Here is a 143,254-nt window from a genome sequence, read left to right on the forward strand (position 1 = left end):
TGGAAGAAAAGCGATGGGGAGAGGGAAGAGAAAGAGGAAGAATGCCGCAAGCAGGTGACAGCACAAGCTTCTGAGCATCGGAACGCGTGATCTAGGGATGAGCTTAATCGGGACTCTCTTTCCACCCTCCACCCCCAATCCCGCCTCTGCTCGCCCACCACTTGGAAAACTTTGATCTCTCACTTCTGCAATATTATTGATCTTCAGAGGTAGAAATAAAAAAAAAATAGACACAGACATCAAGGAGATTTTAAGATAAGACAAGGGATGAAGGGACCTCCTTTTTTAGCCGATGAAATATCAGAAAGCTCTGCTAGAAGTGAACTTTCCACCCTCTGGTTCTTTCTACCAAAGAAGGAGAAAGAAGGAGAAAGTGAATGGGAGGCACCTTTGCCGGGGTCTTCCAGGGCCTTTCTGAGGGTGGGAGACGGCTTCCTGGGCGGCTGGGGAGGGTTCGACGCAAGAGGGTTGGGGAGGCCAGATGGATAGTCCCAGGATTCACTCGACAAATATATACTGAGAGCCTCGAACTCAGGCGTCAGGATGGGCAAGTCAGGGTTTGCACCCTCTGGGAACTCGCCGGTGAGGAAGAGGCATGTCTGCAAGCCGGGTGCGGTTCCGTGGGCCAGGCACTGTCGTGGACTCGTGCACAAGCAGCTAGGGCAGCAAAGGCAGAAACAGCAGTTTTCTGGATATGGGGGAATCAGACAGGGCTTCGCTCACCTTGGAGCTTGGAGCCAGGCCTTAAGGGAAGAATAACGCTCTAGTGGGGGCCAGGATTTCCGTCAGACAGCAGCCTGCAGGGGGCGGTACCAGCGCTCAGAGACCATCATTTCTTCAGTAAAGGATTTTTTAGCTTGATCGGGTACCGGAGGCTTTTCTTCTCTTTCTTTTTTTTCTTCTTTCTTTTTTTTTTTTTTTTCTAAGAGACCTGAGCTGGACACTTATCCAGGAAGCAGTTAAATCTTAGCTCGCTGGGGAGCTGGGGGTTGGGGGGCAGCAGGGAGGTTTGAGCTAGAAATAAGGAACCTGGAGAAGCACAGGGATGCAACCTGCAGTTGGACAACAGCCCAAAACAGGCTCAGCCCCGCTGGTGGCAGCAAGCCGTCACCCAGATCTGTCCCCCGCAGCACAGACCCTGCTCACCCACCAAGGGAACAGCAGGGACGTCAGAGCCGGGAGGGAGAAGACCTTCAAGAACCTTGCGGGGACTCGACAGGGGCCACCTCCTCCAGGAAGCCAGGTGGGGTGGGTGCCCCTTCTCTGGATCCTTCAGGAGCTGCTGGACACCCCCAAGGCACCTTCATTGTCCCCTGCCTCTCTGTCCTCCCCCAGAGCCCGCTGGGGGTGGGGAGGAATTCAAGAGCAGCCTTAGGGTTTCAGAAGATAGTGAGATGCTTCCAGTCAGACAGAGGAGAGCTCCATTTTTTCTGCAGGTCAATGACTTTTAATAATTCTCTACAGACTGAGACATCCAATTAAAACTCCTCAAGGGCAAACACTGGGCCTCATTCATCTCCGTACACCAAGAACCTGGTAGTGGGCTGCGTTATTAGGGATTCAAAGGAAGGAAAGGAAGAGGGCAGGAGTGAGGGAGAGGAGGACAGGAGGAAGGCAAAGAGGGAGGGAGAGAGGGATGGAGGGAGAGAGGGAGAGAGAAAGAAAGAAAGGGAGAGACATGGAAGGGAAAGAATGAATGAGGAAAAATATATTGGGGGGGTCTGAGCCTGGAGGAAGAATTTCAAGGTCCCCAATTGTTATAAATAAACGTCTCAGCCCCTGTTCCCTCTGCCAAGAGATCGTAGCCTTCTCGGTGCCACAGAACCTAATGGCCACAGAGCCACATTGGGCGTTGTCACTAACCAGAGCCAGGACGTAGGCCCACACCCACTCCGACAGGGCAGCCCCTGCCACTCGCCAAGCCGGGAAGTCTCCAGTGCCTTGGGCACCGTAATCGGGAGCAGAGCAGAGACCAGGACCCACACACGGAAGCCACAAGCGATCCCCGCTGCTTCCCCCACCTGCGGCCGCGCCAGCCCCGAGGTCAGCCACAGCCACTTCCCACCCAGGAACCGGCCTGGGGCTTTGTGACTGCTCTTTCCACGAGCCACACAGTGTAGTCTCCAGTGTGTTTATGTTGTGTTTATCGTTATTATCATTACTGCAATTTCTAATTTTCCTCATCCTCTCTTGGGAGATGATGCCACAGGGAAATCGCTCTCCTTTAATCAGATGGCCGGTCCGTGGAGACCCAGAACATGCCACTGAACCACTGCGAAAACGGACCATCCCTGCTCCTGATTGGACGGCTCCTGCCACCGCCCAAATCCCCACTGTCCCTGACCCTCCCGCATGCTCCTGCCACGAGGCAGCCCGCCCTGGAGTGGGACGATGTTCCAGGCCTTTCTAAGGAGCTTCTGCCCAGACTCTCAAAGCTACACCCCCCCACCCTGCCCAAGTCCTGTGATGTAAAGGGGGTTAGCATATGGGGAAACTGAGGCACTGGGCACTGCCCCTGCTTCCCTGCACCATTGTGGGAAAATGGTTTCTCCCCCTTCACTCCCCTCATGCTCTGAGCCACCCTCCTCCCTCTTCGCCCAGGTGGCATCCCTGCCTGCTCCGGAATGTCCCCACCTGGCGCCCCCACACCTCTCACGGAGTATACGTAGACCTGGGCGTGCCGCTGTGACTCTCCAAGTCAACCAAAAAGGGTTAGGAGCCATTATCCCATCCCCTGCTCAGAATCCGTGCCGCGCCCCCACAGTGACCGTCACAGCCAGCCACCCCCAGACGTGACAAGCTGAGGCAGGACTGGTGGCAGTGGTATTAAAATGCACCTGTGGGATTTTAATTTATGGAGATGACTAAGCGATGGCATGCAGAGACTAAAGCCACTGAAAGAAGATTTTACTGTTGCTCCCAGCGTCCCTAGAAACGGGAAGCACAGCCGGCCAGCAGGGCCACGTGGGTAAGAGCCTGAGGCAGAGGCCAGAGCCGGGGAAAAACATAGGCTGCAGCCTTTCCCATGGGGCTCTCGGGAAGGGCGGGGCAGGGCAGTGTGAGCAGGCTGGAGACTGGCTCAGTGGAGTAACACCAGTGGGCTCTGGGCGACCCATGAGGTCCCCAGCTGTCCGGTACCTGGCCCTGGGATGACTTAGGGCGGGGGATGTGGTTTGGTGGGGAAGAGTTAGAAAAGGGAGCTGGCTGGGGGATGGGCTCAGGGTTGCTTGGTTTGGCGTGTTCGCAGGCAAGTTGTTACCTGTCCCTAGGCATTAGCTGACCCTGGGAAGAGCAGCCTGTCCCCAGCTGTCAAGCCCTCCCTATCCAAGATGTCAAAACATCATAAAATACAGAAAATAAAAAATATGATGAAAACAGCAGCAGGTGGGTGGGAGGGAGGAGGGGCCAGAGGACAGTCCTGACATTTGTATCCCCACCCCCCCAGGCAGAAACCTGGCCTCAGATGCCAGTTTTCCCTCCCAGGCCTACCCTCGTCACCCACCCTCGTCACCACTTCACCCCAGTTCCTCCTGGATTAGGGCAGGAGGGCGTGAGGAGTGGGATGTAGGGAGATGTCTACAGTCTCTCTGGGTGACTTGCTTCGGGTCCCGTACCCCCCATGCACCTTCCAAAACCCAGAAGTCCCCAGTAAAGAGTGCCACCCACCCCCATCCACTCCCAGACACCCCATGTGCTTAAGGACACACTAATCTGGGTGCTGGGGCCGGTCTCTGCCCCAGCCCGTCACCAGCTCCTTAGTCTTCTTTCCTTAACAACAAGTTTGGCTCCAATGCCCATCCCTTTGTATTTTTTTTATAAAATGAGGTTTGTTTCTTTATGCCGAGAAGGTGTTGGCTTTCAAGTAAGGCCACTGGGGCTCCCATCTCATCTCCACAATCGCTTGGAAAGTTCCCAAATCTTTCTGAGCCTCAACTTCCTCATCTGTAAAATGGGAATAATAATACCTACCTTGTAGGAGTGTTGTGACGGTTCAGTGGGACACCATGTGCGACGTTCCCGGCACAGAGTAGGTATCTCAAACGGTCACAGTGGCCTTTATGTTCATAAGCCCATCGAAGCCCAGGTGCTGATGGCCCTAGGGTTTGAGGGGGGCATATCTGGTTCCTTGAGGGCAGCAAGGGGCCTGCCGTGGAGGAAGAGCCTGGGTAGGAAGGCTGGGAGCCAGTAGCACATGCTCTCTCCCCAGGTTGACTGAGGATGCTCCTACCACCTGCTCATGCCCAAGGAGACCTCCTGTCAACGGGGCATCCAGTCATGCCCACTGGACAGCTCTCCAACCATACAGCAAACCCAGACCCACGCAGGGGTCCCGGGTGGTCCCGGATAGCCACCGAGGCAGGGGGACCAAGGATGCACCATGCTTGCGTGCGATACAATCCGGTAGCGTAAGAATTAATAATTGTCTTTGGCTGGCAAGTTGCACATCAATAATGCAGAATGGATGATATAATTGCACAATGTGCCTAATTATAAACTACAGTGATGATAATAATTGGATTAATTAACCTGGAAAACACTGAACACAAAGGGATCTATGGCTGCTGAACAGCTGCCGGAGAACCTGGAGCCCAGGGGGAGGGAGACTGGCAGCCTGTGTCGCCGACAGGGAGCCTCCTCGCATGGTGGGCTGCAGTTGTCCTTGCACAGCGATGACAGTCTACTAATGGTCGGTCCCCGGAGGAGCTGTTCTGGCTCCTGGCTGAAGACGCCAAGAGCTCAGGGGTCCCCAGGGTAGAGCCTCTCTGATAAAGGATCCAGCGGACATGGCGGCAGAACTGGAGACTTGCCCAGAAATGAGCCAAGAAGGATGACTGGGCTGTCCATCCCTTTGTGTCACTGGCATTGTTCGTGGTGCCCCAACAAAGGCCAGAGACGCGGGGCCATGCTGCACATTTTGGTGATGAAAGAGCCGGCTGCCTGGGGAATGCAGTTAAGTCCCCGCATGGGCACCATGATGAAGCAGTTCCCCTGTCCCAGTGAATGTCTGGCAGCAGCAAAGCTGGCTGATCTGGTTGTCGTGTCCACCCCCTCGCAGCCAGCACTGTCCCTGCCTGGGTGGCCGGCACCATCCTAGCGCCAACGCTTTGCATTCCGCCTGGCCTAGGGGACACGCTCATGTCCACAGCTTTCGCCTACAGCCTCCCCTGATCTCTTCAACACTCTGGTCTCCCCAAGCAACAGGCAGAGGGGACCAGAAGTCCAGAGGAGCCCTGTCCCCAGCAGTCCTTCAGACCCCAGTCCTATCTCCTCCACCTTGTCCTCCTCAGGGAAGTCTCCCTGCAGCCAAAGGCAGCTGTCACAGAACCGCTCTGCACACCCTGCAGTGCCAGCTCCGGTGCCGTGCCACCTGGCCATGGGACTCCCCAGCTTCATGTGCGCTCAGCACATGTCCCGTCTCCTCCGGGTAGGCACTGTCTCTTCTGCTCCTCGAATAGTTTCGGGTACATCACAGGTTTCCATTAAACCCCTATCGAATGAATGAATTCTAAATAAAAGGCCATTAGGGAATTGCCCGAGCAGTGTCGCTTTCATTTAATCCTCACAACAACCCTGAAAAGTAGATATTATTATGCCCTTTTCCAGATAAGGAACCGAGAAGCAGAGGAATTAATCTGTTTAAGGTGCTACAGCTGGGAAATGGCAGGGCTGGAACGTGAGCTGAGCTCTTTCCCATCCCACAGCACCTTTTGCGCTACATCTTGTTGCAGCAAATAGAGTTTTACCTGCAATTTCAGTTTCTAATAAACTGAAAACATTTATGGAGCATCTATCATGTGCCAGGGGTGCTGGCACTAGGAGGCGATACTTCCTAAAAAGTGTAGGTGCTGGGGTCCAACTGTGGAGGTTGAATCTCCGCTCTGTTCCTCGCTAATGGTGAGACTTAACCTCCCTGACTCAGTTTCCTCTGCTATGAATGGGGGTCAATAGCACCTAGTCCACCGTGTTATTGCAAACATGAAAGGAAGTAATCTATGAAAGCCTGGCCTGGTTCATAGTAAGCGCTCAATAATGTCAGGGATTATTATAACACATTTTACCTCATTTAATCTAATGCCACAACGAGCTGGTGTGACAGGTTGACAGGCTGAAAGAAGTTAAATACGACGGCCAAGGTCACACCCTGCTATGTGATAGAACTGGGAATCCAAGCTCTATCTGTGTGGCTTAGAAGAAACCAAGAGAGATCTGGGATTTCTTATCCGTCGAAAGGTTTGCAGGGACCTCGGGGAGGAGTTGAGGAGGCGGAGGAAAGAAGGAGAGATTAGAAGAAGTATTTCTTGTGTAGTGAACAAAGGCCCCTGGCCCCCTAAAGGTTTGCTGAAAAATCACTGACGTGAGGCAGATTAATTAATAGGAGAAAAGACATACAAATTTATTTAATTTAACATGGATACACTGGAGCCTTCAGAATGCAAACTCAATACAGGGGAAATTGTCCGTTTTTATGCTTGGGTTTCACGAAGTATCGACAGCTGTGTAGCAGACAAAAAGCCTATGATCTAAGGCTAGCACACTGAGTGGGGAGACACAGCAAGGCCTGTCTGTCTAGATTCTTCTTGGCCTTTCTGAGCATGCATTCCTTCCTTGTGCATCTAGGGCAGAGCACTTTCTGGAATGGGGGTTTTATGGCCTACAGTCAAACAAGGTAGGTCCTAGCCCAGTGTAGTGGCTCACACCTGTAATCCTAGCACTTTGGGAGGCTGAGGTGGGAGCACTGCTTGAGGCCAGGAGTTCAAGACCAGCCTGAGCAAGAACAAGACTCCATCACTATAAAAAATAAAAAACTTAGCTGGGCATGGTGGCAGATGCCTGGAGTCCCAGGTGCTGGGGAGGCTGAGTCAGAAGGATCACTTGAGCCTAGGAGTTTGAGGTTACAGTGAGCTGTGAGGATGCCACTGCAAAAAAATTTGACCCCATCAGAAAAAAAAAAAAAAAAAGGTAGGTTAGATAATGATTTTAGACCAGTGTTTACACAGAATAGTTGTGGATGTTAGTAGCGCTGAGTGGCTGACTTTCAGGAAACAGGGTTCTAACTTGTGTGACCCTCCTTGGGGAAGAGGGAGTCTAGTTTCTGTGGCCAGCCTCAGGGAAGAATGGGACGGAGGGACAGGAAGACAGGAGAAGGTTAGAGAAGAACTTTTGCTTCTGAGGCCTTCCTTTTGGGGTACTGTTTTCTGAGCCCCACCCCCTGTGAGGGCCCAGAATCTCTGCTCTAGAAGCAAGGGGAGCCCTGGTCCCAAGCCCGCACCCATGACAGACTCACACACTAGGGAAGAAGAGAGCTGCACAGAGGCCAGTCCTGAAGTCACTGGAAAACCAGGCCATGGAGTAGAAGCCTGCTCACCTCCTCCACTGATGGGGCCCCGGCCCGTGAGGCCCAGCAATCACCAGGCCGCTCCCCGGACACGCCGGACCCCTCTCCCTGCAGCAAATTGTCTACTCTACCAGAAGTCTGCTGTCAATTGTACTTATTATTGTTGATAATGCATCTAGATTAAATGTTATGCAAAGTAATAAGCTGTAAAAAGAATAATAAATGAAAAGGAGGCTGGTGATTCCAAGCACACCATATTGAATGCTTTGCAAAGACTCCATCAGGGCATGTCATTAAAAATGTCGTTAAATAAAGCGTGGGTGAGACCGCCAAAACAGACAGGGGTTTGGGGAGCGGGCTGGGGGAGTGGTGGACATAATCATAAAAAAATCTGGAATTCTGCATTTCTATTGCTTTTCGTGGGTCTTGATGTTCTTATTCCAGTTTAAAGAACTCCAGGCTAGAATTCTTTGCGATCGATGCAAGAAAGATGAAGGAAACCCCGAATTAGCAGACCCATACTCCAAGAATAGGCTTTAACCCTTCATCAAAGGACTGGCAAGTAAGTGCATATTTATATACTCTAAATGGAGTTAAAATGCTTAAGATGCGTAATACCTTTTTATTTTTTCTTTTACAATACCTAATTTAGCATTCTTTTTGGATTCGCCACCACTGCCTGCTATGTCAGAGAGGAGAAGAAAACTTGTCCTTAGAAGAAAACTACCCAGAGGCTCCAAGGGAAAGGGTCCATAGAAGCCTGTCCCGTCCCTCCCCTCTGTGATTTGTCTGTAATTTACTGCAGTTGGGAAGCCTGGGCACCATGGCCAAGACCCAGCTGACGGGGACAATCAGGGATCTATCCTGAAGCCCTACTGATAAATGACTTTCCTGTAGGTATCACAAGTTTTCAAAATATAGTCTCCCTTCAAAGAGTTAATTAAAAATCTGACCCTCTAGGTAAGACCTCGTAATGCCCTTGGCTTGCCTCCCACCGGGCATAGATACAGGTGGCACATGCTGTCTACTTGGGCATTATCTGCTTGTCCCAGGCCAGGGCCTTGTGCAAGGGGGCACACAAACCCTCATTCTTCCGTTGATGCATTCATTCCACAAATGTTTATTGAACATTTATTATGTTCAGGGATTACCTGTGAAATGAAGAAGACGGTCTCTGCCCACTGTTAAGCAGAGGAGACAGAAAAAGATGACAAATACAATGTGATCAGCACTGGAGTAGATGCTAAATGAACAGAGAGGAGAGAATAACCAGATATTGATTGGTTAATGCCAAGCTCACTGCTGTAGATGACCACATGTGCATGCACACACACACACACATGCACACACACACGCATGCACACACACACACACGCACACACACACGCACGCACGCACACACACACGCACACTCACACATGCACATGCACACGCACACACACACATGCACACGCACACGCACACACACGCGCACACACACATGCACACGCACACACACGCACACGCACATGCGCACACACACACACACGCACATGCGCACACACACACACACGCACACACATGCACACTCGATTCTTCCCACCCTGCAGCAGCTCTCAGCAGTTCACAATGTACTCGGGAGAGGAGAACTCTAAACCCCCAAAAGAAAATGAATCCGAAAATACAGCTTCTGGGCCAGGAGACGCCTCCCTCCCCCGGCACTGCAGTTACCTGGGGTACACGCAGAGCTGTGTCCTGCCAACCACCAAGAAGTAACCCTACCCCAGCCCGAGTGACTCAGATGAGTCAGCAAAGCAGATGGAGGAGATCCGGGGTCTCCAGGAATTCCATCCGGAAACCCTCTGCACAGCCAGGGCTCTAGAGGACACCAGTCTGACCCTGTTACTCCTCTGCTTGAAACATTTCAGTGATTCTGTCATCTACAGGACTAATCAAGTCTTTGCCCCATAAGATTGTATGGACTGCTTTCTGTGATTTGTCAACTACTTCATCTCATCCTCAGCTAATTCCATTCCACTTATAGACACACACACACACTTTGTTTTATGCATCCATGGTTTTGTTTATACTATTCCTCTGCCAGGACGTGTTGGCAGTATTTTGTTTCTTTGTTTTGTTGTCTTTGGCTTTATCCTGGCTAACTCTCACTCTTCAAGACCCAGCTCCAGCCCTGTCTCTTCTTGGAGGTCTTCTTGAAGCCCCAAGCCCTCCACATGTTCCCGTAAAATCCAATGCCTATCCCCATCTTGCTACCATATTGTATTAACACCTATGCATACACTTATTGAGATATGTCATTCTCTCTGGCCTCCACCAGCATATAGCCCAGTACTCAGCACATAATCAGAGCTCAATAAATATTGATCATCTGAGACAGGCAACCTAGTGCAAAAACCATGTCCTCCATGCTACAAAATCTGCTGCATAAGGAGAGGCAGGTTGTAACAAGACAGCCGGGTAGTGTCCACACTAGGTTGGAGAGCAAGGGCATGAACATAAGCATCACCATGGAAGGTGTCCTGACCCACTGACCTGACATACACTGGCTGCTTGGTGGTCAGATCCTAAGAGAACAGGATCAGATATATTATCCAACACATATAAGGAACTCATACAACTCAGGAGCAAACATAAATAAATAAATAAATAAGCTGATTAAAAATTGGGCAAAGAATCAGAATAGACACTTCTCAAAACACAAATGCAGCCAATAGGTATATGGAAAAAATGCTCAACCTCACTAATCATCAGGGAAACACAAATGAGAACCACGATAAGATATATCACCTCATACCTGTTAGAATGGTTATTATCAAAGAGACAAAAGAAAACAAGTGCTGGCCAGGATGTCGAGAAAAGGGAAGCCTTGTACACTGTGGGTGGGAATGTAAATTAGTACAGTCATTATGGAAAACAGTATGGAGGTTCCTCAAAATATTAAAAATAGAACTGCCATATTGCTGTAGTTTGGATATGTTCGGTTTGGCCCTGCCAAGTGTCATGTTGAAGTCTGATCCCCAGTGTTGGAGGCGGGGCCTGGTGGGAGGTGTTTGGGTCATGGGGGTGGATCCTTCATGAATGACTTGGTGTCATTCTCGCAGGAATAAGTGCGTTCTCTTAATTCCTGCAAGAACTAGTTGTTGAAAAGAGCCTCCTCCTCTCTCTCTCTCTCTGTCCCTCTCTCTCTCCCCCTCTCCCACCATGTGATTTCTGCAAATGCAGCTCCCTTTTCCTTCTTCCATGGATGGAAGCAGCCCAAAGACCTCCCCAAAAGCAGATGCTGGCGCCATGCTCTTTGTACAGCTTGCAGAACCATGAGCCAAATAAACACCTTTTCTCTACAAATTACCCAGCCTCAGATATTCCTTTACAGCAACGCAAATGGACTGAACACATACGATCCAGCCATCCCATTTCTGGGTATTTATCCAAAGGAAATGAAATCAGTATGTTGAAGAGATATCTGCACTTCCATGTTCACTGCAGCACTATTCCCAATGTAAGTGTCCATCAATGGATGAATGGATAAAGAAAATGTGGTATATAAATAAAATGCCACATAACTATATAATGGAATATTATTCAGCCTTAAAAAAGAAAGCAATCCTGCCATTTATGACAACCGGGACAAACATGGAAAATACTGTGCTAAGTGAAGTAAGGCAGACACAGAAAGACAAGTACTGCAGGATCTCACTTACATGTGGAATCTAAAATAGTCGAACTCGCAGAAGCACAGAGTAGAATGGTGGTTGCCAGGGGCTGGGGACAGGGAAAATGCGGAGGTGTTGGTCAAGGGATACAAAGTTTCAGTTGTGCAAGATGAACAGGTTTTGGAGATCTAATGTGCAGTGTGGCGACTATAATTAACTACATTGTACTGTATACTTGAAATTTGCTGAGAAGGTAGATCTTAAGTGTTCTCACCAGAAAAAAAAAAAAAAAGCTAACTATGTGAGGTGATGGATGTTAACCAGCCTGACAGAGGTGAACATTTTACAATGTAGCCGTATATCAAAATATCAAGTTGTATACCTTAAATATATACAGTTTTTATTTGCCTCCTATACCTCAATAAAGCTGGAAAAACTCAATAAAAAGAGAGAGAGAGAGAGAGAGAGAGAGAGAGAGAGAGAGAGAGAGAGAGAGAGAGGAAAGGATTGGGTTAGGTTACCCCAGCTTGATAACAAGCTCTCGCAACCATCTCCGTCCTGTTGGTCTCTGTCCACGGTGACCAACTTTCAGACCCGCAACGCTTCTCCAGGAATGATGACAAGAGCCTGTGCTGCCCAAATGCCACCACCATTCAGTCTTCTTGGCAACTGCGGCTCCCTGTGTGTTCATAAATCAGCATTCTGGCTGACCCATTAGACTGCTGTGAGTTGAGACAGTGTAAATCAATTCACCAAGACCTAATGCGCCCCTGGAGAAAGGAAGGTGACGCAGAGCTTCTGACCTCAGAGCAGAGGACCCAGCCCAGGACTGACATCTCCCATGTCACCCGGGAGGCAGGCCGCCCACTGCAGCACGACCCTGTATCACGTAGCAACTCTGTGGATAAGCACTGAATTACCGACGCAGAGTAAACCAATCCACTGGCTAAAAGGAAGATCATTCACCATGAAGCATCTAGGAGCTAAACAGGAGCTTACAGATCCTCCTGCAGCACCTGGACATTTCCCCATGAGGAACAGAAGGGTATCTGCTGTGAATTCTAATCAGCCCAGTATTGAGAGGGACGTAAGAGAAATCTGCTCACTTGCAAAGCTGGTGAGCGAGTTTGGGCATTACATTGTACGTCAGAGAGAAAATGAACTTTAGAGCCAAACAGGCAGGGGGCTGGATCCCAGTTCTGCTGCTGCTAGCTCTATGGTTTTGAGCAAGTCATCAAACATCCTCTCAGCATCTATTTCTCAACCTACAAAGCAGGATTAATACTATCTAGTACACAGAGTCATGGTTAACTGAGATATTATTGCATAGACCACATGCCTCATATATATAAGGTGCTCAATAATGGTTTCTTTACAGGAACCAAAGATAGTATGAAGTTGTCATGAAGGGCTAAGCTGTGATGCCTGCTCTAAATACTGTTACAGTTCAAAAAAGAGGAAATACCTGCTTGGGGCTTTATAGAGAGCAGATTGATGGGTCTAGGGAATGAGTGGTTCAGCCTGGAACAATTTAGAGTTATTTCATATCTATCAAAAAACATCCAAAGCCTCCACTGGGTCCTATAATCAAACCAATCATTCCACAGCTCATCCCTTCACACCCTGTTATGGGTTGAATTGTGTTCCCCCAAAATTTATACGTTGAAATTCTAACCCCCAGTATCTTAGCATGGGACCTTCTTTGGAAATAAGGTCACTGCAAATATAATTAGTCAAGTTAAGGTGAGGTCGTGCTGGAGTAGGGTAGAACCGTAACCCCACATGACTGGCATCCTTTAAAAACGGGGAAATTTGGACACAGACACACATGGCGGGGGGGGTGCCACGTGAAGATTAGAGTTATGCAGCCATAAGCCAAGGAATTACTTGATTTCAGACTTCTGGCTTCCATAATTTTGAGACAATAAATTTTTAGTTTTGAAGCCACTTGGATTGTGGAAGTTTGCTTTGGCAGCCGTAGGAAACTAATCCCCACCCCATCTCCACTCCATCCTGCCCCAGGGAGGACCAAACCCAAGCCAAGGGGAGCCCAAGAGACCTACACTCGGTCTCTCAGCTCAAGGACTGGGGCTAGGCAAGCTCCCAGCACCCTCCAAGACCTATGGTCTTCCCTTCCCTTGCCTGCCGGAGAGGGTAGACAAAATAGCCGGCATTTCAGGTCCACAGATTCCTGATGATGGACGCAAGGGTGGCCATGGCCATAGAAGCCCAGTTAGACACCATCTTTAAGGTCTCCTAGTCCTGTCTGGTTCTAAAGGCACTAACTATGGCACTTGTCCGTGGCCGGCTAACTTCTACTTAAGCATAAACACTGACAGGAAGTTTGCTACCTCTTTAACTTGAGGGTTCCACTTAAAAATGGTTTTAAACTTTGATCAAAGTTTGTCCTATAAATAAGTCAAATGCAACTCTTTCTTCCTGTAGCCTCTGTCTTAGCCAACTAGCTCTGCAGGAAAGAAAAGGAAAAGAAGAAATCCAATCCCACATCGTCGTGGCAGCCCTTCAGGCACTTGGAGACTTTTGTCACATCCCTCCTAGTCTCCTCTTATCTCATTAGCCCTTCCTCTCTGCTCACCTCCTACCAGAAAGGGAAGTGGTGTGTGTTCACAAATAATGGAAGGATTTTACCTAGTCCATGTGTCTTGATCACGGTTGAGATTCAGAGTTGGGTTTGCAAGGTCACACGTAGTAAGCCCCCACCTCACTTTCCAACCATGAGACACATTTCGGGGGTGGGGTAGGGGGTTGCTTACTAAAAGCCAGGTGCTGGGCCAGGGACCGGGAGAACCAACAGGACTGAGATGTGGTGTCGTCTAGACCCCAAGCTCTTGGCAGGCACGGTGGCCCTGACTGTCGGCACGAAGTGGAAAAAAACGCTTTACCCAAACAGGCCGTACATGAAAGTTAAAAAGAGAGAGGAAAATGCAGCTACCCTCCAATTAATGTCAGACTTCCAGAAAGTTCAAACAAGGAGAAGATTATTTTCCCCAAAAAAAGGAGATTAAAAAAATCTAGATTGACCTGCAAACAACCCCTGACCTCATTTGAAAAGTTTACTCTCTTTTACCCAAAGCCCAGGGTCCCTTCTTGGGGTGTAAATTCCCTGAAAAGCAAAACCTTTCTGGGACATGAAACTGTCGGCTGCCCTTTTGAGGGCTGAGAGCAAAGAGCTCTGAAATTTATGCACTACATTAAGCGAGATGCCTCGGTATCCAACTAGGTTAAATTGCTTTCTATATTTAAATTGCCTGCTAGCTGGTTAGATGTGGGAGCTACAGCTGTGAAATGGATAGTTCCAGCCAATAAATAGAAAGGCATAAATCCTAATGGATTAATCTGTAATAATTAGACAATTCTGCGTGACTTTGACATGGATCCCAACTCTTGGGAGGGAAAGGAGAGAGGTGAGGTGGCCTTAGGTGTCGGGGCACATGGCAGGAGAACAGCAGGGAAGACAGGCAGAGTCTGAGGACTGAGGCAAGCGTGCCATGCCACAGACAGCGGGACTGGACGGGGCCGACATAGGTGGACAGAGGCCGAGTACAGAAGTATCCTCTCCAGCCGGGCCCGGTGGCTCACGCCTGTAATCCCAGCACTCTGGGAGGCCGAGATGGGAGGATCGCTTGAGCTCAGGAGTTCGAGACCAGCCTGAGCAAGAGCGAGACCCCATCTCTACTGAAAAAAAAAAACTAGCCAGGCAACTAAAAATAGAAAAAAATTAGCCAGGCGTGGTGACACGTAACTGTGGTCCCAGCTACTCGGGAGGCTGAGGCAGGAGGATCACCAGAGCCCAGGAGTTTGAGGTTGCTGTGAGCTAGGCTGACACCACAGCACTCTAGCCTGGGCAACAGAGCGAGACTGTCTCAAAAAAAAAATAAAGTAGTATCCTCTAGACAAAAGATAATCGCCCCCAAACCAGAAATTTACATTCTTGATAAGAAAAGAAATAACAGCGAACTCCTTTCTCTCTCCTCCCCCTCCACTTTCCCCATAGAAGTTCTATTTTGCTTCTGCTTCTCAAAGGGGGAAAGCCCTTTGGAGAAATTTTCTTTGGAGTGACAAGAACTGTCTGAGAAACTGACCCAAAGCACTTCATTCAGCTCTTGCCCTCCTCTTCCAACTCTTCCCTCTGGCCAAGACCAGGGAACCCTGAAGAGAGTGACTGCCCAGCAGAGAGGGCCATCTCCCCCACCATCCCAAAGGCAGCCAGCTCCCCGGGGACCGGGGGGAGGGGCTGAGACCCAGGGTGAGTCAGGCTGGAAGGCAGAGCTGGTGCAAAGCATGGGTACATCTTTCTGGCCCAGGGCAAGTCCCAGAAAATCCCTCCTTAGCCCAGATCACGACAGAGCACAAGAAGAGCTGTGGGTACTCTCGACACATTTGGGTCTAATCAAACTGACAAGTTAGGATCTTGTCAATCTGGAACTCCAGGACAGCGCTGAGCCCCTGGACATTCCCCGGCACCATCCTCTGTCTTCAGGTAACCTCCAGGACCAGAATGACCTCCCCACCCAGCATGTCCAACTTACTCCTCCATTCTTGGCCCCGGCGAGACTGACCTCTTTGCTCCAAGAGGACTCAGAAAGTAGCTAGGCATCTAAAGGGTGCTGGTGAGAACGATGGAACCAGAGCATAACCACTAAACAGCCTTGGAGTCTCAGGCTGTCTAGACAGGGTTTTCTGACGCCAAATAAACTGAGAAGAATAGCTCTGGCTTTATCTTGAAAAGGAGAAGCCAAAAACACAGCCTGAAAGATTAGATGGCAGGCTGGGGCCAGGGAATGAGCTGGATTTTTTATTTATGTGACTTATCAGAGGCACCGAGAGCCTAGAGATCCTAGCTGGGCATCACGTTGGACACTCCGACCCTGCATCTGCCAGCTTAGATGGGATGTCTACACCATCAAACCTCATGCCTACAGCAATGTCCTCCTACACTAAAGCAGAACCTGCTCACCACCCATCTGTGATGCAAAACTATAAATCCAAAGCCAGAAACATAATCAGAAATGAAGAGAGTGGAAATAAGACATGAGCAGAGAACAAGGTCTAGAAATAGAGGCAATGTCTGCCGTAGGCTCCAGATCAGGCGTGGGCAGAAGCCAGTGCACCCCAGCACCCCACTGTGGTGCTCCCTGGAGAGGGATGTGGAGTCAAAGGTGAGGGTAGATGGTGACTGTCCAGCCTCTGTCTGCCTCCCCAACACCTGTCTCCTGTCCCCATCTTCCAGGTGAGCCAGGTGGGCCCCCTAATCCTGTGTAAATAAAACAATACCTTATTGAAAGAAAACTCGAGTAAAGATAGTCTATCTGTGGATGGGAAAACTGAATGTTGTTAAGAAATGTTCATTTCTAAATTAGTATAACTCCAATCCAAATTCCAAGAGAATTTCCTTCTTAAAGCTTAACTAAGTGATTCCAATGATCATCCCTAAAAATAAAGATGCAATAATTTCCCAAAAACATAAAAAATAAGAGTAATAAGAGGAATTTGCTGTGACAAGTATTAAAACTGACTATACCTACGGCAATCCAATGGCAGGGAGCTGATGGAGAAATTAATGCATAGTTCACTGATAAATTCAAGTGTGTAAATAAATGCACACCTAAGTATAAATTAATTTTAAAAGATGTCGTCACTAAACCATCAGGAAAACATCATTTTGGATACTTGGTTAATTATTTGGTTAACATTGAAAACAATTTTTATCAAAATCAATTCCAGATGGATGAATTATATAACTCATAAGTCATATGAAATCATAAAATAAGTAGAAAGATACAGGTGAATAGTTAATTTACTTTGTAGTGGAAAAGACTGTCTAAGCATAAGAATGAGAAATTATAAAGAGAAAAACCAAGAAAATTTTCTACACAGAAAATTAAAGTCTATGCATGTCAAAAACCCCATTAGAATCAAATAGGTAAATAATACATTGGAATAAAATAAGGATATAATTAAACAATCCTTTTTACATTATATGGAGAGCTCATATTTAATAATAAAAAGAAAAACACAGCAATTAAAAATAGGCAAAAGATATAAATTACTACATAAAAATACAAATGGCCATTAAACATTTTTAAGAATAATATCCAGTGCTATAAGATGATCATTCCCAATAATCGCATATAGGGGTATAAATTGATTAAAAAAAAAAACAAAACAAAAATCATCCCTACCTGCTCAAATGTTCTAGAAAGTAATTTAACAATCGGTAATTTAATAAGAATCTGACTTCTAGTAATATATTCTAAAAAATCCAAGATATAGGAAGACATAAACTGTGTTTCTATAGTATTAATAATATTATTGATAAGGACAAAAAATTGAAAATAACTCTAATGTCCACTAACTGGGTACTGGTTAAATAAAACTATATATAATGCATCTACAAGGTTGACTATTCCAGCCATTTGATATCAATGGCATAGAAAAGGCTGAAAACAATCTTAAATTTTAAAAACTTAAAACGAAGACTGGAAATATAGTGACTAATTCTATAAAAAATATATTTATGCATAGAAAAAAAGACCGGAAGGGATTATTTAAAATGCTAATAGTAGTTATCTCTGAGTAGTAGAATTGAGATGATTTCAATTTTTGTCTTTATACCATTCTGTGTTTTTCAACTGTTCTATATGGAACATATTTCACTTTTATAATTAGAATTAAAAGTAATCAAGCTTATTTATAAAAGATTAAGCCTCCAGGGTTCCAGGAAGAGAAAAAAGGGGAGCGGTCTGTCTCTCCAAAAAACGCATCTGCAACTGCCCTGGTGTTTATCCTCTGGCGCTACACACAGTACCAGAGGCTCTAACTTGGGCTGACAGCAGGATTATTTATACTGGTGGCCACACTGCTGCCTGCCCACCTGAGGGAAGCTCCCTGCCGGATCTCCACCTACCCTAAATAAATCAGACCCCGCAAGCCAAGCCTGGCTGGCTGCACTTATCCATGTAAATTAGCTTGATTTCATATCCATAATTTCTCTCCTCAATTGCCACACATGCATGGAGACACACGCACCTGCTGGCTCCTCAGACGTGGCTGGCAGTCACTGAGCTATCCCTGCCTGGTCCCGACTCACACCCCCAGCCAGGCTCAGCGCTCAGGCTCCCACACGCCCCGATCGCCACGTGGCTGCATCGCTGAGTCGCTGCTCGCACTGTTCTCCTGCCTGGAATACCATCCTCCCTCCTGGCAGCCCATCCGCATCCTGCCCGCAGTGCAGGTGCCTCTGCGGTCTCCTGCTAGAACCACTGGACAGGCTGCTCTTGTGGCTGGCACTGGGCATGACACCAGGGACATAAATGGGTATGGCATGAGCCATGGCCCACAAGGAGTAGCACCATCTAGTGCAGCAGACACACAGATAAAGAGATCACTGGACCCACCAAGAGGAGTGCCAGGAGGGAGACAGATCCCCGATGCTAAGTGGTCATGGAGGACTTCCTGGAGGAAGTGTTGCCTGTGCTGAGTCTAGAAGGATAGGTAGGAATCAAGCAGGTGAAAACTGTGGGGAAGATTCTAGAAAAGGAAACAGACTAAATGAAGACCCACAGGTGCAAAGCAGCTGCCGCAATGGGGAACCCCAAGCTGAGAGTTCTGCATTGAAGGAACGAGAAGGGAGACGGAGGGGATAAAAGAGGAAAATGAGTTGGAAAAAGGCAATTCATAGAGAGCATTGTGTGCCGTGCCTGAGAGCCTGGCGTGGCCTAGGACTTCCACGAGGCTGCCTCTCCCTTCCCGGGCCCCCTAGTGTGCCCAGAGCACGTCCTCAGCAAGCGCCCACCTGGCTGGGCTGCCGCATCACAACAGCTCCGAGTCTGGCAGGGTTAACTTAGTCACTCCTGTGTCTGCTGCCCTGACTTGCAACTTCCGAGTTCCTCCCTCCTTCTAGATTCCTGACACCTGGCCTGACACCTGACTGTGTCATGCATACCAGCAGCCACCCTCGACTTGATCCAGCCATTTCTCTTCTGAACCTTCTCCAGTCCACCGTCCACTCCCCTCTCTCCTCCAAAGCCATTCTCATCAGTGTCACCGATGACCTCCCCGTTGCTGAATCCAAGGTCCAATTTCCAGTCCTCATTTTACGTGACATGTTAGTGACATTCACTGACCTTTCTCCAGGATGCACTTTCTTCCCCAGCCTTCTGGAACATTCCCACAGTTGCTTGGTTTTCCTCCCATCTTGCTGGTTTCTCTTTCTCAATCTCCTTTGCTGGCCCCTCCTCATCCAGAGCTAACTGTGGCCGTGCCTCAGGGCTCAGTGTTTGGTGTCCTCTCCAACAGTGCTTGAATGTTGTCTTCGTGACAGCCTAACGCCCGCACTCTTAACTCATACATCCCACCATCTGTGTGGAATTTCACCGGGATGTCTCATACTTACCTTAAACTTAACACATCCCAAACTGAACTCCCCAAACCCTCTCAGATTCCCATTACTCCAAGTCTTCCCATCTCAGCACATAGCAACCCCACCCCTCCAGCTGCCCAGGTCAAAAACCTCAGAACTATAAAGAAAATAGAGTAGAACAGTTTTGGAATCTTGGGTTAAGCAAAGATTTCTTAAACAGGATATCAAATGTACTGACCCTAAAGTAAATAAATCATAACATTACAAATAAGAGCTTCTGTCCATCAGAAAAACACCATTAAGAAAGTGAAAGGCAAACTAGAGTGAGACATTATATTTGTAATGTATATAATCAAATGACTCGTGTCCAGAATATACAATGAAATCCTATAAATTGATAAGAAAGACAGGCAACTCAATTTTTTTCTCTGGGCCAAAGACACAAACAGGCATCTTTTTACAAAAGTTGACATATTGGAATGGTCAGTATACATAAAAATCTGCTCCATCTTTTTGTCATCAGGGAAATGCTAATTAGAACCACCATGAGACATTGCTGTACACCCAGCACAATTGCTGGCATGGAAAAAACAGACAATACCAAATGTTGACAATTGTGTGGAGCAACTGGAACATTCATCCATGTTGGCAGGAGAGTAATTGGTCCAAACATTGTGAGATAAGGCTTAATAGTATCTATTAAAACTAAACATAATTGTATACCTTATGACCTAACAATTTCATGCTTTAAGATACACTCAACAAAAATGTGCATGTGTGCAGCAAAAGGTACACACAAGAATATTCACTGGATTGTTATTTGTAATAGCCAAAACCTAGAAACAATCCAAAATGCCCATCCATATTAAATTGGATAAGAAAATGTTGTAATCATCAGGGAAATGCAAATCAAAACCACAATGAGATATCACCTAACTCCAGTGAGAATGGCTTTTATCAAAAAGTCCCAAAACAACAGACACTGGTGTGGATGTGGAGAGAAAGAAACATTTATGCACTGTTGGTGGGACTGCAAACTAGTACAAGCTCTATGGAAAGGAGTATGGAGAGTCCTCAAAGAACTAAAAGTAGATCTACCATTTGATCCAGCAATCCCACTACTAGGTATTTACCCAAAGGAAAAAAAGACATTTTATAAAAAAGACACTTGGACTTGAATGTTTGTAGCAGCACAATTCACAATCGCAAAGATGTGGAAATAACCCAAGTGCCCATCAATACATGAGTAGATTAATAAAATGGGGTATATGTATACTGTGGAGTATTACTCAGCCATAAAAAATGGTGAACTAATACCTTTTGTAATAACCTGGATGGAACTGGAGACCATCCTTTTAAGAGAAGTATTGCAAGAATGGAAAAATATACACCACATGTACTCACTACTAAATTGGAACTAATAGATCAACACTGATGTGCACATATGGTAGTAAAATTCAACAGAAATCAAGCAGGTGCGAGGGGGGAGGAAGGGATGGGTAAATTCACACCTAACAGGTACAATGCACACTATCTGGGTGATGGACACACTTATAACTTTGATTCAAACTGTACAAAAGCAATTCACATAACCAAAACGTTTGTATCCCCATAATATTCTGAAATTTAAAAAAATTTAAAAAAAGAAAATCTTGTATACTCACTTATAAAGTCTAGTAACACTATACAGCAAAGGAGAATGAATTACCGCTACATGCAACATTATGAATGAATGTCATAATTTCAAGCCAAGGACGCCAGACAAAAAAAGAGTACACACTTTATATAAATGACTGCATCTATACAAAGCTTAAAAGCAGACAAAACTAATCTATGGTGTTATAAGTCAAATTAATGATAACCTTTGGGAAAAGGCAGAAGATGACTTCTGAGGAGTTGACAGCGTTTCAGTTTCTTGATGTGGATGGAAGTTAAGGGACTGTGTTGCTTTGTGAAAGTTTATCATCTTCATTCCGGTTCCTTATAAGCAAAGGCTGAGATGGAGATTCTTGTGCAAGCGATTTAGTGAGCGGGTGTGGAAGGAACCGGGCAGAACAAGGGAAGAGAGCCTAGCGTGGACGTGGCCGGCCTAGAGACGGCACAATTCCTTCTGTGGGTATATACTGCAACCCCCGAGTTTATTGGGGTGGGCCTTGGAGCCAACCTGAAATGTTCTCTTTCTCTCCCACCACGCGCCCCACCAGCAAAGCCTACCAACACCACCTTCCACTGCTACACGCAGATTTCTCACCCCTGGCTCATGGTCTTAGCCTCCTAACTGGTCTCCCAGGCTCCGTCCTTGCCCCTGAAGTCTGGTCCCAACACAACAGGCAGAGGATCCCTCCGAGGCATAATTCAGACCATGCCCCTCCTCAGCTCAAAACCCTCCAGTGGCTCCACGTTTCCCTCAGAGGACGAGGCACGTCTTCACAACGGCCTGGCACAAGACCTCACCATGTGACCTGTCCCCTACCCTGTCTCCAGCCTCACCTCTCCACCCCCCCCCACCACCGCCTTTACTCTACTTAAGCCATGTGACTTCATGGATGTTCCTAGAACACACCTGTCTTGCGACCTATGCTCTGAAAAGACCTCTCCCCAGAGATCCACAAATGAAAACCCTCACTTCCTTCCTTGGAATCTTTACTCAGATACCACCTTCTCCATGCGCCCTGGCACCCATATTTAGAACTGTTCCCACCCACCCCTGGAGATTGTCAGGGTTCCCAGTCCCCCTCACCCCACAGCATTTCTTTTTTCTGTAGCATGTATTTTCTTCAGTATATTACTTAATTTACCTATTAAACATTGATTAGTTACTGTCATCTCCCTTCACCCCACCACACACACATACACACACACACACACACACACACACACACACACACTAGAATGAATTGCACAAAGCATTGATCTGCTTGGTGGCTTTATGTCTCTGGCACCTAGAGTCCCGTGGAGCTTGGAGCTCTTCTGGTACCTCGTAGACCCAACTCAGCATTTGCTGAAAGAATGAGCTTCCCCTTCACACTGCTCTGGGGCCAATGTCAGAATCTGGACCTTCCACACTGCTCCTTTGCAAGGACCCTCTGTCCCCAGCATCCCGCCGTGGGGGCCACATGTTGTGTCAGCCGCTCAGCTGGGCAGTTTCCCTGTCCTGAAAACTGCTCTCGCTGCATTGCTTCGCGGATCAGCCCTTAAGTTCCAGGCTCTGAGTGAGCAGGGAGCAAATCTTCTCCATCTGTCCTATTTCCCACAGGCTCTGCCACGGTGCCCAATAAGTACTTGTGGGAAGGAAGAACAAATGTCATCTAAATTGAATTTAGAAGGTAGCTTCAGCAGTAACTTTCACGGTGCTAATGAAGGTATATCATCTTCACCCCCGAAGTGAACCCAGGGGACTTCAAAAAAGTTTCCCCTTTGCCTAGCAAGCAGGTTATAGGTGGGAAGTGATGGTCATAAACTGCCTGCAATTCATTCTGGTTTTAAAAGTTCATTCGGTGCTTGCACAGTGCTGGCCAGAGATAACCGACGGCCCGGAACAGAGGGGAGAGGTCAGCATCCAGCTCTCGGGACAGACAGAGGTGGCGTCCCCCTGGCTGTGATGGATGGCGGCAACCTTCAGCTTCTAATTATTCCCAGAGAATTCACGTGTGACTCCAACCCCAAATCACACACGTGGGGAGAAGGACAGCGCCAAGGCAAGAGGCGTAGTCAGCAAAATTGAAATCCCTTGAGAATGGAGGAGGCAGAACGCCCCGTCTTCGTCTGCCCTATAAAAGCCTAAGTGATGTATTTTCTTCCCTCGTTGACTTTTTTTTTAAGTGTCTCTCTCATAAGTCATTAATAACTAATTTCACAATCGCTGCATCATGTGACAGTCATAAAATATTGCCTGCGCTTTTCCCAGCAAATTTTAGTATTGAGCCAATAATTGAATCCAAATTATCTATTAAGTTAATTCTTTAGTAGACAATATTTTACACTTGAAGTCATTTTTCACAAGTACTCCGGAATGAAGTAATTGTGGAATTAGCGATGACTTTCCCCCCCCCCCAATCCTGAACAAGTAAAAGTAAAATTGCTGGGTTCAGCCTGGAGGGCATCAAGCTGTTATGAATTCTTTTCTTCTCTATTTTTCTTCTTCCTGGTTAGAACCAGCTCCATGTCCTCAGAAATCACCAGGCAGACGGCTGAATGTTGCTTCTGTACGATCAGTGTCTTAGCTGTGGCCATTCGGGGACCACCTGACAGGTAGTCACATGTCACCCTCTCTGGCTTTTAAGGAGACTTTGCACTTTTTGTGAAGATAAGTGCACCGTGCACTTGAGAAGTCCAACCAACCCACGTCTCCCTTTTCTGAGAGCTGCCCTCCCCTCCCCCCGACAGGCATGGTCCCCTGTAGCCACCTCTGTACCGCTGACCCTGCCCCCACCCTGCCTCACCACCCTGTCACTGCCCACAACTGATCGGTCCCCAGTGGACACCTGACCTGGGCTGAGAAAATCAGAGCTCTTCTTACAAGAATTTGAACTTGAGTCAAAGAAGCAACAGCCAGTCTCTGTTGGTCTCTTGAATTAAGGACGTGAGATTCCCACGCACTTTATGCAGGAAATTGATTTGCAACTCCCAGATTTCCATGGACCCAGGGGGGCCGGAACCAGAGAAGAGTGAGAGTGAGGGGGAGACGGACCCAGAAACGGAGAGCAAATGCAGCATCCGGCGAGGGCCCGGATGCAAAGACGCAAGGGACTGAGGGAAGACGAACCCCGCTTCCGGTCTGGGGCCATGAGATTCTGTCTCCTTCTGTGGCTTTGGGACTTCTGCTTTATTATGGGAACACATGGGGTGGAGGGAACCTCACATATCTAACACCAAAAGCCCCAAAGATTAAAAAGATAGCTCTTGATGGAAGGTTGTATTAAGGCGCTCGGGAAAGGGGGTCTGCACCTCGTACTTGAAGACATTTCTAAAAATGCTTTGAGCACCTTAAGATTGCTGCCCGGCATCTCTCTGCCCCTTCGTGCTCCTTCCTCTACCGAACACTTCCAGATGGCAGCTGCGGAGCAGCATGGCCGGTCTCTTCTAGAATCCACCACCCTTCTCCCCTCGTCACCAACACCGACGAGCAACACGGAGTGACCCATTCATTCATCCATCCCTCGTGGTGAGCGAGCGCCATTTGGAACCAATGGCAAGACTGGGAGGGTCCTGCTCGCCCGTGAGGCACAGGCAAGGTCCCTTCCAGTCGGAGAAGAATCATTTACTACTTCTGTCCCTGTCATTGCCGTGATCAAGTCCCCACTTTTTGCAGAACTGATTAAAGTGAGTTTCTCTTACCATCAACCAAAACGATCCTCCTCCAAAAAAAATTCCTAGCGCCCCCCTACGCGTCGGCCTTTGCCCCTGCACAGCAGAAAACAGCAGAAGAGGAAGAGCATGGGGCCAGACAGATCCGGCTGTGCATGTCGATTTCCTCTTAAAAAATAAAACAGTGAAGCTCGCGTTTCTCCAATCAGCATCACTTGCTGTCTGTTTGGGACAGCAGATTCTCTAGACTCGGGGAAGTCCTCGTCTAGTCTAGTTTCCTGAGAAATCTATTACAATGACGGTTATTGTTTTCAATCGCTGTTGAACTTCATTCTTTTTTTATTATTATCATTATAAATAGATATTGAACTTCATCAAATGCTTTTCCTACAACTCTTGGGATAATCGTATGATTTCTTTTCCTGCTTTGGTCCACAAATGTGTGAATTGCCAGTCTTTCCGCTGCTAAACCAGCCTGCATTCTTTACATAAACCCACCGGCACGATTGTGGCAATTGCTTTTAATGCCCTACTGGAGTCGGTTAGCTAATGTTTTATTTAGTATTGTTTTCATCTATTTTTGCAGGTGAAATGGGCCTATATTTTTTTCCTCCTGTCCTTGTCCTCGTCTAGCTTTTAAGAGTAACAGTTAAACCAGCTTCATTAAATGAATCAGACTGCTTTGTTCCTTTTTCTGTGTTTTCTGGAACAGCTTCTACAAGATAGGAGTCATTTTCTCTGTAAATGTTTTGTAGAACTCAACTCCAAAAGGGGTATGGGCCCAGGTCTTTAAAGAGACACACTGGCTAGGATCTTAATTTTTTTTTACTTCTTACTGATCTGTTCGTGTTTCCTATTTATTCTTTGCCAATTTGGGCATTTCTCATTTTCCCAGAAAGGTATCCAATTCATCTAATTTTTTTCAAATTTATTGGTGCTCCATAATATTACTTTGTAATATTATTATACTAAATTTTTAAAAATCTGCTCTGTCATTTTTCTTTCTTTATCTGGCTTTGTTTTATTACATTTCTTTTTTTTTTCTCTATGAGTCTTTACTGTGGTTTGTCTATCTTACGAATCTTTTCAAAAGAGCCACATTGAGCTTTGCTAAACTTCTGGGATTTTTTTGTTATAATTTGCTATTCATTTTCATCTGCCTTTATATCTATTATTTTCTTCTTTTTCTTTAAGCTTTTTCTGTTGCTACTTTTTCAGCCTCTTGAAATCAATGCCTGGCTCATTTGTTTGCAGTATTCCGTGTCATCTAACAGATGTGTTTACGGCTAGACCTTTTCTCCTAAATGCTGACTAATCAATGGCCCACGAATTCTGCCCCCTGTGGCTTATTCATCCATTTAATTCAAAATATTTTGCAATTGTCTTTGTTATTTCTCCTTTAATCCAAAGTCTTTACTATTGTCATTTTTGTTTGTTTGTTTTAGTTTCCAGACATATAGGTTTTGGATTTTTTGTTCTTTACTGATTTTAAGTTTTATTGTACATTGTTTATAGAACATTGTCTATAGGATGTGCACGATGTTGATTCTTTGGAACTGAATGAGGCTGCTTTTGTGCCCTCATTTATGGTCATTTTTGTGAAGGTTCTACATATAATCAAAAGAATGTGTATTTTCTGTTCAGTATAAAATTATATATTTGCATATAACTATACACACACACTTAAGTTGCTCAAATCTTCTATACACTTCATAAATTGTGTCTGCTTGCTCTAAAACGTATGAGAGGAATATGTTAAAAATATTCAAATAAAATGGTTGATTTATCTATTCATTCCTGTGTTTCTGCAGCTACTTTTTGTTTGTGCATGCAGGTGTATGAGTACACACACACACACACATATATCGTGAGGCTATATTGCTAGGTGAATATGTGTTTTTGTATTTTTATAGTTTTGTGATCTTTTATTCTTCTTACTAGAATAGTTCCTCCTTCTTTTTCCTTATAAATTTTCCATTGGTTCATATTTGCTAGCTATTTATTCTTCTACCCCTTTTCAACCTCTTGTTGCATCTTTTGTAGAAAGTAAATCCCTAAATCTTATGTTTTTAATCTAATTTGAGTGTCTCTGTATGTTGAATTATGAGTTTAACCCATTTATATTATTATAAATTGATGCTATATTAAGAGTTACGTTTGCTATCTTATTTCACATTTTCCATTTTCCATACTTATTTTTCCTTCTTTCCACTGGATAGACAGATAAAATTTCCCTCTGCCAGTTTGAGAGCTCTACATCCTATTTGTATGGTATTGGCATTAATTTCTTCTAGTTATTCAGGTCAAAAATGTCAACATCAACCTTGACTCCTCCCTTCCTCCCACTAATCCATCAGGATAGCCTATTGGCTCCACCTTCAAAATACCTCCAGAATCCAGCCCCTATTTCTCACCCCTCTACTGACACCTCGTTTCTCACCCAAGTTAATGTCATCACTTCCCAACTGGTCTCCGTCTTCCATCTCGGCTGCCTAGAATCTATTCTCAACACAGACCCACACCAATGCTTTTAAAACATTAAGAGCACATCACACCTGTGCCCAAACTCTCCATCGTCTCCTCACATCACTCAGGAAGAGCTAAGTCTGCTCAGTGACCTACAAGCCCATCATCTCAGACACCCTCTCCTCCCAGTCTCCCCTGGACACTTTCCCCTCCGGCTTCCTTGCTGCTTTTCACACACGCCAGGCATGCTGCTGCCTCAGGGCCTTTGCACTGCTCCCTCTTCATAGAACACTCTTGCCCCAGACAGCCACAGAGCTGACTCCCCCACCTCCTTCAGGGCTCAGAATTAGGGGACACAAGTGGGATAGGGTCCTATGGGGCCTGGCTAGAGGGCAGAAAGTGCCAGAAAATGCCTCCCAGGGGTGAGACCCGCCAGCCAGCCTGCTCTCTCAGAGGTAATCACACCAGGTTGGATTTCCACCTGGGTTCTATGCACCTGTTGCCACCCTCATAGTCATCCTCACCTCGGACCCCTCCCCACTCATCCTGGCTGAGCCCCCACTCCGAGTCCTAGTAGCCCCTGTGCCAAGCCGCTGTCTCTGCCAGCGCACAGCCGCACCTCACCAACACCTGCCAACCAGCCCGTGCAGGGCCAGCCCCGGCTCCCTGCCCTCAGCATCCCCACTGCACCCCCGCAATGATAGGCAGAGCCTCACTTTCCAGATCTGCCCCCGCCCCTGCCCAGGCTGCCCCTGGCCCTCACCCACACATCCCTGTCCCCCTCCTGGGAGCCCCGATAAGCCCCCCAGAGGCCCCCTCATCTATCTCTTGACCTTATTGTGTGGCTCTAACCACCTAACAACTGCAGTGTAGCTACATCCCCCGGGCCCAGCCGCCTGCCCCGCGGCTCCCAGGGAATTATGCACGACTTAGGGGAAAGTGCTGCTAATAGAAAACAGCAGATGAACAAGGACTGTTGCAGGCACCTCGCTTCCTTCCCTTAATTTACAACAAACCTCTGTTTATTGAGCCGGTAACATATTTGAACACTGACTCATAAGAGGCCCTTCTCGCAGACACTGTATATCTGGCAAATAATTCCCCTTCACTGAGGTGTGTGCGGAATCCAGCACAGGCTATTTACAGGCTGCCTGGGGAGGGGCAGGAAGGGGCTGCTTAAGCCGCAGGCCGACTGCACGGGAGCCGGGAGGGGGTGCTGTCCTGTAGAGGATCAGCCACCTGCAGTGGGGACTCTAATCCCACCCGTGGGCAGCTCGGGGGTAGGAAGGCAGAGGTACGGAGCAGGTTGAGTTCCCAAACTTGAAGTCCTGGCCTGTCTGTGGGGCTATGTGGCCATTCTCACTGCTAAGCTTTAGTGCCTACTGTCTCCTTCTGCCCTCAGCCAACTCTGGAAACAAAGCGACACAGGTATGGCCGTGCCCATTTTACAGATGGGGAAACAGAGGCCCAGAAAGTACAAAGGGAGTGGCTCCAGGCCACGTAGTGTTCCCAGCCCCAGGAGGACATCTGTATCTCCTTTCTTTCCATAGGGCAGGGAGAAAAGAAAGTGACAGAGGTCCCCCTCTCCCTGCCTCCGGCTGGTGGGAGAGGCAGCAGAGTGTCACACGTACATACTGCCCGCCAGAGAAGAAACCAAAGGCCCCCAAGGCTGTCCCATGCTCAGCTGTGCCCAGGCCCAGGCTGGCCTAAAGAGAGATGCCTCCTTCAGCTCACAGGTGCCCCCCAAGCCAGCCCCAGGCACCCCAAACCCATACATACCAGAGAGGTGACAGAATGAAGCAGAAGGAGTTTGACACCTGGGGTCAGATGTCACTTAACCAACTTCGTTATCTAGGTGTGTTATTTAAACACTCTGAGCCTCAGTTTCCTCAGCTATACAACGGGCAGGATGGCAATTCTATAGATTTCTAGGTATCAGGTGAAATAGTAGCCATTTAGCACAGTGCCTAGCACACAGTAGGTGCTTAATGATTGTCCAACCATTTCTCCTTCTTCTTCACCCTCTTTGCCTTGCTAAAACCTAACAGCTCATAATCTCCAAAAGGTTTTCCCCGCAAGGTCAAGCTCCCCAGGGACAGACCGTGACACTGGGAGGCCCCCAGGAGAAGCCTGTGAGGGAGAGAGGGACACCTGCCGAGGACGGGGGAGAAGCCAAGCACAAGTGGAGTTCCAGGCAAATTCCCCTGCGGGTGACGACATCAGCCCAGTCCCTCCCTTGGGGGAGCCCTCGGGTGTCGGTTACACATCAGAGATACCCCGAAGGTGAGAAGGGAGCTGGGCCCGATCATCCTCTACTCCCGGGGGAGCTGCAGCGCCGGGGGTGGGTCACTCCCTGGCCCTGGGGGAGGCAGCTCGGTACCCCCAGGGCTCTCCTCCGCAGGTGCGATGTCGGAAGCCAGAGCTCACGACAGCCACGAAGGGATCCACAGAAACAGGAGGGGGGATCCTGGGGGATGGGCAGAGGGGACCCCAGTTCATCATCAGTCCCAACCTGCCGAGCATGTGAGCACAAGCCAGCGTGAACCGTGGCACTTAGAGGAGACCTTTTTGAGCCTTGGTCCAGCACCTACACAGACGCGCTCTAAGCCTCTCCCAGCAGTTTTTGCACAAAGTAGACAGGGTAGATGCGTTACCTTCTGCAAAGAAATCGAGGTCCCGAGAGGTGTTGACGATTCACCCCAGGCCACCAAGCTAATGAACGGCGGCCCAGATCCAGGTTTCTGGACTCCCAATACCAGCCTCCCTCCAAAAATGGTATTTAAACATTCTCGTGCACACACACACACACACACACACACACACACGTGTTGGGTGGAAACTAGTACAGAAACTAGCACAACAAGGGCCACATGAAGGTCCTTCCCCCCAGGACGCTCCATTCTCCGGTGAGGTTAACAAGCTCCTCTGCGTAAGGTGGAAATAGCCCAGACAGGACGAATCCGTGCGTCAGTGAATTCTCCCCACTCATTTGCTCTTCTCCAAGCATAAGGATACTCTGGGAAGACAAGCTTGGGGGAAAGAGAAGGAATATTTCTGTCTCTTCCTTCCAGAAGCTTCTGCAGAATCCCATGGGCTGTGTCCAGACCCAGCAGCATCTATGACACTGTGGTCATCGCTGCCTCAATGACCTTCTCCTCCACTTGACAATCGGTTCCTTGAAGGCAGAGCTGGCTGCCCCTTCACCACTCTGTCCCCGTGTTCCTTGGCACCTAATAGTCACTCGATGTTCGTTGAAAGAATAAAGGAGCACGGGTCACTTGGGAGGAGGGTGCTGTGGTGGGGACCTCAGGAAGCAGGGGCTTATGCCAGCTAGTGTGAGGGATGACAGGGGGGTCAAAAGAGAGAGGAGACCTAAGAGGTCGGGAGAGAACACAGGAAGGAACGTGGGCAGGTTGCAAAGACAGCCCTGGCTGCAGGGGAATTTGCCCTGTGAGCAGCAGCTCCCTGCAAAGTCCGATTGTCAATTGTCGTTCCTCACGGCCCTCTGGGCCCAGTAAACGCGAGAACTTCCCTAACAGCCTGGGTCTCCCTGGAAGTCCCCCCAGACTCCCCAGGGCTCCCGCTGGAGGAAGAAGAAAGGGAAGGAAGGTGGCAAGCAGAGGGTGGACAGAGCTCCTGCACCCGGGCCACAGGGTCCCCAGCGCCCAGCCTGGTCTCTCCTGGTGCTTTGGCGCAGGCACCTGGAAGAAATGCCAAGCCAGCGCGGGGGTGGCAGGAACTGCGGCCTGAACGCCTGCAAACTTTACAGAAAATAATGGAGGGAGGAACAGCCGTCTGTTTCCAGATGGGGCTGAAGGTTCCAGGCATTGTTTATTCTCCCTGGGTGCTGAGGGAGCAAAGCCACGGAACAGACCGGCAGCGGGGGCAGGCAGGGCGGAGGTGGGGGGGGGTGGCAGCCTCCCGTTGGCTGCAGGGCACTGCCAGCCTGGGGACAGCGTCAGACTGGGACAGTATCAGCGGGCGCCTCCTGTTCAGGCCTCCCTGCCCTGCGTCCCTTACTCCGGCAATGCCAATGCTGCCCGTCCTCCAGGGCAAGGGGCTGAGGGATGCTGCCTTTCCTACGAGTGTCCCCCTGACCCCGGATGTCTGCCAGACAGAGGTCCCGGCTGGGTGGGGCTAGGCAGGAGGGGGAGCCCCAGCTGGGAAGCGCCTCCAGAGTAGCCCCTTGTTTTACCCGGGAGGAAACTGAGGCCCACAGAGGAGAAGGGGCTGCCCGGGTCTCAGGCTACTTCTCCTCCCTCCACCCTCCAAGACGATGCGTCTCCAGGACCGGCCGCCAAGCCTGGCGCGGGGGTCACAGGCGGAGCCCGGGCGGGGCAGGGTGGGGGGACACGTGGAGCTGCTCTTGCCAACACCTCCCACCCAGTCCCTACCGCAGGCTGGGGCTTGGCAGACCCCACCTCTGTCTCAGTTCCCAGTTGTCAACAGCATATCAAAAACTCTAAGTTTTTCCAAGACAGCCTCTCATTCGTCCTTGGGGACTTCAGAGAGGAGCAGAAAGGCAACACACATTTTCTCCCAATGCAGAAAAAAAAAATCTCTATATATAAGGAGCTGGAAAATCAAGGCCAGGAGAGGGTCAGGGCAAAGGGCCAGGCTTCGGAGGGCCTGAACCCCCCGAGCTAGGCGCTGGCCCCCGGCTCAGAGCACGGCTCTCCAGCCGCCTTGCCCCTTGGGCTGCGGGTCCACAGAGAGCCTGGCTGGGAAGGCCCTCGGCCAGAGCCCCCAGGTCCTCACTTGTCCTCGTTTCTAGACAGCCCGCAGGGACAGCCTCGCGCCTCCTGACTAAGGACAAGACCACCTCTGCTCTGCCCTGTGGTCACAATGTGGGTTCCTCCCTGGTGCCCTGCAGAGATTAGCTGTGAAACCCTCAAGACGAAAAAGGCCCCTGTGCCCAGACCCACAGACAGCAAGGGGGTGACGCAGCACAGCCGCCTGCCACCCGCAGCCCGCGAGCTCTGAGAAAGAGAGCAAGCGGAGTTGGCCTGGAACCAAGAAATCCCCCTCGCAGGGCCACTGGGCTGTCGCGGTGACCTGCCCCCCTCTCAGGACGAGGCTCTCCCTCTGCCTCGCAAGAGTGAGGGAGTGTTTCCTAGACGGGAGGGAGGACCAGAGGAATGTCTTTGAGGCACCTTCCATCAGTTTCTCTGGAACAAGGTTTGGTGGGGAGAGGGACATCACTGTGGGAGGGGAGGGGACCCTCTGGAGCCATCAGGATTCCCCAGGGAGGAGACAGGGGGAGTCTGGAAAAGTATATTTAAGGCTATAATATACAGCTGGCCTTGAACACACGGGCTTGAACTGCATGGGCCCCCTTATGTCTCTGCTGTCCCTGAGACAGCAAGACCAACCCCTGCTCCTCCTCCTCAGCTCCACAGACGTTCCAGAGCGTTCATCAGAAATGCTTACTGAACAGCAAACCCCAACTTCACACAAGGTCCCACCGGAGAACGGCTGACAAAGGCCTGGTCACGTAACCGAGGCAGCGAGTAATCAGCGCCCCTGCTCCGCAGCAGAAGTGGAAGAAGCAGCCCCTAAGGCCTGAGTCATTCTCTGGAAGGTGACCACAGAGAAAGTTGCTTGCATTAGCCCAAGTCGCAGGAAAGGATGTTCCTTCCTAGGCCAGGCTTAATTTAAAACCTTCAGAGAGCAGCCTGCCAACCCCAAGGGAAAAGGGATAGGCCAAGGTTCGGGGGTCTTCCCAGGGGGGCTGCCCAGTGTGTCTTCACTCCCTGGCAAGGTGTCAGGACGGAGCTGGCGTACAAGGGTCTGTGGGCAACGGCCGCCCACACTCAGAAGCGAAAGCCCAGGCTGCAGGCTTGGCCCACCAGGGGGGTGGTGGAGGGAGCTTCTTCCGATCCCCATCGGTCGGCACATCGCGGGCTCTGCATAAAAGTTGCTGAATGAATAAATATGTTTCCCTGCATCTCCGGCCCCTGGCCAGCAAGGAATTCCAGAGGAACAGGAGGGAATGTAGGGCACTGGGGTGGAGGGGTCGGTGCCTGCTTTGTCTTAAGGATGCAGGGAGCTAGACTCGCCCTGTCCGGGCGCAGAGACATGTGCTTCTTTTAGCTAAGGGTCACACCCAGCTCTGGGCAATATGGAGTGAGTTATCGCATAGACTGTAAATCGGCCAGGGCTTCGTAGAGAGCTGCTGGGGAAACAGGCTATGCTTTAAAAGCCCATGAATGTGGATTTAATTTGATATTGCGGTTCACACTGGCAAAGTGGCTGAATGCCGATCCACGCGTGTGCCCAGTGCCTGCTCCGAGTGGAGTCGCATGTGTGGACACGACACAGCTGCGGAGGCAAACTTCAGGCCTTTGCGTTCAGCACAAGCCTCTGCCCCACCACCGCGGTGTTAATACCGTCTTTGGCAACACTGCCTGTTGGAGCTTTTGACTTTGAACCCAGCCCCGGAGACAAATCAAGGCCTTCAAAGTTCGCCCCAGCCTCCCTCGATGCCGTCGTACCATGTCAGCCAAGGACAAAGGTGGCCTCGCCAAAAGGCCAGGCTCCTTCAGCTTCCATGGGCTGGACCGGTCAGATTCAGGCTCTGACCTTCTTCAGAGCAAGCTCCAGGGGTGGCAGCCACCGCGAGACACCGTCCCCAGCAGCATCTGCACCCGGCACAGGGCAGAGAGCACAGACCAGGGCTTGCGGACTGCGGTCTTAGTGCAGCTCTGCCACTCGCTGGCCCGGGGAGCTCCGACCCATCGCTTGACCTCTCCGGCCCTCGAGCTTCCCACGGGGAATCCAGATGAAAACACCCGCCCACCTACCACATATCGTCCCTTTGAGTACGATCATGGCTGTGAAACAGCACCTCGAAAACATAAAACCCCACGCCTGCACCACAGCTCACTGCTACAGCCTGGAGCCCACCTGGCTGAGGCCATGTGCTGGAGGGCTGCTCTCCTGGGCCAGGTGCAGTGTGTCCCTGGGGAGCAGCCCCGCTGACAGCCAGGTGGAGCAACACAGTGGGGGGAAGGCACCCTTGCCTGACGCCGGGAGCCCGGGTTCCAGGCCGGCACCCACATACAGCCCCCTGTACAGTAGGGACTCAGACCCCCTGGTCTCAAAGGCCCCTCCCAGGTCTGCGTGCTGCCAGTCTATGCACCACACTGAATGCCCGGACGTTCTCTCCGGTGGTGTTCAGAGGCTCATTCCGGGATTATCAGAGCCAATGGGCCCCGCACCAAGCGAGGTGGTCAAGATTGCAAAAGAGGAGTGTCAGGCAAGGCGTCTGGCCCCAGGGAGCTCACGTCTAAGTTAGGATGGCAGGACTCATGGGGCACATCATCTCACGCCACTGCAGACTTTCTGAATTCACTCATCGTAAGACTTTGCTGAGCCATTTACTACGGACCAAACCACCCTGTTACCCACTTTACTTGCATGCCCTTGTCTAATCTTCACTTCCCTCTGGGGGAGGATCGCTGCCTCCATTTTAAAAAGGGGGCAACAGAAAGTGAGAAAGGCAGAGAACTTGCCCAAGTTCACACAGCTGTTAAGTGACAGAGTGGGACAAAAAGGCATGTCCCGCTTCACTCCACAGTCTACATTCTTGAGCACCAGGAGCTGGCTGGCTGGAGTTGGCAAAGAAGAGACATGCGGTTGTTTATTCATTCACATTACTTGCACCCCCAGCCCCGCATAATGCCACAAAGCTTTGAAGCTGTGTTTCTAATAAAAGCTGTGCAATCACTGTAAAAGATCAAATGTAAAAGATCAAAACCCATAGAGTAGGAAGGGATGGATAATTAATTATACCTGAAATTGGGACTAAAATGCTTTCTTTAACCATTTGTTCCTTCATTTACCTCATCCTTCGATGAGTATTTGTGGAGTATATTGTTAAGTTGCAGATACCAAGTGCTCTGGGCTGGGTGTGCTGGGCTGAAAGACACACTCTCTGGCCTTAAGGAACTGAAATGGGTGTGTGTGGGGGTGTGTGTGTGTGTGCGCGTGCATGTGCATGTGTGTGTGTGCATATGTGTGCATGCGTGTGCACATGTGTGCATGTGCTGGGAAAAACACAATGCGACAATTGGCCTGACAGTACCTTCTGGTGGAGGTAAGCACAGGTCACCCAGGAGCATTGAAGCAGGCCTCTTTCCCACACTGAGGGAGCCAGAGAAGGTTTCCTTGAAGGGTTTATAAAAGGAGGTTGGGTAGTACAAGTATTTGTACATTATGGCTCTTGAGTGCACAAACTTAATTGAGCTTCCTGGCAACCAAAGCAAAAAGGGGAAAATATGATCTGTTGCATACTGGTCTAACATCAAGACCTGCCTATTTTTCCTGTCCTAAGGTCTAAGATCATAAATATCCATATTTAAGGGACATCATCTATACTGGACAGTGTCTTCCAGAAGGGGCTTCCATGATGCAAAACTTCATGAAGTGTCTGTGACAATAGCAGCCCCTGACAGAGCCAAGAGTAGAATGCTAGGATGGCCTCCAGTGGGCACATTTGCAGAGGGAATCAAACTACCTCCACCTCCTCATGTGGCTTTCCCATTCTCAAACTTGGTTCCCCTGTGGAACGAGAGGAGTGCAGGTGCAGGCAGTGAGGACACAAGGGAAAAGGAAATCTAAAGGGCGTTTATTTCTTAAGAGCCTGCTATGTGCCGGGCCCTGCACTAGGCACCCCATGCACGTTAGCTCATTCAATGCTCGCAACTCTTCCAAGCAAATGTCACTTAACCCCCTTTACCGGGGACAAATTGAGACTTAGAGAGGTTAAGTGGCTCCCCAATGCCATGTAGCTGGAGCTTATTGAAGGACCTGAAATGTGAGCCAGCTCACGTGGAGACAGCCCATCTTGCTAAACTGGGCATACACGGCTTACCCTCCCACTCGCTCTACATTGCCTGGAGCTGTTTGCCCAATGGGCTGGTCCAAACCACTTATTTGACAGAAGAGGAAACTGAGGCAGGCAGAAGGCAAGTGACCTAGACCAGGACAGGGACCACAGCCTTGCTTTCCTGACTCCCTTTCCCCCCAGGGTCCAGCAGAAGGGACTGTTGATCCTCCTGGGACCCCTCTAATGATTAATTCCCAGCGGTGTGGAGCTTTGCCTGCCGCCCACCTCAGGAGCCTGGCCACTTCCGCACAACTCTGAGGGCCACACACAGAATCCCCAAGGGGAAGACGCATCCTGGGCCCCATCCGAAGGGATGTGGTGTCCAAAATCCCGTTCATGTTTTACTGTGAGGCAAACTCCCCAATACACAGGGGAGAGAGGGAGAGTCCTTCCGCCAGTCACCTGAGGGGCCTCTCCCCCTTCCTGTCTGCTCTTCCATTGATTTCTTTCCAAGTTCATGTGCAAATAATTATTAACGACCTTATTTAAAGCCCAAATGAGAGGCCCAGGGAAATTCTTCACTAGTTGCAAATGATCATAGGCCGAGTGGCATCACTCCCAGGACGGGCAGGGAAGGGCAGGGATCGTGGCCCCGCGGTCACCGCAGACCACACGCAGCTGGGTTGATACAGGGCCAGGGCGAGGAGGCCCCTTCCCTGTGGTCTGATCATTTTCCAGCCCTCTTCCCTCTGATTTGTCAGTCAATCAGCTTCCCCCAAAGGAATTCAAGATCTGGCTCAGAGAATTGTAAAAGAATAAACAATTCCACCTGCCCTCTAGCTTTGCCAATGAGAAACCTCTAGGTGTGTGTGTGCACACACACACAAACACACACATATGTATACCCACTGGTATACGCACACCCACGATTGTCTGAACACACAAACACACACACATATACCCACTGGTATACACACCCCCCACAACTTTCTGCTCACTGAAGAATGGGAGCGTAGGGAACAGAAAATACGTGTGGCCCCTCAACCCCGCCAGGAGGCAGCACCGTTTGCAGGGCCTGTCCCCCCAGGAGAACGTCCCCTCCCCAGAGAGGACAGTACAGTGTCATGCACACACTAAGCATTTTTTAAGTCCATGATTTCTAATGTAAATTTAGAAAAGTTAAAACCCAGGGCTTACTGTTTCGGCATCTCCCTCATCCTCTGTCTTTAAAAAACGTCAGCAACTGCGTGGCCCCTGACCAGCCGTGGAAGAGCTTGAATTTGAGCTCAGCTAGTCAGGTGTTTCCCCTTTGCCTCTGACCCCTAACCTTTGGCCCTGACCAATACCCACAGCCCCAATCGCTGATGGCTGCAGAAAGAGCATTCTGATAGGGAGGCTGCTCACCCAAGTGGGCTGTTTAGGAGGCGGTGCTGGTCCACCCAGGCACATGGGGATCCCTCCACGTGAGTGTGCTCTTGGGATCCTAGCTATTCCCTTCCCATTGCGAGAGGCAGCTGTTGATCTCGGCTGTAATGGCCCGATGATTTCTAACAAGCGCCTCTTCCCTCTGCCACGGCCTTTCTCAATCACGCACCTGAACGAGCGAGGCTCGATGTCCCCCTTGATGTCCCACTTCCTATTATCATTAACTCTCCCCTTTCCTCCCCTGCCCCCTCCACCCTCCCGGGCCCAGGCTCGGGACCTTCCCTGGCCGACTTCCCAGATCGTTCACCGAGACTCCTGGCCGCCGCGCAGAGCAAGCACGCACTCCCGGTGCAAATGCAGAAAGAGTCTTGCAGACGGGTGGTATTTTTGCGCTTGGAACATCATTTAAAAAAAAAAAAAAAAAAAGGAGGGTGAGGCTGGGTAAACCAGGACGTGCAGTTATTTGGAGGGACAGGATGGAGGAATCAGACGGCTGCGTGCTGATTAGAAGACGGGCTGCCTGCAGAGGAACTCAGCTGAACTTGCCTCCGCAGATGTCCCCGTCCCCGCAGCCACTCTCTCCCCAGACTGACAGCTCCGTGCGGCTGGAGCGGAGTGGGCAAGAGAGGGCAGTTGCAGAAGCAGCCAGAAAGGCAGTGGGGCCGGACCACGGAGGGGCTTACACGGAGGCCTTATCTGGGGGGCCTTGTAAGGGCTGGGCCCCACTTTAAAGAGATTATACTACATGTCTTTGTTTATGCAAAATTTTATAATATAGATTTTTTTATTCATTTAGATGAGTCTCCCTTAAAGCCTCCCAATTGATTCAAATGAATAGAGTTTTGCCCCAGATTGGCAGCGAAATGCAAGAAAATGCACAGTGAAATTTGAAGAGGTTAATAACGAGGAAAAAGTGTAACCGTATTGGAGCAAACCGCACGGGTGGAGGGAGGCCGCCTTACACGCTGAGATGTGCCCAGTAGCTTCCTTCTCTAGACTTCATTGCCCGTGGAGGGAAGAGGCCCCCGATAAGGGGCCTGGGCTGGCAGCAGGCAGAAGGCAAGATGGGACAATCGAGGCGGAGCCAGATGGGTCTCCCAAGGTGATGCTCACTCGGGGCCAGATGGCCGGGAGGAGGAGCAATCGTGACCTGGAGCACAGGACTCGGGGGGGAAAACAGCCCTTCCTGCTCGGGGGGCTGCAATTGCCGAACACAACGCCTGCTCTAGAAGGTGGAGGCAGAACACCGGCCAGGTGGAAGAAGTTTTAAAGAAAAAGGATGAAAGGGAACTCTGGGAAGAGAGTGATTGGACTCCAAGTCTGTGCCAAGCTGAATGTCTAACAGGACGCAGACACTAGGGGTGACCTAATCGGCATGCACACGTCATCCCCGGAGTCCCACACCTGCAAGGAAGCCCACACTGGCATGAGCAAGTGTTGGTGGCCCTGGCCTGACAACAGTGGGTGGGGTGAGGAGAGGGGCAGGGGGAGGGGTCCCTGGGGCAGAGTCAGAGGGCAAACAGAACCCTGAGGGATCCCCCTGGGTCACTGTCGTCACCATTCCCAGCTGCCAGTAAGGCCCCGTCTCCCCCATTCGGAGGAGAAGGTTGTTTCAGCCGCCCGGTCACCGCCAGGCACCCAGGGTACAATGCCATAAACACCCATCCCAGAGGGCAGCGCTTCAGTACACAGCCCTGGTGACACTGTGGGCTCACACTCAGCCAGCTCTCTAACAAAACAAGAATTAAGAATAATCTCAGGTCGCTGGGGCCCTGAAAAAGGCCTTTGATCTTCCACCGAGGATGAAAGTGAAGGAAGGACAGGGCCGGCCGGTACCATGCCACCGAGTTTTAAACGCAGTAGGGCGAAAGCGGCTCCTTCATCTTAAATCGGCAGCCTCCTTCCTGCGTGTTGGTGGGCAGGGAAGGAGAGGGGTCTGTCTGCTGTGCAGGAAAAGCCAAGGAAGAGTTTTTCTGGAAGGCTCTTCCAGCTGCTAGAGCTTCGGTGCACCGAGGCGTGCCCACCAGGTGTGTGTGCAAACGCCTCTCCTGCAGAGATGGTTGATGAGAATCACCTTCTGCCTGGGTGGTCCATGTGTGGGGGACTCTGTGACCTCTGGCTGCTGGGCAGGATGCAGGTCAAGGTGACTCAAGCGTGCCCATCCCCAGGGAGGTGGGCGTCCTTGCTCCAGGTGGCCCTGGGGGTTGGCTTCCCAAGAAATGCTGTCTTGAAGGAGGGGAAACAGGCCAGGATGTGAGGTCCCGGGCCCAGACTGAGCTCCACGGTGGCAGTCCCCAGCTCAGCGAAAAATTGGAGCAACCAAGCGGGATGATGGTGTTCACTGAATCCTGTCTGTCTCCGTCCAAGTCATTTTGCACCAGGCTGGCGAGTTCAGAATCAGCTGGCAGTCCTAGAACCACAGCCCCATGGTGCAGGAAGCCCGGAGCACAGCCCCTCCGACCCCTCCCTTTGTAGATGAGGGTGGCAGGGTCCAGGGAGGGTAAGTGACTCACCGACAGCCATGCAGGGCTCTCGGGGCCTTCTCTTTGCGGCCAGGACCCTTCACCCCTCCCCTGCCCCAGAGTGACAGCTCTGCCTGCTGTGGGCCACATGTCCTCTGCCAGCACACGTGGGAGCCTTTGTCAAATCAGGGAACGAACGAGGCCCCTAGTCAGGGGTGGGGCCCAGCAGGAGCGTGTGGACGGGCGAGTTGAGTGTGCCTGGATTTCAGCCCCTGTGCCCTGCTGACCTCTGACCCTGGGCAGAGCATGACCTCACAGTGGTGCTCACGGCCACCAGGACCCAGCCCGACCTGTGTGTGTGGCCCACAGGCTCCCTGGACTCCCCTTGCTCCCCGGGTTCCTCCCGGCTGTCTCCTTCTCCAGTTTACCTCCCCTTGCACAACGGGTGGGCCTGCCCTCTCTCTTCCTCCAGCCCCGCCCCCGTCAGGCACTCTGCAGTCCACCTGCCTGGGATCGAGACTTGGCCTCATAGGTCGTGTAGAGCAGGGGCTGGCAAACAACAGCCCATGAGCCAAATCTGGCCTGAGCCTGTCCCTTTAAATACAGTTTTACTGAAACACAGCTATGCCCAGTCGCTGACATATTGCCTGTACCGCTCCCGTGCAGAGTTGGTAGTTGCAACGAGACAGCCTGGCCTGCAAGCCTAGATGCACCACCTGACCCTTTACAGAGAAAGTCTGCCCATCCCTGACCTAGAGCAACCTTTCTGAGGCTCAGAGAAGTTCGGTGACTTAGCTGACGGATGGCAAAGCCTGAGTTTGAACATGGGTCCCCTGACACTCTCCAGTATACCCCAGACTCCTCCAGGAAAGGAAATAACTGAAATACGTCATCAGACTCTCACCTCATTGCCAGCCCTTTCTCTGTATGGGAAACCACGGGGGTGGCTCAGCGCTGGCTCTGGGAGCTGGGGCTCCCTCTCCGCAGGGAGCTCCCGAGAGCCCGGGGTAGTGAAATCCACTCTGCTCTTGCCTCGGGCCTGACCGCAGACCCCACGCCAGCTTCCTCCTGTCAGCACCGACATCCCCGCAGCTCAGCTCCCATGTCCAATCAATGCTTCCTGGTCTCAGTTTGGAGCTGGTGCACTTGCCCTGGCGACACGTCCCCTGACTTCATGCGTGGAGAGGGGCCACCAGTCACAGGACTGCAGAGAGCGTGACATTTGGATGTTCTGTAGCCAACGTCCCCAGTGACTCGAAGATCAATCAACTCTGATTTACAAATACAAGGAAGTTTCCTTTTTCCCCTCTTCTCTCTTCCTGCCCCTCCGTGGCACTTGGGGATGCTTCCAAGAGCACAGCCCGGGGCCTGAGCACAGTCACGTTCCCTTGTCTGCCACGGGGAAGCCACAAAAGCTTCTTAGGACACAGAGAGGAGGAGGAAGGGGGAAGCTCCAAGGTTGGAAGGGGGTGCAGCTCCTCCTGCTGCCAAGAGGAGGGAGGCCGGGACAGTGTGCCCACGGGGCAGATGGGGTGGCCGAGCATCACACGTGCCAGGCCCTTGGCAGGGCATCCCACTGAATCCCGACACCGGTCCTGCGAGGACGGGACCTCCGTCTCCATTTGACAGATGAGCAAACGGAAGCTCAGACTGACGTGGTGACCCTGTTGGTCAGGTCGGATCCAGAACTCAAACCCAGGTCTGCCCGATCCTCAAATGTCTGCTCTGCTCTCTCCTCTTAACTGCGGTGCCCCCGGGCAAGGGCAGTCCAGGTTCAAGTGGGCAGGATCCCAGCTGCCCAGTGTCCTTCCTGGAGAGGCATCTTCCAGCCAAAGCCACTCCCAACAAGGCGGTTACCAACCGCAGCAGGGTCAGGATGGCAAACCCTGGAGTGCAGTGTCCACCCCCATCCTCCCCTGGGCCACCAGGAAGGCCTCAGTGGGGGCCCACGCCCTGGGGCAGCACCTCCCTTCCACCTCTCTCCTCTCTGCAAGTCTACACCGCACTTGATTTAATGAAGTTGTTTACAGAACTCCCTCCCCGTGGCCCAGTAATATCCCTTGTGAAGGCCACAAAGCTACACGCAGCCCTGCATCTGTGGCTGGGCTGTTACTGCTGACACTCCCAAGTGCCGGGGTGCTGGGGAGGGCACAGCAATGACGCCCAGTCTTTGCTGTTTGCAAGGAACCTGGATTCCCAAGTGGACGCCACAACCACCTGCACCCACAGCAAGGCCGGTGGTGGCTGGGCAGAGAGCAGACCGGCCCAGTGTCCTCCCTCCGTGCAGAGGACAGAATGAAACACGGCACGGTGATCACCATCAGGAGCAGATGTCACTAACACATGTTTAACCAGAAACAAGAGCCATGTGAGGGGACCCAGGATTGAGAGACTGGAAAATGATATCCCGTCATCCGACGGGGACAGGATGGGATCACATGCAGCCCTGAAGGCCAGGCTGACAGCGGGAATGTCCTCTCACCTGCCTGTCTTCCCTCCTGCCTCCTGCCGTGGGCACACACTCAGACGTGCACATGAACACGTGCAAGCACGCACATACACAGACACACACACACACACACTCGGCAGCAGGCAGCCTCCCAGGCCTCTCCTGGGACAGTCTCTCTGGGGGAACACGACAGGCCCAGTGACCAGGTGGGGTCTGAGTGGCACATGGACAAGGAAGGAAGGAGGGGACGGAGGGAGACGTCTTTTGGACCCCGACCCCAGAACACTCACAGTCATTCTCCTTCTCTGGTGGGACCCCAGAGGTCAGGGCCCTGCCGTCACCATCACATACCTCACGTAAGCCGGGAGTCCCCGGGGGACGCAGCTCTCCGCTCTGTGTAAGGCTAACAGAGCCACCTACCAGGGTCACCCAGACAGCCTGGCGTGATGTCAGTTGTTTCTCCTTCCGCCCTCCCCAGGCTCCGGCACTGTGTGCGTCTGGGAGCCGCAGGCACCGTGCTGATCTGGAACGTGACAGGGGAGGGAACAGAACGGCCCAGCAGGCTCCGGGCAGCCAGGACCCTCCGACCCTGGAGCGTCAAACCAGCTCCCAACAGGGGTCCCCCCACGCACAGCGTGGACACATGGGTGAGACACGTGGGTGCACACACACGCACACAGACACGTCCCCAGGCCCCCGGGAGCCCCAGCCAGCAGGTGGCACTGAACGAAGAACAACATGGGGACGAAGGAAGGCCGGAGCGAGGTGGAGGCAGCTGCTTCCTAGTACGTTTATTGGAGCCTTGGTTAAGCGCGACGCGACAGGGACCCCGGCCAGAGCCCAGTCGGCCCGACCGGAGCCGGACTCTGGGGGGTCAACTTCCTTTTGTTCCCATTATAGACAACATCATTAAAAAAAATAAACTTTACAATAATACATTTGCGCTCATCTGTTGGGGTATTATTTCCATAGTTTTGTTTCTTAAAAAAAGGAAAGAAAGGGGAAACCACACAATATATGTCTATATGTCGGGAAAGGAGCCTTGGTATGTACACACAGCGGACGTATGTCTCGGCGATGAGGAAGGAGAACGTGGACGGGAGGAGGGACAGAGGAGAGAAGGACCAGCTCGAGAGACCAGGGTGCCGCAGGCGCACGTCGCCCTGTGGTTCCTCCAGCTCCCCTCCCCAAGGGAGACCCGCCAAACGGACCCACAAGAAACAAACAAAGCCAACAAAGTATCATTTCTCTTTGACCTCAAAATTCCTGCCACCAAGGAGGAAGAAGTTGGTGCCCAAGTTTTGCCCCCTCCCCACAAGGGGGTCTCCCAGGCGAGCTGGGCTCCCCAAGCCCTCCCGGAGTTGGCCCCGGCCCCCGGCTCTGTGCCACAGTCAGGGGGAGCCCAGCGCAGCGCCACCCCCTCCACGGGCATCCATGGTGTCCCCACGCCAGAGGCAGACCCACGCGGCCGGCCCGAGGGCAGAGAGCGAGGGCGGGACCATCTCCAGCCTTGAAGCCAAGAGGAGGGGCAGAATGTGCCCGGCTGGACCCCCGTGGCCAGCCCTGCCGCCTCGCTGACCGGTGCCCTCTGCCAGCCCCAGCAGGTCCCCGGAGCGGGCAGCTTGTGAAAGCAGCTGCAATGTCCTGCCCCAGCCAGCCCCAGGCACAGCCACGAGTCCCTCCGGCTGCAGGGCTCTCGTCTCGGTCTCTGTTTCAGAAGGGTCCAGAGAGGAAAACGCCAGGAGAGAGTGCAGGGCATTCCCAGAGCCTCGTGCCCCACTCGGTGCCGGGTGTCCCTTGCCAGGGGGCCCCTGGGCCGGCTCTCGGGCTGCCCACCTGCTCGTCTGTTTGGTTTAGAAAAACTTCTCCAGAGAAGAAACCTGGGAGGAAACAGGTTCGGCGACAAGGTGGGGAAAAAAACTTATTTTTTGCAAGGGGTGTGTGTGTGTCTGTGTGTGTTTCCATTTTGTCAGGCGGGTGTTCTCGTCTGTGTAGCTTTCGGAAATCTCCCGACACGTCCCCAGAGCCTACAAGGCCAGCGTGACCACCAGGAGGGAGACGGCAGTGATGGCAGCCGACGGTCTGGCTCTGCTGGGGCCTGAGTTGGGTCTGATCACCTTGTTACTCCCTGGGATGATGTTTGTCGTGAGCTGAGTCCACAGCACAAAGGGAGACAGAAACAAAGAGAGTGACAAAAAAATAAACTAACCAATCAGCAGGCCTGGGACCAAGCAAAGAAAAAGACTCAAGAACTGGCCCCTCAAGTCCCTGTCCTCTCTGTCCACCCAGAGCCAGGCTTGCATGCAGCGGGGCAGGAACAAAAGGCCATGAAAGCTCCGTCCCTTGCGGCCACAAGCCCATGGGTTCGGAGAGGCAGGGCAGCGTCCGCAGAAGGCAAGATGCTCTTCCCAGCCCTGAGAAGGAGGGTATGAGGGGCTCAAGGAGAAGCAGCTCCCCGGGTCCACAAGGACCTGCTTCTGGAGAGAAGAGGAGGGGAGAGGAGAGGGAGACTCTCTTCCTGAATTTGTTCGAATCTCTCCTCCTCCATGAAGTCCTCCCTGCATGTCCCTGTCTGAGCTTCTGCCTTCTCCTGCAGAATCCTATACGGCTTTTCTTCTCATCTAAGTTATTATCTTGGGCCTGTAGGTCATATATATATGAAGTCCTATGCTTCAAGGAAAGGACTGTGTCTTTTTCCATCTCTGTACCTCCTAAGTATCACAGAGCCAGCACTGAGCAGACACTCAACGCATTGTCGTAAGGAGTAAGGAACGTGTCGGAGGGCCTCTGCTCAGGGCAGCCATTTTTCTCTCCCCCAAGGGAGCCAGCCACGGGCCCTGCGTGCAGCCTTTGCACCCCCTCAGCACCACCCAGCACAGTGAGCATCCACCCAGGTCCACGCGGGCGCAGCCCATGCAATGGGATGTGGGGGCTCCGAGTGTGAGGCTCCCCGGGAAGCAGCCCCTGCAGCCCAGTCTCCGTGCCCACCCCCCTCCTCTGCCCCCCACTCACCTCTGTGAAGCACATGCTTAACTCTTTGGAGCTGTTGACCTTCAGCCCCTGCTCCTGTGGGAGAAAAGGCGCTAGTCAGAACAGGCCACCCGGGCAGACTCTGTCCAGTGACTCAGATGAGGCCCTGGCCTCCACTGTTGGCACCACCAGGCACGGGCACACAGTGAACACGGCTGGCTCAATGCCACACTCCACACAAGGCCCCTGCCCCTTTCGGACACCCTCAGCAATTAGGTCCCGGCTCCTCTGGGCTCCTGGGGAGCAGATTCGAAACTCTGCTCCCCAACTCATGGCCCCAGGTAGCAATCAGCCGCTTGCGTGTCTGTCTCGTGCTCAGCGCTCCTCAAAGGCAGGGACCATGTCTTCTTTTCCTCGCACTGAGCAGTGTTTGGCTCATAACAGCCATCGGTAAACGTCTTACTAGATCCAGGCATGAATGAATGAATGAATGCCACCGATCAGAAATGGCATCCGAGTGCCAGCTCCTGTGAATTTGTCATGGCTGCTGGAGGGCTCTGCAGAAAAGATCATGACCCCTCATCTGGCCTCAGTAGGGAGAGAGGGGTGATTGATTAGTGATGTCTGCCACTGGCGCCTGTTGGGTGGGCAGTGGCTACTGTGCCAGGCCACTTCCACCCCAAACGGATGTGCAGCACCTGGGAGCCCTGTGGACGAGGAATGAGGAAGGCAGTCTGGCTCGGTGACAATTCCAGAATTCTCTACACTGCCAGAACCACCTGGATTTGGGACCAGAGGGTATGCTTGAAGGGCAGTCCTCTGTTGTCATCGTCATAATCGTGACCCATGGGAACCAGCTGCGGGAGGCAGTGTTCCTCTCCTGGCTCCAATGGCTTGTTCCCAAGCCACTTGCAGGGAAGCTCTGGCCACCAGAAGCAACTAGGAAGCCCCAAGAAATTATGCCTAACTCAGTGTTCTTGGCCAGAGTATGAGTAATCCCTTGGACATCACAGGCAATCTACCACCCGGGGCATCTGGTCGGCTGAACAGGGACCCCAGCTGTCACACAGAGACCCTGGCCAAGAGCAGAGTCACTGCCAATCAGTGATGGAGATATGACCGTGGTACTGATTAGCACAGCAGGGACGGAACCGGGGACTCGGCCCAGGAGGGTCCTATTCAAGACCAGTGTCTCCAGGTGCCAAGACAGGACCCAGCCAAGCCCCCGGCTGCTTCCCTCTGCAGACGGGTGTGGGGGCTGCTCTAAGGCCCTTCCAGATCCGACGGCCGGGTTCTATCACCCAGGACTGGGCGCCACTCCAGCCATGGCCGTGTGTGGCCACTGCGGGGGACGCAACACAGCCACCCCCTCAGAGGTTGTGCTCTTGCCTCCCACCTGCCCTCCCCTGCCTATTAGCCACTCCCCGCTTAGTCACCTTGGTCCCCACCTGTGATGTCCTGTGGCCTGTCAGGGTCTGTGCCCACCGCCCAGCACCTCCGGGTCCCAGCAACGCTTCCTGCTCTGTTTCTGGGTGTGGCAGGCCAGTCCCTGCCCGCTTTGGGGTCCCTGTCTTACCCCACCCCCCCACGGAGCTCACTGGGTGCGGAGCCCACAGAGAATTGCAGAGGCGGACAGCCCCCGGGTGCCAGTCCTTGCCATGCCAACCACAGCAGCTCCACCTGTGTCTGTTGTGTATACTGCAGTTAGGCATAAAATCACTGCCCCAGGTAGATCCGGCCCCTGATTTCCAGAAACATGGAGCAGAAAGCAAAGGCTGCAGTGACCTCCCCAGACAGCTAGCTGGGCACCCGGAACACAGGGTGCCTGCCAGGCAGCCGGCCCCTCCTGACAGCGGCACGGGGTGGAGGGAGGAACAGAGAAAGAAATCCCACCGCCCAATGCCCAAACCACCGGTGGCTCAAACTCGCCGCCTCCCTCCCTCACCGTGACCTCTGCCCCCTCTCCCAGATGAGTCCCAGCCTTCCCTGGAGGGGCTCACACCCACATGCAGAAATAAATGGGAAGAGGAGGGGACGGCTGCCACCCTATCCGCTTTTCCTGTCACCTCTTCCTGACTGTGCTGTACGCCGACGGAGTGAGTCCAGGGACCAGCTGAAGGCTACTCTAACCCTGCCCCGTCCCCTCCCTGGGCCTCCCACCCCCTGGAGGCAAGCTCAAGGCTTGTGGCCCGACAGTGTCCCAAAGGATGGCAGGACACAGGGCTCCCAACAGCAAGCCCGCTGCCACAGAGACAGGCAGGGGGACTTTGTGGAAAGAGCTGACCCCTGTGGGCTGCACTGTGGGTCCCACCAGAAGCGTGAAAGACTCTGCCCCTGCAGGTGGCACTGGGGACAGGGGCACAGACCAGGAGGGAGGACTACAGCAAAGGCTCACTTCATCCTTCTAGAATATTCTCCCAGAGAGATCCCTGTGCCCAGAAAGTTGGAAGGAAATTATTGTTTTCCTCCTATTCCTTGCCCACCTCTGTCCCCCACCCCACCCCCAAAGCTTGGCCTGGCAGCCCCAGAGCCTCGCTGGTCTGGCCCAGGTGCCAGAGACTGAGTCCACAGCTGTCCTGAGGGCCCGAGCCGCCACTCTCTCCAGCGCCCCCGACTCTGTTCCTGGTCCCACCCCCCTAATCTCAGCGCCCTAGTCCTTCCCCCCACCTACTCCCACCCCCGATAACTCACCCCCCTCCCTGCCCGCTACCCCCCTGCCGCCACTCCAGCCCCTCCTCTCCCACCCCCCGCCGAGGCTAAGCTCTGCTAACAGGTCTTCCGTCTCCCCCTCCCAGCCGCTCTGCACCTGCTGTCGGATTAATCTTGCTAAATCGCAGCTTTGATCACGACTCGCCACTCCCGGTTCCGGAGCCGCCGGTGGCCTCTCAGCACTCACCACTGCAGCCTGCCACTCAGGTCGCACGCCCCACCCCTCCTGCCCACCCTCTGCGTCCCGCCCAAACCCACACCCAAACCCGAGTCCAGGTTCCCTCCAGAGCAGGGGTCTGCAGAGGCTTCCCGCAAAGGGCCAGGGAGCAGTAGCTTAGGCTTGGCAGGCCACGCGGTCTCTGCCACGGCTCCTCAGCTCTGGCGCAGAGACAGTGCATAAATGACAGCGTGTGGCTGTTTTCCAATAAAACTTAATTTATAAAAACAGACCCTAGTCAGCACAGCTGGTGCTGTCCTGACCCCGTGCCCCTCACCTGGGACGCCCGGGCCCACTCCACCCCCCGGCTCCCTGTCTCCACGTAGCCCACGCTCCCTGCTCTCCCCGGGCCTGGCAGCAACGTCACCTCATCTGTGAGTCCTTGGCTTCCAGTCCCCGTCAAAGCAGTCCCTGCCCCCCTCTGGACCCCATCCCACCCTACCAGCCCCACAACGGACGGGGCACCAGTCACCTTCTCCGTCACAATCATCTGAGTGTGTGTCCTGTCTGTCCCACTGGCACAGGGACCAGGCCACCAGCCTGTCAAGCTTGTTAGCTTCCGCGCCTGGGACACGGTGATAAGCAGTGAGAACTTCTGTTGAATAAACGATCGGACGCACGAACGGGCCTCGCAGGCCCACGCTCTGACGCCCTCGGCCTGTGCACTGGCCAAGAGACCCGTCCAGGGAGCAGACAGGGACAGAGAGGTGGCCGTTCAAGGCTCCCACACCCCAGCCCAGCAGCCCCGATGGCGACCCAGCCCCACCCCCACCACCCCCAGCATGGGAAAGTCCTTCATGGGAATGGACCTGGAGGAGGAGGCCACACCAGGTGGCCGGGGGCCCGTTCCTGGCCCTGCTCAGCCACCAACTATGGGGCTAAGGACAAGCTGCTGCCCTCGCCAGGCCTCGGGTCCCTTGGTTTGGGGAGGAGACCTCAGAGTGTCCTTCCAGTCCTGACATCCAGGTACCATGTGGGGTCCCCAAGGCTTCCCCAAGGAAAGTAGGAGGACAGGGATACGTCAAATATCTTGCCTCTCTCTCCAGGGTGAATCTGGGGTGCACAGGCTCCCCCCACCTCCCTCCCAGCCCGGCCCCAGCTTCCTGTCCCTGCCCTCACTCAGGGACTCCCTTCTATAGCCATGGGTGCCCCTAACTCCCCAGGGCCCCACAAGGGCCACCACAGAGCCATTCAAGCAGAGACGGTCCACACCGGGGGAATTGATGGCCAGGGAGGGGTGTGTCCCGGGGGCACCCACGCCAGCCCCGCTGGGCCAAGGGCAGGGGAAGGGCCACTCGAGCTACACTCCCAGTGCCCGGCATGGACTAGCAGGAGCTCATTAAAAAGACGGCAATTAAAACAGAATCAGGGGCCCCTCCCCTCCAGTTCCTCTGAGAAGGAGCCCGGGGAGTGATGGCAACGGGGCCCCTTTGTCTGTTTCTCTCCCTTTGCCCGCAGGCAGGGCTGGCCTGGCATCATCAGGGGCTGGTGACGAGGGGTCTGCAGTGGGGGCCCGGAGCCACGGCCTTGAGCTCTCCTGTGCCCACGAGGAATGACAGCGAGGGTCTTGGGGAGGGTCAGCAGCTTTCTGCTGAGTCAGCCTGTCCCCAGGTGAGCCGGCCAAGGGGCCTGGGCAGCCCAGAGGACGGTGCCAGGGCACAGTCACCTGACAGGTGGCACAGCCCTGACCAGTCGAGCTGCCCACCACTCTAGCATGAAATTGAGCTGGCAACTGTCTGCAGAGTGGGCCCCTGACCCTCCCATGCTGGCAGCCACTCAAGCATGCCCAGTGTCATTAGGAGCTGCCCAAGGGTGACACTGGCACCTCTGCTCAAAGGAGGAAGGGCAGCCTAAGCTGAGCTCCCCGCTGAGCCCAGCACGAGGGCACTTGGACGTCAGCTGTCACTGAGCAGGAGACCCCCGCCAGGGAGGGGAAGGGGAGGTGGGAAGAGGGCTTCCCCCACCAGATGGGCACCAGCACACGGGCCACGGGTGCCCGGGAGGGACCCAATGCCTCACTGGCCCACGTCCCCACACACGTCCTCATCCTGCACTGTGGATGCCACGGTCGATCCCATGAGCCCACCGCTCCGCTTAGACTGGTGTCTTCACAGCCTCACACACATCCACACCGGTGCTCGGGCTGTGCCCAGCGACTGCTCCTCACACACCCCCAACATGCCTGGCAGTTCAAGTCCCAACTCCTGCCTGAAACGCCCCATGCCCACCAGCCACATCCCCGCTGTGCCCTCCCTCCTCCGCTGTCCCTGAGTGGAGTTCTGCACTGGGTTCTCGTCTAAATGGTAACTGTTACATTTCTCTTGTACCCCCTGGTATCTGTTATAGCACTATGATGTAACAGGCGTGTGACACTTGCAAGATGATGCCTAAATGAAGGGACAGGACAAGCACTACCCCCACCAGCCCCTCCCTGCCTCTTGGGTCCCTGACCCAAAAGGAGGATGGTCAACGCTCCCTCCCTGGCCCCAGCTGAGTCACTTCCCAGGCCACTTCTGGCACCGTGGTGCTACCACCAGCCCCTCAGCCACGCCCCCTCACCTGGACAGACGTGCAGGTGGTGATGACACTGGTCCCCAGGCTGGTGCTGTCGTTGAGGTCGTCTGGCAAAGAAGGAGCCTTCTCCACCCGAGGGGCCTGGGTGGCCTGGAACGAGGAGCCCTTAGGGGACACGTTCACATCTGTGCCATTGCCAAAGGCCTGGATGGCGTTCCCTGGGGTGGGGGACAAGTAGATGTCAGGACTCGGCTCGCCCCGCCCACGCCCTTCCCTGGGTGGGCCTAGCAGCCGGAGGAGTGGAGCCACACTCAGCTGCACGGCGGCTCCTTTGCAGATGCTGCCCAAGGCTCACATCTCGAGAAGAAAATAGCACTGGGGGGTTGAAAAGGACAGAGAAACCAGCACAGAAAGAAATGCACATGCTGAGGAATGCAGAGGAGGAAGAGGAGGAAGCAGGAGGCGTGGGCAGCCGCGAGGGCACAGGGGCACGTCCTCTGCGGGTGCTGCAGGCCGCGCCTGTGGGAGCTTCCCGGCCCCATCTCCCCAGGCACAGACCCTTCTGGCTCCTTGGCCACCACCGCTGCCGTTCCAAGGGCCCCAGACTCATCCCTCTGCCCTCTCCACACCATACACTTTCCCTGGTGGTCTCCCTCCTCCCACACCGGCTAGAGAAGAACCTAGAAAATCTCCACTTCCACGTCCCATATGCACCTCAGGCTCACGAGCCCAAGCCTGACTGGGCATCTCCTCCCACCATTGCCAACACTCCCTTCCCCTGTACTGCCAGCCTTGAAGGTGACATCGCCATCTGCCCAAGTCCCCCAAGTCAGAATCCTGGGGGTCACCCATGCTGCCTCCCTAAACCCCCGCCGGCAGTCAACTGAGCCCACCTCCTAAAGACCCCTCCACCCTCCCTCTCTCGCCTCTGGACTAGGAGTGTGACGACTTGAAAAGAAAGTCACCGATTCCAAGGGGAAATGAACTCATTCAAGGGGGAAGTGACCAATGCCGGCAACCGGCAAGAGAGGGCTCCGTCCGCACAGGAAGCTGGCGGGAGCTGGCCTGCCCACAGTGGGGGTGTCAGTCTCCAAGAGCTCAAAACCCAGCATCCCCACAGAAGCACCCCTGGTGGAGAAGCACCATAGGTCCCACTGGCCATCCCAATGGACAGAGAAGGGAATGGCTGGGACAGACTCCAGGGCTCCTCTGGCTAGGAGGGGCGTGAGGGGCTTCTGGGGGCGAGGATATTCCAGCACTTACGGAGGCACGGGTTCTCGGTGAAGTCCCTGAGGAACTTCTCACACTCCTCCTCCATGTTCCCACTGCCACGACAGCTGCACCAGGGCGACACCACGATGCCAGTGGGGCTGGAGTCCACGTAGTTGGGTGTCATGTCAAACCCTGGGCAGGGAGAAAGGGGAGGGAAAGGAGAGAGGAGCAGTAGGGCCTTCCCCTTGAGCCCCGGGCCCCAGGCACAGCAGGGCACAGGCTGGAGACCCGCCCTCCCACCTGTCCCCAAAATACACACACACATCCCAACTAACTCTGAGCACCACTGTGCCAGCAACCACGGGGGCAGAGGGGACAGAGCCTTAGGGGACACTGGGCTCCTCGCCACCAGGAAGGCAGAGAAGACGCTCCCAGAGGGTGGGCCCATTCCCAAAAAGCACAGAATGTTCTAGAATCAGGGCAAGTGAGGCTCCTCCCCCTCCTCCTGCCCTTCCCTCTCCTCCCCTTCCTCCTCCTCCTCCTCCTCCTCCTCATTGCCGAGCCACCTCCCCCTGGTCTCCCTCACAGCTCTAGCTGAATCTGCCGCAGAGAAGGCCGGGCTCAGGCTGTCCCCGCCGACTGGCCCCGAGCTGGACTGCAGCCCCCGCCCCGCTGAGAGGGGCACAGCAAGAAGCCCCCGCAAGCCCAGGTGTGCCGGGGGAGCTTACCGATCATGCCGGCGTATGAGCCCAGACACGCCTGGTAATTGTCTGCAGGGCAGCTGGTGACCGTCTGGTAGGAGGCTCGACAATTGGCGTGGAAGTCAGCCAGCCGGGACCTGGCGGCAGGGAGGAGACCCAGTGGAGAAAACAGTTTAGCCTGGCTGCCTCGGCCCCTCTGCCCCGCGGTGTCATCTCCTGCCTGCAGTGTCCTCAAGCCCTGAGCTCCTTGAGCACAGAGACAAAGAACTAGTGACCGGCTGACAAAAAGGACCCCAACAGGCACAGCAACTGCCTGCTCCAGATGGCTCTTTTAGGCAGGAAACACAGAGAGGACCCAGGGCAGGTTCGCAGAGGACGCCTGGAGCCACGGCAGGAAGGCCACGCCCTGCTCTCTGCTCGGCCACACTCCTGGATGGCCTTGCCGCCAACACGTCACTGTTCCCACCTGCAAAATGGGTACAGTAACCCCTGCCCCAGCTACCTCCTAGGACCTGTCTGAGGGTCAGAGGAAACACTGCCCGGGGAGGTAAAGGAGGAGCATCTCTAGGGTGAGACATGCCACGGGCACTCCCGACAGGACTGTCCCGCATCAAGTCGGAGCAAAGTCTCCCCTGCCCTTCTCACTCTTCCCCAGTGCCACCAGGCGGAATCAGCCCTTCCTTCCCCCAGCTACTGTCACATGCCATCACCCTTTCCTCAATGACACTGCATCTTGTGCACAGCTCTGTCCTCCGAGTGAGTCATGAGCTGCTTGAAGGCAGTCACTGCCTGACCTGGGTCTGTCCCCAGCCCCCAGAACCAGCCCTGGACATGGGTGGTCCCGTGGAGCACAGGGCACCCAAGTTCCCATCCCTGCGTCCTCCTGCCCTGGCGCCCTGGTCACAGATGCTACCATCAGCCTGGCTTGGGGGAGGACACTCCCCCCACCACCATGTCACCTCCTACAGGTTGGCATCTTTTGTCTCCACATATCATATCACCCGTGTTTCACAGCAGCTCCAAGCAGCCGGTAATAAGGTCTCATTCACTGGCAGTTTCCCAGCGATGGGCACACAGTAGGACCTCAGTGACCATGAGCTCCACGAGAATCCCATGGTAACTCGATAAGCAGCTGCAGGAAGGACCAGAACCTGGGCTCTCTGGCTCCCTCACCTGCACCCTGCACAGAATAAGGAACCTCACATAAGCCATCCTCAGGTTCACCCCAAATTCAGCCCCCCTAGCTCTCCAGTGGAACTTCGTCCCATTTGAGCAAGGAACAGGTAGAGAAAGAGGACAGAGAGGCAGGAGGTTGCGGGGACTGAGACAGCCTGCGCGAGCAGAGGAACACAGGCTTTCCACGCCGAGGTGCCAGTGCCCCGGGAACACCCCCGCCAGGCACGCCCGAGAGCGAGGGCTGAGTGTGTCCCACTGCTGCACAGATGCCAGCCTGCCCGGAGTCCCCACGGTCCTGGGGGCAGCTCTGAGAGAAGCAGGAAGCCTGCCGGAGAGATTCAACCCCAACGAGGGCTCATGTGTCCCAGGCCCCTGCAGCCAGGCCGGGGGACCAGTTCTCAGCTCAGCTCCGCCCCAACTCACTAGGTGACCGTGGGCAAGTCCCCTGCTTCTTAGGGACTAAGTTTTCCGATTTATCAAATGAATAAAAAGCACCCTTAATTTATAGTTTAAAAGGTCATTTCGCAGTTTGGGATGATGCAAAAATTCTGGAGGTGGGTGGTGGCGATGGTTGCAGGACAATGTGAACATACTTAATGCCACGGAACTGTACACGCGAAAATAGTTAAAATGGCAAATTTTCTGTTCTCTGTATTTTCCCATAATGATGTTTTTTAAAGGCACGTTCACATCCATGTTTTATCATTCAAGCCTCGCAAACACCTTGTGAGCTCTGACAAGTAACTGTTATTGTCCCATTTTACAGACAAGGGGGTCTGTCCCTGGTGCTCAGTGTCCCACAAACAGGGAGCGTCATGCCTGCCTATGTCCCTCCTGGGGCCGTGACAAAGTGCCAACGAGACAGTGCATGCTCGAGAGTTTGGGGACGGCAGATGCCCCATTTCAGCAGGAGGCGTCACCCTTCCCTCCCTTCCCTCCCCAGCACGGTGCCTGCCACTGGCACGTGCACACAGGGAACGGCTTTCCCTGGTGTCTGGGAGAGAAGGAAAAACGTACCTGTTTACCCTGCCAAGGCGGGTCTGCGTGCCACGCGGGGCAAATGAGCACAACAGGGAGCAGCGGCTCCTCTCTCTCCCCTACTGCCGGACCCCAGGTTGCCGGGAACCATGTTCCCCTGATCCCACCGACCTCCATGCAGCACTGGGGACACAGGAAGAGGGGCACAGCCCTCAAGGCCAGGTGACGCACACAGGGTCACTTTGCCAGGCCCCGGGGTGACCCGCGGGGACAGCACCATCTCGCTCCTCCGAGGCTGTAGCCTGTTTCCCTAGCAGCAGCCGATCGGTTGGGCCAGAGCCTCGGAGAGGAAGCTGTTCAAAAAGGAAGGCGAGGACCCAGCCTGAGAGCAGCAGACAGCGGAGGGAAGGCAACGCGAAGGCAAGTGGCTACGCCTTCTGTTCCCCCATTTCTCCATTCTCAGCGTCAAGGCGGCCTTTGGCAAGCACAAGCGACAAATGGGGCCATTTAGGAGGATGCTGCATCCAAGTCCAAGTCTCCAGGAGGCCTTTGATCATTCCCGTTTCCCAGTAGCGGGTTCCCTCCATCAACATCGGGAACCAAGTGGTGTCAATTTCCTTCACGCCCTCGCCACAGCCCAACTCCCGCCACGACAGAACCAGCCCTGGTAGGCAGCGTTCTCCAAGGCAAATGTTGTCCTTTTCATAATACATGGCGAGCCAGCTGGTGATCTCTGCACCCTCTCTGGGCCAGATGTCACTCTTCCCTCAAACTCCGGGAGGTCGCCGGTCTCTTGGATTCCGTTCTTGCTGCCAAGAACAGACTTTTCCTGGATCAGCCCCACTGCCTTGCAGATTTCTGCCTTTCAGAGCCCCAGTAAGAGAAATGGCATAAAAGAAAGCATGAGAGAGAGAGAGAGAGAAATGGACAAATAGACAGGCAGAGAGAGAAAAAGAGCCAGCCAGCAAGAGAACCCGAAGGAAGCCAAGCCAAGTCCATCTCAGCCGAGGTCAAGCCAAGACTGCCAAGGAGCCCAGGGCAGCAGGTGGATCCGTCTGAAAAGCACAAACCCTCTCTGGGCTCGTTCCATCAGCAGCTGCAGCCTATTCAATCACAGGGAAGTGGCAGAAGGAGAGAGAGACACTTGACTTCCACTGGGATGAAAAGGTTGACATATTAAACATAGAACATCCAGTTAATTTGAATCTCAGATAAATGCTGATTCTTTTTAGTATAAGTATGTCCCATAGCAATAGCCGGGACATACTTATACTAAACAGATTTTCCATTTTATCTGGAATTCACATTTAACTGGGCATCCTATGTTTTTATTTGTTAGATCCAGAAACCCTATTTGATGAGCACAGGCGCCACCGGCAAAGGGGAAGAGAGCAAGGCTGAGCGTGCAAAGATCAAACCACAAAGCAGAACACATCCAGGTTTGGGGCAGGGGTAGACTTCCTATAGGTCTGGTTCTCAAAGTGTGTCCACAGATCAACAGCATCAGCAGCAACTTGTGAGACACGGAAATTCTTTAGCCCTCCCCAGCCCAGCCCCAGCCATGCAGTATCTGAAATTCTAGGGGCAGGGCCCAGCGATCGCACCTTCACAAGCCCTAACAGGCTAATGTCTGAGGATATGGCAGCCTGCACAGGTGTCCGAGCTGAGCTTTCAGACCCCACCCCCGGCCTCAGCTTTAAATATCCCCAGTTATGGCCCAGCCGTGGAAGACAATGATGCTTCAGGCCATAGCTGGAGAAGGGTCATGGTTACATGGCAAAGGGTGCAAATGTTTGTGCGCACACACACACACACACACACACACACACACACACACACTCCTAACCCCACGGAGACACACAGTTAGACTTGGATACACACTTCCCAGTGCCACGCTTTGGTCTTAGCCAAGAGAAAGTGCACAGGCACCTGTCACCTTCCCAAACACGTATTTAATACTTTCCCAAATTTGTCTGGCCCAGAATAATACTGGGGTAAATTGCTCCCCCGGAACCCCCAAACTTTCCAACACTGGCCCACACATGGCTTTCTGGTCTGAAGCTCTTGTCAACTTCCCGAAGTTTCCATTTATCAGGTAACACCTGCCAGGTTGCTGCCATGGAAACCAATAGGTTTCTACTGGTTGCAGACGTGGAGTAGGAAGAGGAAAAAGAGCTGATGTTTACTGAGGACCTACTATGTGCTGGGTACTGTTATCTCATTTAACCTTCTGAACAATCCCACAAAGCAGCATATTTCACCATGAGGACAGGGTAGCCCGTGCAGCTACACACCCTGCAGCCACCACACCCTGGCTGGCCAGGCACCTGCCCTCGAGAACAGGGGTGGCCACCAGCCTGGCACAAATGAATGGGGCACTTGAATATTTCATGGAGGGAAAAAAAGGTTGCCAAGAAGTGCAAATTGCTCGAGATAGGCTTCATAGACAATTTATGGAAATGTAGAGAAAATGGCCTTAATAGACCCAAGTGCCTCTGGAATGGCTTTCTGACGTCCCCTCCGGCGGTGCAGGGCTTGAAGAAATGGGCTCAATGTGACATGGCACTGAGAAAGGGGACAATGGACTTTACCCACGTGGCTGCTTTGTGACATCTCCAGGGCTCGCCCTGGACACCCTAGTCCTCCGCCCTCTCCTGCCTCCTCCAAGAGACCACCCTCCCTTGTTTCATGAAATCAAGGATGAACTTGGCTTCTTTCCCTCCTGTTTACTCGTTAACTGGACAGTGGATACTTATTATTCTTTCTACTCAGAATAGCAGCTGCCCTGGGGGTGGGCAGAGGAACAGAGACTTCCTCCTCGGGCCAGGTGGTTCTAATAAAGGTGAATGCTACCTCCGGGACCCACGAGGACACATGACCCAGGCCAAGCTGGCCACAACACCCCTCATTTCCCAACACGCTAGTCTAGGCACAAGGAAGTAACACAAGACGGGCCAAACAGGGTCCTTGCCTGAGGTTTTCCTAATGGAGCAGACAAAGAAAAACATCCTTTTCTTTCTGGTTATGAGACACCACAGATGTGAGTGCAGATATATCGGGGCCACGGCTCTAACCTCATGATCACAATAAGAACCACATGCCGCTAACCTGCTGCGAGGAACAGACACAAAGGACAAAGAGAGAGAGAGACAGAGAGACAGAAAGACAGAGACTTTATCCGTACTTCAGTCCCCGGGACACTCCCCTGCCCTGTCTATATTTTATTACATAAACCAATCAATTCTTTTTTTTTTTTTTAATTTTTCGCAAGCTAGTCAGGGCTCCGTCACCCAAAACAGAAAAATTCTTGCTACTACTTAGCTTCTCTCTCCGATGTTACAGGACTTTCTCTGTCCAAGTTCTAAGCAACCAGAAAAAGCACGCACTAAAAAGGCCACAGAGGCCAAGAATCAAACCCACAAAGGGTTTGTCCAACCCGTGCCAAAGAGCCAGGGCTGCAGGCAGGAGCACTTCAACGACAGCAACTTTGAAAACAGATGATGAGCAAGTTTATAAAGGAAGACAGGTCTGGCCTTGAGTTCTTCCTCCAGCTTAGCTAACAAGGAACAGCTCGGATGGGTATTCACACCGGGGAAGGCTACATCCACCGCTATCAACAATGGCAAGGACGTAGGTTGTGTCAATATATGAAAATTTAAACACGAAATCATGTTACGGGATTAAAAAGCAGGAGACAATACAGTCTATGCCCCCTGGTTGCAAACAGGGGAAAATGTTAAGTTACGAACCGACGAGATTCAGCAGTGAATTTCCAAAGATGCTAATAGAAGACACTGTTCATTATGTTCTCTTTTAATAAAGTTGCTTTAGGATTGTAATTATTTCTTTAAGTTTCATTGAACTAGGCCTCAGGAATCCTGAAGTTATTATAAACAATGATTTTTTTTCTAAGCCCTTGATGAGAGAAAATGTTATTGGTTCTGGAAGCCTCAGCAGATTCAACTGACCCTCTGTCCCAAGATAAACAGGAGGAGACAGAAAAGAACTGGTTCCCCATTCCTGGGCGGCCCCAGTCCCTAGGAGCTTGCAGGCCCTTAAGCCAAAGGGACACATTCTCTCTGATCTGTTAACAAGGTCCTCCTGTGCTAGTACAGTGCCACATGGTGCCCTGACAATGCCCCGACATTGGTAGCAATACCCCTGCTTTGCTGACAAGGAAACGGAGGCCTGCAGGGGTTAATTAACTCACTTAATGTCACAGCAGCAAGGCCAGAGGACTTAAGTTCAAATGGTAGCTCCAAAGCCAGTGGGTTTTCCCTTCACAACACTGCCCCAGCCCCCCACCTCTCCAGCATTTTCATGCCACAGGGTGGGAGAGAAGCTCATTTCTCTTCTGGAGCCATCCAAGGGACTCACTGGGGAGCCACCTGCCTCCTTGCACCCCTCCTTTCCCATACCGGCTGGAGCTCACCCAGCATCCCTTCTCTCCTCCAGGTGAGCCATGAAGGTGACCTTGGGCAATGACCTGAAGAGGGTTGTGGTTGGAGCCACTGGACCCCGGTGACCAGAACAATCTATTAGATCCTGGGTACCACCAAGAGACTGGCATGCCAACCACAGCAGGGGGCCCAAGCCTGCTCTGGAAGAGAGTCAGGACGGCCTGGATGGGACAGAGCCAACCCAAGCCTGCCTGGATCTCCCCACGGGGCCCAGGGATGGGAGCTTCTCCAAGAGACTGCCATTAGATTCGCTCATTCCAGTCCTCCAAAAACAGGCAGATGGGTAGACCCCCTTTTCTCCACCTCCCCCAATCCCTTCACCTGCGTTCCAAACCTCTCATTACCCAGTAAGAGGAGAAAAGAATTAAACGTATGCATCATTTGATTTTAATTGAAGGACTGTTCTATTTCATTGAACTGCTAAGTAAGCCGAACAAGAGATTGTGTTTACATAAGCAAACCCCGAGTCACTATAGACTTGCTGTCACATTAAGTCAATACTTATGAAGGCTCTCTATTTAATTATTCAGTGAGGATTGACTTATTATTGTGTTAAGAGTGTGGTTAGCCTTGAGCTAGGTAGCCAGCCAGCTGAAAGATTTCTTTCAACTTGCTTCTGAATGCTGATACGGTTCTTGCTGGTGGTACAAGGTTGCGTTTCTTCCCTCTCTCTCTCTCCACCCCTTCCCTCCCTCCTGCCCCAGAGCAGAGGGCTTCAGGTCCCCCTCCCTTAAGTAGGGGGTGGCGGGTGATCCTGCAGGGGTCAACCTCTCAAATGGTCTTCCTAAGACCAGCAGTCTGCCCTAAGACACTCACACCGGAAGTCTCCTTCTTCTGCTTTTAGTTCTGGCAGTGCCAGCGTCTCTTCTTCCACTCCCAACTCTGAGGACCTCCTACTCAAAGACAGACCCTTCCCCACCTTTGCTATTTCCAACATTTCCCCTCCCATCAACCGCCACAAAACGTGTTTCTCAGCCTTCTCGATCCATGCAAACCTTATTATTCCGTGGTATATTGTTACAAAGATTTAGGTAGGTTCTTACATCAAATCGCATTTCCTGAAACATAAAGCACGGAGGGAAATTCAGAGGTGGATGCCCAGCGTAGACTGCAGACCAGCTGGAGAGGTAGAACAGCACGGCGGCTGGCAGGCAATCCCCAGGCACCAAATGCCCGGGTTCAGCCGCCAGCTCTGCCATCGCAAAGGGTACAACCTTGGGCAACTTCTCGCCCTTCTGTGAGGGAACACCCTCCTCCACAAAAAGGGGCTAACAGCTTCTGGGAAGAGTGACTGAGATTCCGAGAAAGTGCCGGGGACCATGTCTGGCATGTTGGCCTTGGCTTTTATGAGGGGTCCTGTGCATTTCTAGTCTAACACCCCTGCAGGAGAACTCTCCAGGCTTCTAGAGCCCATCATCTGCCACCCTGGTCCCCACCCACAGTCAGCACCTGCTGGTCTCTACCATGTCACCTCTCCTCACACTCTTCCTCTCTCCCACCCCAAACCTCGTAGCAGCATCAAACAGCACACACTCCACCGACAGCAATGTTTCGTACATCTTGGTCCCATGTTGCGTCCCCTGCCAAGAACGCCTTCCCCCAACCACGTCCTCCCTACACTTGCTCCAGGTTGCCCTTCCAAACCCAGTTCAGGGACCATCTCTCCCAGAAAACTTTCCCTTAAGTAGTGCCTGACATCCAACAGTGACACAGTTAACTGTCAGATAGAAGGAGGGAGTGTGCAATTAAGTGATGGATGGGTGGATGGGTGGATGGATGGATGGATGGACAGATAGATCAATGAATGCGGACTGTATCTGGAGGCACTGAGGAGCAGCAGCAGGAGATCCAAGAACTCTCCTAACACCTCCCCTTGAAAGATAAAATTATAGACAGATCTCCAGCTAGCAGCACAGAAAAATGTGTCAATGTTGCATTAACCTGAGCACCAAGATAGCCTCAGCCCCCCAAAATGTCCTCCAGTGAGTCTGTCTCTCCCCCTTCCTCTTATCTGGTGGTTGTTAGGAACTTGGGAAAATATCTCTGCTTTCTCTGATAACAGCCATTCGCTAAAGGAGGCCCCAGTGGCCCGGGAGAATTAACACACATCCTTAAGCACCTCACTTAACATGAAGAAGCGCCTTAGGGACCGACAGAGGAGAAGCCAATGGGTCTCTGCGGAGACAGGCTGGGTACAGTGTCCATTCTCAGACAAGTAGGAGGGCAAAGGAAGTCAGTGACAGGGTGTAGTATTTGGGTCAAAACACCCGCTGCTTATGAGCCATCAACCCTGGAAACATCACTGCACATCTCCGTGCCCAGCGGCTGTGATACCCACACAGAGAGTGTTTGGGATATTAAATACAACCGCATATGCAAAAGCACTTCTGACACATGGAATTCACTATATACATGTTAATCATTTTTCTCCTTGGGAATACTAAGAGAATACGACAGTCCGATTGCACCCAAATTCTCTTCTTCAGCTGACTCAACAGACAGGCTCCCACTGCAGGGGCCAGAGCAGGGACAAAGACCCCCGTGTGAGCGAGGCGGGCAGGGGCCTGCACACCACAGCCCGGACCCACCAAGCAGGAAGGACCAGGTGTGGCTGGGGGCTGCCCCAGCAAAGTCCAGGGAGATCAATCCTCAGAGCCAAAGCCTACAGGGGTCCTGGAGCCCTCAGCCCCCTCCCCACCAGCCTCTGTTCCGGCCCTTTGAGGGTGAACTGCATAGACAAATATTTTTCCTATCAGGCAAATATCTGGGCAGCTATGCAACCACTAGGAGTCTTTCTCATTATATGGACTAATGAGAAAGCTGTGCTTCTCAGGAGCAATTCATCAGGGCAACATCCATTATAAATGACATTTTTCCTGAACTAACAAAGGATGTGAGGTTGGGGGAACTGGTTAAAAGGAAATGTTTAGCTGATTCCAGAAGCCATTCAGAAATTAATTACCCACCCCCTCGCTGGGCAGTGCGTCCCCCTCCATGCTCTTCCTCCCACTCGGCCCCCTGCCCTGTCCGCCCACCTCCCGGCCACCTGAGCCAGGGGCGTGGGGAAGGGAAGGGTGCCGGCTCCAGGAACACCCCGCCTCGGGAAGACGGCAGAGTCTTAAGTGGCGGCATCGCCGGAGCACACAAGACTAGATTATTTGTGGTCCCAACTTGCTGATGCAAGATGAAAACTACGGCACACGGCAGCTGCTGAACTCAGCTTTTTTCCTTTTTCTTCCTTCTCTCCCCTTCGCTGAGGTTAGTGTTTTACAAAAAGGACTTTAAAAAAAATAAAATCTATAAACTAGGGGGTTCCGACCTGTCAGCTTACGGTCAGGCACACAGAATGAGGCGGCCAGGGAGGAGGGAACGTGGGCCTTCGATCGCACCTGCACGCGGCGAGCTCCCTCACACGTGTCCCCACACACGTACCCACGTGAAGGCCCTGCCACCCCCACAGACGCACGCAAGGCCACACACCCCTCGGGCAAAAAGCCCCCGCATCCCCCAATCAGAGGCCCTTTCTTTAAGCCCCGTATCTTGGATCCTCTCTGTTTCTACCTTCCAGCTCCACAACAGGTGACATTAGATCTCCCTTTGACATCAGAGGGCTGGGAGCTGTGCCCGAGGCGTCCCGTGTGGGCGGTGCATGCACCAGCTGACCACATGCAACTGCGGTCTTGCAACGGGCCAGCTCTCACCAGTGCCTCCCCGCGTGGGTGGGCTGGACAGAAACCAGAGGGGACACGGCAGACCACTCTGGCCAGGGGGAGCACACGGCCACTGGGTCCCTCTGGACCACTCACTGGCCCTCTGAAAACCTGTGCTATAAAGACATGAGCATCAGGACCCTGGAGCTTCTGAGAATTTGAACCGGAACCTCTGGCTTCATCTGAGAAGACGAAGCACCCAGGAAGACCATCCCCACATTGCACAAAAAGATGGCAACTCCTATGTGAAGAAATGACACCAACGTCCCCACAGCAGGTGGCAGAAGGCAGGGGCTGACTCTACAGGCAGGGCCCTGGTGAAAGGAGCCCAACAGGGCAGAGGAAATGGAGGCAGCTGGGATGGAGGGGGCAGGAAGCTGGACACCACGGCCCAGAGCCACCAGCACACAAGAGGAGCCACGTGCACAGGTGGGCTACACCCTCAGAGCCGCAGAGTCTGCAGGGGGGAGAGGCAATCAGGGTGATGACCTCTAGGTCCCAGGGAACAATCCTCCGGCTTCCTTCCCAGCCAGGTAACAGGAGAGCCTGCCAGTATCTCCCTACAGGTGGCCTGCTGTTTCTTGGTGCTCCTTCTTGCTGCCCCTCGGCCTGCAGGAGGTATACCAGGTGTCCTCACAGCAGCCTGAATTCCATCTGGCTATTGCTGGTGGGGGGATGTTGAGGAGAGAGATTGGAATCCACCTGTCCCTGCTCTGGGATGGTGTACAATGAGTTCTATGTGAATCTGGGGCAGTGAGGAAAGTAGACCAGTTGTATAGCTGCTAGCAGGGATATTCTTTGAATACCCAGTTGACAAGAGTCTTCTGCAGTAGGAAGTCTGCCAATAACAGGCTGATAAAACGCTGCTGGAAGGCCTTCAACAGAGCCATCTTAAACTAGGAGGAAAACTGGGAACGGCCATCCGAGGCCAGGTAGCTGGTGATCTGCAAGCAAAGGTTCTGCAAGGGGTGAAGTCTGACATTTTAATGAAGTTATTCAGGACCCCGAGACAATGGTAAGGCCGTGTGTGTCGTACCGAACATAAATGAAATCAAGAATAATCATGTGCCAGGGGCACTGAGGAGTTGGCAGGGAATGGAACAGTCCCTTTGACAACCCCCCAAGACCCACCCCCAGGCTCAAATACAGGTAGCACAGGGAATGGTCCCCGCTGGTAGAAGTCCCTGTGGGGCACAGTCGATGTCTTCGCTGAGCTGCAATGTCCCGCTGCAGTGGGGCAATGGCCCCAGCACAATCCCTGGACACTGGCCCTCCAGGCTAGGACTTATTCCCAATCTTTGAGGCAGACAGTTTGGAGAGGCTGAGGAATCAAAGACTAACCCCAGTTCATCCCAAAGAAGATTCTTGAGTCCTCCCAAAACTGAGACCTCAGGGCTGGGTTGTTCCCATCCAGCTCCCGACCAGGAGTGAGACCCGCAGACCAGCTCCTACCGAGGGGTGACAGGCTGCTGAGGTCAGTGACAGGACACTGAAGGGGCTGGGTGGCTTCAACAGGGCAGGGGGCCAGGGCGGGAGCCCTTCAGAGAGGCCTAGGGCCCAGCCTGGGGCCGGGGAGAGCCCCCGGTTGCAGAGCCAGCCCAGACACTCGGGCGGAAGCCTGTACTTTGGAAACCTGTATTTTTATGCTGTTTATGTTTTCTATAATTATTTCCTTTTAGTCCTGCCTTTGCATTTACAGAGAGACCTACCAAACTCATAATAAATAATAACAGCTAACAATTTTGAATGTTTACTATGTGTCTGCTAAGCAACTCTGAAAGCATTAGTGCATTTAATCCTCACCAACACCCCGAGACACACAGGTAGCACAAATTCTCCACTTCGCAGAGGAGGAAGCTGAGGCTTAGAGAAATTAAATGACATGCAGCACAGATGGGAGGTGTGGGGGCTGCACTCGAACCCAGGTCTGTCTGTGGTGCAAGCTGGAGGCCACCAGCCCTCTCAGAGGTGTGCACGGCTTGGGCCACTGTTCCAATGTGCGTCAAGCATCACCCTCCAGGGTTGGGTGTGGTGGTGGCAGCAGAATCCAAGAGTGAGACCTCGAGATAAGGGTGATGGTCACAAGGGCAGAGCCACAGCTACCTGACCTCGAACACGGTGGCTCTCCCCTTAAGTCCCCTCCAAGCTCCACCCAGAGGAAGCTTCACTGGCCAGAGGAAGGCTGTCCCCCCACGGGACGACAGCCGACTTGCTCTTGGTCTCTGCACTCAACAGTGTGGTCCTCCTCCAGCTCCTCCACCCACCTAGAGCACCACAGTGACCCTAACGCAGGACACACCCACCCCACCCTCTCTGACCAGAACTCTGGCACCCACTGAGCATCTCCCAGGCTTTCTGGGGCAGCACCTGGCCATTGAGCCCCTCCTCCCCACCGCTCAGGGGACATTGACCTGTCCCTTTTGCCAGGTCCCACAAACCTTGAGGATCACAGTCACAGCAACTACACAGTCCTTCTCCAGCTGGTGACACCCCCTGGAGAAGTGTGGGAGACCCTGCCTCACTGCGTTAGTTTCCTAGGGTGGCTGTACATAACAAATCACCACAAACTCTGGTGGCTTAAAATGACAGAAGTTTGTTCTCTCAGTCCTGGAGGCTAGAGGCCCGAGATCCAGGTGTCAGCAGGCCAGGCCCCTCTGAAGGCCCCAGGGGAGGATCCCTCCTTGGCTCTTCCAGCTCCTGGTGGTGCCCGGCTTCCCTTGGCTTGTGGCCACATCACTCAATCTCTGCATCCTTCGTCACACAGGCTTGTTCCCTGCGTCTCTCTGAGCAACCTCTGTTCTACTTCTAAGGACACCAGTCCCTGGATTTAGGGCCCACTCTAATGCAGTATGAGCTCATCTTTACTAATTATATCTGTAAAGACCCTGCTTCCAAAGAAGGTCACATTCTGAAGTTCCAGGGGACACGAATTTGGGGGCACAGTATTCAATCCACTACACTCATCAATCCTCGTCTACTTCCGGCAGGCACTTGGTCTCACTTCCCCCAGCCCAGCCTGATTCCGACGTAGGCTGGACCCTCCGTGTGTGACACTGGGTGGTCACTCCCCCAAGGACAGGCTTTCACTCTCCAAGGTCACAGGCTCTGTCGCCCACCAGGGCTGGGCCCTGCCCCCTAGGGGAGTGGGGCAAGGCCTTCCGTGCCTCTGCCAGGGGCTTCTTGAGGTGAGGGGAGAGGACTGGGGTCCCGCCAGGCCAGGCCCTGCACCCTGCAGCGATGCCCTGGTGGAGCGAGTTCCACTGTGCTCCTCTCCTCCCTGTGCTCGGACAGCGCAGGACCCTGCAGGGCCTGGGCCTCAGCGCTCCACAGGTGGACACTGGCCCCCTCCCCACGTCGCAGCCCCTGCAGGAGGCAGGTCACGTGACCAAGTGCAGGGCTCAGGTTCCCAGACTCCCACCCCTTCCCCCACCCCCGGGGCCAGGCGTGCTCTAGCACACAATCAAAGAGGCCATGCGGGATGCTGTGTCTGGTGGCCAAGGCGCTGTGACGGCGGTCAGCCAGCACCGCGTAGTGAGAGCTGCTGCTCCTCCTTTGACCACAGACAGCAGGTTCCCCGCCAGGCCTGCCGTGCGCTCTGAGGCTCGGGCCAAGCTGTCTGTCCTACTCTCACCACGGTGGTCTCGCTGCAATGACAGCCATTTCCAGCGACTGTCCAGATTCACAGAAAACACTTCGATTATTTTCCAAAGGATAAACAAATGGGTTATTTAAACGGTAAAAATGCCAGCTGGGTATTTAAAAAAAAGTCTGTGGATGCCCCACGAAGATAAATGGCAGGTAAATCTGGGCCACTGTCCAGCCCCGGCACAGTCTGTCTACTACTGGAAAGGTTCTAGAAAATGCAGAGATGGTGTTGACATCAGCGAATAAACTCCTCATCACAGGCAGAGGGTGGGAAGTCAATGAGTTCGCCAGGCTACCTGTGCCCAGGCCACCACACGGCCCTGACTCCAGGTACGGACAGGACGTGCCCCTGCCCCAGTGGTCCTCAGCCCTCACCCTAAAGAAAACCCCCCAAGGAGCCCAGGAACACTGGATTCCTGGGCCCCCCACTCAGGGATTCTGTTTCCACAGGTTTTAGGAGGGACCCAGGAATCAGCATTTTAATAAGCGCCACCATTAATTGAGATGTGGGGTCCGGGGACCACATCTGGGGAGACAATGCAGGAGACCACAGAAAACACAGCCCTTGGGTCAGCCCTGCTTCAAGTTTCTGCTCCATGTTATTAGCCATGTGACCTTGTGCAAGTCCCTTAACTTCTCTGATCCTCTGAGTCCTCCTTATTTGAACACAGAGGAATAACAACAGTGTCCGCCTCAAAGGGTTGCGAAGAGTATGTGAGGTTGGGCATGAAAATTCCTGACTCAGTGACGTGGTGACACGGTGCCAGCACACGAGAGCTCCATCAGTGCTGCCTCAGCACGATGGTGCAGAGGGGGACGGTTCCCTCTCAGCCTTGCCATCTGGGGTCCGTGTGGACAGCAAAGACTTGGGCACTGAGGCCTGTGTCCGGGTGGCAGATTCCAGGGTGGTGCCCGCCACATGGGGCAGAGCAGGGCGGGGCCCGCCAGCCCCCGGGAGCCAGATCTGTGGAAACAGGCGGCCCGACCGTCCCAGTTACTCTCTGTGCGGATCTCCCTGTCTCCCCCAGGCCTTTATTTAGCAAGAATGAACCTCTCACCAGTCCCGGCTGTGCTGTGGGGCGTTAGAAAGTGGACAGGCATTCCCACTGGGGCCTGAGTGCCACAGGGGAGCAGGGGTGCCCCCCCAACTTCAGGCCCACAGGTATCGGCCTTGGTTCTCCACGAAAGATCCCCAAGGACAAGAAGGTCCTGGGAGGTGACAGTGGGGCCTGGGGTGGCCCCACTCCCTTCCTCCCACTTATAGATTTTCCCTTTTCACACCTGTGGAAGAGCTGAGCATCATTATTATTCAAGAAGATGCCAATTTCCTTACAGAAGTCGCACTTGAAATTCAGAAACGCTTTGGGGAGAGCATGTTGTCAGAATCCGCAGACACAGACATGCTCGTGGGGTAGACCCTCCGGCAAGCCCACACACACCGCTCGCCCGCACACCCGGCATGAAGCCGCGCTCACAGCCCGAGGACACACACTGAGTGTCTCCTTCCTCCTGCCGCCACCCGCAACGGGCTTAGTGGCCCTGGGCAGAGTCACCAGAGGGAGACTCTCCCCTCTCTGCTCTTCCAGCCCGTGAGAATTAGGAGGCCACAGCCCACCCTGGCCTGGCTGTCCCCCACACTGCTGGGCCTGAGAAGCCTAGGCCTGGAATTAGAGACAGAGCCCAGATGCCCTGGAGAGATGACCTGTCACATGCCAGCCCACCCCGGAGAACCACACGCCTGACTCCAGGGCCTCTCTTGGCAAGAGGGGGCTTGGAAAGGTGTTTCCTGGGGTCTCGGTGTCATGGCACAAGAAGGGAGCTCAGAAACCAGTTAGCACAACCCCTCACAACAGAAATGAGGGAACCGCTGCCCAGAGGGGGCCGTGGCTTACCCAGGGTCCCTCTTTCAGCCCCGATCTGCACCCCGGAGTGAGAGTGAATTTGCGCCTTACGTGGCAATGCGGGGTGAGAGGCCCTCTCCTAATTCTCCCAGTGGCTCGGCTGCTCCTGCACTGTCTCCACATGCCCATGTCCCCCTCGGTGTTTCACACACACACACACACACACACACACACACAGCACTCACACACAAACAAACACACGCTGCCCGCACACACTCCTGCAAGCTCATAGACTCCCAAGACTTGCAGAAAGGCAGCAAAATGCAAAGCCCTCGGCTTCTCTCCCTTGCAGGGTGGCAAGAACTTTAACTTAATGCCCTGAGCCTGTGGTTCTCCTCAAACCATACACTCCCTCCTCCCGCCCTCAGATTCCAGAAATAAGGCAAATCATAGTTTACAAAGCACAGAATTTGAGACAAGTATTATTTAATTCAGCCCCTTTGTGGTCAGAGAAAGGAGCAAACCTGGAGAGGTTTTCCACGCATTGCCTGAGGGTTTCCCAGCAAGAGGGGGCAGATTTAGTGGCAGGACGCAGGGACTCTGGCCAGGGCTCACACTGCTGACACTGATTAGGACTGCATGCTCCTTTTTTTGAAAAGGGTCTTGCAGTGTGACACCCTCGTGGTGCCTCATCTCCGCCTGGTCCTCACAGCACTCTGGTCAAGACAGGTGCTGCTGTCACCATTAGGCCTTGCCCAGCATCATGTGGGGAGGCTGTGACAGTCCCCACATGACAGCCTTGTCCCCTGAGTCAACATTCCAGGCTGGTGTCACAACACCACCTCATCTGAACCTCTGGACCCACAGTCTACGATTAAAAGACAGAGTCAAATTATGCAGGGACAGGTCACCAGCAAAGCTGAGGGCAGTGAGGATTTGGTCATGTCACTGTGCAGAGAAACGGAGAGGAATCTTGGGGTGCCCACTACCCTCATCCATCTCAACGGCCGACTCTCATTCCAAAAGGCCTCCATATGCTCTCTCGTCCCTTTCCCAAAGTCACCTTAAAATATACATTTTTAATCTAAAAGGGCTCCGCTACCACCGCACATTTGTAGGTCACTCATCTGGCAGCCTGCCAAGGAGCGAGGACGTCACCTGAACAGGACAGTATGAAGTTTGTACACTAAAAAAGATATTTTACTCCTAAAAAAATCGTTTATGTCCCCATTTAGAGTCGAACGGCTCCTGGCGCACAGCGATTCTGCCACCCTCAGTTGGCTGGTTTCTGCTGCTCGGAAAACTGGCAAATGAGAAAAGGCGGCAGAAGGAAGCTCCAAGGGGCAGACAGGAACCTTCAGCAAGAAGTGACAGCAAACACAGCAAAGGAGACAGAAATACCAGAAAAGCAAATGACAGGGACTCCAAAGTCACTGTATCGGGGCTAATTAGCACGGGGCAAACAGCTCCGCACAAGTCAGCAGCACCTGAAGGCGTCACACCCACCATCTGTGCCACTCCGCTGCTTCAAGGCTAACATTACACTGTGTCATCCAGAAAAGGTGACGGTCCCTTCCACAGTCTCTGTTTAAGGGGAAAAAGAGCATTCGAGAGCTCCACGAGTACGTAAGGCACCCTTGCGGCAGGCCAGGCCCCGCGCCAGATGCAGGGGTGAGTGAACGAGCCTCCAGCCAGGGGCTCACGGGGTCACTGCCCAGAACGCAGCGCCAGGCAGCCGGCTGCTACCTTCCTAAAGGCGCATCAGGGGAGAAAGAAAAAAAAAATGACGCGAGGTATGTTCTCTTCCTCCCACCCCACGTGCCCCTTCCAGGGGAAGCCTGAGTGCCCCGCCACTAAGAGAGGCCTCATTTTCAGAAGCCTCTAGAAGGCAGGCCAAGGGCTGGAGGTGCCCAGGGCTTGCAGAGCAGAGGAAGGCCGCTGCCCTGGGGCCCAGGTGAGGGACACTGGGAAGCTCCCAACAGAGAGCCCCATGCCCTTGAGGGACACGTCTGGGTAGCGAGCGGGAGCCTCGCCAGGCAGGTCCAGGTCAGTAGGGTTTATAGCCATGGGGGCGCGGGGGTCCACTCAGGACACAGTCCCCAGCGGACGCTGAAGGACCCACCCAGGGAGCCCCCCTGTGAGGCTGGCAAGAGTGGCAACAGCCTAGACTAGAGATCGGCCTCCGTCCATGCTGCCTGCGAGCCCGGGGTCCTGCAGGCCACAGCCGGGGTGGCTCAGTGCACTGGGGCTGCATCTCCTGCTGAACAGTTTGGGGAGGGGGCAACTTGTCACCTGTTTAGAAAAATCAGGAAATGGGAACTGACCCCAGAGTATTGTGGGGCAAAATTCAAACACTTAGCAACTGCACTGTGCCCTAAGAACAGCTCTGACAGGGGCGGGAACACAGGAGCCCCCGCGGGTGGGGAACAGAAAACACAGGTCCCTGGAAAGGACAGAGGAGCTTCAAAGAGGTGACGAATGGGCTTTCTCGTTGGGGTAGGAGGACGCTCTAGGCAGGGGGACCTGTCCTCCAAGACCCCAGAGGCAGGGAAACCAGAGGCATGTTACCCATTCAGGGAGGCCAGGGGTGCCAGGAAAGGCCACTGCAGATGTGGGGGCCAATGCTGGGGGCGGGCGGTGGTCTCAGAGCCCAGAGTCTTCTGGAACCAGAGTCAGGAGAGCCCTGGGCTTTGAGTGGTTGGAAAAGTTCATTCTGAGGACTTATCTGATGGCTGCTCGCTGCTGCCCTGTTTGATTGCAAAATCCATTTCCAAATGGCCTTTTCGTTTGTGAGAAGCTACAGGGGACTGTATATCAGGAGCAGCCACCCCCGCCCGCAACGGTCTGCATCCCAGGCGCTCGGCTTCCTCAGGCTGCCCCTGGTCCGCACAGACCCAGCCTGCTGGCCCTGACCTCCCCCGCCTCCCCCAAGCTCCCCCCAGGTCAGAGATCAGCAGTAAAAGCTCCCCCCAGGTCAGAGATCAGCAGTAAAAGCTCCCCCCAGATCAGAGATCAGCAGTAGCCGACCCTGAGCCCAGCCCCTGGCCTGCCCGCACCCGAGAGCAGGCAGAGGAGGTCACTTCTCATCAGAACGGGCAGACCACAACTCATGGCATTATTCCCAGTGTCTGGTTAGAATGCAGCGGAGGGGCCTAAAGTACCCCTGCCAAGGTCTCCGCCCAGCACCCCAAGCCTGAGGACCTGCCCGTCCAATTCTCTGAGGAGAGAGGGGACTGAGGGAGACAGAGCCCAGCTCCTCCTCCGTTTTAACCACCTGACAGGTTATCCCAGGCCCAGCAGGGCCCAGGGCTGAGCCGGGGGCCACTGGAAACCCTGCTCTAGTTAAAACACATCTATCTGCAGCATTCAGAAAATAGCTATCTACAGTATTGCTTTCAGCTATAATGGAAAACTGATGGCTTTTATCTCCCCAACTTTATGACTATTGATGGGATGGAGGCTGAGGTTTGATGACCATTTAATAGCCGACCCTGCACAGTTAGAGGAGCTTCAGAAAGCAATGAAAGCACCGAGATGATTGTCTGGCAGAGAATCCTCTGCTGAGGTCCAGGAAGCAAAACAACCACCCTCCCCAGGCTCCAACAGAAGGGGAAAAAAAAAAAATCAAAGTCATCATCATTTCTGTTTCTCCCCCCTCCTTTCTGCCATTGACCTCTGGGAGGTTGATCCGGAGGGGAGAGAGCGATGCGGGCCTGAGCCCATATGGAGAAAGGGAAGGTTCTGGACCAGCGACCCCAGAGCTCCCGGGTGGGCTCCCCGCCACCTCCGCCCCTTCCTGCCCAGCCTTCGGTGCACCGTGGGCGGACTGGCTGGGCTTCTGGCGGGAGCGCAGGGGCTCGGGGCATTCTGTGGGCTCACTGGGAAAAAACTGGAAGGAAAGGAAGGAAGAGAAGTGGTTTCCCCCTTGCCAGGCCCAGGCTACCCCAAGATCCAACTGGCCTTAGACCTGCTGCCCACAGTTAGACGCCAAATGCCACCTCCAGAGCTCTGCATGTGTCCAAGCACCAGGCCTGCCCTGCCACCTGCCCTGCACCCAGGTCTACCCAACAGCCCCACGGCCATGCCGCCTTTCTCCCGCTGCAACGGAGCAGGTCCACAGGCCAGCACGGCGCTGGGAAGCATCAGGTTTCTAAACGGTGCAGCACTGCAGGTATCCACGGCTGTTCTCTCATTTCCTACAACAACCCCACGATGGGGACAGAACAGATTCCATTCTGCCCGTTCTTTCTCATAAGGAAGCTGAGGCCCAGAGACGTGACATCTCCCAAGTCTGGGGCCCAGGTTTGTGACTCATTATATAGAAAAGCAGGCAGTGCCCAGGGAGGTGAGACCTGACCTTTTGTCCAGGGTCCTGCCACTCCTTAGCTGTGTGACTTTGGGCAACTAACTTTACCTCTCTAGGCTTCATCTATAAAATGAAACTTTGTTGGGATGATCTTTAAGCTCTACCTCCACCTCTGTTTCAAGGTGAAACCACGGATCCTTGGGGCTTCATCAGCCACATTTCCAGGCACAACAATGTCATCCCAGGTCCCATAGTTGCCACCTTTCTAGACAGCACACGTTGATCCCCACATGAGTAAGACTGAGGCACACTAAAGACAGAAACCAGTCTCCCCCTGCACCCCTGCCAGCCTCCCACGTTATTCACCTGCACACCACGCCAGGTCTCCTGCGAACACATGCAGGGGACGAGGCAGGGGTGCTCAGGCCAGGGGCGGGGCCGTCCAGGACACAGGACACAGTGCAGACCCAGCCGTCCCCACCCACTGCAGGAGCTTGGGCTGGAACCCTCTCTGAGGCCCCTTACTGGCACAACCTCTTTAAAGCCACAAGCCCAAATGAAAGCAGCAAGAATACAATGACCCTGCAAAAGGGGACAGTTCTCCCGCCCAGGGCTCTGCAGAAACAGGCGGGAACACTGGGCTTCTGTGGACGAGTTCCAGCGAGGGAAGGCTGGAGATCTTTGGCGGGAGGGGTTGACCCAGACCTGCTCCTCACACTGGCTTTCTTCCGAGCCTGCCCAGCCACAGGGAGGTGACAGCCATCCCTCCTCCAGGCACCACCCTACGCCTCTTTCCATCAGCCGGGAAGTTCACCACTTACCTGCCTGGCTGTGCAGCCCCCAAGCCTTAGGAACTCACCAGTTGTCACTCAGTAGCTACTACTTGCTGATCTCATAGGGATTTCAAGTCCTCCTGCTGGAACTAGGGGAGGATTAGCAAGTAGTAGGCAATGATCCTTGCTTGGTTTATTTAAAACTGTCCCAGAGAAACAAAACACTTAGGAAAAGCGGGTGGGGAAAGTTGCCATCTAGACCCCTGAGGCACAGCCTGGCCAACACTCCAACTCTCCCCACCAGGCCCCCCGGCCCCCACTCTCAACGTTACCAGCTAGCTTATGTTGCAATGATGCCAACGCACCTACTGATTGCTAGAACTTTCCACTTTGGGCATTATCTTTCGTCATGTCTTTGGATGCTTGCTACAGAGGCCTCCAAATACTCTGTTCTGAAGTTCACCGGCTCCATGACAGTCCTCACCTGACGTTGCCTTGGGAGGTTACAGGGAAACAGACCATACACTCCCCAATGACGCACCCAGCGGAGAACCCACACCACAATGGCAACTGCCCGGAGACGTGCCCCACCTGCCATGAAGACAGGTTCATTGCAGTTCTGTCCTCTCCTTCACATCACGTAAGTCCCACATCGGGGGCCCAAGAGCTCTCTGAGGGTCTCGTCCCTCAGAGAGCTCCCCTTCCCCCTGGAAAGCCTGGAATATGGTTGTCCCCTACCACCTGGCAGGCTCAGGTCCAGACGGCATTTCCTAAACAACAGGAGTGAATAGGCAAGTGTACAAAGACACGCTGTTCAAGACAATCACAGGGACACAAACCGATAAGGAAAAACTAGACTGTCATAAAAAACCCATATGTACTGAGATGGGAAAATGTTAACAATATATTTACAGGAAAAAAATAACTTACAGAACAGCGTGTACTACGTGGCATCATTCTTGTTAAAATACATATATGCACCTAAACAGAAATGCTGAAAGTGTGTGTTCTCCCAAACGTCAGCCATGGCTGATTTCAGGGTGGTGGGACTGGGGATGATTTCTACTTTCTTTGAGTGCACTCTTCTGTCTTGCCTGAATTATTATTTATAATGAGCACATATGGTTTTTATAATCAACAGAAACAGTAAAACCAATTTCATTTTGAGAATTAGGTAGGGAGGAAGAGAGGGAAGGAGGAAGAGAGGGAGGGAAGAAGAGAGGGAGGGAGGGAGGTACGGAGACAGGGAAGAAGGAGGGAGGAAGAGAGGGAGGAAGGAGGGAAAATAGAGCAGAGGAGCAAGAGGACAGGAGGAAGGGGAGGGAGACCCGGGATCACATCGTCTATTCCCCTCACTTGCCCCAAGGGACAGATGGTCAGAGTTATGCACACTCAGAAGGGACCTAAAAAGCCCCCACCTGAGACTCATCTGAGGCCGACAGGGAGACCCCCAGCCTTTGCCTCTGCCCTTGTGAGGATGGGGAACTTGCTACCTAGCAAGGCAACTCATTCTAATTTCCAACCTGACCCCATCTCGTCCTCTTATTAAGCAACATTCAGAGAATCCCGGGCCTGCTGGGGCTGGGGACTGACAGGTGGGAGCCCTGGTCTGCTCAGTGCCTCCCGGAGCATCTCAGAGCTGCGATCCCACACCCACCCCCCACGCACAGACTCCCCTCCCTTAGCCAGCTCTGAGCAGGGCAGTCTCTCCCGGCCTGGGCCAGGCCTCCTGTCTCTGGAGGAGGACAGCCCCGGGACAGCCTCCTCCCTCCCGCCCCAGCTGCGGCCTGTCTCCACACCACCCTTCTTGGCTCTCCCAGCCACACGGCCCCCTCTTCCGAATGCCTGCAGCAAGCAGTTTAATCCTTACAACACTTAATTAAAGAGGGCCTCCTCTTCGCAGTTAGCGGTTCACACGGGTGAGCCCTGTCTCCCCAAATGAGCTTAGGCGCTCTTTGAAGGAGCGATGTGAACCATGTGCCCATGCGCCGGCCCCAATGCTCGCAGCTTTCCATGCGTTCTTTCCCCTAATCCCGTAATCTCGACCGCAAGCCCCTGCCTCTCTCCCGAACTCCCAGATAGACAAATGCTTTTCGGATTTGACATTTCCACGCACACGTTCCAAAGGCTTTCAAACAACAAGTCTGAAACCCAAACAACTTCCCTCCATGCCCAGACCTCCTCCTCCTCCTCCCCTTGCCCCTCCTCCTCCTCCTCGTCCTCCTCCTCCTCCTCCTCCTCCTCCCTTTTCTCAGGTGATGGCACTGCTGGCCAGCAGGCCACCAGTTCAGAGACCTTGGCATCACCCCAGACGCCCCTCTTCACTATCTGCAGCCAATAAGTGACAAGGGGTCAGAAGGAATGGACCTCTGGGGGTCCCTCCGATCAGCCCCTCCCCACCCACCCTCTGCCTCGGCCCTGTCTCAGGCCCCAGCACAGCTCGGTCTCTTCATGGGACCCCCTGTCTCCAGCCCCACTCCTCCAACCCATTTGCACATGGCGGCCAAAGGGACCTTTCTAAAATGCCAATTGAATCGTGTCACTCTCTTGCTTAAAATTTCATGGCTCCCCACTGTCTTCCAGAGAAAATCAAACTCCTTGGCCCGACGGCCAGGGCTGTGTGAGCTGGTCCGCCCTGTTCTCCCCCGGGTTCCTCCTTTCCACACCATGTTCCCTCTGTGAGGAGCAGGAGGGCCACCTCCTAGCGCAGGCCTGCCCCTCCTTCAAACCTGGCTCAGATGCCACCTCCAAGAGGCCTTTCCTGATGGCCCCACCAAGCCTGGGGAGCCAGCCCTGCATCTCACAGCCAGGTCCAGCCTGGGGGCTCCGGGGGGCAGGTCCGTGGTCCCCCTCAGCAGCCTGGGTGCGATGCACTCAGAAACAGAGCTCCACAAACGTCCTCCTCAATGGGCTGCAAAGCTTCAAAGCAGGTGCCATTGTCCTCACCCTGACAAGGAAAACAGGCTCCACGATGTTGAAGAACGTGCCCAACTCATGCAACTGCTATGGCGAGGATGTGTCTGGCCCCAGCTCATCATGACTTTCTGGTGCTGAGAGTGTGCCCCCCATGGAAAGAGAGAAGGAGGGACCTGCATGCAAGAGGACTCCTGCAGACAATGTGTCTTGGGCCAGGCGAGGTGGGAGTAGCAATCCCAAAATTTCCCTCCCGCTCTATATAAGGAGCAAATACCAAATACCTCACTGTTCCCTCGTTCATAAGTCAATGTCTGTCCCTGTTCTTCTCTAGGCAGGAGGGGCCGGTGGTGTTCTGATGAGCTCACCCACCTTGGAGACCCTGGGATACCAGGGCTACCAGCGTGCAGCCTCTGAATCTCCCCAGAGCACCCGTGAAGGGGCCGTGAAGCTAAGAGTTGGCTCCAGGACACCACAGCTCATGATGCCACTTGAATGGAAGAGGAACAGGGCTGCCTCACCTCTGGGGACACCTTCCCGGGAAGGCAAAGCGCACTGTGAGGCTGGCCGCATGAAAGCCACATCCTCAAAACACGCTGGAGAGGACTCCACGGTGGGAGCCCTGGGGACGCCTCCCAAACACTCCTCAGTGCTCTCCTAAGAGTGTCCTCTGGGCGGAAGGCTGAATGCAGGAGAAGCAAGGTCGTCTGGGCAGCCCAAGAGCTGTCCCCTCGAAGGGGCTGGGTTGCTCACAGGGGCACAGGCGCTAGGAGAAAAAGTCTCTTCCCACGTTTGCAGGGCTCTTGGCTGTAGCAGAAGCTTAGTCAGTGGCAACTGCACTGCAGCCGCTCTGATCCCAAGGAGGACAGTGGAGGGAGGGGATGTTTGGGGTCCGACTCACAGTGCAGTGTATGCAACGAGCATTGAAGGCCATCAGGGACGTGGTACCCACACTGGAGGCTACCCCAAGGCCGGGATCTGCAGGGTGGCACGGCGGAGCACCTGGGATTGTCCACAATGACAGGGACCACCCTTGCTCTCCTGCTCACCTCGACCTCCACCCCACACCTCCCAAGGCCAAGCCAGTATTGCGTTCTCCTCCGCCCTGTCTCCACCAAAGGGACAGACATTTTCCCTTTCCATCAGCATCTTCCCCAGGGAGCTCTCACCCACCCTCTGGCCAACATTTCTTTAGCGCCGATCAGATTTCTATAATCAACAATTCACCAAAACCACCATGGAAAAGTCACCAAGGCCCTCCATGTTCCCCAGTCCAACGAGAAGCTGTGTGTCCTCATCCTTCCCAACCTCTCAACAGCGTCCGGCACAGCTGTCTGCTGCCTCCTTGTCACAGCATGTTCTTTTGAGTCCTGGGGCACCACAATGATGACGCCCAACACTGTGGACCACTAACGGGGGGCCAGCACGTCCTCAGCACCTCCTGTCACACTGGGCTCTTCCTAGGAGAACCCTCCCTGCTCCCCGGGCTTCAAACGCCATAAATATGCTAATGACCCCAGAATTTACAACTCCAGTCAAGCACCAGATACGAATGTCTCAAAGGCATCTTGAAATTAACATGCCCAAAATGGAATTCCTGATTTATCCCCCCGCCCCAGGCCTTCCCCATCTCAGAAAATAGCCCCGGTGCCACCGAGCTGCTCAAGCCGGGAGCCCATGAGTCACCCCTGGGTTCCTGCACCACCGTCGCCCTTTACTCTCGCGTTCGAGCCGTATCATCTCCATCTCCAGAATATCTCCAATTTATCCATCTACCTCTCTCCGCACGGCCACCACCCTGGGCTGAGCTGCCATCATCTCTGATCTAGTGACGCTAAAATAACCTCCTCCCGGCCTCTCTGCAGTCATTCTTGCCTCCTCCCTCAATTCTCCACTCGGTAGCCAGGCTAATCTTTTTATCACAATTTTAATAATGCCACTACTCAGCTTCCAAGGGTCCTTTCCCACTGCACTCGGAAACAGCCCGGACTCCTTGCCACAGCCCGAGAAGCCCCATGCAATCTGGACCCTGCCTCTCTCCCCAAGTCCCCGCTGCTCCAGCCACGCCAACCCCCGGCTCATTCCTTTCCCCCCACTGCAAACTTCTGCACACACCATTCCCTCTGCACGAAATGCTTTCTCCCCTCTGTCTCATGCCTGGCTCTGCATTCTTCAGGTCTCCATTTAAATGAGCTTTTCCTGACCTGCTGTACAAGCAGGTTCCCACCCTCTGCCACCGTTATCCTCTCCTTCTGCATCCTGCTCGTCTCAACAAGTCTCACTCATCAGAAACTTGTCTGCTGACTTGCTCACCATCTCCTTCGTCAGACTGTCAGCTCCCCAGGGGCTGGGACCAGCGGACGGCCGGTGTCTAGCACGGTGCCTGGCACACACAGGGCACACAACAAATCCTTGTTAAATGAATAAGTCAGCACAGTAGTAATACAATTTGAGAATATTAAAAAAAAAACAAACAGAGGCCTAATTGGGAAGAAAAATATTAAAAGAAAACCACGTGGTAAGCGTCACATGGAAGGATACAGACAAGTTCTAGAGCGCATCTAGAGTGGCCAGGGGAGGGTTTCAGGATGGGACCAAACTGGCTTGATGAAGAATAAGTCTAGACGTTATAGACAGAATGTCTGTGCCTCTCCAAAGTTCATATGTCAAAACCCTCATTCCCAGTGTGACGGTAATTGGAAGTGGGGTCTTTGGGAGATGATTAGGGTTAGATAAGGTCATAAGGGTGGGGCCCTCATGATCGGATTAGTGACCTAATAAGAAGAGAAGAGACACCAGATTCTCTCTCTTTCTCTCTCTCTGCGCACACATCAAGGAAGACCATGTGAGGACATAACTGAGAAGAAGGCCATCACCAAGAACCTCATGCTAATCTCAGATTTCTAGCTTCCACAGCCGTGAGTTGTTGAAGCCACCCACCCAGTCTATGGTGTTCCATCACAGCAATCCAAACTGACTAAGGTCCCATGAGTGGATGCAGAAACCATCAGGGAGCCGGCGGGAGCACTCGAGACCAGGGTAGCCGCAAGTGTGTCTGCCCCTGTGTGAGCACACAGGTGCCCAGTGCTAGGGGAGGCCTCTGGTATAAACCAACCACACCAGCTTGAATTCTGATATTCTCTGCATAAGTGACATCTCCCCAAACAGGTCACTTCTCCCCAACCACCCAGAGATGAAGTGGGTCCTCACGTACAGCCCACAAGTGGGAGCCTTAGCTGGATGGGGGCTGCACCTCACCCGCCTGGGGTGTGGGGTTTGCAGGCGCACGGGTGCCTCGAGACCAGGCTGGAGGGAACAGGTGGAGACGCTCTCCCTGCAGCCATGCCGCCAGGCCCGCAGCACCGTAAACCGTTATCTTGTACACTAGATCTCTAGCCCGGAGCTTCTCTCTGTGTTTATTTCCCCAGAGCCTTTAGTAAAGTAATGTTCAACATTCCAGCCTTGTCTCAACATGCCACAGGAGATTCCAGGAGGAGTTGCTGGGGACCCTTGGCCCAGAGTTAGGGGTGAGCACGGCCCTATCAAGCCCAGCAACAGCAGCCAGCACAGGGGCCTCCACGGGACACTGGATCTCCGGTCTCTGCCCGGGCTGGGGATCCCACGACCCCCACTCCACCTCCGCACAGCTCTGCTCTAGGCTGGGCGTGGCTGTCAGACTCTGAGTTCTGCTGAAAGCCTGGCAGGCCCCTGAATGAGGTCTTATTTCTCTGCAGCTCATCTGCCCCAAGAAGAGGCTGTTCTCCATTGCCACCAGAGTGACCCAGGGAAGACCCAGTGGGTAACAGAGTCGAACTGGGATTTCAGGAGAACCGGAGTGAGATGCCGTCATCTCATTGTAGTGTGGCTCTACCCCCATTGCAGATGCCATCAACACAGTGTCTGCCACTAGACTCTAAGTGCCATGAGGGCCTCCATCTACTTCCTCATTAACTCTTCAGCCCTAACACAATGCCTGACCAGAAGTGGATGTCCAATAAACAGTAGTGAAGTTGATAAAGGAATGGAAGCCAGACCCCCACTCCTCCTGCCATAGGCAGTCCACTGGCCCCAGGAAGGACTGGCCGGTTCTATTCTGCCCCTCCCATGCCTGTGGCAGGCATCACTAATCGATTGTAGGCCTCCCTGCTACTGAGCCAGGGGGCAGATCTGAAATCCTTCTCCAGGAAGCCAATCCAAGTTGGTCCCCTAAAGAAGGCAGAGGTTCCTAAGCTTTGGGAGATCCAGGAACCCTTAGAGAATCTAATGAAGGCAATAAGTTTCTCCTCTAAAAGAGACACATGAAATTTTGTGTATAATTTCAAGATATTCAATTCAAGGATCTCTCCTTTAAAAGGAAGTGAAAGGTCGGAAACCCCACAGCCCACCTAACCCTAGGCGCATAATCATTTGCTGCCGTTTGGAGATAATCTGCTAAAAACATCTGCCAACAGATCCTATAGAGAGTCAATTAGAAGCTGAGGGACAGTCCCAAGGAGCCAAAAATCAAAACCCAGACCTGTTTGTCCACAATGCTTAAAGGTATTGGACACTCCCCAAGCTGGGCAAGGGGGAGAACGTGCTGAAGGGCCCCTCCCCAGTCCCTGAGGACAGCCTGGGGGTGGGGGCTGGGGGGTGGAGTGTGCCCAACTCCCTCTGCCTCCCAACAATCCTCTCTGACAAGGACAGTGTCCATCGCACAAAGGGGCCCAGGTTGCCAGGGTAGCTCCAGGCTGGAATCTATTTATACACATCCTCAGCACCCAGAGGTTAAATTACAGCCCAGGAGATGGCATGGGGCCAGCAAGGAGTTATTTATGTCCTCTTGGCAGACTAAGAGGAGCAGGGGACTTCAGAGGGCCTCTTCCAAATGAGGCCTGGTGGGGATGCAGTTTCCAGGACCACAGACTCATCCTCCCACAGCCCCCCAACCACTGCTACACACACACACACACACACATACACACACACACACACACACACACACACACACACATACATACACACACACATACACACACACACATACACACACACACATACACACAGTGAAACCATCTTTGCAGTGAGTGTAAGTTGAGAGGGTAGAAACGAAAAGATGGTGTTTTTAAAAATGTAGATCGTGGCCTGCTGGGGGGCTGGAGAGGATCCAGCCAAATTCCATGGGCTCCTCATCAGAGCCTCTTAAAGGCAATGCCTCCCCGTGGTCAGCCCAAGTCCGCGGCCCTGAAGGCTCACGGATGTGGGCCAGACAAAGGCGAAAGACAGAGCCTGGGCTCCCGCGACGACTTCGCCGCTGGCTGGAGCTGCAGGGAGAGCCAGCAGCTTCCACTGCCAGAGGTGCATCCTCACTCAAGGCCCCCAAACTGCTTCTGGTCCAAAGGGTGACGGAAGGTTCCGAAGTGCTTCCACTAACCCCGAGGGCCGGCAAGCAGATATCCTTGTTTAACCAAGGCTTCTTCAAGCCCCACATCAAGGAAAACCGCCAACACTTTATCGTTAGTGACATTTAATAAGACAGCACAGCGGAGTCTGTTAAATATCACACGGGTGATGTACGAGGCCTGCCACTAGGTGTGCCTCACTGCAAATCAATGCGCTTGCTTTAATGTAGTGCCCGGTTAGGTCGGCTCTGGCAGAGCTGCGCCCCCCACAAGAATCCTGGGCCAAGATTCACTCGGAGAGAGGCCAGGGCGTGACGGGGCCAACTCGCTGAGCAAGAGCAGGGCCCATGGGGGCTGGGCAGGTTTGGATAATCCAGCACCGGGCACCAAAGCACCGCAGCATGGGGCACGTTCCTGGGAGGTGCTCAGGGACGAAAGCCTCTTTTCCCAAGAGTGCAAAGCCCAGAGAGGTTTCCTCATGAGGCCCCATCAAGGCCAGCTTTGTTCATTAAAGTACCCAGGAAAGGGAGGTGGCTTGCAGGTCTTCAGTCCCTGCTCCAAACACCATGCCATTGGGGTCTCCCACTTTCACAGTGAAGATTTCCAGCTGTGGCGCCACTCTGGAGGGCAGGAGCCTGGAGGAAGCCCAACCCAGGAAACACGGGAAGAGCACCCCTGCCCCTGCACAGTGGAGAACCCAGGCTTCCTGCCCTCCAGACGCCCCTCTCAAACCACTGGTTACCTCCTGGTGCTGAGACTGGGCACCCACAGGGCAGCCTGGGCACGTGCATGGACGCTGGGGAAAGCAACCCATGGTTCTCCTTCCAGGCGAGCCCCTGGGAAGAGCTGGCGAGAAGCGTCCTTCAAATCCACCCTCCCACACCACCTACCCTGGTGAAGCTTCTCTGGTCATTGCCTCCTACAGCAAGAGCTCAGCTCTCCAGGAATATAACCTCCAGTGGGGAGGGCAGGAGCAGAGGGAGAAGGCAGACTGGAAAACTACTTTGAGAGAATCAGAGCCGTAGACCTGGTAGGACTGAGGGGTCCCTGCAGATGACCTGGTGGAGCAGCCTTATTGGATCACTGGAGAAACCGGTGGCACTGGGAGTAAAATGTCCTTGCAGGACCACTCAGGAGACCCCGGGCAGAATGAGGAGACAAGGCAGGTCTGCTGATGCTGGGACACCTTGGCAACCGCCTCCATCTACCACCTGTCGTCTCTGCACATGGCAGCCTCTGTTGCTCCCCGGTGCATGAGTCAACGTCCCCACCTCAAGTCTCAGCTCTGAGTCCAGGGCAAAGTTCCCTAAAGGACACCTCTCCGTGCTGTAATATCCCCCAAGGCTCCTGCCAGACAGCCTAAACGCAGGTCGTGCCCTCATCCCTTCCCTCCCCCTTGGGACCATATTTAAATTTGCATGTGGATGGGTGTGTTGTGGGGGGAACTAGGGAGAGATGGGCTGGAGGAACATCCTGGTTCAAGGTCAGGAATCCATCTAGCCACATCCTGGAGCAAACAGAACTTCCTCCTCGTGGCCCCAGGCCTCCCAAAGTCAGCCGGGTACCCAGGTCAATAATCCAGACACTGCACTGTCCGTGGGCCCCGGGGCTGCTACCGTTTAAATCTCTCTCCCAGGGCACGGAGCTGATCTGCCAGTCTCAGCCCCTCTCGGCTGCTAAGACTCCTCAGTCTTGACCTTCTCGGTCTTGTTTAAACACCCTTTCTGTTCCACAAGGTGAAGTTTATCACCCAATTCCTCTGTTCCTGGCTTCCCCCACTTCCAGAAAAACAAACAAAACACTTCTGGCTCTTTAAACAGGCACAGATGTTCTCCAAGCCACCAAATTCCCCCTGCTCCAAACTTTCCCATCTCACGCAGGGCCACAGGCCCCTTAGGAGCCATGCACTACCTTATCTCTCCTTCCTTAAAACAACACTAATAAAACAAGTGCTGGTATCCCTGTCTGCTCTGCACAAGATGCCTTGCTCAGACATCCAAGCGGCTTGACTCCCAGGGCCTGCTGCCAGCCCCTGCAGTCATCCGGCTTTCTGGGTGCTGTGCACACCCTCGTGCTTGGGGACCTGAGCTTGGACTCACGCTGGTCCTTTCCGATCCCTTTGAGTCCCAGTTCCTCACTGCGCTCTGCTCTGTCACTCCACACAGCTGCGTGTGATACAGCCGCCACCCAAGGTCGTTGTAGCACTCAGGACAAGCAGAGACTGTGCCTCGGCCTAAGAACTAGCGTGCTCCGCGCTCCTTCTACCACGCACAAGGACGTGTGTGGCCCACCAAGCCTCCCCTTCATCCAGCCACCAGGAAGCTCAGGCTCAGGCTCAGCAACCTGCCACACTGCAGGGTCCCTGTGTTTGCTCCCAACGTCTTCCTAGGGCTCTCCTTTCTCCTGCTGAGTTTCGTGCTCGTGTGGTTGTGTGCTGAGTTTTAAGGCGATAAGGTGTATTTTTTTAAGTAAGCAGAGGAAAAAAGCCCACCTTCTTCACAGAGCTTTCCCTGAGCCCTGCAGCTAGCTCTGGGATCAGTCCCTGCTCTGAACTGCAGCAGAGCTTATTTTCCAAACCAAAGTGGCACTTCCCCTTCAGCGCACACGCGGCCTGGCTCTCCCACATTAAAAAGAAGCCCTCTCACCCCAGGTCCTTCTGCAGGCCCAGGCCCTGGCTTCATCCTTTCTGAAGAAGGTGGTTTATACCCAACGCCTTGACTTGCGCAAAGTGGCCGGACCCACTGCAATCCGGCTCCCACCATCCGCACAGGCATGCACACAAGCACATGCATTTGCACACGCACTCAGTGAGGCACCACGGCTCGTTCCCCCTCCCTCTGGGCCCACTCTCCCCACCTGCGCTCTACCCTCCCTGACCTTCCCGCCTCACACTCTACTACCTTTGCCCCCCCCCATAAGCACTGGTGTTTGCAGGAAAGTTCTGCCCTTCCTGCCCCTCCAGGGGCTTCACTCATCACCCACACGCTGAGGATGCCCATCTCTGCAGGTGTCTCCACCCTAGAATCCCTCGTGGGCTCCACCAGCCCTTCCTATGCCACCTCACGCACTGCTGTGGCTTTAATCTCTAACAAGGTGCCCCATAACTCCCAAGCCCATCTCTCCTCTCCAGCCTCAGTACTCACCTCCACCCCTACAAGTCCAGCTGCCTCCCAGATGTTGCCATGGAGGTGGCAATGGTCCCCCAGGCACCTTGGTTGCTGCATGTCCAACACCACCCCCACTGAATGGCTCCATTGTCCTGGAGTTACTCAACTAGGACACATGGCGGTCACCATCCATTTACCCAACCAGGTGATGTTCACCACGTGCCTGGCTCTGTGTGCAGGACAGAGTGTGCAGTAAACAAACAGAAAGGGTTCTCGCCTCCAGGGGACATTCAGCCAGTCACCCACTCCTGTGCAGTCTACTTCCCAATCTTCTCTGAAACTACCCACTTTTCTCCATCCCCACAGCCAGTATCTTAGTCCGGGGCAGTAAGCCACACTGGAAGGAAAGCCGTACAGCCCGAATCCCAGCTCTGAAACGTACGGCTGTGCGACCTCTGGCAGTTCCTTTCTCTCTACCTTGCCAGATGCTTCCTCACTGGCAGATAAAGATAACAGTACCCCTTCATAGCATTGTTGCAAGGATTAAATGAAGCCTCTAGAACAGTGTCCAGAACAGAGTAGGCAACCTATACACACCTGCACCTGTTGCAATCCCTGTCTCCCAGCAGCCTCCCCTCTGGCTCCCCCTGCCCCCGCTGTAGCCCCCTCCACATGCACCGCCCACCTGCAGTTCCCATCACCCAGGCTCTCTGCCCCCTCCAGCCTGTGCCATGATTTTCCAACTGACTCATTCCCTGGCTCTCTCTTTCTGGTTTCCCAAGGCTCAGCTTAAGCCCCCTCCCCTGAACCCCAGTCTGCAGCAGATGCCCACCCCTGTACTCCCTCCTGCAAGAGCCCACAGCCTGGTCCCACTGAGCCGGGTCACCCTCCCCTGGTCTGTGTCCCTGCTGGCCTGGGTGCTCCCTGGAGAGCACTGTGCTCACCTCTGTGAGCCCAGACCTCAGGACCAAGCACTGCACACAACAAGAGCTCAACAAATACTTAACAAACAAACAAAAACATTACAATTACTAAGGGCCAAATTTCAACTCACTATAACCAAAAAATTTAAAAGCCTCCTTCCTAATAATTAGGCTACACTTATTAAGCATTTACTATATTCCGGTCTCTGCGTCATGTAATCTAACACTCACAATAACCCTGTGCCGTGGGTACTTTTATTCCTGTTTTACAGGTGAAGGGATAGAGACTTGGGAAATTTTTTAAAACCTGCTTGAGGTTACACAGCTAGTAAGCAAAGTCAGGATTCAAAGCCAGGACCGTCGGACTCCAGAGCCCATTCCTCACTCAACACCGCACCGGTTCAGATCTCGGTTCAGAACGCGCTGGCTCTGTGATTGACAAGAGCACCTTCCCTGATGGCCACATGGCCTCTGCTGGGATCCCAAGGCTCTAGGAGTCCATGACTTTAAAGTATAAGCCCCTCAGGGTGTTCATCTCGGTTTCCCTACAGCAGGAGGCTGGGCAGAGTCAGCAAATGATAAACCTGTGCTGAATGAATGAATGAATGAGCAAATGAATGAATGAATAAGTGGATGGATGGATGGATGAACTGATGAAATGGATGAATGAAATGAATGGGTGACAATTCATTTTGCACATGTCCAAGTCAGTTTCAACCTTTTTGACATCCTTTCTACTGGGTTCGGGGTCCTAAGCCGATGGACCCCACGGAATGCAGCGCAGGGGGACACCAGCCTGGCCTCGCGAGCACCCTCCTGTCGGCAGCCCCCAGGGCTGCAGCAGCATCACTCTTACCGGCACAGGTGGTCAGTCCGGCACACGCTGCGGAGGTCCAGGCAGTTGGGCTTCTCCTTGTCCTCGTAGGAGCATCTGGGCAGGATGGTTTGCCGGCGGCGCTCGGCGCATGCCTGGTCTTGGCAGGAGCAGAAGAGCATGCGGTAGGTGTACTCGCTGGGAACCCGGTCGAAGAACTGGCGCAGGGCCTTGTGGCACTTGCGGCGGTTGCAGCGCTCGGTGGGCGAGATCTCGCGGTTGCAGATGGAGATGTAGGAGGAGCGCAGCTTCTTGCAGTTGTCGTTCAGGTTACAGGCCTTGGCGGCATCCAGGCAGTGGTTGCTCCTGGTGCTGACCACCGGGTCTGCCCCTGTCCCTGCAGGGGGAAGGAGAGAGCATGTCAGAGGCCACCGGCTCCCTGTGGGAGGACACAGCAGCCCACTCGCACTAGGTGACATCTCCCAGCACTCAATATGCTTTTTTGTGCCTGCTCTTTGCCTCAGTTTCCCCACCTGTGAAATGGGATCACTTAAGAGGACCTACCTCCTAAATTAGGTTGAGGTGAGGATTGAATGAGTTAATACACAGGTTCATAAAGCACTTAGGACAGCGCCTGGTATGGGGTGAGCCGCACATACAGTGAGCAATTACCATGACGACTGTTAATCCAAGGTCTTAATAAAACTTGTCACAGTCTGGGCACAGCCTGCAATCCCAGCACTTTGGGAAGCTGAAGTGGGAGGATCACTTCAGGCCAGGAGTTCAAGACCAGCCTGGGCAACATATCAAGACCTCTGCCTCTACAAAAACAAAAAAATATTAGCCTGGTGTTGTGGCATGCACCTGTAGTCCCAGCTACACAGGAGGCTGAACAGGGAGGATCACTGAAGCCCAGGAGTTTGTTACAGTGAGCTATGATTGTGCCACTGCACTCCAACCTGGGTGACAGAGTGAGACCCTGTCTCTAAAAATAAATAAATAAATAAATAAAATTTATCACAAACCTTAATCTGTCATGAGAGTCTTAAGGGGAAAAAGAAACTATCACAAGCCTAAAAGGTAAGCAACTAGGTGTGCATGACCCTGTGTACAAATGAGGGAGACAAAGTGACTGGCTCAAAATCACCAAGGGATGCTGAACCAAGACTGGCCCCGGGGCCCCGAGCAGCCCGCAGCAACACATTGGTGTTTAGGGTGGGACAGTTCTCATTATGGGGTCCTTCAGTGACCAGGGTACAAATAAATAGCACACATGTGCCCTCCTGAGCCATTCTGGCAAGAGCCAGCTAAGCCAACCTCTTTATTTTACAGATAAGGAAACTGAGGCACTGAGGGGGCAGGGCATCTGCCCAAGTCACCCAGTGCATTGGCAGCAGATCAAAGCAGGAGCCCTGATCACACCCAGTGCCATGGCATGCCGGGGACAGCCGTCAGCTTAGGGTTTAGGATGAGCCGTGGCCTTCTCATCCGTTCTTCATCCACCCTACAAATGTTTCCCAGTATCTCTTGAGCACCACCGTCTCCACGCAAGGCCACATGGCGTGGCAGGCAGGACTCAGGGTGCAGCAGGCTGAGGCCATGCTTCCCTTCCCCGGGGCGGGGCGGGGGGTGGGAGGCAGTGGACGAGCACTTCCAGCACTGGGTCATTAAAGGTCAACCAAGTCCCACCTCTGCACAGCCCCCCGCCAGGCCCCGTGTTGGATATAAAAGCGAGAGAGGAGGCCCCACTCTGGAAGAGCTCCAGCTAGGAAACCAACGGGCAGAACAGCACAGTGGCTCAGGCTGGGCATTCTGGGACTGAGACATCAGCATTCAGCTCCTGGCCTTGTGACCTTGGGCAAGTGACTGAACCATTCTTTGCCTCAGTTTCCTTATCTGTAAAGTAGTACCTACCACATAGGGTCACTGTAGGCATGACCGAGACAGCTCATTTTTTCTGTCTCCCCTACACATCATGACTGTGCCCTATCTTCTAGATCATTCCCATCAGCTACCACATCGCCCATCATTAATTTACAAAAAGCCCTTCTCGAGATCATGCACACCCCTTAAGTTTCCAACCCACCTCTCTGCTCCCTTTGAAAGCAAAACCCCTCAAATGAGCTGTCTCTACCAGCTGTGTCCTCTTCTCCTCCCCTTCCCTCTTGGACCCACTTCGGCCTAGGGTCCACCCCTACCTCTCCCACCAGGGCTCAGAATCCTCGGGCCTCATCTTCTCAGCCCATCAGCAGCCCTGGGCATGGCTGATCCCTCCCTCCCATCTGAACCCCCTTCCACTCTCCTCAGGGCTCCCTGAGGCCTCCCCACACTCTCCTGCTCAGCCCACTTTGCTGGTTCCATCTTCACTACCCAGGGCTCAGCCTTCTCTTTCCCACGTGCACCCGCTCGCTGGGGCCCTCAGCTCACCTCGTGGCCTGAAACACTTATCAGATTTGTACCCTCCAGCCACATCCCCCAGAGCCCCATCCATCCGGCTGCCTACTTGACAACGCCAGCTACAAGCCCAATGCCTGCATCTCACACGTAACACATTCAAAACCTAACCCCAGATTTTCCCCCAAAGGCTTCCCGCCACCCGTAACAGTCACCCTCATCCTGTGGAAAGCAGGCGCACCCTTCCAGAAGCTCAAGCCCAAACTCTTGGAGCTTCCTTGACTCCTCTCTCATTCACACACCATGCCAGGAAAACCTGGCAGTTCTCCCTTCAGAATATATCCAGAATCCAGCCACTCCTCACCACCACCACCGTGACCACCACAGGCCAAGCTGCCAACACTGTGTGCCTGGAAGAGCCTCCTTCCGGGCCTCCCTGTTCTGCCTGTGCCCCCACGTCCCGCCCAGGACAATCTTCTCTCATCACAGCAGCCGCAGTGAACCTCCTAGAACCTCAGGCAGCAGCTCTCACTCTCAGGCCCCAGAGCACCCATTAGCTTCCTCGTCTCATTCAGGCTCCAAGCTTGTGCCATCCAATATGGCGGCCACCAGCCACACTTGACCACTGAGCCTGAAACATGGCTCATATATTTCAAATGTACACACAAGATTTTAAAGTACATACCAGATTTTGACAACTTCATCAGAAAAAAATAATGTAAAGTATCTCATTAATAATTTTTTACTTTGATTACACATTGCAGGGATAATATTTTAGATATATGGTATTTTAAAAATGTACTATTAAAATTAATTTCATCTGTTTCTTTTTACTTTTTTCAATGTGACTGCTAGAAAATTTAGAATTACATATGTCAGAAATGTGTATTATAATTCTAGGAGCCTGCACTGCTCTGTACGACCTCACCTCCAACTCCTTTTCCCAAGGTTACTACTCCATTCCAGCCACACCTGCCTCTTGATCTTCCTGGAACATGCCAATCATGGCCTGGCCTCAGGACCTTTGCACTTGCTGTTTCCGTGGCCTCTCCTCCGTCCCCATGACCACATTGCAACTTTCCTCATTCTGTTCAGGTCTCTGCTCCAATGTTACCTTATACGTGAGTCCTTCCTGACCACCCTGCAAACAATAACAACCCCACACACGCTCCATTTGCCCCTGCTCTGATCTGTTTTTCCACAGCACTCAGCACCATCTGCCCTAGTATGTGCTTATTTACTCATGTGTTTGTTTGGATCAAATACAAACTCCCGGAGGGCAGGGCTGTGTCGGCTGTGCTCATTGCTGGGCCCGTGATCCCCGGTGTTTGATACTCGTGTGCTGAGTAAGAATTTGATGAGGGAGAGAATGAAATGTACTTGGACCAGTGTCTACTTTATAATAAATGCTCAAAAAATGTGGCTAATATCATTAAGAGGCGCAACTGGCACAGAGTAGGCGACAGTGGCCGAGACAAGCGCACGTGGAACCCAGCCCAGAGGGGCTCAGAGCTGAAAGTCAGGGGGTGACTGATGAAGGCTAAGCTGCTCACCCCAACACCTTGTCTGGCCAACGACAGCTGAAATAGAAAACTGCCCCTCTTCTTGTAGTAAAAGTAAAAGCAGGGTGTGGGCACATCCAGAGAATCGAATACTAGTCAGCGATGAACGGAGAGGAGCTATCAAGCCACATCAAGACACGGAGGGGCCTGGCAGGAGAGAAGCCACACGTCATCCACCTGATCCAACTACGCCATCTGGGCGAGCGAGAACCACGGAGACGGAAAGACCAGTGGTTGTCGGGAGCTGGCGGGGAGGGAGGGATGCGCAGGCAGAGCGCAGAGGATTTTGAGGGCAGTGGAACTGCGCTGTGTGACACTGTAGCAGAGGATGCGTGTCACCACACATTTGTCCAAACCCCACGAACCTGCACCACCAAGAGTGAACCCTCATGGAAACTACGGACTTCGGGTGACAACTATGTGTCGAGGCGGGTTCATCCGTTGTACCAAATGCGCCACTCTCGGTGGGGGGAGGCGGTGTTCATAGTGGGGGAGGCTGTGCCTGTGCGGGAGGGGGCAGGGGGGAGATGGGAACTCTCTGCACCTTCCTCTCAATTTTGCTGTGAACCTAAAACTGCTCTAAAAATAAGCCTTTTTTAAAAAAAGGAGTTGGGGGAAATTTGGTAGAAAGAGAATCCAGCTTTGTTTTCCTCGTCAATCAATGAACGTATTTTTACTGAGGGCCCACTACATGCCAGGCACTTGCCCAGACACTGAGGCTGCAGCCCGAGCCAATGTGAGTTCTGGGTCGGGAAGTTGGGGTGCAGATAGAAAAGCACGCTGCCCAGACCTGGGGGTCTCGGAAGCAGCGACGTCTCTGCTGAAACCTACCGGATGAGTCAGAGGAAGCAAAGAAAGCGGGTGGCAGGCAGAGGGGAGCAGGGACCAGGCTGGGAGGAACTGCAAGCTATTCAGTTGCCTGGAGGCAGAAACCAAGAAAGCAGCCCCCCAGAGAGGACGCTGAGCACTAAGCAAGGGCCTGCAGCCACGCTGGGGCTTTTGGCCTTCCAAGCAATTCCCTGAGCTGCTATCAGACCATTCTGCCTGGGCCAGAAGGCCCCCAGGACGCCTGTCAACACGAAGGCTGTTGTGGGGACACTGCCTCTATGGGACCAGGGTGGGATGCACCTGTCAGAGGCTGGCTGGCTGCTGGCCTCGGGAGGAGCAGAGCGGCCTGGGGGCAAGGTGGAGGAGAGAGGACAAGGAGGGACCCCAGAGAGGAGCGGGGCGGTGACTGCAAGCAGAACAGCAGCTAATTTAGGCCTGTGGCTGCTTCCAGGATCCCCAGGTGCCCTGTACCCGCTCCTCTCAGCATGTTCCTGGGCTAATGCCGGTGCAATTACAGCCTCGGCGCCTTCCATTTGGAGCTTGAATAGTGAAAGCTTTGCTAGGGGGTGGGACATGTAAACCTCTGGGCCAAAACTTGGTAAATTTCCTAGAAAAAAAAAAAATCAAGAAAAGCAGCTACTGCCTGGTTACCAGGAAGAGGTCCCCTCTGATCCTCCCGCCGTGGGAAGAGGGGACGAGTGGGCTGGATGCTGGGGGCCCACTCTGCCCTGGAGAAAGGCCCCCGGGCAGGCCCAGGCTCTGACCCTCTGCCAGCCGCCTCTCCAAGCAGGCCGCCCGCTCTGGTTTCTGTCACCAGTGAGACAGTCGGGTCAGGGCTCGGCACAGGGCCAGCACCTCTCCAAGCAGCCACTGCCTTTCTATCCACCCTCAGCCTCCCGTCCCTCCCATTGGGAAGGCGAGTCCCTACTCGGGAGGAAGGAGGTGGGGGACTCCAAACACAATCCTCCCCCTGCGCTGGGGCCACAGCCCCCGAACTAAAATGTGCAAAGGGCAGGGACGTGGGTTCAGGAAGCCCACCCCTCTGCCTCCCTCTCCACCCCGCACAGAGAGCTGAGGCCACACGAGACCTGAGGGGGACTCAGGAGCTGGGCTGGCCCTGGAGAGCCCGTCTTCCACACGTGCTCCACACATGCTCCGGCTCCAACCCCACCTGTGTCTCCCAGGAGTAAGTGGTGATCAGCTGCCCAGGGGAGAGGGAGGCGGGATTTACCAACACTTGGCAGTCTCCAAAACCTCAGCAAATTCATCCTCCCAGCCCCCCCCCGGGGGGGCACTCTTTGGCTTAGTTAGCCCCTCCCACCTCCCTCAGCAAGGGCGCAGGGGCAGCTCACTGCAGACAGGCGACAGAGCCCCATGCGGGACCAGAGGCTGCAGCTCAGCCTGCCCCATGCCGCAGGCCCCAGCCCTGCCCCAGCCCAGCCCAGCCTCTCCCTTCTCTCTGGGGCACTGCCCCGAGCCAAAGACCCAACCAGACCACACACCGGGCTGTCCCCAGAGAGGGGCACCCCAACAGGCGGGCATGTGAGTGCTCTTCAAACTCATATTCTTTAAATATTTATTTGACATGTATATTGAGCAGAGTTTACCAACGTTCAGCTGCCCAAGTACCACCTCTATCACTTTGGCCATATTAACAGTACCACCTATGCTAATGTTTAATTTATTTTTTCTTTAAATCCCTTAAATCTTAAATAATGAATTTGTTTAATGCCTTTAAACTTTTCAATACCTACCTAGATTTATCCTAAATGATAACATCTACGTTGGTTCTGAATTTCTCTAACACATATTAAAATGCACTGCTATTAAGATAAAAATACGCATTCCTCTGCCCCGTCTCCCATTCCAGCAGCGGCGTGCAGCGCTCTCAGAGGGAAGTGACTGATTTGGAGCCGCCGTGCTTAACCTCTGGTGCACCTGCACAGGCCCCACACCCGGCCCACGGAGTCTGGGCTCTGTGGCCAGCGCCCAGGCATCTGGGTTTCCCAAGCACCCCGGGATTCCGAGGCCACCTTGCAAAGTTGCAGAACCAATAGTAAGAGGACAGGCCGAGCTGCCCTTGGCCCACTTCCCAAACACACACACACACCCCATGCAGTGCAGAAGGTAGACTGTGGCCCTGTTGTCACCAAAGCATTCCCCCTGGATATTTCATCAGTCGCAAACAGGCCTCTTCCTGTGGCAGCCGAAATAAGACGCTCACCATCCTGCAATCCCTGCAAGCCAATGAGGACCTAACTAGGCGTTTCAACATCCCCTCTGGCCTTCCAGGAAACTGCCCCTAATCCCATTTGCAGCTGCAGCGTCTGCCCCTGAGCCCATCCTGGGCCCCTGGGCCAAGCGGTGCAGCTCTGCCACTTAAGAGGGGGTCAGAGAACCTGGGTCCTAATTCTGTCTCTGCCTCTCTCAGCTGTGTAAGACCCCAGGTAAATCTCTGTCCCTCTCTGGGTCCCATCTCTTCACCTGAAAAATGCTGGGGTTTGAACTCTACGGTCTCCTATATTGTGCATCTCTCCTGCCCACCCACCTGACCCATCAATGCAAGAGTCTGGGGGCAGGAGGGCCTGGGGAAACTCCCCCGTCTCACCGAGTTCCTAAGAGCTGGAACCACACATCAACCACGACAGGCTAGAAGGAGCTTACCCTGGTCCCGTGGAAACACAACAGCAGCGCGCACAAATACACAAGGATGCCCAACCATGCCCACCTCTCCGCAATCAACACCCGGGGCCCTGCAGTTAGCGCCAGTCAACAGCTATTTTCACACTGACTACATTCCAGGCCTGGAAATCGAGCTGTGAACAGGAAGGAAATAGTCCCTGCTCTCCGGGGGCTTTCACTCCAGTGAGAGCAAGACTGGTAACGAACACATAAACAAATAAGGTCATTTGAAGAACTGATAAGTGCTACGAAGAAAATAAGGGAATTCAGAGGAGAATGACGGGGGATGAGAGAGGCCTCTCCTAGGAGGTGATGTCCAGTTGAGACAGGATGATGGGCAGGAGCGAAACATACAAAATCCAAGGTAAGAGAATTCCAAGCACAAGGAAGAGCAGGTGCAAAGGTCCTGAGACAGGCGAGAGCTTGGCATGCTCCTAGTCAAAAGGAGGTGTAAGGTGGCCAGAGCTTCCAGAATGAGGCGTGGAGAAAAGGAAGTCAGACGGACAGTCAGGGGAGACCTTGCAGGACAGGTAGGAACTTTAGATTTTATTCTGATATGCAAAGTGCTTGGAGAGCATTAGGAGGGGAGCCCATGACCCCACTCTCTGACATACAGAAGAGTTTGGGTTGGGGGTTGGGGGAGGGGAGGAAACCCGTTACAAGCTATGGCAGCAGCAGGAAGATGCTGGAGGCTTGGGTGGGGTGGTGAGAGCAGAAATGGCAAAAAATGAGGCCATTCGGTGTATAATTTAGAGATAAAGCCAACAGGACTTAGATTTTCAGTGGGAGGAGAGAGAGAAACTGAGGAAAACTCCTGGGTTTTGGGCCTGAGCACCAGGCAGATGGTGATACTGTTTTACGAAATAGTAAAGACCTGGAAGGAAGGAAGAGAGGCAGAATGAAATGGAGCGTTCGTTTTGGACTTGTTAAGTTTGAGATGCTGCAAAGGCAGGAGGGACCAGGAGCCTGGAGTTCCGGAGAACAGTCCGGGCTGGAGACGTAAAACTGGAGTAGTTGGTGCTGGAGGCTGCGGACAGCCACATCGCCACGTGGGGCTGCTGGGTGGAGGGGGAAACAAGGCAGAGGAAAGGGGCCAGGACAGAGCTTTGGGGTGCAATGTTACTGGAGAGGGGAAAGAATGGACCTTGAGTTGGTGGAAAACCAAGAGATGCTGGTTTTGTGGAAGCCAAGACAAGGGTGAATGAAGAAGAAATTCCCAATGAGATGGAGAATGAACGAACTCGCAGCAGGGCTGGACGAAGACAGGAACGGCAGGTCAGCAAAGGGAGGGGCCTGGAGGAGAGACTGGGCGCTGCCCGTGTTGGGGCCTGGACTCCGGGGGGCGGGGGGGGGGGGGGTTTGTAGCCACCTGGACCATCACCTCCATATCCCGTGTCCCCATGGGGCATCCAAGCCCAGCCCTCCCTCAAACCCGCTGACTTCCACAGCAAACACTGCCAACCCAGTGTGTGTCAAGCACCATGGATACAGGAACAAAACCAGCAAGGCACCTGCCCTCCTGGGGCTTCCATTCTAGGGCAGGTGCAAAATTATAACCAAGTGAACAAATGAAAACTTTCCCCTTTGCCTGGGGCTCACTCTCTCTGGTCTAGCGGTGGCTGGGGAGGGGGAGGACCCGGCTGGGCCACTGAGCAGCAGAGCAAGTGTGCACAGGCCGCGCAACCTCTTTGAGCCTCGTTTTCCTCACCTGCAAAATGGGGACACAACACCCACCCTGCCAAGACACAGAACTACGCTGCGATACAACAGGACACTGTAGATGAAAATGCCTCTCACGGTTTCCAGCCCATAGTGCACAGGCAATAAATGCTTATTTAAAATGTGTTACCCGGCTGGTGGGGTCTTCTCTCCCATCTCTCTCCCCTTCATACTGTGCCACCTGCTAGAAGAGGCAGGTCCCATGTGCTCCAGCCTCTACACACTACGCTGCAAAAGATAAAAGGGTCCCCCGTGTCCCCCTGGTGAGCAAGAGGAGGTCTTCAGAGCTCCCTCTGCTCCATCCAGGCAGGACCTCACCTCTGCCCCGTCGCCTGCAGGAGTGGTGGCCAGGAGCCCCCACCACCTAGCTGGAAGCGACACCTCAGCTGCCCCATCCCCAGGACATGACAGGACCAATCCCAGTCCCCTCAGTTGTCACTCAAAGCCCAGGGATCCGGCGTGTCCCTACTGCTCTGTTTGTCTAGGGCACCCACCCTCCTCAAACCCGCCCTGGGAGTCGCAGTCCAAGCTCCCCTATGATCTCAAGGTTCTCTCCAAATTCCCCCCTGGCCTCCCAGCCCCGCCGCAACACCAGGGAAAGCCGCGGTTCTGGAAAGCAGGCCAACCCCGCCAGAAATCAATTTGACAAATGGCAAATTCACTGAAAATCAATTCGAAAGGAAATCACTCTGGATGATTTTGAATCTCATTTATATTTTGTCAAATTTTAACCACATTTAAAATTCTTTCTCCAAGTCCTCAAATGGCAGGTTAGTCTTAATGTCATGGCGCTAGTCATTAAAAATACAAGTTTCATTCTTTCACATTTGAAGGGACTTTTTCAGTCACCTTTGAGTACTTTATTCCTTTTAAATATAGTTTTGGAGTTTTGGGGGGTTTTATATTTAGGGTTTTTGCCATTCTCACACCATGACATATCAGCTTTAATTTTTTATTTGTAACAATTAAAGACCAAAATTGAGGCATTTCATATTGATGAGAAACCCATCAGCTTTAATTTTGTATTTGTAACAATTAAAACCAAAATCGAGGCATTTTATATTGATAGGATTGACCTAATCTTTCCTCAGCATTTTTGATTTGATGATGCAGTGAATGGACGTAGGATCTGAGGCACCAACCATAAGCTAGAACTTTGTTTACTGATTATTATCAAATATACTTATCTCACGGTAAGAAATCTTTATCAACTCATTTTTTATTCTACAAAATTGAGTATCTCTTAAAATATGTCTATGAAGACTATTTGCAAAAGTCTTCAGAAGCCATGAAAACCATTCAACATAAATTTCTAAAAGCTTTAAAAATAATTCAAAGAACTGGGTTTGGGTAAATCAATGCATTTGGTAAAATCAGTGACTTCATCATTGAGCATCCTAATTTCCACACAAGTAGCCACGGTGTGGCTCACGCATGCCAGACCTCCGGGTCTGGAGGGGGTGGGGTCCTCCTGTCCTCCCCACCATTTCCACACCCCCATCCTCCCGTGACACACACCATCGGTCTCCACCCTGCCCTTCCTTGGGGCTGTCACCCATCCACTCGCCAGTCCCCTCTCAGGAAGGATCTCACATCTGCCCACCACTCCCGTACCCCTCCCAGGGGCTCCCACCCACAGGCACAGTCTGTCTGTGTACAGACGAGAGAGCCCTCCTGCTCCAGGGATCCCTTCCTACCCTTAGCTGCCACTGCCATGGTCACACCCAAGGCTTTGGCCTTCACCGACATCCACATCACCCCTGAAGTGCTGACACCAAACATCGCAACCTCGGGCTACCATCTCCTCCCCTTCCAGGTCCCTCTCTGGTCCCTCCTCCAGTAATCTCTCAGCCTCCCAGGCCCTGACCCCTGACCCGGCCACTTGCTCTCCTTCCACCACCCCCCACCCTGTCCTCACTGCCTCCCTGCCCAGCCTAGACTTCCTGACCCCATGCAAACACCCTGAGCTCCTCAGCCCCCTCTTCCTCTGCCAGACTCACAAACCAACGACCCCATGAAACCCAACCACCCCTGGGCATGCTGGCTCCTGAGCCGCTGAAGTCGCTGGAAAGACACACACGCACACACACATGCATGCACACGCACACATACACGCACAACCACGCCGACTGGTCTCACTTTCAATTCCTGACCTCAAGCCTCAAATGTCCTAAAATAGGCCCTTCACACCTTTTCCTGCCTCAGTCTCCCTGCACTATGTCCTCCCACCTTGTTCTAATTCGATTGCCTTGTGTCTTGGTCTGTTAGGGCTGCTATCCCAAAATGCCATGGATCCGGTGGCTTATAAGTAACGGAGATTTGTTTCTCACAGTTCTGGAGGCTGCAAAGTCCAAGATCAAGGTGGCAGCAGGTTTGGTGTCTGCTGAGGGCTCACTTGCTGGTTCGTGGACGGCCATCTTCTCGCTGTGTCCTTGCTTGTCTGAAGGGGCAAGTGAGCTCTCTGGGGTCTCTTGTACAAAAGCACAGATTCTACTCATAAGGGCTCTACTCTCAGGCCCCAATCACCTCCCTAATGTCTCACTTCCTAGTATCACCATCTTGGGAGTTAGGATTTCAACCTATGAATTTAGAGGGGACACAAACATCCAGACCATAGCACCTTGCCTCATACTCTATGAGAAACTAAGATTTGGACAGAAATGCTCTCACCTTCGTACCCGGTAGTGACCACCCTATCTCACCTGCACACCCAGCTCCACCTCCTCTCTGTTAGGAGGAAGGGCCCCTGCCCGGTAGCGTGTGCTCGTGCGTGCCTCGTGGATCCCACCCCTCCTCCCTTCTCAAGGACATCACTCCAGGAGTTACCCCTTCTCGCTTATGTCCTTGCATTCCTCCCTCTCTGGAGGGTCAGTCCCAAGACCTACAAACGTGCGGCCATTCTGCCTGTCTATCTCTAGACAGGACAAAACCAAAGGCAAAACCTTCCTGTCACCCCCCAGCCCCCTATCCTGCCGTTCCCCTTCCCAGCAAAGCTTGAAAGAGCTCTCTGGTTGCTGTTTTTAGCTTTTCTCCCCATGTTCTCTCCTCCCCAGATCAACCTTCCAACAGCACCCTCCACCCTCCTTTGGCAAGGTCGTCCTCGACCTCGATGGGCTGGATCCAGTGGTCACTTCTCTAAACTTTGATGACTTGACCTCTCAGCTGCATGTGGCCTGGCTGACCACTTCCTGTTCCTTGAAACCCGTGCGTGTCTCAGCTCCCTGACACAGCTGGCTGCTTCCCCCTCGCTGTCTGGCCCCGTCTCAGCCGCCTGCGCTAGCTCTCCCTACCACCACCACCCCACCCCTGTCGCTGTGGTTCTGTGGCTTTAAATATCATCTATATGCTAATGACTCTCAATCTATGCATCAACCCTGACCTCTCCCCACAACTCTGGCTCTGCATCTCCAGGAGGAGGTCTCATTGGCATGTCCTCCCTAACGTGGCCAAAACAGAACTCCTGATTTCTGTCCACCCCAAGGCCCAACCTGTTCCTTCCCTCATCTCCTCCAGCCTCACCATTGCTCAAGCCCAAAATATCAGGAGTTATCCACAATTCCAGCTCCACGTCCTCTCAACTCCACCTCCAAGATATATCCCAAACCCACGCATTCCTCTCTCCTGTGACTGTCCCTCCCCTGAGCCACTGCAACGGCCTCTGAACTGGTCTCCCTGGTCCCACTCCAGTCCCTGCCCCGTGATCCATTCTCCCGCAGCGCAAAAGTGTTCTCTCCACCGCATCAGTCGCACCGAGCCGCTCCACTGTCTAAAACCCGCCGATGGCTTCTCTTTACTCTTAAAATAAAATCCAAACTCTGTCCCTTGGGCAGCAGCACCTCAGTCACCTGGCCCCCACCCAGCTCCATGCCCACCTCCCCTGCCACCTCCTCCACCTCATTCTCGGGTCCCCACCACATGGCCTTCCCCAGGCCCCGCCATGCACACACGGGCTCCCCCTGGGGGCCCTTCCCTGGCTGTTCCCTCTGCCATTCCCCTGATCTTCCCTTGGCTGGATCCTTCCTGTGAGTCAGATTTTGGCATTTCCTGTCACCTCTGTCCCTTCATCCTATTGTAGCTCTGCTTGGCATCCTACAGTCTCTTCCATGTTTCTTGTTAATGTGTTTGTTGGCTTGTTTTCTATCTTCCTCTGTCTCCGGCTACTAGAACACAAGCTCCATAAGAGCAACAGACTCCTCTGCTCTGCTCACGGTGTGTCCTCTGCAGCTCGCGTGGCACGCGGAGGGTGCCCAGTGACTGTCCGGGGATGAGTGCACACACGTGTTCCCGCAGAGAGGGCGCCTCAGAGCCCGGAGTTCAGTGAAACGGCCTCCAGGCTGCAGGACACCCCAAAACACACGCACACAGCTGAGCCCACTCGTTACTCTCGCTGATCGGGCAGAGATGGGCTTCCCGTCCTCTCACACCCACCCCGGTCACCCGAGCTCTCCCTGGAGCTCCCCTGGGGGTAAGAGGAGGGGTTGAGGGAGTGGCTGGGCCCAGGGTGGGAGGTGAGACCACTGAGGCCATCCCCTCCTGTCCACTCCCGACAGAGGCCACTGCCAAAAACCCGTAGCCACTCCCACCCACACACTGATACGACATACACACCATCCCATACACACACACCCCCACACACTCTGCACACTGACACACACCCGTACACACAATGACACACACACGCCACCGCGCACACATGCCCACTGCCTCACGCACACACCTACGCACACACCACTCCCGCATGTGCCCCGCGTACTTACGCTCTCCACCTACACACTGCGCTCACACACACGTTCACTTCACACAGCCACCCCTCTCCCCACTGTGTCCCCGTCTCTGCACGCCACGGGGTCGCAGGACACGCCACAGCCCCGGCTGGGAGGGAACACCCAGTGCCGGAGCTCAAACCCGATCCCCATCGGGATCAACTAGAGTGGGGCCAGTTGGCTATGCCAGGGGCACGCTCAGGGAGAAGAGACCCCCGAGAGGGCCACCCCAGGAGTCAGCCAAGAGCCACCCTCACCCCAGCTGCCGGTGGAGCCCGTGTCACAGAAGGAGGGCCAAGCAGGTGGCTCCCTAGAGGATGTCATTTGAAGGGTACCTGAAAATACCCTCACCCAAAACACTCACCCCAACCATGGCACCTGAAATTCCACCATTAAAAAGCCTTTTGGGGGTTCAATTTGGTTCTCTCTTCACCCTGTTTTCATAGCAATTTCTTCCTTGGACACAAAGGCAACCAAAGATGAAGTCACCAACACCCTGCCCACACCTTAGTGAGAGCAAATCCTTCTACCCACTGACAGCAGCCTGAGGTCGCTGGCGCTGACAGGGAGAGAGAGAAGATAGAAAGGGAAGGGGGGAATGTAGGTTTCCGGCTGTGGCACCCCCCTGGGAAGGCCGACTTCCCCCCAGTCCCAAGAGCCACTGGGCCACCTGGCCCCACCCCCGGCCCACCTCTCCTGTCCCCACAGGCCCCCTCCCCCACCCCACACCCTCTCCTCGGCCATGAGATGAATCCCCGGAAAGGGGAGGTGTAAGAGGTGACAGAGCTGCAGCTAAAGCCCAATTTTCGTTGACACTCAGAGTCTCTGACAGCTGTTAGAGGAAGAATGTGATTTTGAAATTTAAATAACACGCTTCTGCATTCGGCTCCGGGAGACAACCTGAGGATAAGCAGTTTATCGCCTGAGCCACCATGAAGGGGGCAGGGAGAGAGGCTGCTGTTCCCGCGGGCCTCCCCCGCCCGCCGTCCTCAGCGCCCCCACCTCATGGCAGGGCTGGAACGTCACCACCTCACTCTCCTTTCTTCTGCCAGGCAGCCCAAGGGAAGGGGGCAGAATGCAGGTACAAAGGCTGGGACATCGGCCTACGTGGGGCCAGGGCACTAGGGGGCAGGTCCAGGGAAGGCAAGGGACCCAGCAGCAAAGCCAGACCCAGTCCTCCCCAGCCCCCACCAGGGCCATGGAGCCCAGGGAGAAGTCTGTCCCCAACCAAGGGCAGCCCAGGCCCTCCCTAGGGACCCAGCCCCCTAACCAGGCAGTCACCCCAAGCTCTGTCATGAAGCAGTCCTGGGCAGGAGCCTTAAGGGAGGAGAGGCCATTGTCCTGTCTGCCACAAAGGTCCCTGTTTACTGTCCCCTGAGCCCACCAGGCTCAGAAGACTTGGGGCTCCTTCATGACCCCAAGCTGGGCCAGGCCTCCTAGCCATGATGCTTCCAGAAATGTCATTCCCTGATCCCTCTCTCCTCTTCCAAGACTTCACTGATTTCCCCAGGCACTGCGGGTCACTGCCTCCCCGAACTCTCGGGGCAGCACTCGGTCTACACCACCACTGACAGTAAGCCGCCTACCGGGTCTCTGAGTGGGTGTCTGCCTGCCCCACTAGACAGCAACCACATGGGTCCGATGTATCTCACAGCAGAGGCTGGCGCTGTCTCTGGAACACACGGAGTGATCCATGTTTACTGAACAAAACACTCCTTTGAGTCCAGCCCCTGCCCCGCTGTTTCCATGAGCACTTCCCGTTCACCCCAGCCAGGAGGGACCTCTCCTCCACAACAGGCAGCACGCACACAGCACCTCACATTGCTTAGCACACCCACCAAACCACGAGCTGTCTCTAGTCCCCGGGCAGTGACACCAACCGCCACCCGCTGGGGAGCTGTGTGCACCCGGCGCCCTGGGAGGAGCTGCCTGTGCACCGCCCCCCCTCCAGTTCAGCAATGGAGCTGAACTGCTCCATTTTACAGATGAGAAGGAAGAGGCTCAGGGACCAAGCGGCCCTGAGGTCACATAGCTGGGAGGGCAAGGCCAGAATTCAAACCTAGGACTAGTAGCCTCAGAGTCCACATTCCGCCCACCACTCCAGGATGCTCTGTGGCTACACGTTAGGTACAAAGCCAGGCACTAGGTAGGCACCCCAAGGATGTGGAGGGGAACAGACACGCTGGACACAGACAGACAAACACCCACAATCACACACGTGACCCCAGCACGCAGTGTGAGCACCATGATGAAGGACAAAGTGCCCTGGCACCAGGGGAAGGTGATGGCCACTCCCCAAGCACATGCAAGGCTTTGTGGCAAGGGGCAGGTGTGAGCACTAGTTCCCTCCCCTCCTGGGCTCCCAAGAAGGAGACCACTGGAGCAACCCCAAGAATGTCCCCGGCCCACCCCAGGGGCTTGCTGGCAAGCCAAGGTCCCATCCACCTCCAACCCACAAAAGGCCACTGAGCCCAGGCCTCTCTCCAGCCCCCTCTGTCCCTGCCCAGTCACAGCCTAGCACACAACAGCCAGTACCACCCAAGACTCCTGCTGAGCCCCAGGGTCCCACTGCCCTCTGAAAATCACCCAGTCACCTCCACCCTAGCCCCCACCAAGCATGATCCCAGTGTGGGTGTCAGCCTCACGTCACCAAAGGCAACACAACATTTCCACTTCCGGAATGCCAGGTTCTAGGCAGGCCCTGCCACCATCCGCCACCTGCCCTTGGAGAAATCACTCTACCATCACTGTTAAGTAGCTAACGTAGCTCAGGGCGGCATGCCAGGCACTAGGCCAAGCACCCACCTGCACTCTCTCATTTCGTCCTTACAAACCCGAGCACGTGGGGGTTTCTGTCAGCCCCACGCTGGGCAAGAGGACACGGGGTGGGGGGCGGGGGGGCCTATGTGGTGACACTCACCTAAGGTGCACACCAGGCAGGACTGGAACCAGGATTTGAGTCCCATCTACCTCTGCCCTGTCTCTATGGGCCTCAGTTTCCTTTTCTGTCAGGCAAAGGGATGGACCTGCATGATCCCTAAGTTCCTTCCCAACTACCGAAAATCAAAAAGACATTTCTATAAACACGCTCCATGCCCGTGCCTCTGGCCACACTCGAGTGGCGCACCCCGGCCCTGCAGACGCAACGCCGTGCCCCACACCTGGAATGCAGAGGCAGCGCCTGATGGCAGCCAAGGCCACGTGCCCCCCGCTTCTCCCTGGCCCCAGGGGCAGTGAGGGGCACCGCTGCCCAGCCCACCCAGTCCTTTGCATCCCGCTATGATGTCCACGCACTTCCCTCTCACTCCACGCAGGGCCACACCCCTGCAACTCCACGTCACCTTCTAGGACCTCCTTCCTAAAAGGGCAACCTCTCTCTGCCTGAACCATCTCTCCCTTCTTCTCTGCCTCTGTCCACCCTCTCCTGCCTCCCCACGTGGGTCCAGCTGGAAGGCAGCGTTCGCAGGCTCATGGAGCCTGGGGACTGGAACTTCAGCTCCTCAATCCCCAACCCCCAGACGACCTCCCACCTCCACCAGACACCCTCGGCAGACGGAAGATGACTGACCGCGCCAAGCCTAGCTCAGGCCCGACACGCAGTGGGCGCTTTGCCTACATCCATTCGCACTGAGTCCTCCTAGTGGCACCACACACCCGTCTTACACACACAGGCACCGCAGCTCAGAAAGGCCACAGTGAGGCCCAAGATCACACTGCACTGAGTGGACAAGCCAGGATTCGAACCCAGGACTGTGTGACTCAAGGCTGGCACTCTTCCACGCACCTCCCTAAACACTCTGTTTCATATTCAAGGGCAGTTTGAATTGCTAGAGACAGGACAAAGCTCATTTCCTCTCCATGAAATCCCTCTCCCCATGCGTAAGGGGAGGGTGGGGCATCTGGGTCCGGCCAACAGTACCGGAGCCGTGCCTCAGGGCACAGCCAGATTGCTCCCCGCCTGGGCCTGGACTCAGGACTAGCTGAGCCATCACTGGACAGAGACTGGGTGGGACTGGGCAGAGAAGAGGGGAGAAGCCGCCCTGCCCCAGGGATCCTGGCAGTTTGCTTTGCCAACAGAGTCCCCGTAGGGCTTTCCAAGAACCCCAGCAGGGAGACAGGCAAGGGACAAAGAACACACATTCCAAGGGGGCTCGCTAACAGGACCCCAAATTCGCAGACAGGGATTGGCAAAGAGGTAGCAGCAACTGAGTCCCAAAGACACAGCCCACAGGGGGCCACCAAGACTCCATGTGCCCCCCCCACCAGAGTTTCCATGCAGAGATGGTGGAGGGGGCAGCCCAATTTGGTGTGTGGGAGTGGGGAGGGATTCCCCACCAATTTCACACACTCCTACAGGGTGGTAGCTTTGTAATCCCAGAGCACTAGAGCAGGACCTTGGGTCACCCAGGCCAAGACTCCCCCAAAGCCAGCGTGCCACACACAGGTGAGTGATGCGTGTGCCCAGGAACTGACCCCTCAGCCCACAGGGCAGCCAGGTGGGGGCCCGCGATGGCCTGAGCGCCAAGCTGGCCCACTCACCTGCCACATCCCATGTTCCTTGTGCCTTGGTGGGACACAGGGAGGGAAGCAGAGCTCTAAGCTCATGGTGTCACTCTTCAGATAAGAAACATAACGTCTAGAGCATGGAAGTGACCTGCCCAAGGCCCCACAGCTGGTCCCTGGCAAAGACTGCACTTGAATTGGCCGTGCAGCTTCCACTCCCACTGGCTTCTTATGCACTCTGCACCACGGCCCCCTTGGTTTCTTGGTGGCAGGGCCACCAAGGCCTCCCCACCCAGCTATCTGCCCAAGTCTCCCCAGACAGAGCCAGCCACCCCCCAACTCCAGGGTGCTGCTGCTGTGGGTGGCGAGGAGTCAACAGGGGCAACAAGGAGGGACCGTCACAGTCCCCAAAGCCCTGCCCCATGGTGGGAGCACTCCCAGAGCACAGAAGCCCAGAGTCACGGGGGGCTCCGTTATCACTGGGCAGCAGGTAAGATGGAGCTGACTCAGTGAGCTGCAGACCCAGTAATTTCCTCATTTGTCTTGTCAACATCCTGTCCCACAGAGTGTCAAGTCCATTACATAAAGATTTTCTGCTAGGAAGATACTTAAGTGTGAGCCCAGGAAGCAGCAGGGGCCAGGAGTGAGGGGAGAACCTCTGAGCGTCCGCATTCAGGGGCAAGCGCAAGTCATTTATTACTGGACGGAAACCCCACGGCACCTGTCCACGCAGCTCAGCTGGTCCGTAAGCTACAGCCCGGGTGGGACATGGGTACCCTGGGGGCTGCCAGGGCATCCCCATGACAGCATCCACGGGCCAATGACATCCTCAGCCTGCTTCTGCGCCCCAGAGCATCACGGCTGCAAAAGGAACAGTCCCAGGTGGATTTTCTATTTATTGATAAAACTCATCAGGAAATGTGAGGATCAGAATGTCTGTGCTACCAGCCCTAGCAGGCGGGCCACACTCACCGTAGAGCTAGCACAGTCCCCACAGGCAGGGCCAGGAGGGAACCTGCTGTGACCCCAGCACCTCTGCCATGACCCCCTGGGGGGTTACGATGCTGAGAGCGCAGGGCAGAGTGCTCAACACAACTCACTGTCTTTGAGATCTCCACTTGCCACCACCCACCACTGCCAGCGCCCACGGCCATGCCAGACAGCCACCCTCTGGCCAGTGCCTCCCTCCTCACCGGCATCCAGGCTTTCTCCAGCCAGTGACACTCATATCACCGCTGTTTCAACCTCCTAGAGCAGGGGTCCCCAACCGATGGTGAGTGGTATAATTTTTTCATTATATATTACAATGCAATAATAATGGAAATAAAGTACACAATAAATGAATGTGTATCAATCATTCTGAAACATCCCCCCCTTCCCCGGTCCGTGGAAAAATTGTCTTCCATGAAAACGGTCCCTGGTGCCAAAAAGGTTGGGGACCGCTGTCCTAGAGCACGTGTTTTCCGTGGGAGGGGAGGGTGTCACCTCAAGGGAGCAAAAGTTGGTTCCTGGGTAAGCAAAAAAAAAAAATAGATATTACAATGGTTTATGGCCCTCCAAAACTCGGCCCTTAGTGACAAAATTATATTCCTTGGTATTTAATTTCTCTAATTAGGGAGAATTAACTTTTCTCCTTGGGGGAACAAAAATGAAAAAAAAAATCGTTGAGAAACGCTGCCCTGGAGAATTCTTCATTTGAAACAGCTCGGGGTCTCGCTGGAAACTTTCCCACGGTTCACAGTTGAGAGCAGCGGTTCTCAGCGGGCAGTGATGTGCTTCCAGGGGATACTGGGCACTTTCTGGGGACAGTTCTGGTTGTCACAACTTCCGAGGGTGCTCCAGGCATCCAGTGGGCAGAGGCCAGGGATGCTGCTGCACATCCTACAATGGGTAGGACAGTTCCCCCCACAAGAAAGAATTGCCAAAAACGTCAATAGTGCTGCGCTGAGAAACCCTGTTTAGAGCAATAGAAACTTCAGCAGATTCCAAAGACGGCCGCAAACCTGCCCGTAAACCTGGGACCTGTAAACAGGCCCCCTGTGCTCAGAGATCCCGGAGAATGTCCCCACTCTGGCCCCCTTGAGCCCCAGTGGCAGCTTCTGGAAGAGCTCACCCCACCGCACAGAGCAGTCCCAGGCCTGGAAGCCCCGCCCCTGTGCCCAAGCAGCACAGGGTCTCCCAAACGCCAGAGGGAACAAGGCCAAGAGGAAAGAACCACAAGGCTCATCTGGCTCCTACACGTGGACCCTGGCAAGCAAAGCTAGAGCTCGACATGGCCTTTCTCACTCCCAGGGCAGACCAGCGAGGGAGCAGCCCGGGGACGGGAGTGCCCCCAGCAGACGCTTTCCCCGGTGTGGTCCAAGAAGCAGAGCCCTCACGGGAGAGGCAAAACCCAGAGCAGAACAGAGTGTAGCAACACTCATAGGACCAACGACCACAGCTAGCACTGACTGGACGTTTATGACCACTGGCCATTTAGACCTCACACCAATCCACCAAGGTAGGAACCGTTACTCTCCCCATTTCACAACTGAGGAAACTGAGGCACAAGGAGGTTAAAAGCTAGAAGAGCTCCAAAGCAGGAGAGCCAGGGAACTGGGAAGAAGGAGCAAAAGCTAGAGAGGCAGGTGACATGGGGTTTCAGATTTAAGGCCTATTCCATGACAGCCGCCATGCCGGGCAATTTCCATAAACACTTCGCTCCATGCAAGCACCTAGGGAGGTAGGCGTCATGGCCTCCTTCTTTACAGAGGAGGAACCGGAATGTTCAGGAACAAGCTGATGAGCAGGAGAGCCAACAGACATGAAGGACACCCGAGTCCCTCTACCACGTCACAGGAGAACTGGCCGAGGGCCGGCGCGAGCCCGCTTACCTGAGAAGATTGAAGCAAGCCTGAAGATGTCCGACAGGCGGGAGGTCACAGGCTCGTAGGGTGAGGCTTCGTAAAACTCCTCACCTGCAAGAGAGAACCGCCATCAGACACACGCCCCTCCCGCGCAGACTGGCTCCCAGCAGGTAGCGGATCTGCCCAGGGAACGTGCCGCTGCTGGGGCCGGGCTCGTGCTGCCAAGGAGGTGAGAGATGGGGCAGCCCTTCCCAAAGCGAAAAGGGCTGTGCCAGGCGAGTCAGGAATGAAATGTTTAATATTTCACATGGGGAGGCATTTCTCTCCAGCTACAGGAGAAGCTCCCCCTGGTCAGAACTGCCTGACACTTCTCTCTCGCGACCTCCCTGTGTGACCAGCCCTCTCTGAAGGACTTCCAGGAGGCCGGCGCCACCACAGGATTTGGAGCTGAGGAGTCCTCCACCATCACTCGGTACAGCTTCCCCCTTTCACAAGAGAGGGCTCGGAGGCAGCCCAGAGAGGCGAAGCAACCTGCCTGAGATCACACAGCTCCTCCCGGAAGAGCCAGAGCTAGAGCTGGTCTCCTGCCTCACACAGCTGTCCAATCCCATCACACCACGTCGGCTCTGCCCAGGTCACTAAGGACACAGTTTCCTCTTTGTTTCCCATCATGTCACCAGGAGGATCTTGCTGGAGGGGCTAGAAGTCTCTGAGTGGGTGGCCTGACCCCCAGCTCCTGTCCCCCTGACCCCCTCCCTGAGGTCCCACCTGTCCTCCCCACACCTGCCAACTCTTCAGACCTGTCTCTGAGGCTTTGAGGGGGCATCAGAGGCTCATGCATGGAAACACAAATGAGCGACAGGAGACAGATGGCCCAGGGCTGCCCTACAGACCCCCACCTCCTCATCGGGAATCCCACTGCCCTCGGCCAGCGCCTCTGCGGGAAAGGAAATGGCCTCTGCAGACGCTACCGGTGAGAAGAAATCGATGGCTGATCACTCGGCCTGCGTGTGTGTGGCAAGGGGACAGGCAGACAGGTGACCAGAGCCTCACATCCAGCCAGGGCCCAGCACCAAAGACAGGCACCTAAGGGGGGCACAGGTGCAGCAGCATCCAGGGGGTGCCCGCAGTAAGCTGCCACTTGTCCAGAAGTGGGACAGGCCCGAGTGTCCTCCTGGAAGGGGCTCCTTCCTGTGGTCACGTGGTCACCCAGAGGTGAGTACTGGAGACTCTGCTAGGCCCCTACTGGCTCAGGAAACAAGGACTCTGTCTGCTATGCCCCACAGATCCCCAGGAAAGGGGACAGACCCCCTGAGGACAAGGAGGAAACATATTCCCCCGTGAGAAACAGCCTCCACCCTTCACCGTACCTCCTGCGAGCACCCCTAGGCCCTGACACACCCAGCACACACAGTGGGTGCCCGGCTGGCATCTGTCGAGTGCCCAAACACCACCCATCCAGGGGCCTTCAGGCCCCGTCACCAGCCTGGATGATCTCAGAGTCCTCCACCCTGCCCAGTTAAGTGGTACTTAACTTAGACTCTCTGGAGAAACTTCTTGGGCTGGGGTTACCAGCCATCGCTATTTATTGGGGCTGAACAGCATAAGAACTTAGGAGTCACTTTTATAATAAAAATAATGTTATACTGTGCTTTCTATGTGCTGACACTACTGAAAGGGCTTTAGATACACTAACTCATTTCATCTCTTAACTGCTCTGTGAGGTGGGCACTAGTCTCCCTGTTTGACTGATAAGAAACAAAGAGCACAGAGACATTAAGTAACTTGCCCGAGGTCACACAGCTGGTAAGCGGCAGAGCCAGGCTTTAAACCCAGGCAGCTGGCTCCAGAGCCCAAGTGTTTCACCACTATGAATGCCGCCTCTGCAAATACCCAGCGTTACTGGAACCCAGTCATCCCTAAGTAAGTGCTGTTGTTGTTTCAGTTTTCTCAGGATCAGTCTCCTCCTGCCACCAGGATGGTCTCCCAGGGCAGGGCCCGGTCTTCCCCACTGCGTCTATGCCCCTGGGTACAGATCAGCCAGTGAAATGGACGAAAGGGCCCGTTTGGAGGGGCCCAGCCTCTCTGTAAGTCAGCTCATGCGGCAGAATTCAGCAGTGGGAAATCCCAAGGCCTGGGCCACTGAAGCCAGACCCAGGATGTCAGATTGTAGGACCGGAAGAAGCCTCTGCTGTTCACGTTGGAAAGACCAGGGGACCCTGGATGTCTTACCTTTGGCGAAGGCAAGAAACCTGGTCTCAAATCCCCCATGCGGCTGACAGTGACAGCCCACTGTGTAACACTGGCAGTGGTAATGACAGAGGAAGAAAACAGGCCTGGGGCATGGGACCTCCACCTGAGGCAGTGAAAGGGACCTGGATAAGGAGCTGGGGGCCCTGGGGTCCAGCCTGGGCTCCGCCACCAGCTTGCTGTGTGCCCCAGGGGAAGCCATCTCACCTCTCTATGCCTCAGTTTCCCTGACAAATGGGGGGTGGAATAGAATGACCCCCAGGTCCTTTGCAGGTCAGGCCCCAGGGGCTCAGCAGCCACATCCCCAGAGGCCACACTCCTCCCCAAGTCCGCTGCCACCACCGGCTTTGCACACTCGCCCTCGACTGCACCCTGGGAGCCAAGCCTCCGGGAGCGGAAGAGGGTGGAGCAAAGCCCTGTGTGCATCACACCCACCAGCAGGGCAGGGAAGCCAAGAATCCAAACCTGCAGGCGTCTCTCCCTCAGCCCCAGCCCCAAGCCGGGTTGCTAAGTGCTACTAAGGAACAGGGAGGAAGTACTTGCAGCCTCCCCCAGGCCTGAATACTTAACTCTCAGGTAGACCCTGTCACTGGCAGGAACAGGAACGCTACCTGCTGATCAAAGGCCTCCTAGCTTCCCCTGGGCAGCCCTGGGAAGAAACCACCTCTGGCCCCCAAGACCCAGGAGGCGTTAGAACCCCCTGGGGAGAGAAACGCAGGAGCCTTCGGAAGGAAGCAGCAGGGATGTGCTGTTCCAGGTGGGGCCCAGGGGAAGGGCCCCCCAGCCTGGATGCTGGCCAACGTGGGGACCAAGGCTTCTTCAGTGCTGTCACCCTTGAGGCACAGAGCAGGTGCTTAACAGGTGCAGTGCTCAGCACAGTAGGTGTTTGTTGAGTAAAGGAATGAATGAACCCTCCCAAGACCGGGAACCAGAGACGGCCCCCGGGTTGAAGAAGGGGCCTTGATGACCACACAGCAGCGTGCGGCTAAACACACATGACACCATCCTTGTTCCCTGGGCTCCATCAGCACGGTGCCCCCGTGCCCTGACGCAGGATGCCAGAGGGAGACAAGGACATGCAACGGCTGCTGCGCTGAGAGGCCCAGGTGCGCCCCTGCCCGGGCTCTTCCAGCTGCCAGTTCTCCGTCCCCTCCCCGTCCACCCTGCAGCTGGCCACTCCACACCCGTGGCGAGCCCACCCCTCCCTGCTGCCCTGTCTCCGTGGGTTGGAACCAAAGGCTGCCAGAAAGAAGCCAAGAAACAAAACCACCCAGCTCAGGAAGCAGACCCTTTCATGTTTTGTACGCCAGAGTCAGGCTCTGGGTGAAGACGGTGCCTCGTCTCAAGCAGAATAAAGCGTGTGTGCTTTATGGCAGTGAAGGTCTTCGTCTGTGCTTACTCTGGTGCTAGCAATCGAGGTTGCTAGGGAGAAGTGACCGCCTGATTCCTGAGGAATTACTTTGCTATTAGTGGTGGTGGTAATTGTATGAGCTTCTTGTTCCTATACACAGAGCGATATTTGAGCCACCGCAGAGACTGGCCCAGGTCCCCCTCTGCCGGCCCTGACACCCCAGCTGGTCTCCTCCTTCCCTGCCAGCACCCTGCAGGGGCTCACCCTGCCCCACCACGCGCCCTGGGCCCACCCCATCCCCACCCCAAGGGCACCATTCCACAAAGACCCTTCTTTCCTTCACAGTAGCATCTCCTTAGAGTGTAAACTGCTCAACTCCTTCCGTTTGTTTTCTCTCCTTCATACTAAAATCGTGAAAAGAATTGTCCACGTTCACCATTCCCACCCCCCAGCTCCCATCTGCTCTCTAACCTTCCCTCCTCTGCTTACCCTTAAAGGTCAATGGTCCCAAGGTCTGTCACTGCCCTCCTCCCACTGCGGTCGTGCCCTTGGCTCTGGTGACCATTGAGGGGCTGATGTGCACTCCTCAATCTCTCTCTCCTGGCCACTTCCTCTCCAGCCCAGCAGGGTGTGGCAGGCGAGAGGCACACACCCCAAAACAGGCCCACTCCCCTGCCCTCCCCACCAAAGCCTGGGCTGCTGCTCCTGACACACCTGTCACCCACCCAGGTACCCAAGACAGGAAGCTGGGTGCCCTCCGTGACTCCTATCCCCCACCCTCTCACCTTCACTCCATCAGCACGACCTGTGGATTCTACCTTCTCAATAGCTCTTACACCATCTTCTCCTTTCATGCCACTGCCCTGGCTCTGCCACCACTGTTCCTGGCCTGTGTCACAGCAGTGGCTTCTCAACAGTCCCCCAATCAACTCTCTTCACTGGAACCACAGAAACACCTCGCTGAAGCCTAGATCTGATCATCTCCCTTTGAACCCTCAGGCTCCCTCCCTGCCCACTGCCTCCATGTCCCTTCCACCCCACCAGCTACCATGCCGAGCACCTGCGGCTCTGCAAGCTGAGCTCCCTGCTCTGCCTGGGGTTGCCCCTACTCTGCCCTTCCTGCTCCCTCCCGAGAGGTCTGCCCTCCACGTGGCTTCTGGACCCCATGGCTGGCCTAGGCACCTTCCACGGGGCTGGAGGCCATGTGTGGGCCGCAGGTCCCACATCCCTTGGCAAACCTGCCTCCAAGTCCCAGGGCAGAACCTGGAACCCCACCCCCAACAATACCCCCATCCTTTCCCCGTCCAGACTGGGGTGTGGAAGGTTTGCACATTCTTCAGGAGGGTTGGCTGCCTCGGCTAGATATTCGTTTATTAGATCCACACAAGTTTATTGAGGGTGTACTATGTGCTAGGGGTAGGGACAGCGCAGCCAGCACAGCCTCTACCTTCACGGAGCTCATGGTTGGGGGTGGCGTGCAGACGAGTGAGGGGCTTCTGTCATCTACGGCATGACTGCTGTGACGGGGAAAGCACAGCTGCGATGTGGCATCAGCTTGGAGGGGCATCTAAGCCCTTGTCACCAAATGGAAAGAGCCCTCCTGGAAGAGGCAGGCTCCAAGCTGAGACTGAAGAATGAGTCGCTTACATAGGTGAGGGGATGCGGGAAGAGTGTGGGCAGTAGAAGGAACAGCACAGCCCCCAGCCCTGTGGAAGGTGCCTAGGCCAGCCACAGGGTCCCCAAGCCACATCTGGGAGCAGGGAGGGGGGAGCAGGAAGGGGGGAGTAGGGGCAGCCCCAGGCAGGGCAGAGAGCTGGGATGCACACACAGGCCTGCCCCATCTCCCACCTGGTTCCCACTTCTCCATCTGCCAGGTGACTCTTGCCTCACTCCTGGGCCTACTTCACATTGTCCCTGCTTGAGTCCCATGGTCCTGCTCCTGTCCCACCCCTGTTCACCTCCCCCTCCTCCAGCCTGTGTCCTCCTCCCACCACTTTCCTCCCCCTCCTCCAGCTGTCACCTCCACTGGTCTTTGTCTCTCCTGGCCTTCTCCTGGGTGGGGCAGCCACTTCCTCTGGGTTCTAGGCTCCCCTGGCAGGTAGAGGGAGCCCTCCCCCCTGAACCCCTGGCCCGCCACACACCCTCACCACCGCTCCATCCTGCCCCGGGCTCACCTTCAGTCAGCCCCAGGTGGATGCTCCAGTAGATCTGCAAGCACTGCAGCTCCTTCTTCATGCCCCGCTTGCAGCGGCAGTCGTACAGCGGGCTCTCCTGCAGGACCTCCAGGGCCGCCTGGCACTCCTTGTTGGCCAGCATGGTGTTGCGGTCCCGGCCTGCCAGGCACTGCCGCAGCGTGCGGTAGCGCGAGCTGCAGTTGGATTCGGCCGCGCACAGCTCATTGGCCCGGACACAGTCCACTGGGGGGCGCCAGCCGTGGAGCTCGGGGGCCCTGCAGGGAGGAAGGGCTGGCCAAAGAGCGGAGGGTCTCGTCTGGGTGGTGGGGAGGGAAGACAAGCGTGAAAGAGGGCCGCCACAGTCTCCCACCCAAGACGCAGGCCTGGGGGCTTGGGCCCTTCGCGGAGCTTCACACCCACTTCACACCAAGACAGACTGCGCACAACAGCCCTCCTCGCACCCACGGGAGAACGCAGCCTGTCACTCGCCCCTGGCTCTGCCAGTGTCTTTTCCGGTTTCCTGTCCGTTGCTCCTCAGCACGGGCCCTGGGCCTAGGAGCACAGCACAAGGCCAAGAAGGCCCTCGCCAAAAACCACAGACAGTCTGGGACGCCTGGAGTCCCGGGAAGAATGTCACAGCCTCAGCAGAGAGCTGGGGCCTGCAGGGCTTGCTGAGATGTGCAGAGGGGGGAATCGCACGTTAATACCGCCCAAGCCGCCCACGAACCCCAGCTCCAGCCAAGGCGCTGCGTGAAGCCTTGAAAGCAGCACAAAGTCACATGACTTTCAAAGCCTGTTAGGACCTCATGGAGACCAACCGTAGCGTCCGGCCCCCACAGTTTACCCTAGGGAAACTGAGACCCAAAGAAGGGAGATGACAACTCAGGTCACACATAGAGGCGGGAATGCCCCTTCCGACCCCTGGTCTACTCATTCTGAGCTGCTGGACTTTAAGAGAAGACAGGGAGAGACGAGCCCAGGGGGGAGGAGCTGCCCCTTTCCGGCCTCAGCACCCCCACACCTTCCAGGCCACTTCACGCCAGATCAAGACCTGAAAACTTGCCTTCCACGCCACAAGTTCCACCCAGTTCCTTCCAAAAGAAAATGCTTTGGGCAAGCCTGGGGAGCACCGCCATGTCCTCCCTCCGCACTTTCCTGTCTGGTCTCTCACGTTTCTCTTGCTGATGCCTCCCAAGAGGTCTGGCTCTCCGTCACCTTCACCTTGGTAGCCCTGTTTTCTCCTTCTCTCTCTCACCTCCTCTGTCTCTTTCTCTTTTTATCTCTTCTCCCCCGAAAGCCTCTCCCCCTCTGTCTCTCTTTTGTTTTTTTTCCTTCCAAAAGCCAAATAATAAATCAATTGCAAAAGAGAAAGCATGCCCATCCTCGGACCCTGGCCCCCCAGATGGAGCTGGCTTCTCCACCAACAGCAGCAGCCCCCAGCCCACCTTCCTTCTACCCGCTGCCCTGCGCGCCACAGAAGGGAGAGCTGAGGGAGAAACTGGGGGTGCAGGGCAGGGAGAGGCTCGCCTGATCCTTGCAGAGCCGAGCTCCCAAAATGGTTTCCTCTAGACACAGACGACATGTCCCCAGCCTCCCTCCCTGTCCTCTCCTGAGCCCCTAACTCCAGATCCTGCCCCAGGGAGAGCCCACACCATGGCCCAGAGCCACGACTGCCATTTCCAAGACCCAAAGAGTGGTTTGGGAGGCGTCCTCCGTTCCATCTCGCCCCAAAACATAATAAATCCCAGGCCAGAAGTCCCCTCCCCTGAATACCGCAGCATCCCCCCACCCCTAGCCTGAGCGGCCTCCCGCCCTCCCCTAGGACGCCCTGCTCAGGGGGGCGCTAGCGCAGGGAGACAGCGACATCTAGAGGCGGAGCGCTGCGCAGCGGGCCGTCCCTCCCGCCAGCCCCAGGGAACAGAATCCACTCCAGGTGATGCCGGGCAGGGGGCCCACCCCCAGGAGAGTGGGGAAGAGGAGCAGGGCAGGCCTGGGGTGGAGCAGGCCTCGGGGGCCAGAGCAAAAGACATGTCCTTCTCCCGCTGACCACACCTGTGCCCCAGAACAGGAAGGCTGGAGGATGTGGCCAGACTAAGAGCAGAGAAGAAACCAGCACGGAGGGGGAGCCCCCGCACCGGCTGGAGAGGTGTCCTCCACACGAGCTGAGGCAGCATCTTCCTTTCTCAGCTTCAGCAGATTCCTACCTCCCTGAGCAGGACCCGGGTGCATCTGGGCCCCCCAAGAGCAGCTGAGCCGATGTGGCCAGGCCTGCACCTGCTGCCCCCAGCTGGCCAGCCTACTGGAGCCTCCACTGACATCCTCCCTGCCACCTTGACTGAGTGGGGGCTGCGCTGTCAGAGGGGGACTGGGAATGGGACCTCCTAGCACCTTCAGCCTTCTGGAGGCTCAGGATTTACAGCGTGCATAAAGGTCAAGATGTTAGTCGGGGGGCAGGGGGAGTGCAGGCAATAAGGACACTCACTCTGCCTGCCCTACAGGTGGGGCCTAGAGCCCCAAAGGATGCATGATCCTTACACAAGCTCCCCTGCCAGAAGTGAGGGCTTCCCCCATCCTGCCAACTGGCACATGTGACCAGGGCAGGGACATGCTCTGCAAAAGGCCAAAGCATCCTTTCCCCAAAGTGTCCTTGACTCTTCTAGCCTGCCTCGTGACCCCAGAACCAAGCAAGCCCCGCCAGAGGAAGGAATCATGGTGACCTGGAGCCTTTAGCCAAGGATCCTGAGGGTAAAGGCCGAAGGCGCCCTGGTGATGTCTCCCGATCCTGAACCAGGAGAAAACATGGACCCATCAGAACAGATACAGGGAGCAGCTTCTAGAGACACCGGGGGTAGCGGGAACAAGAGACCACACAGAGCTACAGCTGCCCTCCTACGTCCAGTGTCCCCACCAGAGCCAGAAAGCCAGTTGGGAGTGGACCCCCGACCAGCCCACCAGCCCCTCCCAGTCACATACCCCAGCTCCCTCTATCCCTGGGTCTGCCGACACTGGAGGTCAGGATGGCTGGGCAAGAAAGGCCTCTCTCTGCACTAACAGTCCTCGCCCCCAGACCTCGCTCAGAACCTTGGGAGGGGCCCACCAAGGCCCTTGCCGCCAGCTGAACTGCCTCCCCGCCAGCAGAATTTCCACCCCGCTCCTTGCCAGAAAAAGGGCCCTGGGGCTGAAGTTTCCTCAACACCTACCCATCCCTGCCTTTGGACTGGCCTAACCCAGAGCTGCTCAGCCCAGCTCTGGAAAGGGACTTCTCAAGGGAAGGGGAACTGAAGGGCCAAGACCCAAGGGGATGTTGAGCCCCCTCCTCTCAACACTCAGCCTGCAGGGTCGCAGACAAGGGGAGGGGGGGACCTCTGACCATCCCCCCATGCACACGATGTCACACACACATACACACCCCCTATAAGCAGGACCCCCAAGGCCACTTCTGGGCAGAAAAGTGACTCCTCAGCCTCCTGGGCTGGAGAAGCCGACCTGCAGCACGGGGGTCTGGGCCTGGAAGGGGTAAGGGGCAAGGGCTGCTCTCCCCCAGCTCTCAGAAGGCGCCCACACCTGGGAGCCCTGCCGGCCGGGGGTGTGCAGCTCGGCAGCGGGCAATCTGGCTGCTCTGCCTGAAATACAATTTTCTTCTCTTCTTGGCGCTGATCATTCTCAGCCCCAGAAAGCTGGGTTTTCAAACCAGCAGTGGAAGAAAAGGTCAGGTTTTATAATAGCCCCTTCAGATTGAGAGTCCACTTGCTGGGGTTGCCTGGAAAGGCTGCAGATCACCATGGGCCCAGAGCACCTTCCAGATGCCCGCTCAGCCCCTCCCACCCCGGAGAGAAGAAGCTGCCTTGGGCAGAGGGAGGCAAGGCAGGTGGAGGCCACACCCCAGGGCAGGGCCTTGCCCCCTGGGGAACTCAGGCCTGGGGGGGAGGGGAAAGGGAGGGCGGAAGCCCTGGGTCCTGGGCTTGACCAGCATAGACATCGGAGACCGAATTTCCTCCCCAGGCTGGAGGGCGCTTCTTAGACCACACACATCTCTGTGACCAGCTCCTACCTCGCACTCCGGGCCTTCCCAGAGCCCCTCCTGCAGGACGCAAGGGTGCTCTCAGGACCCCACCAGGCAACAACCTAGCTCGTCTCTGGCCACACAGCAGGCCAGGGTGGCTGGAACAGCACCCGCACTGAAGCAGATGTGTGTTCCTCCAACACACACAGACACACGCAGACACGCACACACACCTCAGTTACCAGGTTCCCTAGATGGAGCACCTACTCCCTGGCAGCAGCCTCGCCTGGCACTCCGGGCAGCATGCAGCCAGCCAGCCACCCTCTGTTCCTCGCCTTCCCCTGAGACTGCTTTCTCTAGACTCCAGCTTGCCAGGCAGCTGGGATTTCTCGTAGCGTACAAGGGGGCGAGGGGCTAGGAATTCAGTGCGGTAAAGAAACTGTGGGGTCCAGGTGCCCCAGGCAACCCCTCCTCCCTGCCCTGGAAGGAGGGGGCTTACAGAACGAGCAGTGGTCTTTGTTCAGATTTGTTTTCTTCCCCCGCCTCCCACCCTCTTCACGGGAGGAAGCAAACTTTGGCCTCTCTCCCTCCCCTTCCCACCAGCCACGGGGTCCCCGGGCCCGGAGGTGGGGAGGGAAAGGCCGGGAGCGGCTGCTCACACCCGGCACGCCCTCCCACCCATCTGGCTCGGCTGGGGGAGCCTCTGGGAGGGAGGCAGGGCAAAGGGTGGGGAAAAACTTGAAAAGTGTTCAAGGGAGCGGAGCCGCTGGTTAGGGACTCGGGGAGCGGGGCCGGGCCAGGCAGGTGGGGAGTGGCTGCCCGCGCTCCCCCGCAGATGGCCAAGCAGGAGCCGCTGGAGAAACCCATGCCCTCCACCGCGAGCGACTCGGGGAGCCGACTGGGGAAGGTGCAAGTGGCAGGATTTTTCTCTCCCCGCCACTGAGCCTCTCCCCGCCCTCCTCTCTTCCAGATCAAGAGTTGGCTGTTTTTTCTTAAGTTGCCGCAATTTGAACCCATTATTTTGAGGGAAATGAGTGCTATCACGGTGTGCGAGTGAGCGAGGGTGTGTGTGTGCGTGCGTGTGCGCGGGGACTGTCTGGCTATGGCTAGTCCCCTTCCCGATCCCCCTGCGTAGCCAGCCCGCCGCGGCTCGGGTGCCTCCGCCGGCGTCCCCGCTGCCCGGCCCGCCCGGCTCGCCAGCGCCGGGCCCGGCTCGCTCCGCGGCGCGCTCTCCCCTCGAGCCTCCCGCCGGCGCCCCGCTCGCCCCCCGCGTCCCCGGCTCCTCGCCAGCTCCCGAGCGCGCGGCCCCGCGCCGCCCCCCAGGCTCGCTGCCCGCAGGTACTCACCTAAAAAGAAGACGAGGCAGAAGGCGTTTGCCAAGATCATGTTAAATAAATCCCACAGTTTTTTTTGTCTTTCTCCCTTGGGTAAAAAATAATAATAATAACAACAACAATAATAATAATAGCCAAGCAGGGATATTCAGCCCCAAATCCAATGCGGAGATTCCAGCTAGTCCACCCGGCGAAGATCCTGAGTCCTGCGACTCTCGCCTCTGGCTGGAGGGGTGGGGTGGAAGGAGGGCGGTGGGCTGCCTCTCGCCGCCCCCGACCCACGTAGCTGTGTGTATCTGCTTCTAAGCAGCCGGGTCCCGAGCTCAGCCCTCCCCTCCGCGCGTCCGGGAAGGCGCGAGTCCCCGCGGGTCCCACTCCCCTGCGCTTTCCAGGAGGGGCCTGGGGAGGTTGGGGACAGAGGCGACTTGCGAGTGAAGGAAGCGGCGAGGGAGGGGTTTGAATAAACGCAAATAGGAAAGAAATCCACCGACGGGTGTTAGAGCCGAGGAACAATCCAGCCGGAGCTTCGAGGACGACAGACCGGAGTGGCTTCTTTCGCACCAAGACGAAGACAAGATTCAAAAAAATCTTCTCCCGCTAACCCTTGCTCGGCTCACTTTTTCTAATGGAATTCCAGTGACCGTGTGTCTCTGCGTGCGTGTGTCTTTCTCCCTCGCTCCCTCCCGCTCCTCTCCCTGCTCGCTCTCTGCTCTCGCTCTCTCCAGCTCTCTCTCGCTCTCCCCTCCCTCCCCTTCTCCCTCTCTCCCTGCTCCTCCCTCCGCCCGCCCCTTCCCCCTTCGCGGCTCCCTCGCCGCGGCTCTCGCGCCCGCGCCCCTCTCCTCCGCCCGGGGCTCAGCGCTCGGGCTCCCGGGCGGCTGGCGGCGCGCGCGGCGGAGCAGCGACACTCTGCAGCGGCAGCGGCAGCGGCGGCGGCGACTTGGCGGTGGCGGTGGCGCCGGGGAACGCGGGCCGAGGGGAGAGCTCAGCCGCCGGCTCCCTCGGCTCAGCCGCCTGCCCTTCCCCGGACCGATCTGCTGCCTTGGCCGGAAACTGACTGGCTCCCCGGGCTAGGACTCAGGCTCCAACCCACCCAAAAGCCCGCACCCTCCTCCTCCTTCCCCCACTGCACCCCCACTCCCCCGCTGCCCCTGCCCCCGCCCTCTGGGCAGCAGGGTCTCCCGCCTGGGGAGCTGAGCTGAGGCTGCAGGGCGCGGAGTACGGGGCGCCGCAGCCATCCTGGGGGCATGGGGGCAGGGCACGAGAAAGACCCCGGCCTGGTGGCCCAGGTCTGGGAGGGGGCTGCACCCTCTGCGGGCTGGGCATCTCTTCACCGGGGAGCCGAAGCAGACAGAGCGTCCCCCTCGATGGTGCAAGGGAACAGAAGGACCCTCCTTTGCGCCAGTCCCTCGGAACCCCCGCGCACCCTGCCTGCCCCAGCCTAGCCCCGCGCGCACATACACGTGTGCTTTCCACGCCGAGCTCGAGAACTTTCCCCTCACGCCCGCGGCGCGTTCGTCCCCCGCCAGGAGAGCCTCGCAGCCCTTCGAGACTCCCCTTCACCAGTGTGTCTCCCCTCCCCCGGCTGGGGAGAAGGCTGCGGCGCGGGGACTCCCTTGGAAGCCGGCGAACCTGCCGGAGCCGCGCCGGAGGGATCAGGCAGGAGCGCCCCGAGACCGAGACCCACCCGGGCCAGGCCTCCGCGCCAGGCTCGGCGGCGGGCTGGGCTCCGAGGAGCTGTCCCGAGGCAGCTGACAGCTCCGGGCTCCCGAGGCTCTGGGTGGGGTCCTCCTCCCCCAGCCGGGAAGGGGGCGATTGATCCATCTGCCGGTGGGCCGGGCTCCCCGGCGTGTTTTAGTCACGGAATTTACAATAAACGCCCAGAAGGACCAAAAGGGAAGCGTCTGGCTGGGAAAGGGCTGGAGGAGAGGTGAGGCTGCTGACATGTTCCGGCAAGAGAGGGAGAGGCGGTGGGCCTGCAGACACGCGAGGGCACACACCCACGCGCGCCGGGCACCCCAGCTTCGCACTCCCTTCCGACATGTCCTCACCCACGTTGGAGCTGCCCGGCATCCCCCGGCTGTCGCGCACACAATCCTTGCACGCAGCTCCGCGCGTGCACACACAGTGTGCCGGGGTGGGGTACACGCAGTGCCTCGTAAACTTTCCGCGCTGCCCACAACCGGATCTGGGCTGCACGTAGGGTGTATTTGGTAGTGCCTTTTAAAATGCATTTTTAAATAACAAGATTTTGGAATATAGTAAATGCTAGAAATCCACTTGCATGCGAAGGGAGGGGTCACTTTCAAAGCCAGCAGCCTTAGCCATTTGGAAAGCTAGGGGGAGCAACTCCCATCTTGCCGGTTTAGGCGGGAAGTCGGCTTCCCCGGCTTTGGAAGTGCAGAGTGCGGGTCTCCTCCCAACGCCCCTCTCCTGTGGCCCATCCTTTGTCCGTCCCCCTCCATCCGCTCCCCCAGCCACTGAGTGGCGCCTGCTAGAGCCGCGGCCCTTGAGGGCAGTGGAGGGTCTGGGCGAGAAGGCCCCAGGATCGGAGCTTGCGGGAAGGCCCTCCCGGCCTGTCCTCCCTGTCATTCCTCCAGGCAGCTGCTGTTCTAGGAAATGACTTTGCATCTCACAAGGTCTCTTGGCTTCTTTCTAAAAATTGTGGAACTTAAGGAACGGGCTTCAGACCAACGTAGATTAAAAGATGAAAACTGATAGGAATTATACTGCCAGGAAGTCTTGGCCTAAATAAACCCTCCCTCCCCTCCCCTACTTCCAGGGCCTCGGTGGTCCAAATACTCTTCACTGCCACCCGTGTGGGTGTCCCACGCAAGCCTGCCCTCTTCCAAGGACCCCACTCCAGACTCCACAATGACTGTTCAGCACCTTCCCCTTGAAAAAAATAATTTTTCACTTTCTTTTAACCCTATCTGAGCACAAGGAGGAAAACCCTCTGAACCATATATGGGAGCTTTGCCCTCCCCCCACCTCCAGGGAAGGAGACTGACACAGCCTCAGTGAACCTGCAGGGATGGCTCTCCCTGAGTCCCCAGGGGGGCAGGAGAGGGGATTCTGGAAGCAGCAGGTGAGTGGCTGAGGCCTTTCTGGGACTCAGGACCACCCCACTATCACAAGGACAGTGGACAATACCAGCCATCACCGACATTCACCTTGTGGCTGCAGGGCACTCTGACCTTGGACCCTCCCTTCCTGTCTATACAAACCTCTCCCGCTACACCCCACTTTCTGCTCACCCTAATGATCAACCTGCGCTGCTCTTAGAAATGGCATGGCCCACGTACCACACCATTATTTCCTGAGTATCTGCTATGTGTGAGACACCCCCACCACCTTGTGCTGGGATCTGCAGAGGAAACACACATAAACATGTACTAGGCAAGAGCAACCTAATCTCTCTGAACGTCAATTATCTCATCAATAAAATGGGGATTTAAAAAAAAAAACCCAGCCTTGTGGAAATTAGATGAGATACTGTACACAAAAAATCAGCTTAGTAAAATGCCTGGCTTATTGAAAGCTGTTCACCCCTTTCCTCTGGCTTCGAGAAGAAAAATTGCCTATGACAAGGCAATAAAACCTAAGTGGCAAATGAGAAGCAGAGATAAAAAGTGACGAGGGTTCAAGAGAAACAGATTTCTTTCTAGAGAACAGAAGATAGAAGCAGTTCTTGTAAGAGGGAGTCCTGGGGGAAGGTGACATCTCTGAGCAGTTGCGAAAGAAGCCCTTAGACTCACGGATACACTTCCACACACCCTTAGGTGCCCATGTGCTTCCTACTGCCTCATGGCCCATCCCAGCTGCTCCTGCGCCCACCCACACAGCCCCTCCCCATCACAGAGCCTGGGGCTATAGTGTGCAAGCAGAGGGAAAGGGGATACTTAGCCCTTGAACTCCTTCCCGCCCTCTCATCTTTCTAGTCCTCCGTGTCTGTGGAGTGGATTCTCCGGAGGCCAGAGCGGTAGAGCAGCAGGAGAGAGAAGAACCAATGGAGGAGAGGAGGGTTGCAACCTCACCCCAACACATGCACACATGCACCCAGGCCTTAGCCACACAGCTCGATGACCAGAATCTAGTGTCCTTTGGTGAAGGGAAAGAAGGCTGAGGGCTCCCTGGCCCCAGAGCTAAAAATCAACCAGGAGTGAAAGGAAAAAGGTGCCTCCTATCCAGCTAAGACGTGTCAGGAGCCACAGAGCTGGCGAGGTGGAGGTGCCCCCGGCCCTGGGACAACAGCCTGACCCGGGTCACCCCATAATCAGTCAACCAGTACAAACTTATTGAACGCCTTCACTGTCCCCAGCACAGTGCCGAGGGCCGTGGGGAACACAGCAGTACTGCCCCTGACGTGCAAACACTTTTAAGTAACTAGTCGTGCACCCATGAGAAGGTAGTGAGCAGCCCAAAGGCACACAGGCCCAGTAAGAGACAGGAAGGGTCACTGCCACTGGATTTGAGGAGCACTGTCAAGGAGCACTTGCCCAGGAGGTGAGATTCAAGCTGGAGCTGGAAGGATGGGTAGAACTTGGCTGAGCACAGAGGAGGACACTCCAGGCAAGGGCACCGTGTAAGAAAGATACAAGGAATAGTCCAACCAGGGGAAGAGCCGGGGGCACAGGTGGGAAGGTCCTGATGGGAGAAGATCTGGAACGTCCAGTGCAGGACCAAACACTGCAGGCTTCAGACTTGCACCCCAGGAGACACTGAAGGTATCTGAGCAGCCAAGTGACATGGTGCGAATGGTGCTTTAGGAAGATGGATCTGACAACTGCGTGAAGCATGCAGACCAGAGACCAATTAGGAGGCGATTGTTAACAGTTTCAGCCCGAGGTGATGAGGGCCTGGAACAGGAGGTGGCGGTGGGCGTGGACAGAAAGAGACTTGTCAGAGGCCTTGTAAAGATGAATCAGCAAGATGTTGGTGACGGTTGGAACACGGGGAGAATGGCCAGGCCAGGATAAAGTGACCAGCCTGACTTTTCAGGCTTTGTCATTGGAGAAAATAATTAAAGTCACCACCTTTATGGCAAGATGCCTGTTAATACTCCTTTCATTCTTATAATAACTCTATGGCCTGGTGCTATTAATAGCCCCATTTTACAAATGAAAAAGCTGAGGCAAGGGAAGTGATTTAACTTGCCTGAGGTCGTATTTTAAGTGGCAGAATCAGGATTCGAACCCAGGCAGTGGGTATCCAGGGTCCTGCACTGGCCAGTTCTGTGCCCTATGTATATAAGAGAAGTGACAGCTCTCCAGGCCTGTACATTTTCATATCTCCATTCAGAACACCTGAGATACTCCCTTTCTCCTGGCCCTGTCCAGCAACAGTGTAAATAAAATACGAGAATAGAGATTTCTTTTTCTTATCTTTACCGTGGACCTTGTCTGGCCAAACCCTTGGAGGTCAAGGCTAGAGCTTAGAAAGGATTCCATCAGGTATGGGGAAGCTCCAGTGCCCAGCTCGGCACCCTGGGCCTGGATCCTCCCTGGGCTTGCCCAGCCCTCTCCCAACCCTATGTGCCTCCCACTCATAGGCTGACCAACATTCCCTTCGCACGCATGGGGTCACTCCAGATCCCCAAGGCCCAGCCTGGAAAAGGCGGCTCATCTGGGAACGGAGACCAGCAGGGGGTTTAATGAAACCATCTGATTTCCAAAGAGTAAGCCAGGCTGCTGGGTGGGACCAGGCTGGGAGAGAAGAAATGCACATGCACTCAGGGGCATTGATTTCTCTAATTGATTTTGGTCAATGTTCTCAGTGCTTCATCATTCTCTTTAGAGGTAGGCACCGGCAGGAGGTGGGGGGGTCTGCCTTTACTAAGCCTCTCCCCAGGGCCTCAGAGACCTCTCTGCAGCCCCACCCATCCTGGGAGCCCCCCAGACCCCAGAGAAGCCCATTAGAGAGGGAGGAACCCCGCTGCTGCTACAGCTTTCATGAGGGTAGGGGAACGCAGAGCAGGGAAGCAGATGGGAAGTTACTCCAACAGGAAGCCATCCATACCCCCTTCTGCAGACACAGCAGCCCCCAGCTGCACAGAGCACCTTCCACCTCCAGGATCCCCAAGTCCTTATGGCAACCCAGGGAGGGCAGCAGCATGGCAGAAGCAGCTTCCCTTCTCAGTGAACAAACTCACACTTGAATGCCACCCATGGTGTGGCCAAGGTCACGACACAGCCAGCAAGTGGCAGAGCCAGGACTAGAAAGTAGATCCTCCCACAGCCGGGTCCGGTGAGCTTTCTGCTGCCGACCCGGCCTCTCTCACAGGCCAGCAATGAAGCGTCCATCCTACTGCACGCCCGGGCTGCTCTGCTACTTTGTCTCACCATAGGGGATCGTGGAGTGCAGAGAGAAGGCACCCACACAAGGCAATTTGGGGCATTCAAGGCAGGCCTGGAAAGGGCTGTCTCTCTGAACTCCTCCTTCACCAGAAATCCCAGACTTCCCGAGAAAACTGTGAAACACCCTTCCTCACCTGCCCCCTTCACAACTCCCGGACGGCAGCTGGAGCTGAACTAGTAGACAGCCCTTCTGTTGAGCTATTATAAGCCTAAAATATCCTAGCTCGTTTTCTGGCCTCCCCCTACAGACCCCCCTGCTGCCCCAATGACACTCTGTCTGTGGTTGGCACCGCACTGGCCACGCCCCGGCCTGTCCTGACGCCAGAGCTGCACTTGCATACCCCAGCTGCCTGGTACAACCTCACAGCCTCTCTCCTGAGCACACACACACCCACCCTAGCTCTCTGGCACTGGCCATCTGCCAGGTTACCCAAGGTCAAGGCAGAACCAAGGGAAAGGGGTGGTGACTGCTTTTGCCAAGCCTTGGGGAGCCAGTGCCTGCTGCCTGGCGTCCGCCAGGAGAGCTCTCAGCCCCAGCAGCTTCCCACAGGGACCGTGTCTTTATTTAGCGAGACAGCGCTAGGTCTGAGATGGACTGTCACTCCAAGGACCCAGCTCCATCTCCCGGGGCTGGAAGACAGCTCCCAAATGCTTTGTACAGAAAATGGGGACCAGAATGTCCCTCTCTAAGGAGATGTGCCTTCCCTGGGTTTAGCCAGGTGCACACCTTTACCTGCCTGCTCACCCCACTTACACTGATCTCTCATTCTGGGAATTTCTTTCCAGTCATCCAGAACTTTCTCTCCTTCACCCACTGTCCCCACATACACTGCTTTCCTGCTGTCCTGTCTCTCTTGCCAGATGAGGAAACCCAGGGTGGATTTGGGGTGGGGGACAATGTTTAACTCTAAAAAACTAACTGCTAATGGTAGAATTTCAATCATCAGCTGCCCTAGCCTCTTAGGGTTGGAAGGATCCTTCCAAGACAACAATAATAAACAGTGCATGGCCCTGAGCAGCCTACAAAGCTTCTTCTACAAGATCGCCTCCCTTGGGCTTCTCAATGACCCTCTGAAGTCAGTCGGTATTTCTCAAAGGAGAGAACTTACTGTTGGATGTCCAGTGACCTGTCCGTGGTCACATGGTCAGTGAGTTGCCAACCTTAGACTTGACTGAGGTGTTCTAGCTGGTTCCAAATTCCCTATCTGTGAGGTATCCTTTGCTTAAACACTTCAATAAAATAAGATATAAAATACTTTCTGATTTTAAGAACTAAGACAATTTCACACAAGCACCTCCAGTGACAGGGTCTTGTTTGACCTGGGGCCCCCAGTCCCTAGTCCCCGACAGCTTGGACAGTTGATTGGTTTTTTCCTTATGCCAAGATGGATTTGTCTCCCCTTAACTCCATGTCCACAAGGACCCAGCCTGTGGGGGAAGGTCCCCCAGAAGTCCCCAGACTGCCCTCACCTTTTGACAGTCAGCAGGGCACCCGTCCCCTGGGCTGGCCTGTTACGGATGCTGTTTGCTTTTGGTAGAGCAGACAGAGGCTGCTCCTGCCACAGGGATCGGACACAGTTCCCCCCTCCTACTCCCCAGCCCCAGTCACCACGCAAAGTCATCACACCCACAAAGTGAGCTCCAGGATGGGACATTCCCAGGGGGCAGTCACCTGCTCCTCCCTACTCCAAAATGGGTGAGCCCCTGCTCCCCGGGAGGGGCTGGGGGTGGACTGGGCTGGGTGGTCTGCACCCCTAACAGCTACAGAAGCTCAGGATTCTGCAATCCTCCCTTGCCATGGGGTGGTTCCATCCTTTCATATTCTTGCTGCCTGGCTCTGCAGAGGGCACCGCAACCAGCAAATCGTGGCACTATGCAAAGCAGTCTGGGTGAGGGTTTCAGTGCCGGCTTTGACCTAGACTTGCCGCCAGCCCAGAAAAGAGTTCAGTAACACCTGGGGGTAGCACAGTGCCCATGGCCGGCGGTCAGTGTGGATTTCCTAGTTGAAACAAAGAAAAGGAAAGGAAGGAAGGGGCTTATGTACTTTGGGATCTCTGTGCTCCCTTGTCTCTGCTCCATCCTAACTCCCCAAGTTCATCTTCCATCCAACTCACCTCCTGGAACCAGCCAGCAAAGTACACTTGGATTCTAACTACCAGCTTTGCCACCAACTGACCCTGTGACCTTAGGGGCCCCCTACCCTGCCAAACTCACAAGGGAGAAGGACGATCAAATGAGATGCTGAATATGACAGTGCCCTGAAATGTATGAGAAACACTACAGATGCAAGACACTGTTGCGACTTCTTCAGATAGCCCACATCCCACACTGAGATCTGGGGACCACCCTTCTTCATCTGTTTCAGAAATGAGTACTGCAGAGCACTACTTGGGACCGACAGCTCTTGCTACTCTGGTGACTTGGAACTCCATGGCAACGAGGAACATGCCCTTTTCACAGGTGGGAAAATCAAGGCCTCCAAGTCCCACTGCATATGCCCCTCTAGCAACTTCTCACAGCCTGTTGAAAATGCCCCAGTTCTTGCCTGGACTCCTCACTCGACTCAAAGCTCTATTCGGACAGGACCTACATCTCCTTCATCATCATATCCTTAGAGGCTGGCACACAATGAGTGATCAATACAAATGTTTGTTGCATGAATGAATGAGCATTTTATTGAATGAATGTTGAATGAATGATGCCTCTTAGCTCAGGATTACTGGCTCCATTCAAACCCTTATCCACTGTTCTGGACTCACTGGGGTCTAACTGGCCCGTATAATAAACACTTCTCTTCCCTCCCATCCTGTTCTCCTTAGGAAAAATTGATATATCTGACCGGAGGATGTTTTACCATTTAAGTTCTTTTAATTCAAACTAGATTGGCTTATGCTCTTGACTTTAAAGTCTAATTCTATAACGACCCAGTACCTTCATGGGAGTCAGACGCAGTAGAATTCCAGATGAACACAATGAACTGCCTCATTCTTACCTTTAGCAATGATCCCCACCCACCCCTCTGCACTCCAGTCCAGTGAACCCAATAATTTTTTAGTCTGAAGAAATGAAGGAGGATCTGAAACCTCAGTTCTACACCCAGGTCAACCCCCTGAAGTAGGTGACAGTGGCACAGCCCACAGGGAACTGGCAACAGAGCCAGGAACACACGACTCTCCCAGCACGGAGCCTCTGTCCTCTGCAGACAAACCAACCACGTCCCTCGGGGTGGCGGATCCAGAGTTGGTGGCTTCTAACCAGAGGACAAAGTAGAGCTGGTCTGTGCCCTCCCACAGGTAGATGGCACTTCCATACCTCTGCCCACCCCCTGGCCAGTGTCCCATTGCAGGGGGCACCTCGAGTTTCCAACCTCACCTTCCACCAAACTGACCTGCTCTCCAATTTCCTCTCAGCCCAGATGCAACTTTGGAAGACAGTCTGATAAACACATCCTAAGTGAAGTGATAATCTATTTATTTTAAGAGTTACCGGTGCGTCACATTCTCCAGAACCAGCAGAATCTGATAATGGTCTTTTTTTTGCAATCAATCTCAATCAATCACTGAATTCTTCAATACCTTCTTGGGACTCCTCTCTGACACATATGCATTTTAAATAACCGTTAACAGAGAGACAAGGCCTTAATGCAAAGTAATGGCTCTCTAATTGTAGAAGTCGGGCACCACGAGAAAGGGATTCAGATGAGATCCGAGAAGGCGAATCTGCGGCATTCACGCGCCACTCCCTCTCCTAACCACAGCAGATATTGTTAATGATCGCAGCTAAGACTTGTCAATGCCGTGCTCCAGGCAGCCACAACCAGTCACTTGGAGTGGGCGCACAAGTCCAGCCAATCCATCTGCAAGTGCTGGTGCCGTGAATGCTGATTCCCCTCCCGTTCTGGGATCTGGGGCTCTGTAAAGTGACAGAGAGGCTCCCTTCACCCTTCACTTTTCAAACCACACCCCAGGCGAACCGGCATTATGCACAGCCGGGCTGTGAGAGTCCAACAGGGGTATCTGTAAGGCTTTTCAGAAGACAGAGACCGTCCCACCTCCCTAGGGAGGACAGGGAAGGGGGTTATTGGAGGAGACCTGTTGTGCCAAGAAAAGCAGGCAGCCCCTGTTGGAAGCTGAAAACTCATTAAAACAAATCCCTGCTGCAGAAGGGCTTCTGCATCCAGCAGCCCTGAGGAAGGGGGGGCATGTTTCTTCACACAGAATATTGCCCACAGCCCTTGCCGATTGTCCACGTCCAGTGTTCTGTGCATCCGCCCCTTGGAGCAGAACCAGGTGCCAGAGAATGAGAAAGGGACCCCCTCGGGCCTGGCGCAGAGGAGCTGGGAGTGGGGAGGCAGGAGGGCACCAGTGATGCTGATGAGCGTTCTAGGAGCACTGAAATGGGCTGCACAGGGGCCACCATGAGCCAGCCACACACAATGTCATCTGCCCAGCAGCCAACCCAGCCAACATCTTCAAGGGGCTTAAGACAGACACCACGTGGGCTCAAGGGTTTCACACAGCCAGAGGGAAGGCAGGAAGGGAGCCCCAGCAGCTGCCCCCCCTTAACCACAGCCTTCACAGTCAGTCCCTTCTGAGTTCACACTAGCGCCTCCTTTCTTGCACCCCCTGTGTTCAATGACATGGCGTATTGGACACCTACCATGCTCCAGGCGCTGTCATGCAGCTGAGGGTGTGGCACACGAGGTCTCCTCGCCCAGGGAGCTTCCATCCTGGTTCTCTGCGCTACGTGTGCCTGATTCCAGCCAGGTCCTTCTCCAGTCTCCAACGCCGCCACGTGGGACTCCTGACCCGCCCTTTGGAGACAGGAAATGTAAAAGTAACGAGAATGGCTTACACTTCTCCCTTACCAAGTACAAAGTGCCCTCCAACACACGATCTCATTTGATCCTCAAAACTGCCTGTGCAGGAAACACTCCGTGGTTGTCACACAAGGCTCTGCAGTCAGAAGATGGGGCTCTGTCACCTTCCTAGCTGTCTGACTTGGGCAGGTCTCTAAACCACACCGCATCTCAGTAAAACAGACATAATAACACCTGCTGTACCTACATCACATAAATGGTGACTCATTCAGTCAGCATTAAAGCATCTACTATGTCCAGGTACTGAAATAAACACAAAATCTGCAAGCTATTGCCTACCTTCAATAAGACAGGATCCGGGAGCTTCCAACCTGGTAGGGGGAGGCAGATTACAAACAAATACATGCAAGGTAGTTCAGAAACGATGGAGCTAGAATTTGGGTACAGTGAGGAAACCAGCTGAATAATGAATATATGTAGAAATAGGGATTTTAGAGAAGTCATTACATAAGGAAATAACACTGGCTAAGCTCTTACCAGGGGGCATTTCCATATATATAATTGTTCTAAGGATCAAAAAAGATGATGAGTGTGAGCCTACGCTATAATAAACTGCGGAGAGCTATGCAGTGCAAAGCATTCATGTAAAATGTCAGACTCTGGCCAACAAAAAGGCGTTGTATTTGCTAAGCTAGGTTTGTTGCTGCCACAACAAACAATGGCAAAGTCTCAGAGGGTTAACACCACAAAGGTTTGTTTCTTCTTCATGCAAGATGTTCAGTGTAGGTTGGCAGGGGCCTCTGCTCCACACAGTGACTCAGGGATCCAGGCTGATTGATACGTTATCATCTTATAGCCACTGTATCTGGAACACGAGGACTCCTCAGTCATTGAGGAAGGAGGAGAGAGAGCTGGAGGGCAGAGAGCTGGCCAGAAGTGATACATGTCACTCTCAGCCACAGCCCATTGGCCAGAGCCACTTATATGGGCCTGTCTCACACTCTGGGACTAGATATGAGGAAACAAATGGGATGTCTGGTGAGCATCAATGTCTCTGTCACAGGCACCAAAGAAGAACTCTCTGCACCCTGTAGAACTGGAGTATTTGGCTAATCAGAGAGTCCTTTAGGGAACTCTGAGTCTGCCCCCTCAGGGCCAAGCAATCCCTGGGGCTCAGGACCAGATACATATTCCACCTAACTCCAAAGTCACTGGCCACGGCAGAGAACTAAGGAACAACCACAAGACTCAGGTTATTTCTGTGACTCAGATGAGCACCAAGTTAAAACAATAATAGTCATAACTAACATTAATTGAGCACCTACTATGTCCTAAGTCCACATCCCCTGAATTATTTCACTTAAGCCTCACAGTAGCCCATGGAGACAAATAGTACTGTTAGCCCCATTTGATAAATGAAGATAACATAGAATAAGTCCAGCGTTCTTCATATTCTTCAATTAGTAAAATATCAGAGCAGGAAATTGAATGCAGAACTACCCTGTCATTTTACCATCAACCTACACTACTTCCCTCTGCAGAATGGGGCCACTAATTACACACACACACACACACACACACACACGCACACACAATTTGTAGTGCCAACATCTGGATTCTCAGCCTGGTCTTGTCACTAGCTATATAACTTTAGGTAAGTCATTCACCTCTCTGAACCTCAATTTCCTCATCTGTAAAATGGAGATAATAGTTATTTCTATTATGCTTATTATCTCATTTAATTATCTTATAGAAAAGAGTTGTTGTCAACTATAAACTTCTCCGCTATTACATGATTTTAAAAAAATAGCTATGGATTAGAAATCCCCTGGAGATGAGTCAAGGATCTGAAGAGAGGTCACACCTGCTGGATGAGGAACAAACCTGGGCAGGTCCCCCAGCCCTGAGGAGCTTTGCTCACACACCTGAGACAGTCCCACCTACAGCTGGAAGAGGCCCTGCCTGCAGCCTCCTCTGCTCCCACGCCCTCTGGCAACTCTGTCACAACCTTGGATTTGTCTGTTTTTCCTGCAGAGGGTTTTACAGTGTCTCTCCTAAGTGGGACAGCCACATCAATAAGTTCCATTGCATCATGAGTGTCACTGAAGAGCAGAGTGTCTGGCCCACTGGCTGGGGCTTCTGGTTGCACATGCTCCCCCACCCCTCCCCCTCCTGCAATCTGGCTCCTGGCATCCCTTCCAGCCCTTTCCGCCCTAATCGGGCTCCGATTCCATTCTGCACTGGGATCCCTGCTCCAGCCTGCCCGGTCTACACATCCGTCCCCTAAGGCATCCATCATGTATCTTATCCTTCCCCACCCCGGAGCCTTTACTCAGGCATATCTTCTCCCTGGAATATCCTCCCACCATCTCTGCCTGTCAAGGTCTTCCCCAGAAACGCAGACAATGTCAACAGTGTTTGTCTCAGAGTCATGACATTACAGATTATCTTTATCTTTTTCTTTCCAATTTCCTGTCTTTGGAGATCTGGAGGAATAAGCACATGCTATTTTTATGATCGCAAAAACACAATGAAGCCATGCTTTGACTCCCCACCCTCCTCTGCGCCCCTTACCCTCATCCCAGCTCATGTTTTCTCTCTCCTGTGAAAGTCTCCAGCTGTCAGCCCCAGCATAAGTCAGTTTATACTCTAGGTAGTTTGCTGGGTGTGAACTTCTGATATCCCCAACCAAATGGGAAGCTACACGAGAGCAGGGGACACATCGCACGCATCTCCCCATCGCTGCATACCCTCTGCACGGTTCCAGGCATGTCTAAAGTAGTGAGTGAGTACCCCGCGATCACGGGGGCATGGTGACAGCCCAGGTATACCTGGCAGTGGCTTGGGGAGGTGGAATCATGGAAAGCTAGAACTAAGGGCCCTTAGAGTTTATATAATCCAACACTCTGCATCCATATAGACTGTTTCTGACACCTCATTTGCCCACTAATAGGGTTTGGTCACCCCCACTACATGAGCAGTCAGACTGAGGCCGATTTGGCCCAAGAGTCGGAGCCCACCTCTCCCGTGGTCCTGCCCAGAGCCTTAACCACTAAACCACAGCTGCCACTCCAAGACCTTATTATTATAATAGCCATTTCTCGTCCCAGTCAGTGGCTGGACATGGCTTGCCAGGTTAATAATTTGTTCATTAGGCACCTAATGAATTACTTGTTAATTGCTAACTTGATGAACAGCCAGCAGTCCCATCTGCCTGGAGAAATGACAGCAAATAACCACAGAAGAGCTGGCCAAGCCCCAGCGGCTGCAGAGCAGGAGCTTTTGGCCCAAGAGGGTGGCCAGTCCTGGGGGAGGCGGGAAAGGGGGAGCAGGGAGGTCTATCTTGACCAGTCACCTGGAGCACAGCCAAGTCCCCAGGGGGTGGGCACCTTCTGGTAAGCCACCTCTTGCTAGAACATACAACTGCCCTGCAAAGGAACATAGAACTCCCCTAATCCTTCAAAATCCTTCACACTTCCTCTCCACAAACCTCCCCCTTTTTGTTTTCTTTTGTTTTTATTTTCTCTGAGTTTCCACTTGAAGTCAGAACTACAGAGGGTCCCCGATTTATGATGGTTCAACTCAGGATTTTTCGACTTTACAATGGTGCGAAAGCGATACACGTTCAGCGGAAACCGTTCTTTTAAGTACCCATACAACCATTCTGTTTTTCACTTTCAGTGCAGTATTCAATAAATCACATGAGATAGTCAACACTTTATAATAAAATAGGCTTCGAGTCAGATAATTTTGCCCAACTGTAGGCTAATATAAGCCTTCTCAGCACGTCTAAGGTAGACGAGGCTAAGCTATGGTGTTCAGCAGGCTGGGTACATTAAATGCATTTTCAACTTACGATATTTTCAACTTACAACAGGTTTATCGGGATGTAACTCCATTGTAAGTCGAGGAGTGTCTGCCCTCAATTTAAACTTTATATACACATACAACAATATACCATCATATTTTCTCAGAGTATTGGCCCTATCTCCCTATCTCGAGGGCAGTTACAATGTCCCTATTGTCACTTTAAGCTTCCTATAAGAACAGCAACCACATCTTTGTTGTTCATCTTTGTATCTCCTGTACCTAACATAGTGCCCAGCTTATGAATATTTATTAAAGGAGCAAATTACTTATACTTTTCTGTACAAATCGGTATTAGTTTGCTCAGGCTGCTGCAATGCTTTGAAAGTCTTCTCCAAAACTCATGTTGAAATTTCATTGTCATTGTAATAGTATTAAAAGATGAGACCATTAAGAGGTTGATCAGGTCATGAGGGCTCTGCCCCTATGGGGGGATTAATGGCATTATTGAGGGGGTGGGTCCATTATCTTGAGAGTGGGCTTGTTCTAAAATTGAGTTGGGCCCCTCTTGATCTCCTGCTCACTCTCACCCTCTGTTGTCCTCCCTCCTTCGGCCAGGGGTAGATGCAGCAGGAAGGCCCGAGCCAGATGCCAGCGCCCAGCTCTGGGACTTCAGCCTCCAGAACCCTACGCCAAACAAACTTCTATTCTTTATAAATTGCCCAGCCCGTGGTATTCTGTTATACAGCACAAAGCAGACTAAGACAGCTGCCATAACAAAATGCCACAAACTGGCTGGCTGAAACAACAGGAATCTATCTTGTCACAGTTCTGGGGGCTGGAAGTCTGATATCAAGGTGTCGGCCTGTTTTGTTCCTCCTGTGGCTTCTCTCCTTGGCTTGGAGAGGGCCACGTTTGCTCTGTGTCCTCACGTGGTCTTTCCTCCGTGCCCCCACACGCCTGTGTCTCTTTGTGTTCCAATGTCCTCTTCTTATAAGCACTTTAGTCAAATGGGATTGGGGCCCACTCCAATGACCCCATTTTAATTTAATCTCCTCTTTAAAGACTCTACCTTTAAATATGTCATATTCTGAGGTTGTGTGGGTTAAGGCTTCAACATATGAATTTTGAGGGGGACCCAACTTAGCCCATAACAACATCTCCCCCCACAATGCCTACCTCAGTGCTGGGCACGTATTAAGTATTCAATACATGCTCTAAAGGTGACAGGCATTCTGTGTCCTCTGCAGGCAGGCTTCGTCTCTGTGACCCGAGTTCCTAGTCCTGCAAGGAGCCCTAGAAAACTCTACGGTGGAATATTTAAGGCAAACCCTCTGGTCATGCTGGCTCTCAAATCCTAATGGCTCTGTTATTTTTGAAATCACTTTAGAGCAGCACTGAATAGAGATGATGATTTCTTGCATTTGCATAGCAATTTTTCTTATCAGAGCATGGTCTCATTTTATCCTTCCATGGTGCTGTGAGGGAGGAAGAGGAGGTGTGATTGATGTCCATCTTATGAACAGAGAATTGAAATAAGAAGGAATTAGTCAACTTTTCCAAGTCAGGCCAGACCTAATATGTGGCTTCCACTCCCAGTACCCTTCCTTTGTGAGCCCCTGTAGGATGGGACTCGGCCATTTTCTTCTGTGTCTAGAGACCCAGCCCAGGGACAGGGGCAGAGACGATGACCAGGGAGGTTCAGCATTGAAACTGGAGCTGTCAGAGGAGCCTCCACCCAGAGCAGCTGAAGAGTCAGGACTGGCTGTCACCCAGCCCCCCAAACTAGGGCCACACTGATGGCCAACTTCAGGGTCTGAGCTTCCCACACCAGACCTGCTTTTCAGCAAAGGCTCTGAAGCCAAGGTTGAATCGAAAATGAGCTTGGGAATATATCTATTATCACTTCCACACAGCTGTGAGTGACAATAAGGACAATGGGTTTATGGTATAATTGTAAAGTGATTTCACATATTATTTATTTTTATCTCCTTATATCGCAGGTATTTTTAGAAGCTGCCACAAATACATTGTGGAATGAAGCAGGGTAAGAGTTTTTAAAATACACTATCTCATTTCATCCTTGGGTCAATTCTTCAAAGCAGATAAGGAGGACAGCATGCCCATTTGGCAGATGAGTAAATCAAGGCAGAGAGAGGTCAAGTGTCTGCCCAACATGATGCAGGGAGCAGGTTAATGAGCTGGACTTGCACCCATGCCTTCTCCTCGGTGTTGCTGGAGCGGTGTGGGAGGAACCCAGAAGAGCTGGACCAGGGGCGATCCCTCCTGAGGGCAGGAGGAAACAAGGGCAGTGCCATCTGCAGGTGTATCTCCTTTAGCAGAGTTTTTGAACAATTTGTGTCTGAATGATTTCAGTTGCGGCCTACTCCCCAGTGCCCCGCAGGCCCTTGCCTGCCCCTGCGTCACCCCCGTGTTGTTACCCGCATGTTTATGCTGCTGTCTGCTGGCTCATGAGTTTCCAACCCTGTTTGGTCTCTGAATAGCAGCCTTGCAGTGACTTCCTCGTGAAGCCCAGTGACATGGGGGAGGAGAGAGGTCTTTAGGTCTTTAAAGGGCCCAGAAAGGGGATGGGGGAAACAGCAAATGCAACTTCACACACACCTTCTCCCAGCAATAGAAATTTGCACCGGCAGATGGGGTATGGTACCTTGAGCCACCAGATACTGCTTCTCCTACAGTCCTGGGCGTGACTGGACCACATTTTTTACCCTCCATGATCGCCCCCACCGCATGGTCTGAAATAGGCTGCAGGATAAATAAGTCTTAGTCTCTCACCAGCTCGGCTCAGCAAGGAGAACTCTGGAGCCTCACAGGCTCCATAGAAAGGCAACTACAAAAGTCACATGGCAGGTGATCCCGCCCCTTACACACCTGAACCACGCCCACCTCAGTCCTGCCTTTCCTCTCTGATGAACGCAGGTGTCCCAAACCGGAACATGCCCCAGACACCACCCATGACCCCCCCACACCCCCGGACACAGGGCGAGCAGCCTGCAGAGGGCAGGGCCAGGACAGCAGGCATGTGCAGCCCCAGCCTTGGAGCCCTCGGGGCCTCGGTGGACCCAGCAAGCCCCATCCCCCTGCACTTTCTGCTTCACCCCCCCACCCCTCCCTCCCACTGGAACAGAAGCAAGACTGGCCTCCCTGAGAGGCTTCCTCGCCTGCCTGAGGCCGGGACTGGAATTGGGGGGCAGGGTCTCTCCCAGGGCTCTAGCCCCTCCTAACCTCCCAAGCCAGGAGACCTCAACGTTTCGCTTTGCCAGCTCCTACAGAACTCAGGGTGAGTTTTCCCAGGCTGGGTTAGAGACCTGTCCTCCCAGGACTAAATCCCAAAGTATCTCCCCAGCAACCACTAACCAAACTCCTAGGCAGGAGCCGAGAATGTGGCATCTCTGGGTCCTCCACCCACCTAGAGCACCCAGGGCCGGCTCAGGGAACAGCCCTCATCTGTATTCCCAATGTCCTGGGCCCCTTGTCACAGGCGCTTCAAATGCCAGGGACTCGGGGTCCTCCTGCTTAGGATCCTCCCCTCCCTCCCCCAGGCTGCCTCAAAAGCTTATTTTCCCCACAAGAGAAAGGAGATCCGCCCCCGCCCCCACCCATACCCCCAGGGCCTTCGTTGCAGAGAAAGGCTTGGCTTTGGTTATTTTTTTCTCTAACTTTTAAAAAAAAAATTCTAGATTCCCAGGAAGATATAAAAATAGCACAGAGTAGTCTCACAGACCCTTGGTCAGTTTCCCTGAACAGTTACAATTTATGTAACTTATACTATAACATGAAAACTAGGAAATTGACTTGTGGGGGGGGGGGGTTCTGTGCTTTTTTATCACACTCTTGGATTCCACAGCCACCACGGGTCAGATAGAGATCCACAACTGTTCCCTCACCACAGAGACCCCTCCCTCCTGCTACCCCTGCACCCCCAGCCCCTCAGCTATCACCAGTCTGTGTCCGATCTCTATCATTCTGTCAGGTCCAGCCTCTGCCCACACTGAGCCTACGGTCATTGAAAACCACCCCAGAGACAGGCAGATCCCAGCTGAGAAGACGGACGAGTGGCAGGCCTGGGACAGAAATGGCCCAGGAGGGGGGGAGCCCAGTCTCACTCGGAGGAAGACAGCTCATACCTGGCACCCGTGTGCCACAACCCAGTGTTTGTCTGCCTGCTTCAGGTGCACCTGATGGCTCATACCCCGTCCAGACCCCAGGTCCACTGCAGCCCTGCCTGGCCCACCCCACTAGTACCCTCCCCGCTAGTGCTGTCCTCAAGCACCTGCTCTCTGCTGCCCCCAGCAGGCAGCCTGCAGCTCACCGCATCCCAGCCCCAAGATTTTAATTTGAAATTCTCCCAAGTCATGCTTCCCCCATACTGCACCTACATAATTCACTTTTATTACCTAAATATAGGGCTTAATATTTGGCCTTGCTCAATTTCATCTTGTTTGTTTCAGGCATCATTTCAGCTTATCAGGATGTTTTCAAATCCTCAGCTATCTCCCTCCTGGACTTCAATTATCTCTTCTAACTGTCATCTAAAAATTTAATCATCCTGTTCTCTGTGTCTTCATCCACGTCATAGATGAAATCGTTACATTGAACAGAGTGCTCTGGCACGATCCTAGGTGCCCCCCTTCTAGATGGAGAAGACAGATTTGAGATTTCGGCAAATCCCTTGAGGGACCCACTCACTGCTCAGAAGTTCCAAGTCCAACCAAGTGCACCGTCAAGTGGACTTCATTTTTCCATTTATTCTTGAGCCTGCCAGGAGTGATTTTACACCGTGGGCTCACGACTGACCAACCCAAACAGCTAAGCCTCCTCTGCCTATAGGTAGAAAAGGAGGTCACACTTCCTTTCATACCCAATTTGCAATGGCTTTGAGTTCCCACCCACCCAACCAAGGATCTAATTCCCAGGTATTCCCCCAGAACACCCAGGGATGTATACACGTGTCCAAAACTCAGCCGTCTTGAGGCTACTTGGCCACTAGCTGCAAAGAAAGCAGAAACGCAGAGGGTGGCTCTGCTGCCTGGCCTTGCTACAGATTTCTGCTTGATTTTGGGGCTCTGATGGCTCTCTGAGGTGAGAAGAAGGACATCAGATCTGCCTAGGACCCAGGTATTGCACTTTTCATCAAAACTATGCAGCTTTTCCCCAGCGCCCACCCAGAGTTCTCTATTGGCACTGGGTCACTGTGCATTCCAACTGCAGCCAGGTCAGCTGAAGCCAGCGTCCCTGCCAGTGTCCCTGCACTTCCGGCCTGGTGAGCTTGCTGTCAGGGCGCATGCTGTTCTCTCTGCCCGCTCACCTCTGCTGCAGCCATTCCCTACAGCGATGGGGGTCCCATTCCCTTGTCTCTGTGGGGACCCCTCTGCTCCTTTGGCTTCAGAATTAAAATAGAGACATAAGAGAGGCACAGCCTACGAGGCCACCCTGCGATACCTACATCCCACGTGCACATGGATAACGTCAGGAGAGGAGTAACCCCTCACCCACCACCCCGATGGCCCCTGCCAAGCCTACGTGCCCTGTTACGCTGATTTGCCAATGAAACAGCTATCACAAAGAGGACAAGGAGTTGGGTTGATCTGTTTTGTTCTAAGTGAACTCATGCTGACTTCTAACAATCACCTTTCTTTTCCAAGAACTTACAAACCATCAGTTTCAGTCCTCTGTTTCAGAATTTTGCCAAGAATCAACATTGAAATTACCAAATAATCATTTCAAAAATCAGAGAAGGTTCCAGGCTCCCAGACCTGATGCATGGGTAAGATCGTTAAGTGGAAGTCAGCTGTTCCTTCCCCTCTCACTCACCGTCATACTCACACACACGCACCTGCACCTGTAAGGCACCCCCAGAGACTGCGCTCAGAGGACCCCTCTGACACGGACATGCCGCCTGGCACAAAGACGCCAAGCCAGCACCCCTGATTCTTCCCCTCCTGTCTTCCTTTCACCTCATTCAGAACTGCTCTGTCCTCTCTCTCCGCCACCCACCCCTCCCTCCAGAAGTAAGAGACGTCTTCATAGCTCTGTAATTGTGACTGTGGCTAAGCAGCCGTGTGATTGCAGGGACAGGGGAGCCAGGCATGCGGGAGGGCGCTCGGGCAGGCTCTGACCCATGCTGCCAACACACCTCCATCTGTCAGCCGCGGCCCTCCCTGTGCAGGGAGTTGATGGAGCGACGACTGCCAGTTTGCTAACGTCCTTGTCTGCGGACGCTGCAAAGACACAGTTTTCCGCGGAGGAATTCTAAGGCTTAGACTTGAGTCTTCTCAGAATTATAGTAATTAAAGTTGAGAAGAGCAACATGCCAGAGCCCCTCCTCAACCTGCCATGTCTGGGCTGATGACAGGGCTCCACCGTCAAGGTCACTCTGTCCTCCTCCCTCTTTCCTTCCTGCCCCTTCTCTCCTCTCCACACCAGGCCTCAGACAGCCAAGGACCTGACCTTCCTCGGTCACAAATATGGGGCCAACCAGACCCCTGGAAAACCAGGCCCCTTTGAACTCCGGCGCTTGGGATTTCAAGTGGAGTCTTACTGGCTTGGTTCCCAGCAGGAAAACATTTCATCCAGGCCTTGTGGGGGCTAAGGATTGGGTGAGAGACAATAATCAGAACTGGAAGGGACTCAAGTGCCATCCAGACCTGTGTCTGTCTGCTAATTCCACAGATGAGGAAACCAAGTGTCCAAAGACAGAAGTAACTTTCTCAAGTTCAGCCAAGTAGTCACAGAGCCAGGATGGGAACGCAATTGTCCAGACTCCTGGTTTATTCCACTACCCCAGGACCATTTCTTGAAGCCAGGAACTGTGCTAAGCACTTTGCATAAATTATTTCTACTTTTCACAGCAATTTTTTGAGGTATCATTATCCCCATTTCAGGATTCAGATAGTGGAGAGATTTGTTCAAGGTCACATAGATAGAAAGGGGCAGATGAGAAAATTCAAGCCCATTACACCATTCTTTCTCATAGATATCCCTCCACCAAAGGCAGAGAGAAGCAAGTCTGAGTAGGTTTGTGAACACACAAAGGTGTCCCACTGGGAGTATTCCTGGAAGCCACCTGCTGGAATGTCCCAGCTACAGGTTTCCACAGATTACATTCAACTCATGTCCTGCTTAACTCGAACAGTAAGGACCACATGTGGCCAGTTGTCAACAAACATGTGCCAATAAGGAAAAAGACACCTGAGTTCATGTGCCTGGATGTTGACCTTCAAGGAGGAAGATCTGGAAAAGCAAATGAAAGCAGGGAGGACCTGGGAATTGATGGAACATAAAGGAAAAACTAGTAAGACCCCTAGGTCTCCCTTGGGTTTTGGTGACAAGGCATATGGGAGAGAAAAAGACCATAGACCTCCCATCTAGTGTCCAGATGTCTGTCTACCCCATTCCCTGCATTGTCCAACTCCCTCCTGGGTTAACAGGAGGATTGATCAGACTTTGGAGAAAGCAATGGAATCATTGTGCTCTTGGAGAACTAGCTCCATGCACTGCCCTCCTGCCTAAGTTCTTAGAAAAGGTAAGAGGCTTTGGCAGAGACAAATCGGGGGTGAGAGAAGAAAGTGGCCTTGTTTCTGGGGAAGACCCAGCCCTACACAGCTTGGGAATGGGGTAGAGAATGCCTTGCATTTGTAGACTTAGGGCCAAAACATTTGCAGGGAGGAGCCCTGTGTGCTTAGACACTGCAATGGTAGCTCTCTCCATGAGGTGGAACAATTGGCATGTCATTGCCAGTTGAGTTATACCAACTTCCTCATCATTTTTCTTTGCAAAATGGGGATGATAATGGTATGCACCACACAGGATGTTTGTGAGAATTAAATGAGATGCAAAGTACCGAGTATAGTTCCTGGCATATAATCAGCACACAATAAATGTTAGATTTTTATTATTGTTTTTATTTCTATCTTGATGAAAAATGTATTATTTTTACACTGTTATAAAACTAAGAGAACCATGAGTTAGTTTCCACAAATTTCATTGCTGAAATCATGTACCTTGGACAGTTCTATTACATTTGTGTTATTTAAACAAAAATTTCTCTTCTCGGGAAAGTTGGGAGGAAAGTACTCCCTGAACCACTCCAGGGCGGTGCTTCTGCCTGCAAAACACCTTTTCCTTTCAAGGTGATTTCTCACTGCTCCTCATCAACAGCTCACGGTATAATTCTGAGGTCAGTGGGGTAGATGTTGTTATACTTCCTTTATTAGATGCTGAAACTCAAGGGAAAGGAAATTCGTGGCGCTGGACCTAAAGGCAGATCCTCATGCCCCTCCCTAGTAACACTGAGCGTAGACAGCTAGCCAGGCAATCTGTCTGTCTGCACCCTGGCACACACAGTGGGTCCTATTTGTGGCCCACCCCTGCCCTTTGCTGAGATGTTCAGAATCTTGAGAAGTTTATGATCATCTGCAGAGATAAAAAGGCTGCACTTTTACAAAGAGCTTACTGCAGAGCTGTTTTTCCATTTCACAGGGACTTCCGATAGCCAACCCTGCTCCACCCCACTCATGCTGTAACCCCTCTCTCTTCCCCTAGTCATTTTCCAGAATGGTGGTCAACCTCACACAGGCACCATTGCTCTGGGGGTCACCGTCGGTGCACACTCTGATTGGTCAGAGCCCACGCTGTTCCAGGTGTTAGAGCTGTTCCAGGTGTTAGCTGTATTGAACATCACCTCTGCCTGTTTCTGTATTTCCCGTCACCCTCCGGGTGCCTGTTCCCCTGCAGAGAGGTGGGTCCCCATTCCTCAGACATCTACACCTGTCCTCCAAGTCCTCTCTCCTGGGATGACTTTTCTTTACTGATCCAGCTCCTACCCAGCCTCTGCCCCTCTGATCAAGGGTCTTTTCGCCCTGGGAGCCCTCCTAGACCATCGCTGGCCCACGGTGTTTATCTGCATGTTCTAGCTCTCTAAAGTCTTTTTTTTTCCAAACCGCAGGTTGTGTATTATTAAAGGGTCACAGAAATCAATTCAGTGGATCACAATGAGCATTCTTTAACAAAACAGAATACAAAATATCAGAAGACATCGCCGGTGATAAATATTGATCACAGCATGCACATGCACATGTATCTGTGTTGCATACTGATGAACTGTAAAGTACATTTCTTACTGTGAGATGCAGTCAAAACCTTTGGAAAAACATTGGTTATTAGTGCCAATGTTACCATGAAC

At 53.9% G+C, this 143,254-nt stretch overlaps 1 protein-coding gene across 1 annotated transcript; it reads right to left on the reverse strand.

Annotated features, from left to right (window-relative positions):
• Nucleotides 1–43,064: 43,064 nt before the first annotated feature.
• Nucleotides 43,065–114,043, reverse strand: GFRA2 (GDNF family receptor alpha 2). Its single transcript, XM_045535328.1, has 8 exons — nucleotides 113,734–114,043; nucleotides 107,986–108,069; nucleotides 86,704–87,058; nucleotides 52,662–52,771; nucleotides 51,985–52,125; nucleotides 50,767–50,939; nucleotides 45,324–45,377; nucleotides 43,065–44,461 (listed from the first exon to the last, which is right to left on the reverse strand). The coding sequence occupies exons 1-8, from the start codon at nucleotides 113,873–113,875 to the stop codon at nucleotides 44,339–44,341; spliced, it is 1,182 nt and encodes a 393-aa protein (XP_045391284.1). The 5' UTR covers nucleotides 113,876–114,043; the 3' UTR covers nucleotides 43,065–44,338.
• Nucleotides 114,044–143,254: the final 29,211 nt, after the last annotated feature.

Source organism: Lemur catta, chromosome 22 (assembly GCF_020740605.2).
Source record: "Lemur catta isolate mLemCat1 chromosome 22, mLemCat1.pri, whole genome shotgun sequence".
NCBI lineage: Eukaryota > Metazoa > Chordata > Mammalia > Primates > Lemuridae > Lemur > Lemur catta.

Coding starts and splice junctions, on each gene's coding strand:
- GFRA2 (XM_045535328.1), bottom strand. CDS start 113,875: ATGCTGGCCAACAAGGAGTGCCAGGCGGCCCTGGAGGTCCTGCAGGAG. Junction 108,070..113,733: donor CCACCTGGGGCTGACTGAAG/GTGAGCCCGGGG, acceptor TCTCTCTTGCAG/GTGAGGAGTTTTACGAAGCC. Junction 45,378..50,766: donor CCACCTGCACGTCTGTCCAG/GTGAGGGGGCGT, acceptor TTTCTCCCACAG/GAGCAGGGGCTGAAGGTCAA.